General features: G+C 38.5%; 13 protein-coding genes and 2 long non-coding RNA genes across 20 annotated transcripts; 9 read left to right on the plus strand and 6 right to left on the minus strand.

The window, feature by feature from the left end:
- Positions 1-8,896: 8,896 nt before the first annotated feature.
- LOC134672208 (protein suex-1-like) lies at positions 8,897-12,194 on the plus strand. The gene is made up of 2 exons (XM_063530108.1): positions 8,897-9,036; positions 11,868-12,194. The coding sequence occupies exons 1-2, from the start codon at positions 9,028-9,030 to the stop codon at positions 12,192-12,194; spliced, it is 336 nt and encodes a 111-aa protein (XP_063386178.1). The 5' UTR covers positions 8,897-9,027.
- Positions 12,195-13,075: 881 nt separating this feature from the next.
- Positions 13,076-15,611, minus strand: LOC134672302 (rhoGEF domain-containing protein gxcJ-like). Of its 2 annotated transcripts, none has more exons than XM_063530195.1 (2): positions 15,262-15,611; positions 13,076-14,747 (listed from the first exon to the last, which is right to left on the minus strand). In XM_063530195.1, the coding sequence occupies exons 1-2, from the start codon at positions 15,268-15,270 to the stop codon at positions 13,194-13,196; spliced, it is 1,563 nt and encodes a 520-aa protein (XP_063386265.1). In that variant the 5' UTR covers positions 15,271-15,611; the 3' UTR covers positions 13,076-13,193. The 2 variants fall into 2 exon arrangements, with proteins under 2 accessions (XP_063386265.1, XP_063386264.1); XM_063530194.1 differs by lacking the exon at positions 15,262-15,611 and adding an exon at positions 14,928-15,235.
- A 6,146-nt stretch (positions 15,612-21,757) lies between these two features.
- On the plus strand, positions 21,758-25,988 carry LOC134672303 (uncharacterized). Of its 2 annotated transcripts, none has more exons than XM_063530196.1 (3): positions 21,758-21,909; positions 24,954-25,371; positions 25,754-25,988. In XM_063530196.1, exons 1-3 carry the CDS (start codon positions 21,874-21,876, stop codon positions 25,975-25,977), a joined length of 678 nt encoding a protein of 225 aa, XP_063386266.1. In that variant the 5' UTR covers positions 21,758-21,873; the 3' UTR covers positions 25,978-25,988. The 2 variants fall into 2 exon arrangements, with proteins under 2 accessions (XP_063386266.1, XP_063386268.1); XM_063530198.1 differs by having other exon boundaries at positions 21,758-21,903.
- A 2,175-nt stretch (positions 25,989-28,163) lies between these two features.
- LOC134672209 (integumentary mucin C.1-like) lies at positions 28,164-39,033 on the plus strand. The gene is made up of 5 exons (XM_063530109.1): positions 28,164-28,300; positions 28,588-28,815; positions 29,294-29,705; positions 30,151-30,348; positions 38,283-39,033. Exons 1-5 carry the CDS (start codon positions 28,271-28,273, stop codon positions 38,951-38,953), a joined length of 1,539 nt encoding a protein of 512 aa, XP_063386179.1. The 5' UTR covers positions 28,164-28,270; the 3' UTR covers positions 38,954-39,033.
- Positions 31,497-32,550, plus strand: LOC134672304 (uncharacterized). Its single transcript, XM_063530199.1, has 2 exons — positions 31,497-31,674; positions 32,154-32,550. The coding sequence occupies exons 1-2, from the start codon at positions 31,651-31,653 to the stop codon at positions 32,529-32,531; spliced, it is 402 nt and encodes a 133-aa protein (XP_063386269.1). The 5' UTR covers positions 31,497-31,650; the 3' UTR covers positions 32,532-32,550.
- Positions 39,034-40,108: 1,075 nt separating the features above from the next.
- On the plus strand, positions 40,109-42,579 carry LOC134672305 (putative nuclease HARBI1). The gene is made up of 5 exons (XM_063530200.1): positions 40,109-40,395; positions 40,756-40,891; positions 41,019-41,160; positions 41,254-41,538; positions 42,386-42,579. Exons 1-5 carry the CDS (start codon positions 40,286-40,288, stop codon positions 42,493-42,495), a joined length of 783 nt encoding a protein of 260 aa, XP_063386270.1. The 5' UTR covers positions 40,109-40,285; the 3' UTR covers positions 42,496-42,579.
- An 11-nt stretch (positions 42,580-42,590) lies between these two features.
- On the minus strand, positions 42,591-45,514 carry LOC134672210 (uncharacterized). The gene is made up of 5 exons (XM_063530110.1): positions 45,195-45,514; positions 44,965-45,097; positions 44,537-44,719; positions 43,859-43,958; positions 42,591-43,078 (listed from the first exon to the last, which is right to left on the minus strand). Exons 1-5 carry the CDS (start codon positions 45,242-45,244, stop codon positions 42,591-42,593), a joined length of 954 nt encoding a protein of 317 aa, XP_063386180.1. The 5' UTR covers positions 45,245-45,514.
- Positions 45,515-54,643: 9,129 nt separating this feature from the next.
- Positions 54,644-58,939, plus strand: LOC134672306 (uncharacterized). Its single transcript, XR_010099319.1, has 2 exons — positions 54,644-54,774; positions 58,323-58,939. It is a non-coding gene; the product is annotated as an uncharacterized LOC134672306 (long non-coding RNA).
- Positions 58,940-59,414: 475 nt separating this feature from the next.
- Positions 59,415-67,610, minus strand: LOC134671868 (uncharacterized). The gene is made up of 2 exons (XM_063529725.1): positions 67,371-67,610; positions 59,415-59,875 (listed from the first exon to the last, which is right to left on the minus strand). The coding sequence occupies exons 1-2, from the start codon at positions 67,424-67,426 to the stop codon at positions 59,587-59,589; spliced, it is 345 nt and encodes a 114-aa protein (XP_063385795.1). The 5' UTR covers positions 67,427-67,610; the 3' UTR covers positions 59,415-59,586.
- On the plus strand, positions 62,589-71,237 carry LOC134671845 (uncharacterized). Of its 2 annotated transcripts, none has more exons than XM_063529698.1 (2): positions 62,589-62,593; positions 70,312-71,237. In XM_063529698.1, exon 2 carries the CDS (start codon positions 70,372-70,374, stop codon positions 71,224-71,226), a length of 855 nt encoding a protein of 284 aa, XP_063385768.1. In that variant the 5' UTR covers positions 62,589-62,593; positions 70,312-70,371; the 3' UTR covers positions 71,227-71,237. The 2 variants fall into 2 exon arrangements, with proteins under 2 accessions (XP_063385768.1, XP_063385767.1); XM_063529697.1 differs by lacking the exon at positions 62,589-62,593 and adding an exon at positions 69,497-69,515.
- Positions 71,238-71,277: 40 nt separating this feature from the next.
- Positions 71,278-72,841, minus strand: LOC134672307 (probable H/ACA ribonucleoprotein complex subunit 1). Of its 3 annotated transcripts, none has more exons than XM_063530203.1 (3): positions 72,729-72,841; positions 71,689-71,776; positions 71,278-71,649 (listed from the first exon to the last, which is right to left on the minus strand). In XM_063530203.1, the coding sequence occupies exons 1-3, from the start codon at positions 72,735-72,737 to the stop codon at positions 71,375-71,377; spliced, it is 372 nt and encodes a 123-aa protein (XP_063386273.1). In that variant the 5' UTR covers positions 72,738-72,841; the 3' UTR covers positions 71,278-71,374. The 3 variants fall into 3 exon arrangements, with proteins under 3 accessions (XP_063386273.1, XP_063386272.1, XP_063386271.1); XM_063530202.1 differs by having other exon boundaries at positions 71,279-71,634; positions 71,674-71,776; XM_063530201.1 differs by having other exon boundaries at positions 71,285-71,776.
- A 10,133-nt stretch (positions 72,842-82,974) lies between these two features.
- LOC134672308 (uncharacterized protein DDB_G0286591-like) lies at positions 82,975-86,265 on the plus strand. Its single transcript, XM_063530204.1, has 3 exons — positions 82,975-83,048; positions 83,691-85,212; positions 85,533-86,265. Exons 1-3 carry the CDS (start codon positions 83,009-83,011, stop codon positions 86,197-86,199), a joined length of 2,229 nt encoding a protein of 742 aa, XP_063386274.1. The 5' UTR covers positions 82,975-83,008; the 3' UTR covers positions 86,200-86,265.
- An 18,486-nt stretch (positions 86,266-104,751) lies between these two features.
- Positions 104,752-105,358, plus strand: LOC134671667 (uncharacterized). The gene is made up of 2 exons (XR_010099247.1): positions 104,752-105,124; positions 105,174-105,358. It is a non-coding gene; the product is annotated as an uncharacterized LOC134671667 (long non-coding RNA).
- A 135-nt stretch (positions 105,359-105,493) lies between these two features.
- Positions 105,494-111,037, minus strand: LOC134671815 (uncharacterized). The gene is made up of 2 exons (XM_063529640.1): positions 110,642-111,037; positions 105,494-110,572 (listed from the first exon to the last, which is right to left on the minus strand). Exons 1-2 carry the CDS (start codon positions 110,925-110,927, stop codon positions 105,612-105,614), a joined length of 5,247 nt encoding a protein of 1,748 aa, XP_063385710.1. The 5' UTR covers positions 110,928-111,037; the 3' UTR covers positions 105,494-105,611.
- Positions 111,038-112,021: 984 nt separating this feature from the next.
- LOC134672309 (keratin-associated protein 19-2-like) lies at positions 112,022-113,437 on the minus strand. The gene is made up of 2 exons (XM_063530205.1): positions 113,164-113,437; positions 112,022-112,289 (listed from the first exon to the last, which is right to left on the minus strand). The coding sequence occupies exons 1-2, from the start codon at positions 113,170-113,172 to the stop codon at positions 112,041-112,043; spliced, it is 258 nt and encodes an 85-aa protein (XP_063386275.1). The 5' UTR covers positions 113,173-113,437; the 3' UTR covers positions 112,022-112,040.
- Positions 113,438-116,642: the final 3,205 nt, after the last annotated feature.

Genomic DNA, 116,642 nt, shown 5'->3' on the forward strand with positions numbered 1-116,642 from the left:
ACCATTTCTAGTTCTATACCTTGCATCTTTATGGGTTTCATCTCTTTTATTCTTCTATTAGTGTATAACACTAGCTTTGTTTTCGACGGATTGAGATCCAGTCCTCTCTCTATACACGTATCATTATATCTCTTACGACCTTAAAACCCGTCCCTCTCACTAGTAACACTCCGTCGTCAGAGTAAGCCTGCATGTACATACCCCCCTGTTGAACTCTTTCACCATTGAGTCTAGTAGTAGGCACCACACCAGGGGGGACAGACACCACCCTTGTGGGAACGAACCCTCTTTTTGGACTAATTGTTTAATCTCTAATCTCAGCTGGAAGGCTACTTTCGACTTCGAGCTTTGACAATAATGTACTCAAATATATCTTGTGATGATAAATCAAGTAACTGTTTACGTCAAAATGCCGTAAACTGTTTTTAGTCACATTTATTAGATTACCTTTTCATGCTTGGCATATAAATCATATAATACAATGAGTCCAATCGACACTCCAATGAAGTGACAACTTTTTGGGTTTTTTATTGTTTGCTTATTTCTATATACTTATTATTAGATGACAAGCACCAGTTTATAACCACGTTTTATTGGTTATTTAAATATCTTTCATTTGATATTTATTTTATTTATTTATTTATTTCCACACTTACAACTATCTTTACAGGTGCTAAACCTAAGACAATAGTGCAACTATTAACATATATAATTATATATCTATCTAACATATGTATATCTCTAATTGATGTTATGTCGCATATAACATAATATGAACAATGTGGACTTAGTGAATTCAGTCAGAGAACACCAAAACAAATCAATGTTCTCGGCGACTAGGTTAAGGGTCCGCACCGCGCGCGTCAGCGGCGCCTTCCCGAGCAGGTTGGTGCGCCCGCGCCGCTCGGCCAGCAGCCGCGGCCGGAGCCGCCGCCACACGTACCTGTCGGGCACGTACAGGCTCACACAGCTCAACACAACACTGTTGTAGGCTTTCCCCCGCAGCAATCGGAACAAGTATGTCGCCAGCCACAGCTCTCTGCGCACCTGCAACTCGTTGTATCCCACCATGCCCAGGACAAACAACGTGGGATACATAAGAGGGTAAAAAGGATATACTCCATATTGTCGTAAATACAGAAAACGAATAAATTTATTTTGTATACGTTCGATCATTAACTGGTATTTCGCCTCATGCGGAGCCCAGATTACTGCATTACATTCGAGATTGCTGCGGACGAGAGCATTATATAAAGCCGCAACTGCTCCAATGTTCGTAAAGCTGTGAGACCGACGCAGTACAAAACCAAGCATCCTGTAAGCTTTTTTACAAATATTTTTAATATGATCCCGAAATCTCAAATCAGATGTAAATTTTAAACCTAAATCTTTAACCTCTGTCACTTTTTTTAAATTTTCGGCTTGGATATAGTAGTCGTGATAGATAGGGGTGTGCGCACGAGAAAAAGTAATAGTCACGCACTTGGATGAGTTAAAATATAACTTGTTACTTTCACTCCATAAAACGACCCTGTCTATATCGCTCTGGAATTTGACGCAATCTGCAGCACTATTTATGGGTAAAAATAACTTTAAATCATCCGCAAACAGTAAGCATCCTGCATGTCTGATAATCTGGGGCAAGTCATTTACCATTATAATAAATTCTAAAGGACCAAGGTTGCTTCCTTGACTTACTCCAGACCTCACAACATAAGGATCCGACCTGTGTCCGGCGTACTCCACATACTGCCGCCTGTCAGTCATGTAACTCGCAAAGAATTTCAATAAGTGAGGAGTCAAGCCTACGCCAGCCAACTTTCTTAGCAGGATGTCATTATCGACGACGTCGAACGCTTTTTTAAAATCAAAATAGGCGGCGTCAACCTGGCCCCCACTGTCCACCACTGGCATAATCTGGGACACGTAGCTGAGCAAGTTAGTAGTTGTACTACAACCCGGCCGAAACCCGTGTTGCGCGTCCGAAAGCTGGCTCTGTATCTGTTTATAAATCATATTTTGTAGCGCTGACTCAAAAGCTTTTGCGGGCGTGGACAACACTGCAACCGGCCTATATCCATCAACCCCCGTGCCACCTCCCCCTTTAGGAACCGGGACTACACGAGTTGTTTTCCATAACTCTGGGAACACTTCATCGCGCAAACAAGTGTTATAAATATGTAGAAGCGGTTGACTTAACACAAACCGGCAGTCTCTAAATAAAAAAGCCGGGATGCCATCAGGTCCGGCCGAGCGCTTTGGTTTAAGGTTCTTCAGAGCTCTCATCACATCAGCCAAATGCAGCATTTCAAAGTGTATTCGCAAGGAGCTTGACACGCATTCTGCCTCCGCGACGGCTGCGTTCACGTCCAGCTCCGCTGGAACGGTGCTATACACAGATTGAAAGAACTCTGCAAATTCTTTAGCACACTCGTTCTCGTGGAGAGCCATTCCGTCCTTAAAAATCTTCTGAGTGCTACCATGCGTGGTCTTAGACTTCACATAGTTCCAAAAAGCCCTTGGGTCCTCCTTCAGATGAGCTTGGACCCGTTCCTGATATTGTACGTAAGCCATTTTAATCAAATATTTTACCCGTGCCCTACACTTTGCAAACGCGTTATAAGTTTCAGAGGATTTTTCAACTTTATATTTTTTATGAAGGGCCGCTTTAGACTTTATTTCACGAATAACATCAGCGCTATACCAATCAGGATAAGTGTATCTAAAAGAACAAGGCCTTTGCGTTTTTTTAGGCACATATTCGGTTATAACGCTGTTGATAATTTCGTAAAAATAACACATACATTCTTCTACAGTATTAAAATTATATAGCGGAGTCCAGTCAATGGACGATAGTGACGCGTATAACTGCGGATAGTCTGCCTTAGCAAAGTTCCACCTGTGTTGCGCCTGACCGTCGGCATCAGCGTCGGAGCGGCTCGCGCCCCCGCGCCCCCGCGCCCCGCCCCGCGGCACCGACACCGACACCTCAAGCGGCGGATGGTATGCGTCAACCGGCACCAGCACCTCCGACGCTGCGCGTACGGTAACATTCTCCCCCAATGATGTTAAAACAAGGTCTAAATGTCTATTGTTACAATTTTCTATTTTGTTTCTCTGACTGAATCCACAATAAGTCTGAAAAAATTCAAAATAATCGCTAACATAGGTAGTACAAGAATGTAAGTTGAAATCTCCTACCACCACTACTCGGCTATGCGAAACACATAATTGTTCTATAATCCTAAATAAAAACAAATAATCGCATTCTTTACTATTGGGCGGTATGTAAACAACGCAACACAAAAACAACAACTTATCCCGCTTGTACACATTCGCACAGACGAGTTCGAACACCTTATCGCTCACGGTGACGTCACCCGGCAACTGCACGCTCCTTAGCCCGATGCGCGGTGGGGCCACGAGAAACACGCCGCCTTGTTTTCGTCCATCTGTGCGGTCACATCTGACAATGTTATAGCCCCGCGGTATTATTTCAGCATCGGTAATAGACTGATTGCATCCTGATTCTGTAATTGCAAACAAATCTGCACTTGAGGACGCCAATCCTAAATAAAAAATTTCCAACTTTGTTCTCATCATCAATATCATTCGTTTAAAAATGTTAGGTGGTTTTTGATATACAGCATTCTCAGTCGCGCCCGCACCTCCAAGTAACCGAGCGCGCGCGTTTCGCTGCGCCGCGCCCGCGGTATAATCATCGTAGTTTACTTATTTATTATAGGATTCACATAATTCAAGAAGTAACGTGTAGCTTAATCATCTATCTAAATTATTTATATAACATATTTTTTATCTAAGTGGCCGTTGTCATTGTGTTTTTTGGGTTACAAAAAAAAGACCAATGTTATGTTTTCAGATTTTTGTAAAAAAAAAAATAATTAATTGAATTACACTTTTAGTTACATGGCATGTTTTATTCTACATTTCATCAGCTTTCACAGGACACCTTATTTTTGAAAATCTGATAATAACTTGCCGAGTAATTATCTAAAATTTGAAACCCGGGACCGCCATCTTTGTGACGTCACAGTTAACCCCCCCACAGTCTTAGAAAGTGACAAGTCCTTATTTCGTACTCAGTACACTCTACCGAACACAACCATACCACTTGTCAGTAGTATACTGTCCAGTCACATCGATTAGTGTTGGAGGCCCCCTGGCCGCTGTACTAAGTATAGTCATTGACTGGGATGTAGAAATTCAAATAAAAGGATTGCCAACAGGATATGGGGTACAGCATTTTTAGCCACAGGGCTCTTTTGTATTTTGTTGTTAATGTTTTTGTTAGGTTTTGATAAAAGGAACTAGCAGGATAAGCTAATAATAAGAGAACCACGGAAGTTTGGTTATACTTTTAGGTGGATTAGTGGTTAAATCTACACTGTATTCCTTATATCAGCCTTCGATCTTATTTTGTTTCAGATTTATTCACAATAACGTATTTATTCACAATAAAGTTAAAAAGCCAAGGTAATGTTAAACTTCTATTTTAGCTAAACTAAGCATGCGAGTGAAACTAAATAAATTCAGAATTGAGGAGGATATTAGAATGGGGTTTATAATGCATATTTTTAAAGACCTTCATGTCCTTAAGCTTAGATGAATAAAAAAAAAATATTTTCTTTTGTCACTTCTCGCGGAGACACAACTACCAAAAAATTATGTGAAAAGCCACAATTGTCAACTACGTAGTTATACATTTAAAACATTTTCAAATTTATTATCACCTTTAAAAATGAACGTAGGTATATTTACTATAGTGTAGTGGTAAATGAGTAGGAGCCCGTCTAAGGTAGTAGTCACACCACGAGAGGAAGGGAAGGATGAAGAATAGAAAATCGAGAGAACTCGGTGCACCCGCACCTATACTTACAGCGTGGCTACTTTATACGAGATACAAAAGCATACATGGGTATGCTCTCGGGCAGCAACGTTTGATGAACTTAGTGGAACAGCAAAAAAAAGGTGATAACGTTTTAAACTGTTTTGTAAGACATTTCTTTTTTCTTAAAGATAATATCCAACTAAATAACTTGAGTACACAACTGCCCCAATATTAATGAAATTTGATGGGTTCCGGATTGCGGTACGTATAGTATATCAATATCAAGATCTGCAAGCACGTTTTTTGTGTCTGCGAGCCTGACCGTGAGTGACCGCCATGGTGTTTGGGAAGTCACGTGACGTTTAACGGTACGCTGTTATTTATCACATTATGTTTATTGGCTACAAATATAATGACCACCAAAAAATACTTTGGTACCCTAAATAAAAAAATCATGCTTACCAAAAAAAATTACTGAACACCAAAAAAATAAGGCCTAAAATTACAAATGTACCACCATTTTAATTACGACTGCACTTCAAATTGTATTCGAATACCAAATATATTGAATGATCACCAAAAATCATTAATGATCACCAAATCTTGAAGACCAAATAAATGCGATATTTTCACCTAAATAAACCACTATGATACCAAAAAATTTATACATATTACCAAATAAAGTAAAATGATGCCAAAATTACTAGCTCCTCCCGCTCAACCCCCGTACCCCGCACCGCATAACTTAGGTAGGCATACTGAAATGCTACTAGAAAAGTATGTTAGGTTAGGTTTGTACTGCTATCAGTTAAGTGGGCTAGGTTAACACTGCGACCCTTACAGAAACGAATTGCTACTAGAAAAGTGGGTTAGGTTAGGTTTGAACTGCGACCCTTACAGAAAAGAAATGCTACTAGAAAAGTGGGTTAGGTTAGGTTTGAACTGCGACCCTTACAGAAACGAAATGCTACTAGAAAAGTGGGTTAGGTTAGGTTTGAACTGTGACCCTTACAGAAACGAAATGCTACTAGAAAAGTGGGTTAGGTTAGGTTTGAACTCCGACCCACACAGAAACGAAATTCTACTAGAAAAGTGGGTTAGGTTAGGTTTGAACTGCGACCCTTCCAGATAAGAAATGCTACTAGAAAAGTGGGTTAGGTTAGGTTTGAACTGCGAACCTTACAGAAACGAAATGTTACTAGAAAAGTGGGTTAGGTTAGGTTTGAACTGCGAACCTTACAGAAACGAAATGTTACTAGAAAAGTGGGTTAGGTTAGGTTTGAACTGCAACCCATACAGAAACGAAATGCTACTAGAAAATTTTGCTTTGTTTTAATAGGATAGCAAGATATAAAAATTTGGTTATAATTTTACATTAAAATGGAGTTCTAATTTTGGGGGTCATTTACTATTTTTGGGTATACAATGATTATTTTGGTGTCATTTTATTTAATAGGATAGCACGATGTAAAAATTTGGTTATCAATTGACATTAAATTGGGGTTTGAAATTTGATAATTATTTACAATTTTTGGGTTAATAATGATTAATTTGGTGTCATTTCCTTTAATAGGATAGTAAAATGTATTAAAATTGGTAATCATTTCACATTAAAATGGTGTTATCATTTTGGTGATCATTCATTATTTTAGGGTGGTAAAGTAGATTTTTTTGGTATTAAATTTTATTAAATCTGGTGATCAGTTAAATAGCAGCCATGTTTATTTCGACCTGTTGCCGGTTAAGACACAGCTAAATTATAATCAGTATTTTGACTTTACTAAGCACTTTGCACCGACTAAGCGTAGAGGTTTTCCTTCTGTTACATGACATGACACTCTTTCGATAAAACAACAATTTTTTACTTCTTGATATCGTTTAACAGTGACACTAAAATAGTACTCCCATTTTAGTGTCACATTATAGTGACAGATGACAAATTTATTTATTTAAACTTTATTGCACAAAATATATAAAACAATGTAAAAATGGCGGACTTAATGCCAAATGGCATTCTCTACCAGTCAACCATAGGGCCAAACAGAGATATCTACAAATTTATACTTACTTACTCCGTTGGCTCAGCGACCCAAAATGAGACTTGGCCTCCGACACAAGACAGCGCCACTTTTCTCGGTCCTGTGCATCCTCTCGCCAATTGTGGACTCGAAGTTCGCGCAGGTCCGCCTCCACCGTGTCGCACCAGCAATATCTGGGGCGTCCGATAGGACGTCTTCCTGCTGGACGGTCAAGGTATGCTCTTCTCACGTTCCGATCTTCATCCATTCTCTCAAGCTGGCCCAACCAACGGAGTCTGTGAGCTTTACTCTCCCATGATGTTAGGTTCAGTCACTAGGTCTTCGATCTCACGGTTCCCAAGGACTGATCAGCCTCCGTCCGGTCTTTGTTTTGGGTCCAGTATCTTACGGAGTATCTTCCTCTCGGTCACTAGCAGCATGTTTTCTTCCTTGAGTGTCAGTGTCCACGCTTCGCATCCGTGGGCGAATCGCGGGCTTGTAGATTCGAATTTTGGCGCGTCTACTTAGAAGCTTGGACACTAACACCTTATGAAGGGTTGCACTGCATCGCAAGGTATTCTGGATCCTGATCTTGATATCCTCGTCACGATTGTTGGTGTCTGTAACGGTGCAGCCTAAGCATTTAAATTTTGACACTCCTTTGAACTTTATATCTCCTACATTTAGATTTTGGGGTGGAGCGCGGGTATTTTTATAGCGTCGCATGTGGAGATGCTCGGTCTTTCCGTGTGATATACTCAGGCCGACCTTTTTAGCCTCTGTTGCCAGAACACTGACGCTTCGCCGCACTTCGTCTACAGAGGCTCCAAGCATAGCCAGATCATCCGCGTAGCCGATTACCTTATGACTCCCATTTAGCTCTATTCCCCCTTCCAGTGACTAAACTTTTTGTAGGATGTACTCCATAACCAAATTAAAGAGCATGGGTGACAGTGCATCGCCCTGTTTCAGCCCCGTAATCACCGCAAATTCTTCCGTTAGTTCTCCGTCGACTTGGACCAACATTTTGCTTTCCTTCGTAGTGACTTCAATCATGCTTACCAGTTTTTGGAGAATTCTGAAGTATCTTAAGATATTAAAAAGTCTGTTCTGGTCAATACTGTCATACGCTTTGGAAGAATCCACGAACACCGAGTGAATACTCTGGGCATACTCCCACCTTTTCTCCATCAACTGCTTTAGAAGAAAAATTTGGTCAACAGTGCTACGATTTCGTCGAAAGCCGCATTGGTAGTCTCCTACGATTTTTTCCGCGTACTGTTCCAATCTCCTGAGTAGCACGTATGACATAATTTTGTATGCAGTCGGCAGCAAGGCAATTCCGCGGTAGTTCGTGCACTTCCTCTTAGACCCTTTTTTATGGATGGGACATAAGACTCCTATATCCATTGCCCTGGTTGCTGTTCACCATCCCAGATTTCACGCAGGAGTACATGCAATTGGCTTTGTACCGCGCTTCCACCATATTTCCATACTTCTGATGGAAGGCCATCCACCCCTGGAGCCTTATTGTTTTTTAAAGACATCACTGCCGTACGAATCTCTTCAAATGTAAGAGGTTCTACTTCTTCCTCGTTACAAATTTATAGTCTAGCTAAATCTTCAATGGGTAAAATTAATAGTCTCGGCTTTCATAATTTAAATGTGAGAATTCTGTCATATTAATACCATATCGCGCGTTTATGGATCAAGTTTAAGAGAAAGTCAACGTGATGACATATCAGGAGATTAATATTGAGAGAAGATAAGAATGGTGATTACCTACTCCACTGGTTCTTAAAATTATGTTGATGATGATCCTGAAAATATTGTAGGTACATACAGTTGCAAAAGTCCATATCCACTTTATCATCTCGTGGAGCTCGCTGTACATTAAAATGTATTTTAAAAAGCAGAATTTACTAATTGAGTACATTTATTAAAAGTAGTTTGCCAACACTGGCACATTTAGGAAAAGTACGAGGGTATTATTTATGGCAATCCTTGTATGTAGTTGAGAATGTTGACATACTGGTTGTTATTTTGATTGCGAAGATGGCGAATCTACGGTGCGTATGAGACGCTCTGAGTCACTTCATCTCTGGATATATAAGACCTGCTCCACTGACCACGCCACACTTGTCATCTGTTGAGGACACCATGAACTCGGTAAGTGCCAAGGATTTCAGAACTAATTATTAATATTGTTACAATAATTAGAAAAGTGAATTTTGTGGACTAATCGTGATTTTGTAAGGATTTTACGAAGGGATTATTTATTTCGCAATTAGAAAAGTATCGTAGTGCCGATGACGATTTCATTCTAGCGCATTTTTAGTGTTCGGTGCAAAACTTTGTTCACGGAACACTTATTGGATCACTTCGGCCTTGCAAATCAGTTAAAAGCGTTTTTCTCAGAGATCGTTTGACGTAGAATGTAGATACCTAAAATTTGGACAGTTATAGTAATTACCACCACTAATATTGTAAACTAGACGGGCCCGCAGCTCCGCTGCGTAAATGAAATAAAGAGTTCGTCTTATGTTTAGTTATACCGACATTATTTAATTATGTATTCAACCCTGCCATAGTTTAAAACTGTGATAGGGATTTCTTATTTGTAGCCGTTATTTGGATAACTCAATTCGCAAATTTGTCAAAAAATTATGTGATTTGATAAGAGGCAAGATTGTATTTTTTCATCTACACGTATTTATTTAAAACTTGTTTCAAGATAAAATTATTATTTGTTCTTATAAGCCTAGTTGCAAAAACGTTCATTAGATTAATTTTCGCCTTAAGACGAATATGGACGACAACCGCCCTTAAATCGCCTTTTCAATTTTTCATACAAATAGGTAGTCTAGTCCTCTCGGTCTTGCGATAGCTCTCGCCAGTCGCCATGGCCGAGGTTGAGCAGGTCTTGAGCAACTACGTCGTTTCAGCGGTACCTAGGACGTTCACTCGGGCGTCTCCCATTTTGTTGTCCCATCAAGTACCTGCGCTCTCTTCACGGCACGATCCTCTCCCATTCTCTCTAAGTGTTCGAGCCACCACTGAATTTAGCCGCTTTTGTCTCTCAATATTTCGCCACTATATCGGACCACATCCTTATTTCTATGGCAACAAAATTATATTACGATATTTGGCTGACTGCTGACTGTATATTTGCTTATTTTTATCAGGTCGCTCAATAATATCTGAACATGCACTTTAATCTACCTACATAACTTACTATCAACTTTGTAGTTTTGGCCCATCTCAGCATTCTTAGCCCGTTCCCCGGACGAATGGCAATGTTTGCCGAAGCCGTGAAAGTCAATCTGAATAATATAACTCAAAAATAAATTTAAAACAACAAAATACAAATTGATAACAATAATATAGTAATTACTTTGATTCATAAGAATGATAAGTCATATATGACATAAATCACTCGTATGGGCTCTATAGACTAAGGTTGAGGTTGACAGCACTTTTTATTTTACTTCGTGTAAAAAAACTCAGAAATACCTGTATACCAACATGACAAACATAATTTAGGTTACTTTAACTTACGGATAATTTGGTCTAGGCTGTAGCACCGCCAAACGAAAACAACCGAGAGTTGCCGAAAATGGGCGAATATCGTAAAATCAAGATTGTTATGAAAATTTCTTTTTATCATCATCATCATCTCAGCCATAAGACGTCCACTGCTGAACATAGGCCTCCCCCTTGGACCTCCATTCGTACCGGTTGGAAGCCACCCGCATCCAGCGTCTTCCGGCGGCTTTAACAAGGTCGTCCGTCCATCTTGTGGTGGACGTCCTACGCTGCGTTTGCTAGTCCGTGGTCTCCACTCGAGCACTTTTCGACCCCATCGACCATCTTCTCTGCGCGCAATGTGGCCTGCCCATTGCCACTTCAGCTTGCTAATCCGGTGAGCTATATCGGTGACTTTAGTTCGTCTACGGATCTCCTCATTTCTGATTCGATCACGCAGAGAAACTCCGAGCATAGCCCTCTCCATAGCTCGTTGAGCGACTTTGAATTTTGAGATGAGGCCGATAGTGAAAGACCACGTTTCGGAGCCGTAAGTCATCGCTGGTAACACACATTGATTAAAGACTTTCGTCTTGAGGCACTGAGGTATGTCGGACGAAAAGACATTACGTAGTTTCCCGAACGCTGCCCAACCGAGTTGGATTCGGCGGTTGACCTCCTTCTCGAAGTTGGACCTACCTAATTGGACTACTTGTCCTATGTACGAGTCAACAACTTCGAGTACCGAGTTCCCAACAGAGACTGGGATGGGCACAATTTACTTATTGTAAATTAAATACGCATAGAAAGCGATAGTTTTTATATTCTAGTTTTATTCCCATATGTAGATAATAGATTTAAACAGCTTTTTCTTATCATATGTGCGTTTTCTTCGAGATACGTGTCAAAAACTTTTTTAGAAATTTGTAAGGCGCCATCTCTCATCTTCGCTCGTTTTTTATCCCGTTCTGGTTTTTCAATTTTATATATATATGATGATGATGATAAGTCAAAACTGCTTGTTTCTTATTTTAGGGGAAAATTTAGGGTGTTGAGAGGGGTATGGTGATTTTTTTAAAATAATTATTGAATTATTTTCGTCAAGGAAACTAATCTAAAGAAATCCTAACACGGGTAAGGTGTTAACAGAGTGTTTGATATATCATATGACAAAGCCATTTTGGCCACTATATGGCTATACATATATTAAAAGGTAAAATTAAAAGGTAAAGCTAGGTAATATTGAAATAATAAAAGTGGAAATGTCTAGTCAGGCTTTAAATTTGTAGTCAGAATTTTAAAATGTTGAATTTAAACCATAGCAAACATGTTGACGATTTCTGGACTAATACCTATCTTGGGTAAAATGAAAATCCCTTCAAATTTCGTATCTACATTACAAATTGTAAATATTACGAGTATATATTATTTTATTAACATTTCGGATATGACTTAACAATGTGTTTCCTTTACAGATACTCTGCTTTGCTCTCGCGATCTGCGCCAGCATGGCGCTTACATCGGCTTACCCCGTCGCCGAACCAGCCGAGGACATCTCCTATATAAGCCTGCAAGAAACAGCTCCCATCCAAGCAGCGGCCGATGAGGAAACCCTACAGCCAGAACAATCACGCTATAAGCGCCACGGCTGGGGTGGCGGTTGGGGGCATAGGGGTTATGGGCACGGCGGCTGGGGCCGCGGATGGGGGTACGGCGGCGGTTGGGGGCGTAGAGGCGGATGGGGCTACGGGGGATATGGGGGCGGGTACGGCGGAGGGTGGGGAGGTGGTTGGTACGGCTAATAAAGCTGGACTAAAACCTCTTAACTGAAATAGGTACTCAATAAGGTTTAGTCACGTAGATATAAAGTTATGTGTGTAAAATGTGAATGTAGTGATACTTAACCGATATTTCGCGTGTGCAGCCCAACAATCGGTATTGGAAATGCTCACATCACTATAAGACTGACAGATGAGCATCGCCGCAATGGCGGCGTCGTCGTAGTGGAGTTTCCCAAGTTATGTCTGTTTTATTGTATTGTATTAAATCCTATATTGTATTAAAATATTTGATGGTGTTTGAGTTTAACAGTAGTGAAAAAAAAAAGATACCAACAAACGCGAACATCTGTAATTGTAGTAACTGTACCTTTTTCAAGGAAATAAATGAATTATGATTTATGAAAGTCGTGTTTAAGAAAACTGTGATGTGAAAATTAATAAAAAATATGTAAGAAGGCTATGTTAATTTATATTTTACCCTTTATTCTCTTGATAACAAGATCATCGTGTATTGTTATTATACCTGTTACCATTTGATTTACAACTATACGATCTTATGTACATTATTTAGGTACACCTCTCAGGCAGAATAATACATGGACCCTAAGATATGAGTATAAAAAAACTTTATATACTGTTTACTTTCAAAATAAAATGGAACATACATTCTTGGACAAATTTAGAGGACAGCAAAAAAAAAATATTGATTACTAATTTTGAAATTATTTGAGATGCTGTAATTAATTAATTAAACTTTTTTGCGTTCCTCTAAATTTGTCCCTGTGTATATTATCATCAAACGTCACGTCGTTTTCACCTTGTAGCTAAAACGCAGACGGGTATTTAACAAAAAAATTATCAAATATAAAACGTCTTTAAAAATACAATATATTTTAGGCCCAGTATAAAATACACTTCATACTAATGTGCGATCATACAGTATTTAAAAAACTTCAATACAATCTGAAGTTTTGTGTTTAAGCACACTGCACCAAACACTGCACATAGAGCGCCTGTAACTTATTTTTCTAAAAAGTCATCGTAATCTTCTTGTGGGCTGTCATAACACACGATCCGACCATCTTTCTCGACGCAATATTCCCCATCGTCGATATATGGACCAGGAGTTGTAGTTGTAGTAGTAGTAGTAGTAGTAGTACTAGTACTACTAGTAGACGTAGATGAAGTAGTAGAAACAGTACTATTAACAGTAGAATTAGTAAGAGAAACAGTACTGCTTAAAGAAACAGAATAACGGTTAGATTTTCTAATAGTTAAATTAAGAAGTTCAGTAGGTTCTTCTTTCAGCGTAGAAAAGGATGTAGAAGATTCATTACTTGCCACTATAGGATAAGAAAGATTTAAAGTCGTAATAGTACCAGCTGAGGCAAGTAGTTTTTCAACACGGTTAATCAATTCTATAATTTTTAAACTGGCAAATTCTGGTTGTTCTTTTATAATGGTGTTACTAGTAGAAGTAGATATATTAGATATAGTAATGGAATCATTTTTATTAGTAATTGTAGTCGCTGAAGAAGTAGAAATAGCGGTAGTGCTAGTATTTGCATTGGTTATAATAGAAGCAATACTTTTTTCAACATCTTCTAATAATTTCCGTGTTTCAAATTTGGATGAATCTGACTGATCTTCGACGTTGCCAGTAGAAGTACGATTAGTCGTCTTAGTAATTTCGGTTGCGTGAGTAGGTTTAATGGTGGTATTTGTATTGGATTTGGAAGTAACAGAAATTGTGGTTAGATTGTCAGTCACGTTTTTAATTTCAGATCCACTGTCTACTGCTTTATTTTTTTTATTATTGCGTCTGTTATCAGTCCTGCGATTGACATAGCCACATTCAATCCTGTCTCCGCGGAGTATGCAATCCTTGTCTGCCGCTTCAGGCTTAATAGTTTCCAATTCCTGATTGTTATAGCCACATAGAACTCGATCGCCCCTCATTTGACAATTATTTACATTAAAAGCATAGCCATTTGATTGCAGCATTTCGCCATCTCGACGACTTTTCGGCATATTAAAACTTTTTTGGCTTTCATTATGTTTCACTTCTGTATTGTTTACATCCAATTTTATCTTCTCTTTTTCCACATGCTTTAGAGTTTTTCTATCATTAGGCTTTTCTGGTTTATATGTATGATAAGTTGTGTTTATTTTGACAGTAGTTAATGGTACCAGAGATGTAAATGTCGACGGAAACCTTGTGGTTAGTTTATTTTTTGTGATCCCAGAAGAATTATTAAAATCAGAATTATTGGAAATTGTTTTAACGTTGTGTTCGAGACGTTTTATATCTTTGTTTTTGTGCCTTGACCTTGAAATGGCTGATTTAATTAATGAATTACCAGTTAATTTGGCATACAGCGATGTACTATTTTTAATGTTTGTTTGGTAAACTGGTACCCGTGCTGTGAATTCTCGTTTGTAGTTAGCATTAGTATTATTTTCGTCGTCCATAAAAGTTTCAAGCAATAACTGTTCAAAAAGTATACCTCCAAGTTTAGGTGCACATTGTCCTCCACTTATTATTAAAAGTATTTGAATTAACAGCAGTAACCTCTGCAATGGAAATATATATATTTATTTTACTAAATTAATTCAAGTATTGTTTACAAGCAGTATGACTACCTGATTTATCTTATGATATTTCAGTACTTAGATACTATTATACTTAGCCTCGATAGTTGCTTTTTCATTTATTAAAATATGTATCATATAAATTCCAATTAATTTACATACGTAAACTTCTTGGAGGAACGATGAGCACATTTTCAAATGAAACTCTGTAAACAATCAATCAGAGGCTAGCATCTACTGTAGACATTGTTCAATAGCCATTCCATAGTATACTCGTACCTACGTGACAAGAAATAGCGATAACATGTTTATGTGTTTTGTTTTATTGTTTTATTCAACCTTTACCCTTTGATTTTAAATATAATTATAATGTTGCATTCTTTAACAAAACTCACATTTAGGCGCGGTAAATGCAAACTATAATAGATTTTTAAGCTAAACCATTGTACCTATAGACGTATCTATCTAAATAAATTATACATACCTATTTACTTACAATAAGCATTTTATTCTATTCAAATATTTCTCTCGTTGTTTCCATAAATTTAACGTCCTTTGTGTCGAAAATTAAGGTTAGAAATCGTAACAAACGATCCTATCTCCAATTTCCACACAATTTTCCAATTTTATTGTAGGCCTCTGGCTTCTTGTTTTGCAACTTTTTTTTGACGTTACATCGGTAATCACTTCTGCTGTAGAAGCAGTGTTAGTTGATATTGTACTTATTGTAGTAGTAATAGTAGTAGGGGCAGTTTCTACGTCTGGAGTAGAAGTATCATTAGCAGTTACTGGTACTCCAGTAATTACCTTCACTGTATCATAGTAAGATAGTAATAGCAAACTTATCTGTAATAGAAATAACGTTTCCTAATTATTCTTGGTGTGCAACTGAACATATATAAAGACAATTCGATTTCCTATTTCCGATTTATGTCGGACGATATTGGAATAGGCGAAGCAAATGGAAAATAATTGAATTATAATTTGTTTTTATAATAATGTTGATTTTGTTTAAAATGATACGGAAATACGGATTTACGGAGTCAACTTACCGATAAAAGTATTAACATTTTTAATGAAACATAAGATTATGATTTCTAAAATTATTTGTAGTGTATATAAATTGTGTATGGTACGCAAATTATGTGTTTTTATTTAATTCTGTGCCTCCAGTGTAAAAGGGTTAAACTCAAAAAATGAAATTTTTCAGTATGGCCGAAAAACGTTTCAAACCGTGTTTTCTCTGCATTTTTTCAAAAAAAATTAGGTTTTTGTTTTTGGTTTAGATAGTTTAAGTCATGAATTATAACTTGTCATTTAAATTAACCTGACTTATGTGAAAGTAACGGAAATATTGGCTTTCAAAAACAACTTATATCCCTTTTCACAAAAATAATAAATGTGTGAAAGGGTTAAACTGCACTTTCTCTAGTGTTGCTAAAATCTTTTTGAACTTTCGTATTGTGTAAAGAAACCATTTTGGGAACTAAATATTGCATTTTTTTTAGATTGATGGTAAAAAAAAACAAACCAAACAGAATAATATCAATGTAATTAAAGAGTGAGTCAATGTATTTAATTACTCAGTTGAAATTGTTAATGGTTACTGAACCATTTAATTCACAATTTCAACAGAGTAATGTTGTACTGTAGTAGTGTTGTACTGACACCAGGGCAGTTGTACTTGTTTGTCTTACTTCCCCATCTTTGTTTTTTTTTTTATTGTTGCAAAATTATTTCATAATCAGCCTTTTAGATGTCTTTTCTTCTACAGGACTTTCTTTTTGATATTTGACTTCCACCGTTTTGCACAACATTGACCAACTAAAAACATATATGGAAAGGAATCTAAGTGAACGTTAACCATAATCATTAACTCAATTTAGCGAAACTAGATGGTGAAAAACGGTCAAAGTAAATTATTTATACCCCTTTACACATCATGACGTCTTAAAAAATGTTTGTGAATAAAAAAAAAACTTAAGTTTTACCGTCATTCACGAACTAGACTCGGTAGTTGAAATAGATCTAAGTGAATTTTGATTTCTTTACACCAAATGTTTCTTGAAATGTATTTTATTCACTAAGATTAAACTTTACTTTAACCATCGTTCGTAACACGATTCATAAGATCACATTTTTTAAACGAGATTATATAAAAATAAATCGTTTTGAACATAATGTTTATGATTTTTGGCAAAGTTTAATCCTTTTGCACAATCGATATCTCAGCAATTAGAAGTCATAGGGCAGTGGGTGTCAGCACAAAAGATGTAGTTTCATGAAATAAACCTTTTACTGGCAAAATTTGTAATTTGGATAAACTCGAGTTTAACCCTTTTACACTGGAGGCACAGAATTATATTCAACACATAAAAAGTGTTATTAAATATTGCAGAAAGAAGAGCATTGTTTAAGTGCCTATTTCTCAAGGTTACTGTACTTATGGGTAAACAATTAATATTTATAAGTACGAATCATTGTAAATCCCCCCCCCCCCTACGTTCCAGATCTCTATTTCATATCAGCTTTGCTCGTAAGAATTACTCTCGGCACACTTTTTTCAGACGAGTCCCTAGTTATGTTAATAGGCACTTACATGACATTGATCCTTTTCACTCTTCCTTGTCTAGTCTCAAAATTGAACTTAAGCGTAAATTGTTTTAGTTTTAAGTATTAAAAATCGTTTTAAATGACAAAATGTATAAATGTAACTTTCAGATTGTCCTACCTACCAACTAGTAAAATAAATTGATGACAACTTATCCGATAATACTAAAATAGATATTGATCTTGAACTTATTTACCAATTTTCTACTTACCTACCCTACTATAATCTAAAACAATATTGATTTTGTTTGGAAGACTGGTAAATACAGTTTAAGTAGATATGGCTCATAATTACAATTTTATTTTTTCTTTCTGCGGTTATTATGTATGTTAACATTATATACCTACTCATTAATGAACCTCCAGGTCTGTTTCTTAAGTATGTTACGTACACTACATTGTAAATCCATTTGTATTATGTGACTGTTTGTGTTCTAAATAAATCAAAAAAAAAAAAAAAAAATTTAGGTAGAGCCATAAAACACATTTCGAACTTATCCTTATATTAATATTGTACGACAGTATATTCGCCCGTCTTTCTCTACGCATTTTTTCTCGCTCTTTTTTCCAAAATGCGTAGGGGTTGTAACCTCTGTAGGACAAAAAATTCTCCCGGGTTTCTCTACGCACTTGTTTTCGCTCTTTCTATTAACATGCTTAGGAGTTGTAGCCTCAGTGTCGGTCATAAGATATGAAAGCTTTAGTTTAGAAGTAGTCCCGCTACGTAATTGTAATATTTCAGATACACTTAAAGATGGTTCTGGACTTAAATTTGGCGGTTCTGCGGTAGAAGCAGCAGTCCTCGTAGAAGTAGGAATAGTATAGGGAGTATTAGGAGCACTATCCGTTGCAGAATTAATGTTAGTATTTCTGGGAAGTGCAGCTACTAGTTTAGAAATTTCAACTCTCAATTTTACTATTTCGTTTTGTAATGAATTTGAACCATTTCCCATTCTTAGTGCCTCGCTTTCATCATAATTTGTATCATTGATATCAAGATGACCACCAGATCGTGCTATATTATTGTAATAATTAGCCAAATTTATCTTAGCAATCTTGTCCTTCTCCGGGTCCGGATTATAAGGATCTGGGTAAGGACCAGTCACATAACCACATTCGATTCTGTCACCATGTTTCCTGCAAATATCATCTAAATCAATTATTTCTTTTTTCCTCGGTTCTTCTGGGTTTTTATCATAGCCACACAGAACCCGATCATCTACGTATTGGCAACGATTAAGGTCATAAACGTAGCCCTCCGGTTGAAGCTCTGACTGACTTGGTGGATTTTTATCTTTGGCACGACGATATCTTATTTTTTTTCCAGGCGGGTTGGTTTTGTACAATAATTCAAGATTTCTACGTTGCGTTAAATCTAAATGCTCCGTAGTGTTAACATTGCTTGTTGAGTTTGAAGCATTTACAGCATATTGAATTAATTCCATATTTTTAATAGTTAGTTCAGGGCTGGATTGAGATGTAGAATTATTATTAGATAGAGCAGGAGTTCCACTCTTGGCGTGCTGCAATATAGCATTAAGTTTGTTGGTGGGTTGTGTGTTTGGTCCAGCGATCTCATGAGTTTGAAGTGAGCTTGCGTCAGAAGTATTTTTAGTAGTTGAAGCTTCTTCAAGTGTCATGCAGAGTACTTCATGTGTTATTAATAGTATGTAAGTAAAGACTAATGATGGCTGCAATCCAAAAAAAAACGCATTTAACTGACTTGCAAGACCGAAGTGATCCCATAAGTGTTCCGTGAACAAAGTTTTGTATGGAACACTAAAAATACATATAAATATTTTTTTTTGGCTAAATTGACCTAAACTCATATTACATTTTTTACTTCTTTTGACCTCAGAAATGCGTGGTTAAAATTATTCGGTTTCCTCATGTTACACCGTGTATATACTGATCTAAGGTATCGTTAGGCAATCCAGAACCGTCATGTAACAACAGGAAATAGGTTTAACACTTCGTCGAATTTACATGATAGTATAAGATAAGAGAGATAGATTCTGCAAATATAACGCACCAGCAATCGCCTTGTCATTATTGTCCTTGATATTGATAAGACTGATTTAAATTTCTAGTTGTAGGATTGACTGTCCTTGTTAAATTGATAGGTATACAGGTAGGTAACTATCAACTGAATGCATGATCTTATCATTAACTACTCACCTGTTAGCTCCATTCCTCATTAGATTATCATCAAACATACATGTTTCCATAATGCGAAACAAATCAACGTTGAAGCAGTAATTAGAAAATTGTGTATTATTGTGACTCGCAGAAATATGACAGACATACAGCCTACAGGTAGGTACACTAGGTACAGGTATTGTATACAGGTTATACGGTATCATTTATTTATCAAAAGAATACACCAAAGAGTCGAAAGGTCTGATTGGTATATACATAGTTGGTCAAAACAAATTTGTCAGAAAATAAGAACAAAAAAACTATACTCATCCTTTTCTTTTAGGTGCTAGGACTAGTGTTAGACAAAGATAGTTCGATTCTCTTTGTCTAATATGTTTGTAATGAGACAGTTCTTTGACATATGGGTTCTCAGCTGAGGTTCGCAGATAAACTTTTCGTTTTAATATAGTTTTAATATTTGAGACATTACATGACACTGACAATGCATGCCAAGAAAATGTGTCCTGTTTTAAGTGCAACAAAACAGAACGTTGAAAAATGTAGCTTTTTAAACAAATAAGTATCAATTGAGAAAGTGGGTTTACAAAATGCCTTCCAGCAGGATTCCTGTCGACAAAATAACAATCTTTAAAAGCGATGCCCACTTAAAGGAACTAATGTATTAAATTACCTAAATAGAAGTATCTAACCAAAATTGCAAAAATAAGTTCATAAAGCATACCTAATCAGCGATATCATGTATAAAACAGACCAATGCATAATTTACGAAGGAAGGTAATATGCCTTACCTTAGAAAAATAAATTCTAGATTTCAGAAAAACATGTCATAATGACCAGAAAGCGGTAACGAAATAATCCAGAGAAACATAGTTACACTATATCTATTTATTCTGCAATTTTTCCAACACCTTCAAAATGAAGTTTGTTCAAAAAAAAGAAAAGGTGATTACAAGTACTTATAGACCTACAGCAAAAAGCCTAACAAGTAAAAATGAGAATAATATATATACTAATTTCAATGTTAACACTGCACAAAAACCTGCGGAAGGTTCAGAAAAGGGGCAAGGATACTTTTTAGATACCCCACAAGAAGAAAGATCTCATACTCCCATAGTCTATGATAACAGGATTACCCAAGTAGCAACACTTGGGGTAAAATTTTTCTCACCCTTTGAAAGATTATTAGAAAAATTTAAAATATATTTATTTAGACGCAGTAAAAACGCTCGTATGAATACTGATAGACATTGGTACAAGAACACCAGGGAATTTAAAGAATCGTACAGGAACGCGACAGCGAGTAAAACATTTTTTGTAAAGGGTCGACGCACGAAGTTTTCCTCCCCAGACCCAGTTCCAAAGGTGGTGTTATTCAGCTTACGATATCCCTCTCCCTATCCGTATATTTATCACAGGGTACTTTATAAATATGTTAAACCAAAGAAGGAAGGTGGCGCCGATGGAGATAAGAACAAGGCGGAAGAGAAAAAAGAAACAGAGAAGTAATACGTCCAGCGATATGGCAAGTTTTGTTCTTTAGTTATTTCTATAAGTCATATTATGGTTGGTATGTGGGCTGTACAAGAAAAAATAGACGTCCTAAAAGTAAACCACTTTCTTCTAAACAGGAAACATGTTTTAAATATAGGCATTTGTCAGATGTTTTAATAAAGTCCTTTCATAATATTTTTTTTATTTACCAAAAATGATCTCATTTTCATACATTATCAAACAGGCAAGACATTACGGGCAATAACATCGGCCGGCTAAGTAAGAGTGAGTTGTTCCACTTGAGAAAGTTTATATTAAGTAGGTATAACATTTTTCATACCACTGGGTCTATCAAGTCAAGACACGCACTCAAGAAAATCTAATGCCTGCAGTTTTTTTATGAGCAATTCAGTCAAACTGGAGATTGATATAGATTGCAATAACAGGTAATGGTAGACATTTCTTCAACCAAAAACGGCACTTTGGACGCTCAGATTATATATATCCATAATAAATTCAGATCAAATTCGTAACCTGTCATTACAACCCGAATACGCGTCCTTGGCATTTGCTGATCAATCAGATATTAAGCTGTAATATAGAAAACTTTAACTCATTTCATTTCTTTGATGTTTTCTGTTGATCTTACTAGTTAGTCTCCGGTAACTTGATAACTTTAATTGGAATTGTCATAAAAGTGCAATCAAAACAATGATAAGCCGGGATATGCTTAAGTAATATAGCAAATATCCATTACTTTCCCTATTAAAAGAAAGAAAGAAAATACATTTATTTACGTCACACTAAATTATTTTGTTCATTTTCAATGCAATATAAATTTTGAGATATGAATGGCAGTCGTATCAGTGTATTCATGGTGAGTGTATGTATCATTTAGCATTTGTTTGGTTATCAATAATATTGATTTTTTTAAAGTAATCATTTATTAAAGGACCCCGCAGCAAACATACCTAAGGAAAAAATGTTTTCAGTCAAATCTCACGAAATTTTAGTATGACGTAGATTCATGGCTCTCGACTATTTTTTTTTGTGAGGGCTCTACTCTCTAAGAACTATACTTTCAGAAATAATCAAAAAAGTTGTTTCATCTATATCTATCTAATATCTATCTATCTATCTTCTATCTATCTATCTATCTATACATATAATAAAGCTGTAGAGGGTCGAAAGTCTGTACATGGAAGATATTTGAAAAAAAGTTGGCTGGGGATACTTAGAATCGATAACAGAACACGTTCCAACAGTTTTTATAATTTTTGTCTGTTTGTCTGTTTATCTGTTTATCTGTTTGTCTGTTTATTTGAACGCGCATCACGTGAAAACGGCTGAACGGATTTTGATGCAAACTTTACTAATCTGTCTAGAAAATCTCCGGCCAGGTTATAGGCTATAAAAATTCAACCCTTAATCGGGGGGGTAGCCACAACACTCGCTTGATTTAAGTTTGCCCCTGAATCTTATGGCGCTACTTAGGAAGGAGGGGCAAACTTTTTTCAAATATGTGCTACCACTATTGAGTACCCTGGTAAACTAACAGATGGCGCTGAATTTAATTCGTAGTGACATGAATAGCCACCGAGGAAGGTTTTTGCCAAATTAACTCTAAGTTTAGATGAGGGGGTACGGACATCAACAAATTTAATTGAATAATTATGTCGATTTAATAATATACAACAAAATTAAACGACAGTAAATTAATTATCCCTCATTGCACAGTGCCATCTTTTTCACGACTACCCGAAAAAAAGAGAGAGAGAGTGTATTGTGTTTTCAGCGTTCGTGTTTGTATGTAGGTATAAATTTATTTATCTGAGTTTCTTTATTACACCTTAACTTCTGAATGCCTTAACCTTAGCCCGACGTACGTGACACGCTGTACGCTTACCAAAGCCGTAGCCATAGTCAAACCTTCGGACCAGTGCCGGATTAACCAATAAGCAAAACAAGCACGTGCTTAGGGCATAGGCGTACCCAGCATTTTTTAAAGGGTGGGGCGGAAGTAGGGTTAAGTAGGGGGAAAAATTTTCGCGCTCGCTTCGCTCGCGTTTTTAATAACTTTCTAAGGTGTGATAAAGGTGACATTCGGGTGGCGACTGCAGCAGCATTACTCTGTTGCAACGTTACTGCTGCGGTACTGTCAATTTTCGTCATAAAATGATGTGACTGATTTCCATACTAAAAGTAAAAATGTACAACTGTCTACATATTGCGTTTTTATATCGAAAAATTTTCGCGCTCGCTTCGCTCGCGTTTTTAATCACTTTCTAAGATATGATACAGGTGACATTCGGGTGGCGACTGCAGCAGCATTACTCTGTTACAACGTTACTGCTGCAGCACTGTAAATTTTTCGTGATAAAATGATGTGACTGATTTCCATACTAAAAGTAAAAATGTACAACTGTCTATCAAACTGCGTTTTTATATCGATAAATTTTCCCGCTCGCTTCGCTCGCGTTTTCAATTACATTCTCACCTAAGATATGATAAAGGTGACATTCGGGTGGCGAATGCAGCAGCATTGGGTACTCAGTTGCAACATTACTGCTGCGGCACTGTCAATTTCCGTGATAAAATGATGTCACTGATTTCCATTCTCAAGTGTAATGTTGCAATGAACTTCACTCAATTTACCAAAAAAAAATGTAATCTTAATGACCCTAGGGAGAGGAGGCACCATGGTCTAGAAATGCTTAGGACACCAAAATATCTTAATCCGGCACTGCTTCGGACTTAACCCGACGTACGTGTCGCGCTGTACGCGTTCCAAAGCCGGGCGCCTTCGGCGCCCTCATACTCAAAGCGTCGGGAGTAGCCCGATGTACGTGGCGCGCTGTACGCGTTCTAAAGCCGGGCGCCTACGGCACCCTCATACTAAAAGTATCGGGCGTAGACCGACGTACGTGACACGCTGTACGCATTCCAAAGCCGGGCGCCTCCGGCGCCCTCATACTCAAAGCGTCGGGCGTAACGTACGCATTTCAAAGCTGGGCGTCTTTGGCGCCCTCATACTAAAAGAGTCGGGCGTAGACCGACGTACGTGACACGCTGTACGCTTGCCAAAGTTGGGCGCCGAAGGCACCCTCATACTCAAAGCGTCGGGCTACGCCCGACGCACGTGGCACCCTGTACGCGTTCCAAAGCCGGGCGCCTTCGGCGCCCTCATACTAAAAGTGTCGGGCGTAACCCGACGTACGTGACACGCTGTACGCTTGCCAAAGTTGGGAGCCGAAGGCACCCCTCATACTCAAAGCGTCGGGTTAAGCCCGACGCACGTGGCGCGCTGAATGCGTTCCAAAGCCGAGCTCCTTCGGCGCCCTCATACTAAAAGAGTCGGGAATTGCCCGACGTATGTGGCGCACTGCTCGCGGTCCAAAGCTAGGCGACTTCGACTTTCCCATACTAAAAGAGTCGGGCGTAGTCGGACTACTACAAATCACGCTCTAAAAAGTATGAAACAATAAGATATTTTAAGAAATGATCATGCAAGAAATTTGTTATAATTTTTTGAATAAAAAAATACAGCGTAATGTAATTTACTATTTTTTATATATTTAGCAGCTTACTGACACAAACCGAATTCCACGCGGGCGGAGCCGCGGGCACAGCTAGTACAAAATATATGCAGCATAGGTACCTCGTTTTCATAAATCATAACATCAGTAACTGTCAGTGTGTGTGTCACATCACAAGGTATCGATTTTAGGAAAGACATCACAGAAATAGGACTAAAAAACCTAATTAGGTATTTTTGGAAGTATATTTCTGAGAGAGTTGCGCCTTTATAATAAAATAATCAGGAGACTTTAATCTACATCTTACTAAAATTTCGTGAGATTTAACTGTAATCACTTTTTCCCTATGTTTGCTGCGGGGTTCTTTGATCATAAAAGTTTTTGTTTTTAGATGAGCGTAGCACTAACATACAGCGCCCCTCAAAGAAAATGCATCTCTCGAAGACCGGGTTCATACACCGATGACTCTGGTAGAATAGTTCTAAAAAATAATAAAAACACAAATAACCGGAATATCAATAATGAAGGGTATAACAAAAATCGTGGAAATAACAATGGGAACAATTACCTGACTCTAAATAGGCTATCACAATTACAAAGTTCAACCATCCGTCCAAGAAAAAGGTGTTGCCCTTATGATTTTGACAGCGAAAAGTGTATATTCGTGAATGACAGGAAGGTGTGTGGGTACGATTTGAACAGTGGAGGTCCGGAGGCGAACCCTGCAGAACTTACTTTAGATGTGGGCAACGGTTGTATGTTTCGCCGTGGACGACTCGAGTGTGGGTACATGGAAGCACCCTTTGATGGTAAATTGTTTTTGTTTATTGGCACTTGCTTGTAGTTTTTGATTTTGCGTCTCTTTTTAGTGACAAAAACGATTTGCCAGACTATGGAAGATTGGTTGACTATGGAGAGTTGGAGGGATAGGTTGGATTTAGAATAGAGTATGATTACTTTTATTCGTAAACACACAGACAATCAATTAACATATAAGAACGAAGCGAAAAACATAGACTATGAGAAAAACATAGAAAAAATAAAGTGCTACGAAATGGCCTCATTTTAGCATGTTGCTGGCTACTACCAGCGCTGATCTTCTGATTTGACTACTTTTTCTTCTGTTGTTCACATCCTTGGGCTTAGTTCCTAGTAAAATTGTTTGTTTAATAACTTTTGTATTTTTTCTAGGTATCCGTAGACCGCCCGTATACGACAGGACAGAAGCTCCTGACCAAGAAAGTGATAATGAGACAGATAATCCTGACCAAACAACAGACGATCAAGATGATGATGTTAAGGAGAAACTTGTATATTCGCGTCCTTCGAAACCAAAAACAAAAACAACTTTACCAAGCTGCGTACAGATACGAAAAAAGATAGTGTGTAGTGTGATAAGTACGAATAAATTGTAGATGTGTTTTAATGTACTGCCTTTCTTAGCTAAATACCAAACTTAAAAAAATTGGCTTGTTATAAAACCATGTAAGATTCTATTCGATTAACTTACTTTGCTCTCTTGAAATTGTTAGGCGTTAAAAGTTAAAAACCGGGCAAGTGCGAGTCGGACTCGCGCACGAAGGGTTCCGTACCATAATGCATAAAAAAAAACAAAAAAAGCAAAAAATAACGGTCACCCATCCAAGTACTGACCACTCCCGACGTTGCTTAACTTTGGTCAAAAATCACGTTTGTTGTATGGGAGCTCCATTTAAATCTTTATTTTATTCTGTTTTTAGTATTTGTTGTTATAGCGGCAACAGAAATACATCATCTGTGAAAATTTCAACTGTCTAGCTGTCACGGTTCGTGAGATACAGCCTGGTGACAGACGGACGGACGGACGGACGGACAGCGAAGTCTTAGTAATAGGGTCCCGTTTTACCCTTTGGGTACGGAACCCTAAAAACTAAGCACGAATTTGTTATAAGTGTCATGTCAGACATATCAATAGCCTTACGACGAGTTTGACATGAAAATGAAAACCTCAATTTCTAAGCGAAAAATTAGGTAATATGTACATACTCATATACATACTCACGAGTATGTATATCGAATTCCTCGTACCATTTTTTATCGTTAATACATAGTCCAGGCAAATAAATGATAGAAAACTTATAGGTATTTTGTATAATCCAGCTCAAAGAACCAAACCTAATTAGCAAGGAAGCAGTTTATCTATGTCTCCCAAAATTTTTCGTAAAAGCTCTGCGCAACTGTGCGATTTGGTACTAGTAGTAGTTTTTACTGTCTTTGGTTTTATCATTTTATTGTGATTGTTCTCATCCTCGTTAATTAAGAGTTTCTCCTCTCGTTCCCTACTATCACTCGAAAGCTTTTCCATGTTGTCCGTGTCGTAATCAGTTTCTATTTTCACATTGCTGACATTTTCTTGTTTGTGTGTCTCCTTGTACTGTGTGTCGTAGACTGGCGGTCGGCGGATACCTGGGAATATACAACATGCTGTTTATAATAAAGAATCATAAATCCTCCGATTTCCAAGAAGCAGCCCTCGGATATTTTTTTACTAAACCCATTTTTAACAAATGTTAATAAAGATTTTTTTGTTTTAATATTGCTGTATAATATTGTATGGTATTTTTTTTTTTAATTAAACCATGAACATAATCAATAACAAACTTAGAATAAAATGTAACTTAAAATTAAAACTAAAAAAAACTGTTTTAATTTTAGTGATTGTAATTTTTTTTGTATCTTTTACGTGTAATAAAATTTAATTTTTATTTAAGTATTTACACTTTTAAGACACTTTATATTTAGCAAAAAAATAGATAGGTAGGTATAGGTACTACTAGTATATGTATACAACAGCTTACCAGCATACATTAATCTTCGATACCCGCACTCGATTCTACCACCACGGGGCTGACACATGTCTGGCACAACATTAATATTGTGACCCACAGAACTATACGCACAAATCATTAAAAATGTGGTTATAAACGCACCGTCAAGTCTCATTGGAACTATTGAATTTTGCCTGGATTATTTCTTTTTAAAACATTACATTGTGACGCACTATCAGACATCACTTCTGTGCTTACTCGTACTGATTGCTCGTCATGTTATCGTATACAGTTGATGTTAAATAAGTCAAAATATAGTCTTGTGAATAAATTTGCTGTCCCTTTTGCACTTGTGAAATATTCATGTAATAATATGTTGTGATGTCTTTTGTTCGCTTCAAATATCTTTAACGATTGGTTAAATCATATCTTTATTCTGTACAACCATATAATTAGGACTAATGATCATTATGACAAAAAATATTAGGGAATGCATAAATAGGAGAAAAAAGATTACATGTAGAATATGTGGGCCATAGTTGTAGTACTAGACTAGAGTTGGATTTTACGGCATCTAATAATCGTATCCGTGATTTAACTAACTAAAAATGATTTAAAAATATACACAGGTACTTAATGGTTTCTAGTATAGTAAGTCTTAGAATCAAGTAGATTCATTTGTTTTCTGTTCTGTTATCTAAACGATTAAAATTGTTTAATAGTTTTAGATTTTACAATTAGATTTATCTCAGTTAGGAATAACACTGGTAAAATTAGTGTGTAAGCTAATCATTTAATCAATCATGTTTTTTATAATTTAATATTTTTAATTTATATTATTATTGGTTTATGCTGATTGCTGAATTAATTAAAGTATCCATCAAGCGTAACCAGAAGGGACATGAAAAGCTACGATGTCAGTATACTTATGGTAAGTTAAACGTATTGTTTGAAATGTGCACTTTTGAATAAAATTACAAATAAATATGTACCTTTAATATCATAAGCGTCAAATATTCGATGTCAATTTTATTATTCTTATTGAAATAAGAAAATGATATATTTAATTGTAAATATTTTCAAGGAAGAAAACCCCGTGCTTAATCATTTTTTTTAACCACGAAAAAAAATTATACCAATTTTTTTGTCACCCGTCATTAAGATAAATATAATTATCTAATATCCAGATTAACCAGTCATATTTTTCGAACTTCCTAGATGACTGTAACTCTAGCATACAGCGCCCCTATTGAATACGAGTATGTCTCCATCGAAGTCACTCCAAGTAAACCGATCGAAAGACAAAATGGCGACGCCAATTCGGGAATCTGCTGTCAATCTGGCTCTCAGAGTTGTTGCCCTTACGACTACGACGACTCGTGTGAGACTGCAAGCAACAGAACCTTATGTGGTTACAATAAAAACCAGAAAAAATCTGATGAAATGGTATGCTTTTTGGTTAAGTTTGAAGTTTAATCTTGAAACTTATTAATCACGCCAGAAAAATAACGGGACAAGAGTAAAATCATACAATTCTATCTATATATTTCCCAATGTTCGTTTTGTCTGACTTTTTCTGTTATTACTTACTGATATTGTATTTTTACTAAAATCTACTTTATTCAAGTGAAAGACACATTAAAAACAAAGCTTATACCATACATAGTTAGTTGTTTACATTTTACAGGGCGTGTATCAAGAAAAGATAACGAGAAAAATTAAGATTTAATGCTTTATTATGAGGTTATTCATACCTCTTCTTGAATTGCCTTCTTTTCACTTCGTTGACTTTAATAACACATTTAGTTTTCTTTTTTTTTTCACTGCACTATATATAGAACTAGCGCCCTGTAAAAGGTTAAATACAAATAATTAACTATAAGTAATTACAGATGTTCTAATGCTAAAAAGCTACCTCTTTCAGGCAAGCGTAACCATATACGGTCTTCCTTGTCGAATAAACGATGATCGTCTCGAGTGTGGATATAACGGGCTTTATATACCCGATCAGAGACCAATATTTGTAAATAAAATTCTTCCAATCAACCCGGACTGCTGCAGTTGTTGTAACCAAGAAACTACTAAAGAAGTAACTAGCGAAGCAACAACAACGAATCCTGATTGCTGCAATTGTTGTAACCAGGAAACTACTAAAGAAGTAGCTAGCGAAGCAACTACAATACCAACAACAACAAAAACAACGGAAGCAACTACTGTAGCTACCAAAGCCAGAGTTGAAACTACAACATTCACCACTACCACCACTAGCACCACTACCACTACTACCACTACTACCACCACTACACCAAAACCTGCCACTACAACCACCAAATATGGTATTTTATTTTTATTATTTGATTAGGGAAAGAAGGATCAAAGTCCAATGGCGTTCTAAAAGTTTTAATCATAATGGCAGTAAATGTACTGACTACATAATTTACTTTGACAGTACTTATTCCTCTAGTATAAATTCGCTTTGGTAATAGTAAGTGTTGTCTATCGAGATTCTTAGTTATATTTTGTTAAATTTTAATGTAACTTCAATTAATCAATCAATCAATCAAGCATTTTATTCCTGGTAAACTTAAAGCTAAGATTACATACAAAAGTATAACTAAAAACTACAGATATTAATAAAATTGGTAAGCGTTAAAGTTTACCACGAAAATGGGCTCGCCTACTATAATACTGACCCGAAAGTCAGCGCTGATCTTCCGGCGAGACCATTTTGTGGGCCACGAACCCACCGTGCAACATTGGTATAAAATACTGTATTTTCAGAAACAACTACAAGGTACAAGAAGTTGGCTTCTTTATCGACCAAGTTGGTCATTACATCGTCCAATCAGCCAGCGACTACAGTGACAACGACCAATCAGCCACCGACATCATGCGTGACAGTGGAGGAGAGATGTGTTATCTCTTATGACAGTCCTTGCATACCGGTATTGCCTTGTCAGCAAGATTCGGGCGATGATAGCGAATAAGAAGCAAGCATTTGACGTTTATAAACTAGGCGTAACTAATGTAACTATTAAATTAAAATGTTTGAAGAACTCCTAATTTTTTTTTTGCACTCCTTTTTTAGAACTCCTAATTTATATGCAAAAAAAGACCTAAATGCCTTACATCATTTTGGAAAAGAGCGGATACTCTTCAAACTGCTGGACCGATTTCTATCAAACATAGCTAAGAACCACCGCAAGGAAACTCACTTTCATGTAAGAAAGACCACATCGAAATCGGTCCATCCGTTGGAGAGCTACGATGCCACAGACAGATAGACAGACAGACTCCTCTATTTGCGTCGGGGGGTTAAAAACTATACTAATGTAGTGTAGCCCCTCTCTGATTGGACCGTACGATCAATTCTAACAAACTATCACCGGTGGTAATTTGTCTTACAAAATGGGGGCAATTTGCCCTATCCTCCTTTAATCCAGCCAGACGAGAAAAAAATCCAAAAATTGTCCGTGAAATTTGAATTCTGTAGTGCATAGTGTAGTGTGCGTAGGAAATAAAGTTGATTTTGCTATTTAAAAATATAACGAAACAAAAGAAATGCAACCCTTTTCCGATTGAACATGATTTAAATTTTATCGAACTGCGTTCAGAATCTGTATTCATGTTTTAGCATACAATTAGTATCATTCTCTTGCCCTTGTCCCATTCACTTGGGGTCGGCGCAGCATGTCTTTCTCTTCCACACCTCTCTGTCACCCGTCATCTCATCATTCACAATAAAATTAAACAATTAGTATAAATTTGCTATTAATTAGTATAACAATAATAAATTTTGAATGTACAGTCGAGTGCATAAAGATGTATAGATTTCTTCAACTTAACCCATTGCGATAAGGTGAAAAAACTTATAAATATTTATGCACTCGACTGTACATAAACGTTTATTTAAAACTGCAAGCGCAATAGGTACCTAACAAAATAATACTTGATGTGCAAATATCCGGAATGTATGAAAGCTACATAAATTGCTGTATTTTGTAATGCTTCTCTTATTGTTAATTGAAAAATAATTATAGTATATAATTTTTTTCATTGTTATTTATGGTTACACATATTTTAAAATTTTAACATGTGGTAGCAATAATTGTCTCATTCGAAGAAATTCCCTTGTATATCCATATAATGGAACATACAATTGTATGTCGATTACAAAATTGCATGCCTCACTAATACATACTGTAATGCCGTTGGATTTATAGCTTTGAGAATTTAATTGAAATACAACTTAAATGGAAATGAAATAAAAACCACATCACCATGACATCCATCAGTATTTTTATGGTAAGTATCTATAACAAACCTTGTACTTTTTGATTTTCCATTTCCCAACCCATTCCAAACCCAGCTTCTTAGCCCCCCCCCCCACATCTGGCGTCTTTCGAGTGTCGGCGTCTACAATTCTATGGCCGACGTCGACGCAACGTCGACGCAGCGTCGACGCAACTGCGCAGCGACGTCATTTTCCATAGCGCTGGACCGACGCCGACAGACGCCGACGCTCGAAAGACGCCAGATGTGGGGGGGCCCTTATATATGGCTCCTCTACACGATGGGCCAGCGCCGGCCACTCCAGGGGACGCAGCCATGCGGTAGAATGAGATAGCAATATCACTTGCTCCCTCTAACGCATTAATGCGTCCCTTGGTATGGCCCGCCTTGGCCCATCCCATCGTGTAGAGGAGCCCTTACACTGTAATGCTACATCTGAGTTCACATTCCTACTATTTTGGGAGATGTGGATTACTTTGTTTTATTTTCAGATGAGCGTGGCTTTAACCTACAGTGCTCCCTTTCAAAATAGCACGGTTTCCCTGAATTCTACAACTAGTTCCACTTTGAATGACTCAACAACTGCGGACAAACCTATCCTTCGGAATCTGGAAGACAATACTCCAGGAAAGTGCTGCACTGATCCGTCAAAAAAGTGTTGCCCGTACGATTATGATGTGAATAAATGTGAAAGCATAGACAGCAGGAAGCTGTGTGGATATAACAAGAATCAGAAGAAACCTGATAGGGTTCCAGTTCACGTTACCAAGATGGGTCTGGATTGTAGAATTGTAGAGGAACGCGTTGAGTGTGGATATGAGAAAGGAACTGACATTCCGAATACGGAATCTAATACTAAACCTCAATAAATTTCGTATCTGTAGAAATAGTCACACCTGGACGCTTTTCTGTTTCGCCCTATGGTTGACTGGTAGAGGATGTCTATAGCGGCATTAAGTCCGCCTGTTGTACTTTTTGTATGTGCAATAAAGTTTAAAAATAAATAAATATATAGTCACTATATTCAGTGCTGTAACTAAAAATTGCAGAAAATATTATAATATTTATAACCATTAAAAACTGCTTTATCTAGATTTAGCAATGTACCTATCCTTAGGCTTTCAAACTCTTAAAACACTTAGTTTTGTTGGACTGTACTGGCAAATATATAAGTGTATCATTATAGAACTGTCACTTATTTATACATTTATACAAATAACTATGTAACACATTGATTATTTTATTTAAGAGCCATAAAGATGCCCATGTTTTGTAGACATGCACAATTAAACAAGTTATAATAGTAATAGTCCGGGAGCCGGCTGCATGAAACAAACCTCATCAAAAAATAGAATATACCTACCCTGTAGAGGTACCTGACATTTAGTAGATTCCAACGCACTTGGTCGGCCTAGGCTTAACCTGGCAGATTTTGTACAAATGGCAAAAACGTTGGACAAAAATTCATCAAAAAAAACCTCATCGAAAAATAGAATGAAACTTGTATGGTAGGATACCTGACCTTGAGGACAGTAAAAAAAAAGTGGTCGGCCTCACCTTAGCCTGGCAGTTTTTGCAGTCCGACCAGATTTATTGGGTCACGTGAGAGCTACAATTTACCTCATCGAAAAATAGAATGAAACAAACGGATTATAATAGCTAAAATAAGCCTGTTGACGTATGTCTTGGTCGGCCTCACCTTAACCTGGCAGTTTTTGCAGTCCGACCAGATTTATAAAAAAATCATCAAAAAATTTTTATCGATAAATCGTATGAAACTTGTATGGTACGATAGCTGTCTTTGAGGACAGTAAAAAAAAAAATGGTCGGCCAAATCCTGTGTTTGCAGGTTCCTGTGTCCGACCAATTTTGTGGTACCACGTGAGAGCTACAATTTACCTCATTGAAAAATAGAATGAAACAAACGGATTATAATAGCTTAAATAAGCCTGTTGACGTATGTGTTGGTCGGCCTCACCTTAACCTGGCAGATTTTGCAGTCCGGCCAAATTTATAAAAAAATCATCAAAAAATTTTTATCGAAAAATCGTGTGAAACTTGTATGGTACGATAGCTGCCTTTGAGGACAGTAATAAAAAAATGGTCGGCCAAATCCTGTGTTTGCAGGTTCCTGTGTCCGACCAATTTTGTGGTACCAAGTGAGAGCTACAATTTACCTCATCGAAAAATAGAATGAAACAAACGGATTATAATAGCTTAAATAAGCCTGTTGACGTATGTCTTGGTCGGCCTCACCTTAACCTGGCAGTTTTTGCAGTCCGACCATATTTATAAAAAAATCATCAAAAAATTTTTATCGATAAATCGTATGAAACTTGTATGGTACGATAGCAGCTGCCTTCGAGGACAGTAAAAAAAAATGGTCGGCCAAATCCTGTGTTGGCAGGTTCCTGTCTCCGACCAATTTTGTGGTACCACGTGAGAGTTACAATTTACCACATCGAAAAATAGAATGAAACAAACGGATTATAATAGCTTAAATAAGCCTGTTGACGTATGTCTTGGTCGGCCTCACCTTAACCTGGCAGTTTTTGCAGTCCGACCAGATTTATAAAAAAATCATCAAAAATTTTTTATCGATAAATCGTATGAAACTTGTATGGTACGATAGCTGCCTTCGAGGACAGTAAAAAAAAATGGTCGGCCAAATCCTGTGTTGGCAGGTTCCTGTCTCCGACCAATTTTGTGGTACCACGTGAGAGTTACAATTTACCACATCGAAAAATAGAATGAAACAAACGGATTATAATAGCTAAAATAACCCTGTTGACGTATGGCTTGTTACGGGCGGCTTTCATAAATTCAATGTGGCAGTGTGCGGCAGAATCCACTTGCATCAAATTTGATGCAACACATTGTGACTGGACATTAAGAGATGAAATGTATAAGATCAAATGGTTTGAAGGACACATAACGCCTTTGCGAGTCGAAGAAATAACAATAAGATAATCACTTAATATATGTGAGGTTATCTTGTGTATTTTTATTTATTTATATTTATTGAGAAGTTCAACAGCGTTTACATTAAATAATATACAAAAAACATGAGAACTTATAGCATAGCCAATAACAGAACTTCCTGTAATTTATACATAATAAAAAATCATCTGTGGGTAGACTTGTAACTTGTGCTGTACAAGAATCGTAAATATAACTTAATTTGTAAGTCTTTAAGGTACAAGGAAAAAGAGAAAAAATTAATAATAACTGTAAACTGGAAAAAAAAACCTAAAATAGTAGGTATAGCTCTAATTTTGCGTAAACAATAAATAAAAAATAGTAAAATAAAAATACATACAGTACCTACATAAACGAGCGAATCTATTAGTTTGTATGCATTTATTGGAATTTATGTGTTCGTGTGTGTGTGTGTGTGTGTATGTGTGTAAGTGGGTGTGATAGTGCGTGACTACCAGGAAAGTTGCTTTGCAATTTGTGATTTGAAAACACGTCTGGAGGAGAAGAAAGGGTCAATGTTTTGGAACGATGTATTATAGGTACGTGCGATTCTACTCAGAATTTAATAGAATAGAATTTTGGCCATAATTGGTACGATGACAGGGAATATGGAATAGTGTGGTGTGACGAGTTCGGCGCGTGGGAGCGCGGAGCCCTAACTGTGACAGCAATCCAACGCAGTCTAGATGCCCGTTGAAAACATCGTGGAGGAACATTTTACCATTTATTTAAATTTTGGAAGGATCACGTGCAGTTTTTCCTCTTATATTACAAGTGTTCGATTGAAAACTAAGCTTTGGTGTATACCTGGATCACCTGCACGTACAAGAAGGCGTTTCATATACGCCCGCCCATCAGATAGGTACACAAAGTCATGATGCGTATGGAATACAGCATGTGTGGTCCTATTCTAGCTGTCACGTGGTATCACAAATTTGGTCGGACTGCAAAAACTGCCAGGCTACGGTGAGGCCGACCAAGCCATACGTCAACAGGTTTATTTTAGGTATTATAATCCGTTTGTTTCATTCTATTTTTCGATGAGGTAAATTGTAGCTCTCACGTGGTACCACAAAATTGGTCGGACACAGGAACCTGCCAACACAGGATTTGGCCAACCACTTTTTTATTACTGTCCTCAAAGGCAGCTATCGTACCATACAAGTTTCACACGATTTTTCGATAAAAAATTTTTGATGATTTTTTTATAAATTTGGCCGGACTGCAAAAACTGCCAGGTTAAGGTGAGGCCGACCAAGACATACGTCAACAGGCTTATTTAAGCTATTATAATCCGTTTGTTTCATTCTATTTTTCGATGAGGTAAATTGTAGCTCTCACGTGGTACCACAAAATTGGTCGGACACAGGAACCTGCAAACACAGGATTTGGCCGACCATTTTTTTTACTGTCCTCAAAGGCAGCTATCGTACCATACAAGTTTCATACGATTTTTCGATAAAAAAATTTTGATGATTTTTTCATAGACCTACGTCAACAGGCTTATTTTAGCTATTATCATCCGTTTGTTTCATTCTATTTTTTGTTGAGGTAAATTGTAGCTCTCACGTGGTACCACAAAATTGGTCGGACACAGGAACCTGCCAACACAGGATTTGGCCAACCACTTTTTTATTACTGTCCTCAAAGGCAGCTATCGTACCATACAAGTTTCACACGATTTTTCGATAAAAATTTTTTGATGATTTTTTTATAAATTTGGCCGGACTGCAAAAACTGCCAGGTTAAGGTGAGGCCGACCAAGACATACGTCAACAGGCTTATTTAAGCTATTATAATCCGTTTGTTTCATTCTATTTTTCGATGAGGTAAATTGTAGCTCTCACGTGGTACCACAAAATTGGTCGGACACAGGAACCTGCAAACACAGGATTTGGCCGACCATTTTTTTTTACTGTCCTCAAAGGCAGCTATCGTACCATACAAGTTTCATACGATTTTTCGATAAAAAAATTTTGATGATTTTTTCATAAATTTGGTCGGACTGCAAAAACTGCCAGGTTAAGGTGAGGCCGACCAAGACATACGTCAACAGGCTTATTTTAGCTATTATAATCCGTTTGTTTCATTCTATTTTTCGATGAGGTAAATTGTAGCTCTTACGTGGTACCACAAAATTGGTCGGACACAGGAACCTGCCAACACAGGATTTGGCCGACCACTTTTTTTTTTACTGTTCTCAAAGGCAGCTATCGTACCATACAAGTTTCATACGATTTTTCGATAAAAAATTTTTGATGATTTTTTTATAAAACTGGTCGGACTGCAAAAACTGCCAGGTTAAGGTGAGGCCGACCAAGACATACGTCGACAGGCTTATTTTAGCTATTATAATCCGTTTGTTTCATTCTATTTTTCGATGAGGTAAATTGTAGCTCTCACGTGACCCAATAAATCTGGTCGGACTGCAAAAACTGCCAGGCTAAGGTGAGGCCGACCACTTTTTTTTACTGTCCTCAAGGTCAGGTATCCTACCATACAAGTTTCATTCTATTTTTCGATGAGGTTTTTTTTGATGAATTTTTGTCCAACGTTTTTGCCATTTGTACAAAATCTGCCAGGTTAAGCCTAGGCCGACCAAGTGCGTTGGAATCTACTAAATGTCAGGTACCTCTACAGGGTAGGTATATTCTATTTTTTGATGAGGTTTGTTTCATGCAGCCGGCTCCCGGACTATAAGCTTCTACATAAAATAAGAGTTTTATAATCACTTTTTCCAGAAGATTAAGTTGCCTTCTTATCAATAGTGAGTTGGCGAGACATGAAAGGCCGCCGTATCACTATTTTTATGGTATGGTGTATTTTTATGAATTACTTTACAATGCAACATTCTTTCAATTACAAACGAGTTATCCTCAGTCAGTCTCCACTCAACATTGCCAGTGTTTTTCTCCAGGCGTCTCAGTCTCAGCTGCTCGTTCAGCTCGTTGAACCATGCTGATTTGCCGGTATATCGAGACATATTATGGCTATCCCATTAGTTAGACATCAGCCTCTCGATTTTTGGTCTTTTTCTAATTTAATTTTGTAACTTGTTATAAATATTTTAATACCAAAAACTACTCGGTGACATTATTCTACAATTTATTTTTAGATGAGCATGACTCTTGCGTATAGTGCTCCAACCAGGACATTTATGGCTACCGTGAACGTCTCTGCGAGTTCTACGACCTACTCTCCTACAACTACTTCAGACTTGCCGCAAGGACTCACACCAGGCAAACATAATCTTCGCAGTGAAACAGACAACACGCCTGGACGATGCTGTTCCTCTGACTTATCAAAGAGGTGCTGTCCTTATGACTATAATAACAACAAATGTGAGATCTCTGACAACAGGACATTGTGTGGTTACAATAAAAATCAGGAAAAACCTACAGTTATTGAGACGACGACAGTTAAGTATGGTCTTATTTGTTGGCCTATAAATGATCGCTTAGAGTGTGGATATGATAAAGGATCTGTTACTGACCAGTCTACACAAGAACTCACGACAAAACCAAAAATTTCTACGACAGTAACTACAGAAAGGATTACATCTAAAGCTACGATAAAAACTAGCACCGAAACTACAGCAAAGACTACCATTACCACGACTAAACGTACCACTGCAACTCCAGAAAAAACCACTAGCACCACGCCTAAACCCAAAACTGAGACTACACGACAATCCACTGCTACAAGACAAACTACTGTTGAAAAACCCACTACTCAAACTGCTATAAATATCCCAGGCAACTGTTGTTCCTCTAACTTTTCAAAAAGTTGCTGCCCCTACGACTATGATGATAGCAAATGTGACATTTCCGACAACAGGACGGTGTGTGGTTACAATAAAAACCAGAAGAAGCCGAACGATAATGAAGCGACTAAGCAATTTACTAAGCAAGGGCTAAATTGTGAAAACAGAGACGAGCGAGTGGAGTGTGAATATAATAAACGGTCTGACGTTACCGATAGTTTTACTTCTTCAACTAAATCACACTCATATGAGCTTCTAGACCATAAGAAACGAAAAACAAAACGAAAAACGAAACGAATTCAAGAAACTACTTCAAAAGTTACAAAAGCAAGTACCACGACAGCTGCGAAAGAAATTAAAACAACAACAACACAACGGGCCAGCTACGAAACAACAACGATAGCTACGAAAGTAATTAAAACAACAACAACACAACGCGTAAAGCCGAAGAGAACAACAGAACGTCGCACTACCATTGAATGTGTGGTGATTCACTCGAAGAAGGCTTGTCGCGTTATTCGTCTCGATGAAGAATTAAATTATGACTAAAGCTATTGTGCCAATGAAGGAAATGTTTGTGAATTCGTACATACTTCACACACTCTAGTAACACCTAACTACCTACCTATTTTATGTGGTATAACGATAAATGTGACGTCCCACGGTAAAGGTTCCTTATAGCGGTTGGCGCTTACGCTATTATTAACGCCGCTCCAATATTATTCAGGCGCTATGCGACGTAAGCGCCAGCCGCCATAAGGTACCTTGCACGTGGCACGTCACACATATGTATGTAGATGCTCCATATAGAAGTTCTAAGTTAATCAGGTGAAATGTTATTCAATAAACAAGAGTATGTCGGGTCACGCTCAGTGTAGTTGCCAATCCGTCACAACATATCTTGAACGGGTGCTATTAGTATTTTCATGTACAGTCACCTGCAATAATATGTTACACAACGAAGGCAGCAAAAGTATCTGACACGATCTTATTTGTAGAGCCATAAGATCGTGTCACATATTTTTGCGGCCTTCGAAAAGTAACATAATATTGCACGTGACTGTACATAACAATGAAAAGGGAGTACGGTTACGTAGGCGACCGAAAGAACTGTACCATTACCATGAGTTTACAGTGACGATGCTCGCTAGCGACTGCGTAAATGATTTCTATGGAGAATAGTACAGCGCCGTCGGCGGTCACTCATAGAACTAAAAATCGGCAGTATGAGTTCAACGCTAGCGATTACTTTTCGATAGGTATTTTACCTAGCTCGCTAGCGAGTAACGTTTGTAGCTGTTGCCTATAGAAATTGGTACCATGAGTCACATTTTTGACATACGCTACCGAGCAATACGTTATCGACTGTAGTAATCTATTTCACTGGCATATTGGAGCGTGAAAACTTATTAGAATTCGTGTTATAGTATATTTTCTTATCATTATTTATGTAAATAATGTCAGCAAGGCATTATTTGGCATGGGATATGTTAGCGAAAGCTGCATATGAAGACGAACGACGTGAACAAGGAAAATATCAAGCCGATATGAGAAACATATTAAGAAACCCACTTCAACACATAAGTGAGAATAATTTTATTAAAGAATATAGGCTTAGCAAGGAAGCTTTTGAGGATTTGTGTGATTTGTTAATAAATCATGCGGATTTGAAATCCACTCAAAGAGTGTCAGGGGAATCAAAGTTAAGTATAAATTCTATAAAAGTGTTAAGTACTTATACATTTTATTTGACATTTATGAGTGTTATTTTGTAATTAACCAACAAACTAACTCTTGCAGGTTTTATGTGCATTACTATTTTATGCACAAGGTAGTTACCAACGTGTGACTGGCAAGGCACACCATTTTTCGCAGGAAGCAATGAGTGTTTATATTGAAGAAGTAACAACCGCTTTGAACCACCCCAATATTCTAAAAATGTTTATCAATTTTCCAACCACACGCCAAGAAAGAGATGACATTAGACACAGGTAAAAATAGACGAATCACAACTTAAACTAGGTACTGACGTAATTTACGGCAGTGCCCCCGCCAAGTCGAGCAAAACAAAGAGGCACGGCCGTACCATCCTTTTCTCGAAGCGATTCAGGCCATTTTCGACGTCCTGTAATATTGTGCTGGCTGAAGCTAGAACCCTGAATTTTCATTAATATATAGGGCTTAACATGCTTAAGATATATTCTCAAAAACATTCAATATGTTCATATTGTAGTTTAAGAATTATTGTGCAACAAAGTTCCTTATTTTCGACACTGACTCACTCACTCACGTAATATTCTTTCCTCTTATGACCACAATACAATACCTACAAACCAATCTTCACATTTTAGTTTTTTCAATAAATATGGAATCCCAGGGGTGATAGGAAGCATTGACTGCAGCCACTTCAAGATATTTACACCCAAAAAGGAAGAAGAACACTTATATTTCTGTAGAAAGCATTATCACTCAATGAATGTACAAATGGTAAGTAGGTCTGTTTTTATCTGTATAGGTACCTAACCTACTCCTTAATAAATTTAGATTGACATGTTTATCTAAAAGCTATTTACTTACTACTCGTAATATTATATACAATATATTAATTTTTCAGATATGTGATCAGGATTGTAAAATTTTATCCATTAATGCTAAGTTTGGAGGTGCAGCCCATGATTCTTTCATATGGGAAAATAGTAATGTTAACAATTATATACAGTCTTTACACAGGCGTAATGAAATTGTCTGGCTTTTAGGTAAGACAATATATTTTGAATATAATTTAAATTATGATTAATTTAAAACAGCATTTATTTTTGTCCTTAATAAAAAATATTCCTATTTTACAGGTGATTCTGGTTACCCTCAACGGCCATGGCTGATGACACCATATTTAAACCCAACTCCCAACTCTATTGAAGAAACCTTCAATGCAGCCCACACTTCTGCAAGAGTTGTCATTGAAAACACTTTTGGGCGATTGAAGAACCGTTGGCGCTGTGTACACCGAGATAGAAATTTACATTATAGGCCAGAAAAATGCTCACAAATTATTATAGCATGTTCTGTGCTACACAACATTGCCTTAAAGTACAATGTTCCGGATCCCGAAGAGATATGTGAACAAGATCAAGGTATCTATTATATAAGAAAACAGCACTAATAAAAAGGGCCTTCGGGATGGGATATAGGCTATACATAACTATGTATAGCCAGTATAGCCTATATCCCATCTCGAAGGTCCTTTTTATTAGTATACTAGCTTTTTCCCGCGACTTCATCTGCCTGGAATCAGTAATTTAGGTAGGTATTATTTTATCCAATGTGCGTTTTGTTGATTCCCCATATAAACTTCCACCCCCTTAAAGGATGATTTCTGGGATAAAAACTATTCTATATCCTTCCCCACAACTCAAACCTATCACCATACCAAATTTCATTTAAATCTGTTCAGCGGTTATTGATTGCCCATACAAATTTCCACCCCCTTTAGGGATTCTGAGATAAAAAGTATCCTATGTCCTTCCCCGGGAGTCAAACTACCCCTATACTAAATTTCAACTAAACCGGTTCAGCGGTTTAAGCGTGAAAAGGTAACAGACAGACACACTTTCGCATTTTTAATATTATATTATTATTACTAGCTTTTGCCCGCGACTTCGTCTGCGTGGAATCAGTAATCTTGTTAGCTATTATTTTGTCCAAAAGGACCGTTTGTCCTTCCCCGGGATTCAAACAATCTCTATACCAAATTTCATCTAAATCGGTTCAGCGGTTTAAGCGTGAAGAGGTAACAGACAGACAGACAGACTTCCTTTTATAATATTCGTATGGATAGTATGGATATACCTACTGGTGAAAGAATGTATGAAATCGGATAGGAACCTAGTTTAGGATAACATACAAAACTTCAAGATTACATTTTTATAATATTAGTATATAAAATAAATAATTACCTATAGAAGAGCTCTCTCTTTTCAGAATTTCATCGAGAGGAAGTGGTGTTGGAAGATGGAGGTGCTAGCGAATTATTAATGGGGAGAGCACTACGGGATCAGTTAGCTAGAAGACTTGCATCAAGACGGTCATAGTATAATTGTTTAAGAGTGTAATGTTTGCAAATAGGTACCAAGTATCATTTGTTAAATAGGTAAAACAAAAATATACATACACATTTATAACATTTTTATTTTTTTTCCCAATGACTTACAATTCTATTTCCCAATACTAACAATTGACTAAAACAATCTAACCATCTTTCTTGCATCCTTATCTCTAATTCTCTTAACCTATTCCTCTCCCGCTCTGCCTCCATTTGGAAATTTCGCCATTCACAGTCAGACCTGACGAAGGCTTGCCTTGCCAAATCGGACTGTGTCTGGGTACGAGTACGAGAGGAGAATGTTGGCGTCGGACGTGTTCGCCGCCGCCGTGGCGTAAGTGGTAAGGGCGTAGGACTCTGCGGCGCGTGCTGCCTGCCTCCAGCAGCCATCCGCGCGGCCCGAGTCGCAGGCTCCTGCGCCTGTGTCATGCCGGCCTCACTCCTGTCTAGCATCCGCGCGGCCCGAGTCGCAGACTCCTGCGCCTGTGTCATGCCGGCCTCACTCCTGTCTAGCATCCGCGCGGCCCGAGCCGCAGGCTCCTGCGTCTGTGTCATGCCGGCCTCACTCCTGTCTAGAGGATACAAAGTAATGATAAATCAGTATTTATTGCACATACATACATTCATACCTATTATAAATTGCAGGTTAAAAGAACACCTCTGCAAGATTAGAGTTTAAGTGTGTTGTGGGCAATGGGCTATAATATTACTGAGCAGTACTTACACCTATAAAATGTGTCAATAAATGCAAAATTTATTATCTGCTTCTAAATGAGGTTTAGTAAATAAAACTCTAACTGGGCTGTTAACTATTTCAGGCTCCTCTCTGCCCGCCAAGTCTTGGTTATTCCTGTCCACAGGTAAGGGTGGAAAAACTGGAGGTTGAGCCGATGTCCCTGGCCGATTCCAATCTTCAACATCTGCAATAAAAAATAAAAACAATAAAATAAATACTTGGTAACAAAATTACAACCAAAGAGAGATTGGTCTGTACAGTCAGCTGCAGAGAAAAGGTACCACCCCTGCATAGAAATTTGTATGAAAAGGTGCAAACTGCTAAGCTAATAGTATTGCTGACTGTACATTGATACTGGGCAATAATATTCATACAAAAATATAAATCCAATAATTGTTACACATAAAATCATTGTCATCATAAATGAAGAAAATATATTTGTGCCGCTACCCTTTCCAGGATACCGAGTCGGGACAACCAGCTTTCTAGGCAGAATCAATACCAGCTAGGCTATGGTGACTCTTAACTATGTATGTTGTTAAAATTTTTCTCAGGACATACATTAAATTAATTCCATTGATCTTATTTTTATAGCAACAATGATACGGAAACTCACTGGAACAAGTTTGTTGAGCAAACTCATCATGTAGTATAAAAATAGATGGGCTGTCATCATTATCAAGTGTCGGTAGTACAGCCAGTTCAGTTACTTCTTCCTGTAAAATATTTTAATTTAGGTATGACCATAGAGTAAGATTAAGGGTCGGTTCCACCAAACTGTTCGTATTGTTAAAGAGTTCGCTAAATTTTTATGTATGGAAAGTTTCATAGAAGCGCCTGGGCGCGCCGGCTGACTTTGATCAGTCTGTCAAATGTGGTTGGTGCAACTGGCCCTAAATAAAGAATAACAAACTCCCATAGGACAGCATTCTCTGTGTAGGGGATTAAGTATGGGAGTTCTTACTTTTTATTTTATCCTTAGGGTAACATTCCATTTCTGACCGCAGCTGCACTACTGGTACTTAATGCGTCGCTGTTACTGTCAATTTCCATAGTAAAATGAACAGTAGTGCAGCTGGGTTTGGAAATGGACTGTCACCTTAAGTGTAAGGCCTGAGTGGACGCTCAAGTGGGGAGTGCAGCGGGGCGGGGTGTGCGGATTGCATGTTAAGTAAACAAATGGAAGCGTATAGGAGCAGCCTTAGTACACGCTGCTCAAATTACTTGTGAGCCCGACGCCATGCTGCACACCCCGCCGAAATTGTTATTAAGCATGAAGTACCCATTACCCTACCTCCAGGCCAACCTCCGGAATTTCTACAATGCCTGTAGCTGCCCGTGTCCCTGTTATAGACAGCACCCTCTGCTCTAGGTCGCTTAATTTTATTTTACAAGCAGGACCACCACCAGTTCCTGCTCCAGCTCTGAATATTCGAGCAGCCTTTTTCTTTGTATTGTTCTTCAGGTCACTCCACACCTTCACACCCAACACGCACACACACACACACACACACAAAATCAGTGAAGAGCGAACCAAATGTACATGCAAAGAAAAAAATGTGATGAATGAATAGGTAAATGAAAACATAAATATAAAGCTAATGGGTTATACACACAAAACTTCCGTGAGAGACACACATATTATATATATTAAAACTGACATTACTCCAAACCCGATATTAGTGACCCGTTTTTAATATATTTAATATGTTATACACATACCTTTCTCCACTTATCCGTATTTTTGGTGACGCCTGTCGCATCCGCGTTTAAAAGTTGTGTCAGCTCGGCCCACCGTCGGGTATTGAGCTCCTTCCCATGTGGCCCATCGCTGGGTTTGCTAAGGTCACCATGCCTGTTAACACATGAGATGAGAGGGACCTTAAATCATATTATTATAAACTAGGGAGACTGTATAACTCAAATTAAAGTTAAAGTACATAGATACTTACTTTTCCATGTAGTCAACAAGAAGTTGAAATTGCGACGTACTAGTACGCATTTTTTAGTGTTCCGTACAAAACTTTGTTTACGGAACACTTATGGGATCACTTCGGTCTTGCAAATCAGTTAATTTTGAAGTGAAAACTTCTTTAGCGGCGCTAGGCACTTTTTTTTATACACAGTAACACAATTTACGTCATGCCAGTCGACTCAAACTTAAGTAGAGAACTGTCACATTGAAAAAAGGGCGGGAAACTTCGACCTGTGCGCGCGTCTTTTTTTACATTTAACAAATTTTAAATATTTTTTGTGTTAATAGTGGTCAACTCAGTGTAAATAGTTTGTAAATATCTTTAGTAGTTAGTTTATTATATTTTGTGTATATAAATTCATCATCTAGGTAAGTTTTTAGTGTATATTCACCGCCATGGGCGGTGACGGCGAACCTCACGACCCAGGGGGAGGTGGGCCTCCGGTTTCACATACAATTACTATAGATAACAATAGCTCTGAGAGAGAAATGAAAGAATACCACAGTATGGATACAGATAGCTCAGTATTATCTACCACTGAAGTTAGGAAAAAAAGGACAGCATCCAGGAAGATATGTCGTCACTGTAATAAAAAAAAGCGACATAACAAAGATAAAAATAGGGATAGGGAATCTATTAAGGACAATTGCGATTGTCAGGTTTCCACAAACAATAATGATCGTACGCATTCTCATGCTCCGCTTACAGCCTCTGCTCCTACTCCGGCCCCGGCCCCGGCCCTGGCCTCAGCCACTGCCCCGGCCCCAGCCGTGAATCCTGCTGATATTATCTCCTCTCAGCCCACAGTCACAGTTAGGAAACAATATATTCATTCAGATTGTTCACCTTATATTGTACATGTACAGAAGCAACAAGAATCTCAAAATGATGGCACTTCAATTCATTCAGTTGCTTTTGGCAACTTTTTAAAACGTAACAACTTTAAGAACATTGTTAATGGCAGCGTTAAACGTATTGGTCGCAATAGAGTTTCACTGTCATTTTCAAAGTATGAGGATGCCAACCATTTTCTTCTAGACAGCCGACTGAAGGAGAATAGATATACAGCATTCATCCCATCATTTAATGTTATCAGAATGGGTGTAGTTAAAGGTGTTCCATCTGAAATGTCCTTAGATGAGGTTAAAGAGAGTATAAGTGTACCAGTAGGTTGTGGAGAAGTTCTAAAATTGAGAAGAATCAATTATAAAGTTGTTGTGGATGGCGTTCCAGTGTGGAAGCCATCACAAACTGTCGTTGTAACTTTTGATGGACAGGTTCTACCAAAACGCATTTTTATGTGTTATAACGCTTTGCCGGTCGACCTATATGTTTATCCAACAATCCAGTGCTTTAATTGCTGCCGGTTTGGTCATACACAGGTGCAATGCAGGTCAAAACCCCGCTGCTACAAGTGTGGACAGGGTCACACGGGCTCCTCTTGCACTGTTGAAGAAGATAGTGCATCTTGTTGCCTGTGCTCTGGTCTTCACTTTGCTACCAATAAGGCTCGTTGTCCTGAGTATGAGAGACAAAAAAATATTAAGTTATCTATGGCCCAAAGTGCTATTTCCTATTCTGAGGCATCAAAATTGCACCCTCCTGTGACCAAACCCTATGCAGATGTGGTTATGGCCACTCCGTCATCTCCCCAGACCCAGACAACTAAAAACAATAATTTAGGTATTAATACACAGCATTCACATTCATATAAAAAAACAGTATTTCTTAAGCCTCGCAGTCCGCCAAAACCTCAGAAAGGTTTCGACACTGTCACACATTTTAATCTATCAAAAGATTATAACATGCCGTCTCCTTCTGGAAATGGTAGTGCCATTGCACAACAGTTTAACAAAAAAACTACCAATGAACTCATCTTAGAACTCATACAATTGTTAAGTTTTAATTTACATAATAATCACTCAGAACCGTCCAACGTTGCTCACATTACCAGTCCATACTCTCATGTTTCCTTCAATAATGGCCAACAATTCCAAAATTCTTCAATGGAATTGTCGCAGCATCAATAATAAAAAAAGCGATTTAATCCATTTAATTAAGAAGTATGACCCTTTTGTTATTACCTTATCTGAAACATGGCTCAGGTCTGAGTCATGTTTCAAAGTTCCAGGCTATGCATGCCTCCGCGAAGATAGGTCGGACGGGCATGGTGGTGTAGCCATTCTTGTAAAAAAATCATATCATTTCTCTCATGTTCCATTAGCACCTCATAATAATGAATTTTCCATCATCTCAGCACTTGTAGATAACATTTGTATAGTTTCAGTGTATATACCTCATCCCTCACTTTCCATACTTAGTGAAGTAAGAAAAATCATATCATCTCTTCCTACTCCATGTTTAATATTAGGAGATTTTAATTGCCATCACCCTGCTTGGGGGTGTTTAAATTCAAGTAGTTTAGGAGAGGAAATAATAGACATAGTTGATTATTATAATTTATGTATATTAAATTCTGGTGTTCCCACGCGTCGGTCTGCTCCCAATGAAAATCCTAGTGCATTAGATTTATCAATTTGTAGTTCTTCCATTTCACATTCCTTATTGTGGGAGGTACTTCCACTTTCCTATGGCAGTGATCATTTTCCAATTCTTATTTCTTTTCCTATTAAAAATAAACCAGTACTTAAAAGATCTCCACTGTTAGCATATAAACTTCAAAATGCAGATTGGGATAAGTTTCGCAAACATATGGATGAGAGGTTGAGTGAATTACCTGATGTATCTCGGGAACATTTGTTTAAAACTTCTGATGCTTTTGCTAAGTTTATAATTAATATAGCTGATGAAGTATTTCCGCGTAAGAAGTCCTCTAAATTCAATATTCCCAGCCCTCCATGGTGGGATTCTGAATGTTCAGAAGCTGTTAAAAAGAGAAAACAGAGTGAGTTAAAGTATAATAATAATATGAGCGAAGAGAACTTTAATTCCTTATTAGTTACATTAAAAGAAACAAAACAGTTTTTGAAAAAGAAGAAAGTCGACAGTTGGAGAGCCTTTTGTGCATCTTTGAGCCCCAGTACTCACCCGTCAGAAGTTTGGAGAAAGGTTAGAATGTTTAGAGGAGCTTTTGTAGAAAATAACACCCTTAATCTTGATCCTAAAGTAGCTGAGAAGTTTTTAGATAAATTAGCTCCTCCATTCGTCCCATCCCCCGTGTGTATTGAACTGGCTTCCCCAACCAATATTGATAATGATAACATGCAGCGTTTTAATGATCCATTCTCGTTATTGGAGCTAAAGAATGTCTTATCGTATGTCATTGATTCCGCACCAGGTTGCGACGGTATTCCATATTCATTTTTGAAACATTCTAGTGACAAGGTTATAGGTTACTTTCTCAATATTATTAACGGGATTTTTATGACAGGTGACATTCCACCAAACTGGAAAATACAGTTGGTGTTACCCTTTCTCAAACCGAATAAACCCCGTAATGATCCAAATTCTTATCGTCCAATTGCGTTATCATCTGTTTTAATTAAGATTTTGGAACATTTAGTTAAAAATAGGTTGGAGTGGTTTATTGAAAGTAAGAAACTATTACCGGATATTCAATATGGTTTTCGCAAAAGCCGAAGCACTTTAGACTGTGTTAGTTTGTTAGTTTCGGATATCCTTTTAGCCTTCTCGAAACGGGAATATGTAGTAGCTTGTTTTATAGATATCAATTCTGCCTATGATAATGTAAATATATCAATTCTTGTAAATAAATTGTTTCTCTTGGGAGTTCCTGTACGCTTGTGTAATATTATTGCTGCTATGTTTTATGAACGATCGATTAGGTTAGATTTAGATGATAAAGTATTACATAGGACTGTTTGGAAAGGACTACCACAGGGTTCTGTTCTAAGCCCTTTACTTTTTAATGTATATACATACGACCTTAGTTCTAATTTGCCAGATTATATATCCATTTTACAATATGCCGATGACATAGTGCTTTACTCTAGAAATAGATCCGTTCAAAAGGCCTGCGAAATTATAAATTCTAGTTTGAAGGAGCTAAATATATATTTAAATAATAATGGGTTAGACCTTTCAGTTCCGAAAACCTCTGCAATTTTATTCTCTCCAAGGAAAAAAACTGTTAATGAAAAATTATCCTATGATGGATCTACAATCTCCTTTTGTGACGCAGTTAAGTACTTAGGAATGGTTTTAGACTACAATTTGTCAGCCAAGGGTCATTGTAATTATGTTAAAGGTAGATGCGAACGCTCATTAAACATATTGAGATGCTTGGCTGGTGTATGGTGGGGCAGCCATCCTTTCTATTTGAAGCTTATTTATAATGCAGTTATAAGAAGCGTAGTTGATTACGGTTCTTTTCTTTTAACACCGGGTACAGAAGATGCCTTTAAAGTATTCAATGTCATACAGAATAAGTCACTGAGGACAATCCTTGGTGCTATGCGAACCAGTCCGGCTAATGCCATGCAAGTGGAGTGTGTTGATCCACCTGCGCATTTGAGACGTCAATTTTTATCCGACAGATTCATTTTTAGGACTATGCAATTTTCGGTACATCCTCTTATCACAAAATTATCGACTCTTTATGATCATATGCAGTCGTCTCCATATTGGCGTAATAGATCTCCTCCTTGTATAATTAATAGCTACCTTAAATTTTTGTCTCTATCTTCTCCTACTGTCAGACATATTAACCTTCCTATATATGAGAAAGATTTTGACTCTTTGATTATTTCTCCGCAAGTTTTTCTAGACTCCAATATTTCTAAGGATATAATAAGTGCTCAACCTGTATTTAACAACTTAGTGGGCGAAAATTGGTCTGGTTGGCATCACATATACACAGATGCATCAAAACCTTCTACAAATACTTGTGTAGGGGTTGGTGTATTTCATCACCAGTATAATGTTGTACAAAAAATTAAACTCCCTCCAGAATCTTCGGTATTTACTGGAGAACTATTCGGTATTTATAAAGCTGTTGAGTATGTTTGCATGTTCAATTTAAATAAATGTGTAATTTTTTCCGATTCTAAAAGTTGCCTCCAAATTCTATTAAAATCTCCTTTCAAAATGACAAACAGTTACCCTTTGTTATATGAAATCCGAAACATCTTGTTAAAATGCGAAAAGAAAGGGTTTACTATAAATTTTGTATGGGTGCCAAGTCATTGTGGTATTTCTGGAAATGAGAAAGCTGATCGTCTGGCCGTAGATGCTGTTGCTTCTGGTGATATATTTCCATATAAAAATTATTGCCATGATCTTCTGTTGCTCCCCAAAAGATATCTCAGGTTAGCCTGGGAGTTCTTTTGGTTTTGGAGCAGCTTAGAATCTGGAAGTTATTATCTTACGATCCAAAACGACATCCCTATAAAGCCGTGGTTTTACAATAAAAACTTCAATAGACGCGAAATATCATGTTTAACACGCATGAGACTAGGCCATACAAGTACTCCTTCTGATCTTGCTAGATTTAAATTTATTGATGATCCTAAATGTGACTGTGGTGCTGAGGTGGCTGATATTAACCATATATTCTTTTCTTGTCCCTTGTACGATCGCACTGTTTTCATGGAAACTTTACAATCTAAACATATTCCCTTTCCAACAGACATCCCTTCCTTGCTTATTAATCATGATTTATATAACATCTTAGCATGGTTCATCTCTCATAATAATATAAAAGTATAGTATTAAGTATATTTACCATTATCACATTGTATTCTTATACCTGACCTGACCACTTTTTCCAAATTCCGTTCCTTTATTCCTTTCCGCGTTTAATTTCCTACCCTTTTACTTGACGTTGGCTACGGGCAACACCGCCCCCAAGTCCATACAAAGAAAAAAAAAAAAAAAAAAAAAAAACTGTCACATTGACAAAGTAACCAACACAAATACAAGACCCCCACTAACACTTTACATAATAATACTGTGCCATGACGCTTTAAATTCAGAGGCGTAACTAGGGGGGGGTTGGAGGGGGCACGTGCCCCGGGCGCCGTCCAAGGGGGGGGGGGGCGCCAAAATGGGCAAAATACCTCCCATAGAAAATGGACCAGCCAAAATGTAGGACACAGCCAAATTTTTTTTTCGCGACTTGCTCAGTAGGTGTAATCCCAAAATCTCCCTGGCAAGGAAAATGCAGTTATTTTTTAGCCAACCTGTATACAGGATGATCCAAACCTTGACGTCCAAAAATTTTTTTTAGTATCGTCGTCGTGGGTTATCAGAATATATATACCCCATGATTAGCCGATTTTTCGTAGTTTACGAGTTTAACTTTTAACTTTTGTTAAGAAATTCCGGGGTGAAGCTTTGCTTTGCTTTTATGTCTTCTAATACATGTTCGTGGTATTTGCACATATAACATGAAATAGCGATGGGGAAGTGACACCATAAAATAATAGTAGAAATAACAAAAGAGGACTTTTTTAATGAATTACTAATTTGGAAGCTTTCCACCTCAGTTCCTTTGACCGGCGACTCTGAAAAATTAGGACTATTAAGTATCAATTTTTTGACCTTTTAAAAAAACTTAGGGTCTAGCAGTTCCTAAAATAACAAAAAGTCCTTGAAATCGCTTGTATTTTATCATTATTTATTTTTTATTTATTTAGGTAAGGGCAACATCTAAGCTTGAACTCAGCTCAACTCAGCCAAGTGAGGATGCTGTTGTTTTAGCAACTGCGCCGTTGGTCAAGGATTATGTTACAAAAAGAAACAAAGTTCAATAGTTTTTTTTTTAAATTAAATCTTCACCCCAGAATTTCTTAACAAACGTTAAAAGTAATAAAAATCATAATTCGAAAACTACGAAACGTCGGCTAACGTACATATTCTGATAGCCCACAGCGTGAGAAATTTAAAAAAATTATGGACGTCAAGGTTTGGACCACCCTGTATAAGACATGCCGTGATAACATCGCTCGTTCTGTGATACTAGAATGTCGTGAAAAACCTGTGTCAGGTTTCGATGTGGGATCGGGACAATCTAGTCCAATTCAATCCCACCAAGACTCAATTTTGCGCGTTTAGGGCTAAGAAAACCTCATTTTTCAAGGCACAAGCCTTCCCATGTCAGGGAGTATTGGGAGCCTCGGTGTTGAGATCTCCATCAGTGACGTCCAATAATTTCGTAGCCACCTTGCTGGGTAGGCTGCGCTCGTATCCAAATAAAACTCGGTGTGCTCAATAAAGGGAGGCGATACTTTACTCTGTGGTAGACAGATCCCATTTATTGAGTACTGCTGTCACCTTTGGGCAGGAGCATCTGGATGCCACCTTGGACCCTTCAAATCAGTCCAAAGGCGCGCTGTACCTGTGAATAGTCTACGATCCCAAACTCACAAGCGATATTGAACCTTTACGGCCTGGCCACGACATTGGTCTAAGGCGATCGGCGGCGGCGACCGGCGGTAAGTCGCAAAAACAATAACCCGGCGACGCATAATGCATGCCACGAGCCGAGCGGCAACGCGCGCGGCGTGCACCGGGCGACCGGCGGCGGCGGCGAGCGGGGCGGGGTGCGACTCGAACATTTGTATCGGGCAGCGCGGGCGATGCCACGACTTTAGAGCGGCGCGACCGGCCTATGAAGCGCGACGGATCGAGCGGGGCGACACGGAACAAAACATTTTGTTTTTTTTTCGAGCGACATGGAGACGGAAGGTTTTATTATTGAAATTTTAAATGTACTTTCGCGTATTTAAGTATGTTGTGACGTCTCCACACTTATTCTTGTGTAAGTAGTCGTTTTTTGGGTGCTTTATATATACAATATATTAAATACTAAACTAGATGTAAATAAATTTGTCGTCCTGTATTTAGCCCATGCACCCATTGACAAACAATGAAATATATTCTAGGCACTTTTGAAAAAAAAAACATGATTTTAAATACGTCTACATCCCAGCCGCTCCTAGTCGCTGCCGCCGCTACTGAAAGTACGTGGCATGCCTGGCGGTCGCTCGCGTTTGTCGCGCCGCCAGCCGCCCCGCCAGTCGCCTTAGACCAATGTCGTGGCCAGGCCGTTAAGTCTAAGGAGATCTCCAAAAATAAGTGTATAAGTTTTAAAATGGTCGGCAACGCGCATGTGACCGCTGACCATCAGGTGGGTCGTAAGCTTGTTAGCCACCGATGTACTAAAAACACTTTTTTGTCTCAATTAAAAGTAAACTGTAAGTAATAAGTAAAAAAGTAACTCTTTCGTTAGTTCATTTCGTTTGGGGGGGAGGGGGGGCGCAAATTTGGTGCCTGCCCCGGGCGCCATATCCTCTAGCTACGCCTCTGTTTAAATTAGCACGGTTATGTTTATATTTTTTAAACGAATGCTTGGATACTTAGCTTTTTGCCCAATATCGTCCTACTCTGTCGTTTCAGTATAGTCAAAAAGAGATAGCTTTCTTTGCTGTGAAGTTAGGCACGTCACTCCAAGGTAATTCGCTATCGTAACGTTAACTACACGATGAATCGAGCTTACGTTAGCGAGTATAGTAAACGAGTAATTAACTCATGGTACCAGTTGTTTCGAAATCTACACGAACCGCGTTTAGGCGCTAGCGATTGTAGTAACGTAATGTAAGTTCTCGATAGCAACTCATGGTAATGGTACTGGTCACTCTACAATGTACGATGCGGCTAAACGTGGGCCGCCTTACGTGCCGCCTCTCGCCGCGCCGCCGCCGCGCCGCGCCGCCGCCGCGCCGCGCCGCGCCGCGCCGCGCCGTGCCGCCCGACATTCGCGTGCAAATCGCGCCGCGCCGCGTTCGCAACGAGATCGCTTACGTAGGACACTTCTATGTGCATCAAAGGATTGATTTAGCCGCGCCGCGCCGCGCCGCGTTCGCGCGTTCGTCGCCTACGTAAGACGCTGCGTTATTGAAGAACGTATCGCAGTGACAATCCGGCTAATCGTCGAACCGCCGCATTTCAAAACGCCCCTGTTTTTGAAAACGGCTAGCCGTAATGTAATACGGCGGATTATACAATCTGGCTACGACATATATATGTACCTTCATAGCGCTTCGTACGTCTGTTTACTATAAAGGGAAGACTTTTTGAGATAACTCAAAAACGGCTTAACTTCGCTATAGTTTTTCATTGAATATTTTTATTGAGCATTACTTTCAAGAATTTTTCTTTTTTTTAATTGATTCATAAGTTTAGGGGCCCCCATAATTTTTTTTTAATTTAGAGCAATTATTTTCGAAAATATTCACTTTATCAAAAATGGTTTATTGGTTTATACCCCTATTGTTAGAGTTAGACTACGTAGACTAAGACCTACGTTGGTACTCTACCAAAAAATTATAAGTAGGTACTTTTTACGTTTTGTTTTTTAATGGATGTACCTTTTCCTACCAACCAAAGTTTAAATGAATAGTCTCATGTACCAATTATAATAGAAAATGTTTGTTGATATTCCTACCTATAAATAAAAAGCCTATATCAATCAAATTCAATTATATTTTCTTCTTACTTTACGACTCTATAGTTAATTTAATTGATTAACTTAGATTAACCCATCGATATAGCCATGCACGTCACTTTACTCTTGGTAAGTCAGTATAACTTTTGATCATGATCAATATAATCTGGTTTTTTAGGGGCAAAACGCACCAGTAGTGGTTAATTAAATATCGAGTCAAGTGTTAATCTATATATATATAGGTAAACCAGAACTTTGGGAGTATTGTCAAGAGGGCGCTCGTTTTGAATTTTATATAGCAACAATTTGTATAGTGGGGACAATGGAAATTGGCTGATGATTTTTGTTTTATTCCGACAACTTTAATAAGTGCGAATCGGGCTTATTTTTCCTCACGATAACTAGCAAAGTGGCTATAGTTGCTTTTCGCGGATCACTAATATTATTGTCATCGAGCCATTTGACAATTGTTCCCTTCTTCCATTGAGTGTTAGGTGCTTTATTGACCTGAAAAGAAAGATATCTTGCGTTGTCCATGACAACACAGGAATTTTTGTCGAGATTGGGAATAAGTTTTTCTGTGACCCACTTTTTAAAATTATCTTTATTCAAGAACTCGTGGTAGTCACTTTTTTTTTCTTTGTCATTATATGACAACAGTGCGTTTGGAGCAAAAGCATTCCGTGATACCGATGCATGCGATACACCTAATACACAAATGAAATTATTACAAGACATCAACCAAATCGTGACGACCTGACTATAGTGACATTTGTCCATAAGTTTGAAACTTACCCGTCAATTCAGATGCTAATTTCGTTATGTTTTCTAATGGAAGAAATTCCTCTCCCGCACGTTTTTTTTTTCCATATAATAACTTTATACACTATTTACAACTTTTTCTCTGTAAAATCCAAAACTTTCGGCATGATTATTGCAGTCTAATAATAATTCACACGAAACTAGACAAAGCAATGTTTACATTGTCAATATTGACAACTATCATAGAGGGTAGACGTTGTCTATTATTAAAATTGTTGCCATTGCTAGAAATTAGTACCAACAAATTTCCGTAACATGGCGCACCCTCAATAGATCCTGGTTCACCATAAATGCAAGTGTCCTGACTGACTGACTGACTGACTGATTCATCAACGCAGAGCCGAAACTACAAAAGCCAGAAAGTTGAAATTTGCACACCATATTGCATTTATAAAGTGTACAAGAGATAAGAAGCGATTTTGAGAAATTCAACCCTTAAGGGGGTTAAAAAGGGGATGAAAGTTAGTATGGGGTTAAAGTTTTCTTTTAAGCTAGGAATTTGAAACGTCGTAAAAAGATATATTATTAAAATACAAGGAAAATTAATTTCAGCGTTTTTGAAAATTCATCCCCTGAGGTGGTGAAAAAGGGGTTGAAAGTTTGTATGGATATCAAAATTTTTTCCGAGTGGTGGACTTGAATCTTTGTATTTAGGGATATTATTAAAAGACAGGATAAGTAATTTCAGCGTTTTGTAAAATTCATCCCCTAACAGGGTTAAAAAGGGGTTGAAAATTTTAATCCATTACAATTGCTTTGAAACTTCGTCGAAAGGCATAATAGCCGATAAGAAAAAAAAGTGATTGCAACGTTTTTGGAAATTAAACCCCTAAGGGGGTTAAAAAGGGGATGAAAGTTCGTCTTCGGGTGCAAATTTTATTTTAAGCTAGGAACTTGAAACTTTGTAAAAACGTATCAAATTCAAAAACAAGAAAACTAATTTCAGCGTTTTAGAAAATTCATCCCCCAAGGTGGTGAAAAAGGGGTTGAAAGTTTGTATGGATATCAAAAAATTTTTCGAGCGCGGGACTTGAATCTTTGTATTTGGGGATATTATTAAAAGGCAATAAAAGTAATTTCAGCGTTTTGTAAAATTCATCCCCTAACAGGGTTAAAAGGGGGATGAAAGTTTGTATGGGGTTAAAGTTTTCTTTTGAGTTAGGAATTTGAAACTTCGTTAAAAGATATATTATTAAAATACAAGAAAACTAATTTCAGCGTTTTTGAAATTTCATTCCCTAAGGTGGTGAAAAAGGGGTTGAAAGTTTGTATGGATATCATGCATTTTTTTCGAGTGTGGGACTTGAATCTTTGTATTTAGGGATATTATTAGAAGACAGGAAAAGTAATTTCAGCGTTTTGTAAATTTCATCCCCTAACATGGTTAAAAAGGGGTTGAAAGTTTGAATCCATTACAAATGGTTTTCAAACTTCTTAGAAAGGCATAATAGCCGATTACAAAAAAAAGTAATTGCAACGTTTTTGGAATTTCAACCCCTGAGGGGGCTAAAAAGGGGATGAAAGTTCGTCTGCGGGTGCAAATTTTATTTTAAGCAAGTAACTTGAAACTTTGTGAAAACGTTTTAAATTAAAATGCAAGAAAATTAATATCAGCGTTTTTGAAAATTCATCCCCTATGGTGGTGAAAACGGGGTTGAAAGTTTGTATGGATATCATACATTTTTTCGAGCGCGGGATTTGAATCTTTGTATTTGGGGATATTATTATTATTAGATGACAATAAAAGTGATTTCAGCGATTTGTGAAATTCATCCCCTAGCAGGGTTAAAATGGGGTTCAAAGTTTGAATCCATTACAAATGCTTTTAAACTTCTTAGAAAGACATATTAGCCGATTACAATCAAAGTAATTGCAACGTTTTTGGAAATTCAAGCCCTAAGGGGGTAAAAAGGGGAAGAAAGTTCGTCTTGGGGTGTAAATTTAATTTTAAGCTAGGAACTTGAACTTTTGCAAAAAAAAGGTATAAAAATAAAAAAAAACATGAAAACTAATTCAAGCATTTTTGAAAATCATCCCCCAAGGTGGTGAGAAAGGGGTTGAAAGTTTGTATGGAGATCAGATATTTTGTGAGTGCCGAATTTGAATCTTTGTATAAGCGTAGGTACCTATTATGAGAATACAAAAAAAGTAATTTCAGCAACCAACATCAAAATCCACTTGACTTAAAACTTCATACAACTTGCTAAAAAGGAAAGTACTTAATTTCAACATTGCTTGGATATGAAAATTATAAGTACTAAAGATGTAAAATGTTGAAGATAAGATTCCACGCGGACGAAGTCGCGGGCAACAGCTAGTCTTCCATATTACTCGTAATTTAGTGTTACTTTATTATTTATTACCTTTTTAAGCCGCATTGATTTATTCTTATTAAAACTTTAAATATCTGACATAGGACATTTACTCTAGACATTCTAATAATAATTAAATTAGCATCGAATAATAATTCAGTTTATTCATTGTAAAACCCATTATAATATTTTTAAAATTACGTGGCGGTAGTGTCTTACGTCATAATTTTATCGCGATCGACTTACACTCGTAGGTAGTAGTTTCACTTGTCGCACTTTTTAAACGTTAAACCAAATTGGACCCGTCAAACCGGGGTATGATGATCAACCATACCTAATGACTTCTCACCAATAGCCCGAGTAGACCTAGAGTGACAGTGTCTTATACTACTTAAGTATTCATTGATGAGATTAAAATATTATTGATGATAAGATTAGGTGATTTATGAGATATTATTGTCATATACAGATTAATACTTCGCGCTCATCGCAACGTTATACTTTACATAACTTACCAATTTTCGATAAATGTTATATTTTTAGATCTGTGCCGCATTGGTAAACTGTCTGCCCTGTAAAAAACGTATATCAGACGAATTCCAATCTGGAAGGCGCAATGAGAATGAGGGATATCGTTACTATTTCCACACTACTACAACTACAAGTCCGAGGCCTACAAGAAGTCCAATTACTATTAAGACAATAACACCTAGAGGAAAGATTTGCGCCCCCTATGAATTCAACGAGACGATTTGCGAATATGTTGGGGATAGAGAGCTATGTGGTTTTAATAAGAATCCAGAGGTGGTGCAAAGTAAATCAAACTCAAAAGCGCGGTACTTATCTAATGGCTGTTGGCTTAGAAAAGGCCGTGTCGAGTGCGGGTATAAGGAACCATTTGACACTATACGCCGACCGCCTATAGTATACCCAAATTTTTTTCGCCGGGATGACGATCAAAGCACCGTTCATGCGATTTTAAATGGAAAAAAATTGGTTATAGTGACAAGTACTACAACAACAACTACCACTACAGAGGCACCGACTACGGTCTATAAGGAATGTGTAGAGATTCATTCACGAATTGTTTGCCGTACTACTCGCGAGAGAGTTGTGGTGTAATATATTTGTATTAAAGTTAAGTATTTTATACAAATCATTTTAATTGTTCTGCTTAAAAATATATTCAAATATAATTTTGACTTTTTTTTGACTTAAATTGTATTAGTTTGTACGGCTTTACATTTTACTCGAAAGAGCCGGGAACGTTGTAAAGCGATGCTTTTTAGGTACCTACATAAAAAAATACTTATTTTAAGTAGGCGTGTACATGTTATATATGTATATATCGGGATTCTAACTTTGAAATAATAGTTTAAAGTTTTACTTGGCCTACTGCGAATCAGAAATGAAATGAAATTAGCATAATTTCCACCGTAGATCAGGAGCTCACGCTAAGGTCGAATAAATCATAGTTTTCATTGACTCATTAACTGTTGTTAGATGAGCCAGGTGACCTTTAGTTACACTATTTTTAATATAAACGGCTGAAGTACAATAGGGACTTATCTTGATTGTTTTATTCATTGGTCAATGGGTCAAAAATCAAAGACACAAGACTTTTACATTTTTAATATCTATTCAATAAATACTACCTAACTTATTAAAGCCTCTATTGTTATGACTAAGTTAATACTTGAACCCTTTATTTATAGTTTTTTGACGGCCATTGCCTGTAATGGTCTCATAGTTTACCAGCATAATTTGTACTATGGGGAGCATTACTGAGAACGGCACATCACCAGTGCTACCAGTTTTCTCCTAATCCTACAAATTCACTGCTAAATTGGAACATATTGTCGGCTGTAAATAGCATGAATATCCGCTTTAGTATTGTAGAAGTCCAGTCATCCTTCGGAAAGATGTAATCCAGGTAGTTAACAAGGGCATCCGACATGGAGCCCCGGCTTTCAACTGGTGTCTCTGACTTCGCTACATTGTGGAACCAGTCTTTAATCGCGCCGCCGCTGCACGTGACGATTAACATGGTAATGACCAATAATTCCTTCACCATTAACGTTGGCATCGTTTGATTTCTGGAAACAAAAGAGAAAGCTATGACTATACGGTTAAAATAATACAGAAGTGTACGTAGCCAGCATATTCTATAATATCTATCTAGGTACCATTCCCCAATAACTGTCTACATATATATAACTATATATTATATTAAACACAAATTATGAAAATCATTTATTTACAAACAAGATATATACAGTGGTATTACTAAAAGAAATTGATAACTTGCTTAAATCTAAAATAGGCCCTTGAGGCATCCGACACCAAGGATGCTGGCGGCATTTTCTCATATCGCAATGCTGATACGTTGTGCGAGGTAGCCGCCAGCTCTTCGGTCACTAGTTATGTCAACCAGCAACTAGACGCTATTAAAAACAATATGTGTGGTAGATAGCTACTATTGAACACAAACTAGTACTTATAGAAATTTATGAACCTTTGTAAAACCTATTATTAGAGGCCAGAGGGTGAAAGTGGGCTTAACGTGATAATAAAATTATATAATAATCATAAATGGAAAACCTCCAGAGGTTTTCGAGGAATTGGATGCAATCAATTTGCATCTGCGCTGTGTTTTATCATGTGAAATGTGAAAGCTGTAGGCTTAATATAATAAAAACCATGCAGTTAATTGTCAGACATTCCAGTACCTGTAGGTACCTGTATCGCAAAATGGCGAAACTGGTTGTCAGTGGCTTTAGTTTTAAGGGGGTTAAAGATATTGGCGGTACGAATCGTGAACAACCCGCGAGATAATGTCAAGTTTTGGGTGTTATTTTTATTTCGCACAACAAGTTCTGGTTTCCTAGCTCATACTTATTTATTAGAGGCCTAAGTTAGATATAATATTAAAATTATTAAATGACTTCATACTAACAGTGTCGTCGGCGTTAATGGAAATTAGTAGCATTCCATGATATACCTATTACCTACTAAAGAACTGTAACCCTTCTATCTTGAAAACCATATAAAACTTCGGAAAGCATAGAATAAAATAGGTACCTATATACAGGGCTACTACTCGTACGGCAAGTTTAACGATTCTACGCGGACAAAGTCGATGGCAGAGGCTAGTATTAATTTTAATAAGCCGCTCTTGGCCGTGGCTATTGACCGTAGTTAAAACTACATATTAAAAATCGTTATAGGCTTGAAATTAAATATGGTTACGCGTTAATGTTTTGAAGAAACTCAACTGTTATATAAGACTGCATCCGAATTTCAAATATGTGCTGTATGCACAGCGCATAAGTGGTTTGAAACTAAAGAAACTCCGAAATTTGGGTGCGCGGCGCGTCATGCTTACGTTATTTATTCTAGCAGTGTGCTATCCTCATTACAGGATATCCTGTGCTAAGTAGAAAGTGCGTGTGAAATGTCGTAAAAAAACTAGAACGTCCAAAAAACTAAAGAGCTCCACAGACGTTGCAACAAATCACTCGATTTTCGATGATTGCCGGCGTAGTGGGTGCAACCAATTAATTAGATCGATCAAAGGCCGTAATGTAACGTAAATCGCATGTAATGTATCGGTGACATCTGTGGAGCCCACTAGTTTGAAATGTTAAAAACAAGTTGAATTCAAATCAGTTAAGAACCGGTCCATCGTTTGTTGTATAACTAATTCATAACAACAGTAATAAACTTGTTACGTAAAAAATTCATAATATTAGTTGTTTTCTTGCTGTGAAGTTAATCTAGGAAGTAAGTATAATAACAGTTGCTTGAACTTGATGTTTTAGATGTCTAGGTCATTAGTGTCTCTAGCTGTGGAATGTTCTAGAAGTAATGAATACATTTGAATAGTAATTAGTAGTAGTAGTATGAAGAATTCCGGGCGTAACCGGTAAAATTTACAATCTGCCATTACTATGTTTTATGTTTACATATATTAGCTCAGAAAAATCTTAATAAATCAGTATCAATATTTTTTTGGAAGTATAATTTAAGTTCAGTAATTAGGTTGGTAAGTTTCAAACTTGTATTCAGGGATATAATCAAAACTTATTGTTATGAACCAATTTTAAAAGGCATGATTAGGTAAAGAAGAAAAAGAGTTACATAGTTAGTTACACGATTCGTTAAACAGCCTAATGTAAGTCTAAGAGATAAAATTATAAGTAGCATTTTATTTATAATACGTGTCTTTAACAACTTAATTATAAATAGAGATAATAGTCTAGATTGAAAGCAATAAGTGTAGCTCTATTTTCTGTCATTAAGGCAATGCATAAGCCACGCCACGAATGACAATGGTGGCTTGGTGACCGAGAAATTATGGCGCGTGTGAACTAATTCTAACGAAAGCCATTTCTTGGTACGAACTATGTATACCGGGTGTGGCCTGTAATATGAGCAAAAAATTAAACTGTAGGCTGTACTCCTCATACTGACCAACAATTATTCAGCGACTTTTAAATATAACTCGTGGTTTGATTTTTAAAACACTTTAAAGTTTATTTTAAGACGCAATTTATTGTGAATTTTGTTATGTTTAAGGCGTGACAAGCAACGTCAATCATAATGATATGGCGTAGCGATGACGTCCATTGAAGATAATATTTATTTTGTATGAAAAATAGGGAGTCTAAATACTTCATAATTTTTAAAAGTTGTTGAACTAAAGTGTCACCGTTTGAGGAGTACAATCTATGTTTTAATTATTTGCTCGTGTTACAGGCCACACCTGGTATGTAACTATTTAATTTTAACTAAGAATTAATCCAGGCTTTACAGTCTACACAAATTTGCAAGCTTTACAGGATAACATTTCAATACGTAAACTATGTTTTTATTTCCTATTTAGTTTGATTAGCCTACAAGTATCATGTGATAATGACATTTCCTTTTTTTTGCTGTCCGCAACTTTGTTGCACTATACATAACAACACTCGGAAACTCATTCGATTGTTAACCGTATTCCCCCACTTTAAAGTCCAATTTCTCATTAATTGCCCAATGTCACTCGATTGCGGTTACGATGTAGTTTTCTCTCGACATCAAAGATATTTATTGTTTTAGAAGTGTAACAATTTTTTTTTTATGAATGGGCTTACTCATGGCCACAGACTAGCCGAGGCGTAGACGTGGCCTACGATGGAGCGAGCTCGCCCAGAAGGTGCCTGTTCACTCTTGATTTGAAGGTTGCCGGGTTATAAGAACACGGAAATATAGACGCCGGCAAGGAATTCCATTCCTTGGCAGTGCGCATAAGGAAAGTAGAAGCAAAGCGCTTCGTGCGAATTCATAATATTACTTGAATTCTTGCAGAGAAGTGGATCTAGGATGATAGCATAATAACAGTTGCTTGGAATTTATGATTTAGATGTCTAGGTCATTAGTGTCTCTAGCTGCAGAATGTCCTAGAAATAAAGAATACATTTATACTACTGCGAACTGTGTTCTTAGTGATCTCACTATATGTATAGGTATATCGACACGATATATCCAAGAAAACATCTGTATCTATGCATGTTTTTTTTCTTTTATTATGAATGGGCTTACTCATGGCTAACTTATGTCTGTTCTATGACTGTTTCTTTTATGATTGTTTCTTTGTTATATTCGAAATATAAAAAAAATAAAAATAAAGTACCTATGTATAACCCCAAAAATAGATAGAGTCTGTGCGGAAAGAGAAGAGTCGTGGGATTTGAGGGCGCGCCAGTGCTATTTTATGGTTTTTGCTATACTGACAACACTGGTCACGTGATTATAGTACGATACTAAAGGTCATGATACTTGAATCCCTTTTGTTCCGGTTTTTTACCACGGCTTACTAAACGGAGCCTGGTGGTGGTGTCGGCTCGTCAACTCAATCCTCTGATTTAGCGCAGGCACTACTTTTCTTTTTAAAAAACACTTTGATTTTATGTCTCAGATACTAAAAAGTGACTGCGATTGACAAAACTGCTAAAACTAGTTAAGAATCTGCCGAATACAACTGTAATTTTAGTACCAAACAAGATAGAATCTCATTTATGTACTGCCTAATCTGTGTGCAGTCCAACAGTTATTAAAACCGGGTAGATCGGGTAGAAATTGGGCAATAGAGCTGTAATTTTATCTGGGATATATTTCACCCATTGTAAACTTGACTTGTAATGTATGTGTACATTATTAATAATAAATATGAATATGAATAAAAATACTGCATAAGTAGGTAGGCCTTATTGGGATATGTCCGGTTCTCTCATCTCACGATATTTTACTTCGCCGAAAAGTCACTGCTAAATATGAAATATAATTTCGTAACTAACAGAATACAGATCAATTTCGTAAGCAGTAAAGAAATATTTTATTAGAAAATGTTTTATTCAGAACCTAGTAAACGAACTTACAAATAAAGAAATATTTTATTAGAAAAAGTTTTTTCTTTGTAATCGAAGTCTGAATTAAAATATTCAATGTCATTTATGTTTGAGCTAGCGTCAAAACAACCAGAGACCCTCATAGGAACTATCTTCATCTAAACTGGATGTGCTTGAATCCGGCACGTAGATTACGAATTCTTGCATATCACCTACTTTTAGCGGTCTTTTATTCGAGATACCGTAGGTACTTTTACACAATCCTGAAAAAGAAATTACATATAAATATGCATAAAATGGCAAGTATCAAGACTATTTGTCAGTTATTTTAAAGATCATGAATGACCTGCATATTTATGAAAATTAATATATTTTTAATGAATATACTTACCGATTATATACCGGAGACAAGTTACTTAGGGGGGTAATTATTTAATATTAAATACAACATCAATACCCGCGAATAGCGGAAACACGTTCCGCGACTTTTTGTAAGTAGATAGTCGGCTTTTAGCCCTTTTCTTCCCGCTGAAAAAACCGAAGAATGTTAAATATAATTTTCCCTGTGGTTTTATGTACGGTTTTATCGTGTTTTGAAAATATTTTATACATAAAACTTGCGGTTTTTGTTAATAAAAATATACATTGACAGAAGTTTGTTTACTTTTTACAAGACAGGTGTCAAAGGTTTGATTGCCATATAAAATTTAAAATGTTAGTTCCCGTTTCTGCCACGACTCTTCTCTTTCCGCACAGACTCTAATAATTTTATAATAGAGCATTGTGTCAGCTACTTAATTAAAAATATGAAGATAAACTAAAATATCATGCTTTTCTTAAAAATTCAAATCATTTCACTTAAAAATTACTAGTCTCAAGGCGATATGTTTTCAAATCGATTTGTGTTCTTTTATGACTACGAGTAAACTGGGCTATAACCGCGAAAATCGACGTTCGCAATTTGCGGGCATTTTTCTCTGTCACTCTAATTACGCCTTCATTGGAGTAAAAGAGAAAGATCCCCGCATTTTGCGAATTTCGGTTTTCGCGGTAGCCGCTCTGCATGCAATCGATATTATGTGGTTGTTCAAATATTGTACTATGTAAACACTATTAAAGTGATCGCCTCATATTTATCCAGGCAATGCGGATGCGTGTCTGTGTCGGTAAGAATACTAAACAAAAGGAAAACTCGAATAATGTATTCACTCTGACTCATTATACTCGTACTTATACTTCGTTTTTTTTAGCATTAGAAATTAGGTAAACAATCTTGATGTGTCTTTTAATTGAAAAACACGTTTTTAAAATAAGTCACGGCAAATATGTAACAATTATGAATCTAATGTATTAACTGTTTATTCGACTAATTAATGGAAATAGATACAGAAATTTACAAACTTATAACTAGGTAAATATAAAAATTAAGGGTATTATATGCTATTAGGCCATAGGTACCCGGCTAAATGTACCTAGCACGCTGCTGGCGTTTCCCCTCTGCACGGCTAGCGAAATACGCTGGATTAAAAATGCGCCGGACCTGGGGTCGCCGCTTTTCTCCCGTAGGCGTTGACCTAACTTTCTAATAAACTTTTTAGCATCAGAACACCAAGGCCCGCTGGTTTCTAAGGCTACTGGTACGAAATCAAAGGTTGGCTGCAGATTTGAGTATTTGACCCGTTTCAGTTTGGCGGCGTTTTCAGCAGCAGCTCCAGCTTTTTGTACCGTGCAGCTGAGGTGGGAAGGGGCAAATGTGCTTACGCACGTCGCGTCCCAAATTAGGCTGCGTCCTCGCTCCCAAGGGATCAGCGTCAGACCGTCTGGTCTTTTTCCGTCGGTCCTGTTTAAACCTTGGGGCTCCAAGACACAAGGCACATTCGCAGACACCAGTGCACGACGAATAATTTCGTTAATGCACTGGTGTCTGGAGAATCTACCGGCGCAACGAACGCAGCTTAGTCCGTGGTGACCGTTTGGTTGGACTGCAGCCCCGCACACACACTGGTGGGGTTCGCAAACGGTACTGCCCAGTCGCAGTGCCACACCTATGCGAAGGGAGTCAGAATCAAGGAGTGTGCCCAAGTGTGGTGATGGTAGCGCGTGCAGCCATGCTCCGGATTCAGGCAATGCCACTGCTTTCAAACGCGCCACATCGACATCCACGGCCGCTTCGAGCAGGTCATCGTATGTTTTCTTACTAAGGATGTCGTCCCAGGATCTTTGGAGCTTCAGATTTTCAGGCCTCGCGTCATACGATCATTTATATTCTTCTGCTTTCATAAGTAATAGTTTTTGATTTTTAAAAAGCGTTTTTCAATTAAAAGACATGTCAAGATTGTTTACCTTCTTGCAAGTTCTTTCTAATGCTAAAAAAAACGAACTATAAGTAAGGCTATATAATCGACTATTCAAATTAGTTGTCTTTCAGTTTTTGTACGAATGTAAATAGGTTGTAACATCTCATGAACCTTTTATACGGTACGTAATTACAAGCATACAAATTACATAATATAACGTTAGCTCGGAGGTTACTTAGCTGGAAGAAATCTGTCAAATTTTGATTACCGTAAAATGGGGTGTGTAGGCGCAAAACTGACATTCAAACCTCGATAACATTTTATTTTTACATATGCAAACTGAATGGTGTATATAATACCTAAGTGTTCCTGACGTTTGTATTTTAGTTCTTATTTTATTTTGGGTTTGGGTAGTTCCATTTCATACCTTTGACGATAAACAGGAAATCTCACGTCACCCCGTAGTCCCTCGTAAGTCGTAATTGGGGTGAGATGGGTTTTCATACAAAGGTGATTTTGGAAGATTATTGGATCGATTTTTTTTATTGTGAGTAGCTCCATTTTTAATTGGAATACATTATTTTTGTAGCAGTAGCCTTAAAACTCCATCTCACCCCCCTTTCATCCCTTCTCTCCCCATTCATAACTCAACTCTCCCCGAGGACCCCACTTATCATATTTTACGCTACCAAATCTGTGACTACCTCAATTTGTGTTTGTTTCCTATCTTTTCTTATTTTTCACTTCGTGGTTGACAATACAGCATTTACGTTTTTAATCAAATTTTCTACAAGCCATAGCTATATTGGTATTTAGCTCAAAAAGCGTTAAAATTATAAAACAACCCATATTTTCACTTACGATAATCAGCAACACTCTTATTTTCTATAAAGAAAGTTGCTAACCTGAATAGCTGGCACTCCGTAACTTGTTTCACTCCAATCCCCCAGGTGTAAAACATTCGACACTTCACAGTTCCATGGACACTTTTTCTAAATTTTCACGAAAGACGCAAGGAGCGCACGTGGTGAAAGGAGACAACTCTGCCGAGCGTCGCCGGTTGTGTGATGCATTCGCGACCACCATAATACGTGACCACCACAACACCAATTTGGGTGGTTTAGGCTGCTTGCACACTCGAAATTGCTACTGATGTGTTATTACGTTTAGGTATGCGTTGTGGTACAAAACAGTTAAATAACAAAGGAGATAGCGGGATGAATTGAATTGGACACCTTCTATCCGGATTGGTGAGAAAGGCGCAGGTGTCAGGAAAAATAGGTTAAAGAGAAGTGACGATGAAAAATTAAACCAACCTTTAAAGCGGCTTAAATAAAAAAATATATTAAGAAGCAATTGTACATTTAAAATTTGTTTTCTTTTTAAGTTTTTTTTTTGCGTTAAATGTTTTGTATTTTTTTAAATATCTGTACCTATTTATAAAGGTGTATGTAACGAATACAATAATTTATTCTTACCTTATAAAATTAGGAAAGTACAGTGCTGGTTCCCACAATTATCTATTTGATTAGATTAGAATTAAGGCATTAATCTTAGGAAAATAGTCACAATTACATATTCACATGCGCCGTTTATCCTTATGCACTATGCAGTCAACCTTATCAAAGATGGCACCCGAGAATTCACGACAACAGGTTTTTCATCTTTACCGGTCAAAGATTTTGCTAACGAAAGGAAAATCGTTATACCGATCATGTTTCCGTAATCAAACCGTCTCTTCGTAATCATAGCTTTCCAATATAATGTTCATATTACTTAAATAAAGATTTAGTTAAAACGAATATACCTACTAATATTTCAATAACACCCGAAACAGCCAACGATGAGAGATATTTCAAAAATTTCTTGATTCATGAAAAATAATTAATTTCGTAAATGGTCACCATACAAAATGACAGAATTGAGGAAATACGAAACTTTCTGAAAGAGGCGTACTTACGAGTATCTATTTCTTCCTGTTAATGGCGCCTGACGGTAAAGCAAACGTGTTACATTGGAAAGTATAATATGCATAATGAGGAAAACACGTCAATGAAATGATTCTCAATTTTCTTATCAAAATTTTCCATACTGCGAACATATATATGATAAGCTTATGCTACTACCTATAGTATGTATAATATTTTTGAGTTCCTATTTTCTGAAAGACTATAGAAAACACCTATAATGGACGTGGTACCAATAATGAAATAATCAATAACGTAAACCTGAAATACTGTAAAATAACATCATATCAGTTTTGGCAACCGTAAAGAAGAGAAATAGAATAGAGAATTTAAAATATGTCTTACGAAAGTTTAATACCGATTTTCGTAAAGAAGAGCTTGTCATTTTGTTGATTTTTCAGTCGGTAAAAGAATTGGCGCCATATACCTACTGTTCATGATTGGAGAAAACAAACATAGTTGTATCCTGTTAATGAACCAATTAACACCATCTTTCATTAAACACGTAGAAAACATAAAAGACGAATAGGACATTCAACTTTTAATGCGAACTAGAATTTTTCCAGGACTCAGTGAAATATTAAAAACACTCTAAATTTTCACTTTTAAATGTTGTTTTAAAAACTTTCGAGAACAATGGGTGTGTTAAGTCCTTAATCGTCACTAAACTGGTCACGGCACGACATCGTAAGTAATTAAAAACTTGGTCAAGCAATAATAACGCTTATTTTCTCAAGATAAACTGTAAATCTCCATTTTCTAGCGACCCTTGTGTTTTATCAGAGACCATATTCTCTCCTTGGTATTCATTATTGACATAGTTTCGCAGTAGATAGCTTAAGCAAACACGTATTGCGGGAAAATTATTAAATATAAAAGGAACCTTACTTACTGCTAACACAGTTCAATTTTCAATGAAAATAATTGCATGATACCTCCTACGGTCATCCCTTGAATAGCATGGCGTGTTTGAGATTTTTCCTTCGATTGTTCTTTTGCCTCAATTCGAGTTTATTTAAAGGGATCTTTGTATTTTTTTTCTCATTATTTCTCAATATCTTGTGCAATATGGCTGGCTGTAAGGTAATACCCTAATATTTATTATTATATAATCAATTTTGATTGTACATAGGAAAATCCTGAGTTTTGCAGTCATGCCATGACAACCTACGAGTTGCAAGATTCATTTACATTTTGTAGGTTTTTATTGATTTTCCATAATATCGGTGTCCCAAAAATACGCTAGCAAAAAAATTTTAGGAATATTTTTTTTACTTACACGTCATTTAAAATTTTTCACTAAACTTTAAATTATAAAGTAAAATAAAAAGTATTATTTTCAAAACATTCTCCTTTACCTTTGATCCACAAACGCACACAGCCGCCGCAACAACGCCGCAGTAAAATAAAAATGTTTGCGTGCGTAGAAAATTTTGACCCACTTTATAGGCATTGCATTTAAAAAGTTAATAATAATAGGTAAAAGTGTTATTAATATTGTGTACGTTCACATTAATAGTGTGATATAAAGTTATGGTGTTCGCTTTTATAGACACATTTGTCAGTGGTTTTTACCCAATGCACAAAGAAAGGATGCTAATGTTAAAGGATACTAAATAAATGTACTGTGTATCATTAAAATAATATACACATTATTTTAATGAGACACACTTGTTAATTTATTCTTTAACCTGCTTTCTAATGCATCGATTTTTAAAATATTTTGAAAGCCTAGCTTTCTATATAGACGGTTAGGAATCAATAAATTTGTAAGAGCGCGCGAGATTTGTACTGAAATAATAAAATCCGCGCCATTTTTCCAAACTTGATTAGTGAAAGTAAGAACAGAAATTATGCAAATGTGTTATTTCTTTTACAGATCCTGATTTTATTCGTCATTTTTCAAATTGTTAACTCCAAGCCATTTAAAGAAATTCATATGAAAAAGGATATCGAGTTTTCCATCAAACCCCCAGTGCTGCCGATCAAGCCTTTCAAATTTATAAAACATAAATGGTTTCATCTAGGACACGGTATAGTAAAAAGGAGTCCTTTCGAGGTGATACCAAAACCAGAAGAAAATATCGTGAATCAAGACTCACTATTAAAGGTATCGTTAGAAAAAGAATTTGGGATTGGAACTCCTTTGCCGCCGCCTCCACCGCCACTCCCTGAAGGTATACCACCAGCACCACTGATTATACCGGAAGCACCGGGAATTTCAAGTCCTCCGCCAAGCGTACCTCCAGTCACAGGGTCAACCATACTTGTAAGTGAGGATTATTTTTCAAGATTGCCAGCAGAGGGAGCGGAAATAATAGTAATAACTCCTGTACCTCCCCCTCCACCACCGCCTGTTGTGAGCATACCTCCTCCGCCGCCTCCAATCCCTGAGCCAATATCTGGACCTCCTCCGCCAGTGCCACCAGAAGTCCCCAAAGGCCTGACTCAAGGCAATTTACTTACAGACATAGGCAGGGTAGAAGAAATAAATGCATACCTTAAAGCGGTGGAAGGTCTTGGTATAACTCCACCTCCAGGCCTCATAATGCCCCCTCCTGCAGGGCCTCCGCCACCTCCTCCTCTAGAGGCCGTATTGCCAGTGCTTAATAGCAATAGTATAGAGGTTGAGGTCCCAAAACCTCCACCTCCGCCTGTTGAAAAAACGAGCCCCCTTGTGAAAGGATCTCGACTTGCGCTCTATTTCGGAAATATTTTCTTACAAGTGATGTCGGAAGTTATATCAAGCGCTAGATCAGCTCTCAGCCAATATTCTCCGCCGGCACCCATTTAAAATTATGATATTAATTAATATAAGTAATAAAAACACTTGTAGTTTTAACTTTATAATTAAATTTTTATAAAATCTTATAATAATATAATATGTTACTATCACAATGTTTTTATTTGAAGCCCTTAGTTTTTAGACGTTACCGTCTAATTTAAAAGCCACCACCGAAGCCCCCACGACCGAACCCTCCTTGGCCACCGAATCCTTGTCCCCCAAAGCCTCCTTGACCAAATCCTCCCTGCTGTCCTCCGAAACCGCGTTGTCCAAAGCCTCCTTGTCCGAAACCTCCCTGTCCTCCGCCGAATCCACCTTGTCCAAATCCTCCTTGGTTGTAGCCTCCCTGTCCGCCAAATCCACCTTGACGGTTTCCGAATCCTCCACCGAATCCTCCTCCGGGGCCCCCGAAGCCTCCTTGGCCGCGAAAGCCTCCTCCCTGGCCTCCGAAGCCACCTTGACCACCGAAACCACCTCCGCCAAAACCTTGTCTTCCGCCCCGGCCACCGAACTGGGCAGTGACCGTCGTCATCACGACTACTGCTAGCACGAACGTAATCTGTAACAGTTACGGAAGAATTAATAATACATAGGTACACAAAAAAAACATGAGAGCTATAAAATTTATAAAAATAACATTTAGAATTAGCATGGGTGAATAAAGGAACGGACTTAGTACTCTTAGTAGTAAACATATCGTGTCAGCCATTTCATTACAAAATGGCCGCGCAGCGCTGATTTTTAGTCCATCCTCTATCCGTCCTCCCTTCACTGTATGCGGATTAAAAACAAATTAAACAGAAATAGGTCAGGTGTCAACAAAAGATTGCATGTAACATTTTAGTAAGTTTACAAAATAAAAACAAAAATCTCGAGTTTTAACAGAGTGCCTATTATTTTTACAGTAAATAAATGATTATTAAATGGTATAATAAGACAATAAGTATATTACTTTGATATAAAATGCTATTAAGAAAAAGAAATACTTAATTTTACTTGGTAACAATGTACATATCTGCATTTTTAATTTTTTTTAAATGTTTTACTTAGAATAGGAAAGTCACTATACTGGCACTCTAACGAGTACATAGGACCAGCCGGCCTAGCCAAGGTTACAATCGCTATCGCTTCGACAACGAAAAGCATCATGTCTCTCTATCACTCTTCCATATTAGCGCGACAGTGACAATTGCGTTTCGATCGCTACGGAGCGTAAGCGATTGGCATCTTGGCTACGCGGCCAGTACGGCTACCATCAGTTTGGCATTGACATAATTTACTTTCTTGTATGTATATCTCTTTCGCACTAATATCTCAGTACGAGCGAGATGCATAGAAAGTAAATTACGTTCGCGATAGCGTTCATGTCAATGCTAAATTGATGGTAGCCGTACCGGAATAGACACGTTTTTGATAACATTATGTTGTTGACGTGTAAAATATAATGTTACTTGTAAGTAGCACTGATTTTATATAGTATTATGTTTATGTTAGAATAACACGCGACGTACCTTGAACATCTTGCGAATAGTCACACTTGCTTCAATATCACACACTGATCACAACACATAAGAATCCTTGTTTAAATATGATGTTTCTATCCTACTGGCCATTTCAAACAACTCCATGTCAGCAAATATATTTATGCGTTTCTATAAAACACATTAACACTAATTTTATACCGTGAATACCATCTTAGTGTCTAGTATGAAGGAATGCGTAAATTTGCCGATTTTATGGTTCCAGTTTTATGAATGAATATTAGCATAATGACTTATTATCTAAGTAATAAAATATCTTGGATATTCAAACTTTGCCATCAAATATAGGCGCTTTTATTGGGTGTGAGTTTGCAATAATAACATAGCATTTCATCAAACAGAGGGGTGTTGCTTACCTGTGGCTCTAACTCTGCTTTTTGTAGGTTGGTTTAGATAGGCCGAAGCCGATTTTGTCAAATGTTCAATGTCATTACGTTAGTTACCTTTTGTTTGAAAATATTACGATGCCGATTAGTCTGACTGATGATATTGAATGACTTGACTTTTACTTAACAGCGTCAGTTAAGCGACACCTGTGGTGAATGCTCTTATATGCATCGCGTGACGATCGTAATATTTCTTCGTTCAGCTATGACAGCGCTATATGCAGTTTTTCTTGTATCCAAAAGGCAATCGAATGTATAATATACCGGGTGTTTCCTGTAACAGGAGCAATATATTAAACAGTAGGTTGTACTCCTCAAACTGACCAACATTTGTTGAGCAACTTTTAAAAACAACTTATGTGTTGAGTTTTATTACACTTTAACACTTTAATGTTTATTCTAAGACGCAATGTATTGTGAAATTTTGTTATGTTTAAAGCGTGACAAGCAACGTCAAACACACTGATGTCCGCGTACATTGAAGGCAATATTTATTTTGTATGAAAAAAGAAGTCTAAAGGATTCATATTTTTTACAAGTTGTTGAACAAATGTTTTACAGTTTGAGGAGTATATAATATGTTTTAATTATTTGCTCGTGTTACAGGCATCACCCGGTATATCCTGATCTTACTATCATCATCATCATCATCATCATCTCAGCCATAAGACGTCCACTGCTGAACATAGGCCTCCCCCTTTTTTGGGGGGTGAATGCCATAATCGCCACGCTTGGCAGGCGGGTTGGCGATCGCAGTCGAGTACACCGAATTTGAGGGACGCTGCTGCCCGTCCACCGGTGGTCTTGGACGTGGTTTAAGGACATACCCGGGTCCAACTATCATACTTACTTACTATCATAGTCTGGTTAAAAGTGCTAGTAAAGGGGATTCCCGCTGTCGTCACGTTACGTCAGGGATGCAAACTTTGAGCATCTATTAGTTGTCTGACCTGACGTTTTTAAACTTGACCTTTATGGTCACCGGATTTAACGCACCCTTGTGAAATGTACATATGCGTAAATGTTGATAACGTCACCGTAGTGTAAATTATGATATTTATGATAAGTAAATAATAAATGGGTGAATCAACTTTTTCTTGTCACTAGTTGCCATGGTTACGGTCTCCTGGGTCACTCCTAAAATACTAGTTTTTTCGTATTTAAATGAACTAAACTCGAATTTGTTGGTAGTTATAAGGCCTTTCCATTATGGGACACCTACTAAGCACGTTTGTAGAACATGGTATAGCAGTTCTTCTAACAAACTATGCTACTATTGTCTCCTGGCTGACGGGACAGAATAACAACAAGAAATAGTTGATTGACCCAAATAATAATAATTTGTTTACTTACTTGACTAGTCTGAGCATAAACAGCAAGGGCAAGGACTTTTCAATAAATTATAACCAAGGTAATGCGTTGTTTCCATTGCTTCCATAGGGAGTATTGCTGCAATGTTCTGCCGCCAGAGTGCAGCACTAGCACCCATCGTAAACCATAGAGTAACTTATTTATACTCTGCCTGAAACTGTTTTTAGACGTTCTCACAGACAATGAAATATGACATTGATACATCAAGGAGGTATGTTTACAAAAGGCCTACCGGAAAACACGAAAATCGAAACTTAGCTATCTGCCTCTTTATCGCTCAAAATGCGCTGAAATATGCAAGAGCGATAAAGAGGTTAGATAATAAAATTTCGACTCTCAGTCAGTTTCGCGTATATTCCCTACTAATAGGGGACTAATAGGGACTAATAGACTTATACCAAAATAGGTATGTCTGCAACGATTTTGATAGCACACGAGTGCAAGTGTTATAAGTACCTACCTACGTCATAATTTCATAGAAGTAAGGGCCCGATTCGGATTTTGAAATAGACATCTATTAGATATCTTTTAGTCATCACCAAGATACGATAACGATATGTTTAAGATCTAACCTGTCAAATTTGACATTTGCGCGAGGAGATACTCTTGAACGTTTTACACAGGATATGACTTAGAGATCCAATTCACATCTAATAGATATCTTACTCTATCTAACGTAAAAGTGACATTGGTTGCCCGAATTGCGCTGCAAAAGAGAACTAGTTGATATCTAAACTATAACGTATCTAGTACGTGTCGTCTCTTGTGAATATCTTGAAGTTCGAATACGGCAGTATGACGTTTAAAATAACACTCGCACTGCGTGTGCTATCAAAATCGTTGCAGATTTATCTTGATCTAACTGCAGGAGAAGTATAAAATATGTTTATCTACACACATATCATAAACTGTCTATGATGCCTTCAAAATTCGTAAATAATGGCCCACATTACGGTAAACTGTTTCGTTACAGCAAATTTCTTATCTGTGAAAATGTGGTAATAGCTTCATTACTATATCAAAATCGATTTGGTAATGCATTTCAAATTTCGAACATCTCTGAAAAAAAAGCAATTTGATTTGACCCCTATTCTAATATCAGTTGAGATGACGTTTTATTCGAAATCAAATGACAATTGCATACAATATTGACAAATCTCGCATGTAAGTTGGTATCGGACGATATGGTAATCGACCCCGACTCTAGTTTGTCTCTGAATTAAAAAAAAACTACGGATGCGTGACGTTCTTGAAAAAAGTTTTCATTTGCCGCCATTTGACGTACAGTTTATCTTTTAATTAGTTTATTTAAGTAAAAAATAATTTGTTTTGTTGATTTTAAAGGAACTATAACAAAAGTTTCGTGTAAAATGTGCGATAAAGATATTTCGGAAACGCCATCTCATATCTGCGAGTTCCGCCAGAGAGCAAAGTCGGCTGTAATATGAAGTTAGTGAATATATCATAGAAAGTTTATAATATGTGTGTAGATAAAGCAGTGTATGTAACTGTACATAATTAGGCATTAAAACACTCGTGTGATACTATTATGAAACTCATTTCATTCGTTTCATAAACCCACACTCGTATTTTAATGCCTTTCATTATGTAGCAGTCACATAAACTACTATAAAACAATGGAAATCTTTCCATTGGAAGTTTTATTGTTAATTGACCAATTTAACCGTCATGATCTGAGTTCAAACCGGTGTAAGCCAGGTTGGTTTCTATCTTTATAAAAATGAGATATTTTAGTACGAAAGGATCAAATATTTAAAATAATTTTATTATTAAGAATTTTATTTTTACGTCGCGGTGCATCCACATCTTTGCTACAGATTGCGTGCCTAGTTAACGCAACTCACGCAAGGCTCACTTAAAGTGCACAATCTAAAGATCTGGATGCACCTTAACGAATTAATACAAAACTGCCCTTGTCAGGGCACGTCATGTTTCTCTGTTTAATCGCAGACTGTCAGTCGATCGCAAACTGTTCTTTTCAGAACAATTCTGTGTTTCTGCCAAAACACATGATGTCAGTCGAGTGTTCCCACAGGATAATTGTTCTCTCTTGTAAGGCTAAAATACATATTTTAGGGTTCCGTACCTCAAAAGGAGAAAACAGAACCCTTTTAGGGTCTCCAAACTTAGCCCTACCTTATAGGATCACTCGTGCGTCTGTCTGTCCGACCACTCTCCCTCCTCTCTTTGTCTCCAAAACTACTGGGACTAAAATTATGAAAAAATACACAAAATAGTTTTTTACCTATAGAAGACAGGAAAACCTATTAGAAATGCGGACCCCATGCTCCCATGAGCCGTGGCAAAATGCCGGGATAACGCGAGGAAGATGATGATGGCATTTCAGTATAAAAACTACAATTTTGCTTTCTTAGCATATTTCTATTAACAATGTAACTTTGGGGTTTGTTTCAATAAAATTAACAAGATTAACATGATATATTTATTTACGTCATAACAATTTACTATTTTGCAAGTCCGTTTTACTATGAGCATGTCAAATTGTTGTTTCATTCGATCGATTAGTCTGCGAAGCCACCTTATCGTCCGAATCCACCTTGACCGCCGTATCCCCCTTGGTTGCCACCAAAACCTCCTTGGCTACCACCGTAACCGCGACTGCCTCCTCGGCTACCGAAACCACCCTGACTGCCCCCGAATCCGCCTTGACCGCCCCCGTAACCACCCTGACTGCCCCCGTAACCACTCCGACCGCCGCCGTACCCGCCCTGACTGCCCCCGTAACCGCCCTGACTTCCGTAGCCTCCACCTCCGAATTGGGCGGATACTGCCGACATTAAGACGGCCAAGGTGACAGCCAATAACAACGTGATCTGCAAACAAACATCGAATATTTTACAAATATTTTAATAATTATACTTTTTTGAATACAGTTGCGAAAAAATAAGAAAAACAACAAGTAAGGAATTAGAAAGTTCGATCTTTTGCAGTGAACATTTTTGGCATTATGGAGAGGTGTTTTTTTAGCTTTTTCTCGACTAGAATGGATTTTGTTATTATTATTGAACCCACTTCAATGAAAGTTATTTTTATTCAAATGCTCGTTCTATAAGACATAAACAATTGTAAATATAAAACATTGTAGGTACTATTATTACTTACCTAAGTATCGTTATTTACGATTATTTGTGTATCGTATATTTATAAAAACAATATCGAATGTTGCCTTTGGAAACTTAAAAGATGCTTGCAGTAAGAATAAACGCCTCTTCTTTGACAGGCGTTTCGGCAGCTATTCCGTTCCATTCAGACAACTTATTAAGAACGGTTTTTAAATATTCAATATTAAAAAATAAACGCGTTTTAATGATGAAGAGGTAAGTAATAAAATATGAAATATGTATATTTTAGGTATTCTTACATTTATGTTGATTACGACGTTTAAAGGAAACTAATATTAACACTCATCAATAAGTAGTCATGAATTGCAACAAGTATACATTTAAAAATATTGGAAATGTGAAAAGCACTAATTCGCGAAAACCAACTTTCTGCGCGCTAAACAGCTACGAGAAGTAGCACTTTTTAAGCAACTGTATTAAAAAAAATATTACGTTGTAGTTATGTGTTTGTGTTTTGTTACGAGTATTAAGAGCCCTTCAACATGCACACTAGCGCCACAGCTAAATAATCGTGATTATTTAAATTTAACGAAAGATATTTAAAAAAGGGGGCCGCTACGTACTGTATTGTTTATTTAAGTACCTTTTGAATACATCAGACTAGTTTTTATGTTGCTGGATTCGTCAATCTATGCGTCCAAAGTTAAAACGGCCGTTTTTGTTTTGAGTTCCTAGATCGACGAAACCAGCAACACAAAAACTAGTTTGATGTATTCAAAAGGTACTTAAATACACAATACAGTACGTAGCGGCCCCCTTTTTTCAATATCTTTCGTTAAATTTAAACAACCACGATTATTAAGCTGTGGCGCTAGTGTTCACGTTGAAGGGCTCTTAACAATGAAACCAAGCTAGTTAGTACCCTTATCAATGTAATTTGAAAATAAAAAACGTCAAAAAAAGGCTTAGTACTTACTTTGAACATTTTGTACTTCGGTTCACTAGCACTCAGTACTCATAGATAGACTACTGACAATACTAGAGGATCCTGGCTTAAATATGATGTTTCTATTTGATTGGAGATTCCTACGAAGCGTGTTGCGACAAAGTTATCTTTGCAGTTCCCAAAATAATCAATTCCTAATTTCTAGGTCAGTTGTCATTTCAGTGACTGTATTTAGAACTTTGTTGGGTATTATCTCACTCTAGTTTCTGTGAATATTAGCACATTGACCAAAACACACCGTAGATGCTCAAACTTTAAAGTGACATTCCATTTCCAACTGCAGCTGCAATACTGTTCATTTTACTATGGAAACGCGTCGCTGTCATTGTCAATTTCCATAGTAAAATGAACAGTATTGCAGCTGCAGTTGGAAATGGAATGTCACTCTTACACTTAAATGATGTGAGATAGGTCTCTTATACTTACATTATAGGTATGTGTCTATAGATAGTTGACCGACACGCGTATTCGGGAAACGAGATAATCACAAGATCTAGAAACGATAAAGAGATCAACTAGATTTACATTAGATATCGACTAGATGTGACTTAGATATCTAAGTCATAACTTGTCGAAATCGTTCAAGAGGACCTCCAGAATCGCGGAAACGTCAAATTTGACATATCTACCTTGTCGAAATCGTTCAAGAGGACCTCCAGAATCGCGGAAACGTCAAATTTGACATATCTATCTTACAAATATCTTTAAATTATCCATATCGTAACTTGCTGAGGTCAGTGGCGGATTTGCAGTCTTTGCCGCCCTAGGCCCCAAGCCTTGTAGCCGCCCCTTTCTCAGCATCAGCACCCATCATATTGACTACATTTAGATCAGGCAACGGAAATATATATTATAGAGGGAAATGCTTGGGACACATTTTTTACTTAGTAACTTAGTTTAAGTAGTAGTTTTTGGACTCGTTAGGAGGTGAACATATCAAAAGTTGGGGGGTTTGGTTTGAAGGTCACATTTTTCGGTTTTTCGCTTATTATATCTTAGAAACTATAGGTACGTCCTTGTAACATGATCATAGGAACATAGGTCTTATGAAAAAAATAAGCAAATACTTATTCATTTTGTCAGTGACAGTTTTACCAATAACATTGACTTTCATGTACCTACAAAAACATTAAAAACTATTTTCTTGAATCACTGCTAAACTACTATTTATCCTAATTTTATACAAAAAATCTGAGATTCTTACAATGAGCTCTTTGATTTGATATGTAACACGATGTAGTTTGAAAAACTTTATTTTTAAATTTTCTCATTTACCCCCCAAAATATGGAGGCCATTATTAAAATTCATTTTCATCACACTCGCTCAGTAAATGTGGAATTGCACGTAGGCGTAGCGGGAGTTATAGAAAATTCGTTTTCCCTAGGGAGTTATGAAGTTTCTAGTGCCATAATTAACAGTTTTTTGTCTTTAAACTTATTTTTTGTATCGCAAGTGTGAGGAAAAACATTGTGTGTATCTCGGGGCGTAATAATATTGCAAACTCGAGCCTATAAATCGCTCCGGCAAGCCGTCGCGATTTAACTTGCTCTCGTTTGCAATATTCAACTTACGCCCCATGTTGCACAATGTACTATTATTTACGTTACACGTCCATCTTTGGGTCACAAACTTACATATGTGTGCCAAATCTAGACACGCGGCAGCGTGTCAAGCCAAGTTCAAGCATTTCAACTTAATTGGTCCGACAGTTTCGGAGACGTCTCTCTTCCTCTGGCTCCAAGGGCTACGGCCGGGGACTTTTGATATGTTCACCTCCTAGATAGTTCAAATAAAAATAGGTACAAAGTCAAAAATTGTGTTACAAGCATTTCCCTCTATAGGTACTTTTTTTGAGAATTTGTTGCCTGGTCTAATTTTGAGTTATTTTTTGTTATCATCAGCGAATTTTTTGTCACAATTTGCCGCCCCTAATATCTTGCCGCCCTAGGCCCGGGCCTACTGTGCCTTATGGGAAATCCGCTACTGGCTGAGGTCTAGTAAAGATCTAATACATTTTCAAAATCGAGCCGCGAGCGCAGCGAAGGGCTCCGTTTTAGCTTGGAAAGACATGTGTTCATATGTTTGAAGGTTTTCCTCTACAGGTCAGGACGAGTTTTCAATCAATCAAAATTTTGTGAGCGGGTTCGATAGTTAAATTATGTAGATTTTTTTGTCAAGTACTTTTTGGAAATTTTACAATTGTTCCAATTATCCGGGTTCGCGAGCTCTATTACAGCTAGAGATGGGTCGCGGGTATTTACCCAATTTACCCACCCAGGTAAATACCCGGTAAATACCCATCTACCCGGTATTTACCCGTATCTACCCAAATGGACGGGTAAATTCATTTCTTGTTGCACATGTCGATTTGTGTTAAATTGGAGATATAAACCGAGTTAATGGTTGTAATTATTGTGTGTCATTTCAAATTAAATGGTTTAGTGAAACCTGCAGTTGTAACTAAGGAATTTTAAGTATAATTTTGATAAATATTAAAAAAAAGGCCGTCATTAGAGTATTTTTTTAGATTTGAGTAAATTATCGTACTTATATGTTGATAATTCATATTCGAACTTCGGTCGGCGGGGGGTGTGGTTGAGGGGAGGGGGGTAAAGGTGAACTTTTTCATATTTCTTGGAATCTGTCATTAATATCGAAAAGTGTTGTATGTACAAACTAAAGTAGACAGAATTTCCTACAAACAAGGTTATATACATTTTTGTCCTAAAACTAACTGTATTTGACTTATGAGCTTCCCAAGTTGTGACACTGCACAATTTTTGTTTATTATTTTTCATAAGTAGTCTTTATTTTCATCTTTCTAATGTATATCAAAAGCGTTTTAAAACATTTCCGGAAGCCAGGGAATGATTTTACACGATTTTCATAATTGGACTGATATGTTAAAATCGAACTTCACCTCATATCAATCTTTTCGTAATTAGTTTGAACATACATTTTATGTAACATTATAACATTATGGGTAGTTACCCATCTCTTTACAGCTTACAGAGCCACTATTTAATACATTTCTTCACTTGTTTAATTTGGATTTCTTATCGTTTTGAAGTAATATTATTAAAAAAGCAAGAGTTTTTGTTCTTTCATTGAATTTATCTTTTTGATATACGAGGTACTTTTTGAGATCAAATTAACGAAAAAAAGCAAGCCTTTTCTTCGACATTTTCACAGTAACGTCTGCAAAGAACGTCAACACTGGATAAAGTGCTTCTTTCAAAACGTTGATAAAATTTAAAATACGTCAAAAATTAGGTATTGTAAGGTTATAAGTGTTATAATTATAACATCTAAGTTATCATTGATTATCTTTCATAAAAAAAATCTGCTACTTTTGATAACCTGCCTACCTACAATGTTTGAGATCCATAGACCTAAATCACCCAAAAAATCTCAGAGATTTGACACTATCCTGCTAATTTATGTCAATGTCTATATAATGTTGTGTATTGATACGTCCCTGTATGCTTATCATAACTTCGGCTTATTAGAAATGATGAACAAGAAGTATTTGTTTTCCTATTGCCAACATAATATAATTTTGGCTTTCGAGGAATATTAGCAGGCGGCGTTCGGCCATAGAAATTTATAAGTACTTTGTTTATATGTCTATTTAAAGGATAACTCACGCTAGACCGGGCCGGGGCCGGGCCGGAACTTCCGGCGCTTCGTTTTCTATGGATAGCACCACGGGATCACCGATCAGCCGTCATAGAAAATGACATGTCGGAGACCTCGGCCCGGTCTAGCGTGAGTCATCCTTAAGTAGTGCTTATGGTACAAGCTTTGCTTAGGGCCCCCCCACATCTAGCGTCTTTCGAGCGTCGGCGTCTGTCGGCGTCGGTCCAGCGCTATGGAAAATGACGTCGCTGCGCAGTTGCGTCGACGCTGCGTCGACGTTGCGTCGACGTCGGCCATAGAATTGTAGACGCCGACGCTCGAAAGACGCCAGATGTGGGGGGGCCCTTAGTTTAGGGCTAAGTCCCTCACCGTTCCGATCCATTTTTTCCTTTTGAGGTACGGAACCCTAAAAATATAGAAATCGGACCCAATATCGGGTCGGACAACGTGAAAATGGAAACGCTTTAAAGGGGCCCACTGATTAACAGTCCGCCGGACGGAACCGGCCTGTCAGTTAGAACAAAAAGTTGACAGTTCCGAACAATTGACAGGCAGATACCATCCGTCGGACTGTTAATCAGTGGGCCCCTTATGACTACGCCACACTCAAGCATGGAGCGAATATCGACCCCTTAACAGTCGGAAGTATGTAACATCGATATTAACTTTAAATTATTTATGTGTAGGTATACACATAAATATTTTACGATTATTTTGCAATTTCTTGAATAATTTTCAGTAAAATGAAAGCCGTTGTGTTTATCGCTGTTGCCAGTATAATAGGTAATTTACTGTATTTTATTCTTTTAAATAATATTTTGAGCTACGATGCCACAGATGGACATACTGATGAACAAAGTGTTAAAAAAAAAGTTGTAGAGGGAAATGCTAGAAACAATTTTTGACTCCGTAACTTTGTTTGGACTAGTTAGGAGAAACGATACCAAACACGGCCTAGCAGCTTTACTAATCAAGATCAAATTTAGAGCCCAAAATAAACTTTCAAGAGCGGATATCTCAAAAAAAACTTGACTGAATAAAACTTTTAACAAATGGAATCAACTTTAATTTTATGTAAGTGGCCATGTCGCTAATCAAAAAACCGAAAAGAGTGACCTTCAAACCAAAAATATATCAACTCTACGTCTAGCCATACAATTTCAGCTTCTTTAAGAACCATTTTATTTATTTATTTAAACTTTCTTCTCTTCTTCCTCCTCCTGGCCATTATTATTCCCATCTCTAGTTGGGGTAGCCAGAGTTGAGGTACTTATTTATTTAAACTGTATTGCACAAAATATATATAATATAATGTACAAATGGCCCACTTAATGCCAAATGGCATTCTCTACCAGTCAACCTTAGGGCCAAACAGAGACAGTTACAATTTGACATTTTCACAGTTTCCGTCCCGCTTTGTTGCAGTAAATACAGTGAAAGCAGTGGAGCCGAAACAATTGAATCTAGCCCTCGAAACAGTCCTTCAATTTGACAAGAAAGACCGAGCAGCCGACCTAGCCGTCCTAGACAAGGTGCAAGGTTTCCTAGATAATATTAAAAATGCCATGCAAACCAGTGGTAGGAGAAGCAGCGGAAACGATATAACATTCACAGATTTCATTCTTAAAGCCGCTAAAATTCTAAAAAGTCTCAAAGACGATGTACTCGAAGAAGTATACGTTGTTATCAATGATGAATCGAGAAGATATTTTAACAAAAATAATGAGTTAAAAGAGCTATTCGATGATAATGATATGAGGAGGTACGTTTCTGAGAAATTAGATGATAACAAGGAGATGACAGCTAATGACTTGCGTAGGCATATAGATGCAGTAATTGCCCTCATAGAAAATAAACGAGAAGCTGGAGGAAATACTGACTTACTTGAAATTGGGAATACTTTGTATGAAGGTGCTAGTGCTAAATTGAGGAAAGCCCTTAGTGACCTTAAGAAATTGAGAAGAGGTAATGAATATAATACAGGGAACTTGTTAAGAAGAGGACTCGCGTCGCTTGCATTTTTGCATTATGAATCGCTCGGTAATGATGTAAAAACTCAATTTAAAAAATTGCTTAATAATTATTTGCAAACATATATTGCAAACAATGGACCCAATGGCTTACGCAACTACGTAACTACTACTAGGCGTACGTCAAATCAATGGGAAACACGCAAACATAGATATTACGATAAATTTACAGCACACACAAAAAAGACATATTTACCAAAAAAAATTAACTATTCTAAAAACGAACCTTTTAAAAAACCAGAGATTTTCGTATCTAATGACGATTTTAAGACGTTGATTGGTATAAATGAACCACAAACATATCAACCACAATCAAATCAAAATTCGTATTCCTCATTTCCCTCTTCGTCGGGGGCTAAATACAAACCACAATCAAATCAACATTCGTATTCCTCATTTCCCTCTTCGTCGGGGGCTAAATACAAACCACAATCAAATCAACATTCGTATTCCTCATTTCTCTCTCCGTCGGGGGCTAAATACAAACCAAAATTAAATCAACATTCGTATTCCTCGTATTCTTCATTTCTCTCTTCGTCAGAGGCTAAATACAAACCACAATCAAATCAACAGTCGTATTCCTCGGTGCTTTTGCCGTCGCAGGTTAAAAATAAACCATATCTAAGTCAAATCAAACCACATGACAGATGGCGTTATTCAAATAAAGGTAAACACAAGAAGAATCTCCGAACCAGTAAACAAGAGTCAACTGAATCTGCTGAATCGGAAGAAAAGGTTTTAATGGGTGGGCAAAATACTCAGGACCCTGAAATAACTTCTAATGAGTTTTCTAGAGATAGAGAAGAAGACGAGACTAGTACAGAGGAGATACTAATACAGCACAGCAATGTTATCGATATTGGGTTGTCTCGGAAGACACCAAGACGATTAAGCATAACTTTTGTTTCGCCAGAAAAGTAAGTAATATGTGTAGGTACCATTTAACTTTGACCGCCAAAGACTTCAACTCACGCACGCGGCTACAGACCAATATCAACCTTCCTTTTAATGTTATGAGGGGTACTTTTTACTAATCAATGGATAAACAGTGTGAAGGCAAGCCACACTTAGGTACCCTTGTTTACCTTACATGCCTCTTCAAAAATACATAATATTATATTCATGTAAAATGCTACTTTTATACTTTCCACTATACATAGTATGTTTACACCTATGACTATTTGGAATGAATAATGAAATTGGGTCAATTTCGCCGAATAACATATAACTGTAATAGTTTCAGAATCAGCAATGAAAGACAAATTTTAAGAAAAAGTAACGCAAACGATTCGTTTGCAGTGGATATTAGTCCAGGATATATCGATGTCGTAGGTACAATAATTAAGCATATAGAAGAAGAAATAGAAGCAGTAAAAGACCAGGTCGAATACGTAAAAAATGTAACTCACTCAAAACGCATAGAAAATACAGACAGTAACAGAATGGAAAATGTTACTGATGCTGAAGCATTGGAATCCAACAATACGTTCTCATTTGGAGCTCAATATGATGCAGATGCGTCTAATTCTTCAGACACAGATACTAACCGTAATAAAACAAATGAAAATGTTTCTGAGATTACATCTACAAATGTCTCTGACACAACAATCGCAAACGAGGAAAAGGAAATAGCACATGAAGAGCATACATCAGAAAATTCGAAAAATAATAATGTTGACATCGACAAATCAAAGAAAGGAGAATCGGTTGAAGTCAATGATAACCATTATGTCAACGAAGATAATCATAGACAAGACGTGACTTCTATGTCACCAAATGAAAAAGACAAGGCTGAAGATAGCCCTGCAAATAATACAGTAGTAGAAGTAGGAAACAACTCTACTGCCACAAAAATTGTGGAGGCAGGTATTGCTGCGGGGAATAGGCGAGATATAAGCGAATAACAGCAAATTTACTAATGTAGCCATAGGTATGTATGGTTTTATGAAACTAAAATAAATAACGTATGATATAATAATACATTACGATCTCCCCATACATTTCGATTGCCTCTAAGTATCTTTAATCGATTGTTTTTCTTTAAGCTGTATCTTTTACTGAGGTGTGCCAATACAGAGTATTCTACATATAGTGGGCCAAGCAAATCTTCTCAGTAGCAATGTAAAGCAAACTAAAGTAGGGCAACACTCAAAGAGTAGTATTTGGTAGTATTGCGCTAAGAAAAGCAGCAATGTACAATGTACATCGAACCAAAGCTTTTTTTTTCCGCTGAGCGCGCCCTACGTACGTCAATTCAAATTGTCACTCGCGGTTTATTGAAAATGTTTGTAATTGTTATTAATAGGTATGGACGGACAATTTAAAAGCGGTGTAAAATCGATGCTATTAAAAATGATTAACAAATTTGAAAATCTCAAAATAAAATTAGAAGCGGACTGTGCCGTTAAACAAGAATGTATGAATAAAATCATTGCTTCCGCAGGTAGGTGTCCTACTGGATTTAAATATTTTATTAGATTTCTCAGTTGGCCCTGTAGGCATTGTAGGCACCTTAGCTTTGCTTAAAGTCATGCACAATCTTATTTAATACCTATATTGGTATTTAATGGTGACACAGCAGAAATATCTCTTCAAATCCCGAACCCGGCCGAACCGGGGTTTCGGGGTTCAAACCCCGGCTCATACCAATGAGTTTTTTGGAACTTATGTACGAAATATCATTTGATATTTACCAGTCGCTTTTCGGTGAAGGAAAACATCGTGAGGAAACCGGACTAATCCCAATAAGGCCTAGTTTATACCCTCTGGGTTGGAAGGTCAGATGGCAGTCGCTTTCGTAAAACTGGTGCCTACGTCAAATCATGGGATTAGTTGTCAAGCGGACCCCAGGCTCCCATGAGCCGTGGCAGAATGCCGGGATAACGCGAGGAAGAAGAGGAGACTGCAGAAATATCTCTTGAAATAGAAACGATTCAGAATATAAACAAACAAGATGATGGCTGTCATTCACGATCCACATTCTACAGATAAAACACAGATGACACGCGATTTTCGAATTATTCGAACACAGTGTTGCTAACCCGCGATTTTCAAATTTGCCGCCGTTTGCTACTGACAAGATTTGCTTGACCCAGAATATCTATCTACGATACAAGTCCGAAAAATGGGAAATTCGCAACGAAATACGACAATAATTAAAATACACCGAAGGGAATGTTTTAATCGTCACGAGTTGCGAATTACCTATTCGCACGTGTATCCTGTACAACGTTTTACAGTAGGTATATAAAGGGTGACCTTCGCCATTGGACTAACCCTGAAATCCCACGTAAGGTTACTTCTCAGAAATGCTCTAACGGTAATATTTTTTAAATAGAACAAAAGATAAAAAAATAAATTATCAAACAAAAGTTATTTCCAATAATCGACAACAAAAAGAAACACACTGTATTAATCATTGGCAGTGCTTTTGACAATTTGTTTGAAAATGTGCGGCAATGAGGACATTTGTCAAAAGTCAGAAGCTTATTAATGCCATAAATAAAAAAGATAATCAAAACAGTCGAAGAAGGTTTCATACTATTTATTACCTCAGGAGCTACTAACACATATAGGTTGCTCCAAAGTAAAAAAATCGTAATTTGTTAATTTCTTCGTAACCGCTACACCGATTGTTATGATACTTTGTACACTGGTTCTAAATACCCTAATGCACATGTACATTTCGGTTCTGTCCAGCGGCTAGGGACACCCTGTATAGCCGGCCTAGAGAAGGTGCAAAATTTCCTAGATAATATTAAAAATGCCATTTTTAATTAGATCTGGGAAATCTTGTCTCTCTTGTCTGCCACTGCAGGAGAAGCGGCGGAAACGATATAACATTCACAGATTTCATTGTAAAAGCCGCTTTTTAGCGGCTTTTCTTCGAGACTTTTTAGAAAACATTCTTAAGAGCCCTTCAACGTGCACACTAGCGCCACAGCTAAATAATCGTGATTATTTAAATTTGACGAATGATATTGAAAAAAGGGGGCCGCTACGTACTGTATTGTGGATTTAAGTACCTTTTGAATACATCAAACTAGTTTTTATGTTGCTGGTTTCGTCGATCTAGGAACTCAAAACAAAAACGGCCGTTTTAACTTTGGACGCATAAAAACGGCCGTTTTTGTTTTGAGTTCCTAGATCGACGAAACCAGCAACATAAAAACTAGTTTGATGTATTCAAAGGGTACTTAAATACACAATACAGTACGTAGCGGCCCCCTTTTTTCAATATCTTTCGTTAAATTTAAATAATCACGATTATTTAGCTGTGGCGCTAGTGTGCACGTTGAAGGGCTCTTAAATGATGTACTCGAAGTATACGTTGTTCTCACTGATGAATCAAGAAAATGTATTAACACATAATGATCTGTATTAATTTATCTTCTTGATACATCATTGAGAACAACGTTAAGCTAGCTATTCGATGATAATGATATGCCAAATGCTAATTAGCCAAATGTAATTATGATATTACACCTACTTATTATGTTGTCTATTGACATTAAATATTGTTTTTAGCTTTAAGTAACAAATGTAATTTCTCACAAAAACATTTAGCTTTAAGTAACAAATGTAATTTCTCACAAAAACATTGTTTACCTAGGTACTCGTATTGAAAAATTATACAATTTAAGATATTATCATTGATTGTCTTTGATATAAAATCTACTACTGATTGTTAACCTACAACTATATACAATGTTTGAGATCCATTGAGCTAAATTACCCAAAAAAATTCAGAGATTTGACACTATCCTGTTAATTTATGTCAATGTCTATTATAATGTTGTGTATTGATACGTCCCTGTATGCTTATCATAACTTCGGCTTATTAGAAACGATGAACAAGAAGTATTTGTTTTCCTATTGACAACATATTAGATTTGGCTTTCGAGGAATATTAACAAGTGGCGTACGGCCTCAAAAATGTATAAGTACTTTGTTTATATGTCTATTTAAGTAGTGCTCATGGTACAAGCTTTGCTTAATTTAGGGCTAGCCGGCTAGTTCGGTCTCAAAATGGTCCCCAAAATATATAGAGTTAAACAACAACTTCGCCCACATGTAAAAATAAGAACTATTGTTAAAGAGCTTAGTAAAATTTAAGATCCCTCATGTCAGTGTTTTTCACATGACCGTCTTACGCTACGTCTTACGTAGGCGAACAACGCGCGAACGCGGCGCGGCGCCTGACATTCGCGTGCAAATCGCGCCGCACCGCGTTCGCAACGAGATCGCTTACGTAGGACACTTCTATGGGCATCAAAGGATTGATTTCGCCGCGCCGCGCCGCGCCGCGTTCGCGCGTTGTTCGCCTACGTAAGACGTAGCGTTAAACCGTCTAAGCTGCAACAAACTGCACAAACCTTGACAGATCAAAGCGTTATTATAAATATGTGTTGGAATGATAACAAAAAGGGTATATTAGATATTAGATTAGACCTCTATGTGTCTATGTATCTATATTGAATGTTGTCTAGTTTATAAAGAATAAAGACGTTAGTCGTAGCCCGTCATCCGTGTTTGATTCGTGTTATTTATTAATTTCATCTGGTTATGGGCAATTTAATTTAATTTGCAAAATTTGTGATTGTGTGTAGCAAAAATGTCAACGAGTGTAATATCAACTATACCAAAGCTGAAAGGTAGGGAAAATTATGATGATTGGGCGTTTGCCGTTGAAAATTTTCTTATATTGGAAGGCATGTCAGAATGTCTGACAAAAGAAGGTGATGCCAATGACGCGAAAGCGAAAGCGAAAATAATTTTGACCATTGATCCAAGCTTATACGTTCATATAAAAGCAGAGAAAAGTGCTAGCAAATTATGGTCAAAACTCAAAAAATGTTCGATGACACCGGCTTCTCCCGGAAAATTGGTCTTCTCCGTCAGCTCATCTCAATTCGTTTAGAGGACTGCGATTCCATGTCACAGTATGTTACTAAGATCGTAGTATCTAGTCAAAGATTGAATAGCACAGGCTTCACGATCAGTGACGAGTGGGTTGGTTCCCTATTACTAGCGGGCTTGCCAGAAAAGTTTGCTCCTATGATCATGGCAATCGAGCATTCCGGCATCGATATAACCGCAGATAGTATAAAAACGAAGCTAATTGATATTGAAGGTGGACAGGAAGTCAATCGTTCGCAGAGTGCATTTGCATCAAAAGGCTGGCATAACAAAAAGCCCAAATCAACTACAACGCATACATCAGAACCGTCAACATCAAAGTCGCATGTAACTTGTTACAGATGTAAACAGACAGGTCATTACAAAAACCAATGCGAAAATAACATGATGTTCAGCTTTGGCTTTGTATTTTTAGGAATATTTTTTTGTAAATACTGTGGCAACATCAAAGTCACGGTTCGAATTAAAATCTTGCTCTGTCATGAGCTGTCAGAGCCAGTATGTCATAGAACTACTACCAGTGCACACCGCCTCTCGCTATTCTCGTTAATATTCTCGCAATTTTGTTAAAAGCACTACTGCCAATCTCTAGACTATTTAAAATCAGTGCTGTGTAGCCGAAGGACGCCGTGCCCATCTGTGCAGTGGAAAAACCTAGGTCTAAGTTGGCCGACTGAAGGTAACGGTTCTGAGCTTACCTCTAGCTTGCGACAAGGGCAGCCCGGACCACCACCAGCAGTCCACAACAGAGACCAACGGTTCAACCCACAACCACCGGATTGCAAAGGTAACTTCGTCTCACACTATTTCGCACTTAAATTTAATTTCATAAGTTAATTTGGCATACAACAACTTTCTTGCTCAACCGGCCCTAAAGTATTCCCCTATCGTCCCATTTTTTACAGTCCACTCTTTCGCCAGTGAACATTTTGGTCTTCGAACCGGATAATTTGAAAAGTGACCTTTGGTTTTTCGTTTGTCGTTGTCTGTTGCTTATTCAAATTCGTTTCGTCATATCATCTGCTTAATTCTAAATTTAGGGTAGACTTATAAAAAAAGTCGAGGGTAAGCAAGAAAGTTGGTGGTCGTGTAGTGGTGCTTTAATAAAATCATTCGGTCACTTATTTAATTGCGCTGGCAACATTTTTCATAATTGTCAAGTGTCAACTGTCAGCTGTCTGTCATTGAAGTTGTGGAAGGTGAATTGCAGTTTGTTTTGAACATTTTTTTGTGTATTTACTGCAATTTTGTGTAGTTTTGTGTTTATTAATATGGGAGGCAGTGATAAGTCTGGCGAGAAAGATGATGCTGGCGTAGACACGGTGATGATTGCTCGTGATTATCAGGTAATGAGAATAGAGTATTTGCAAATGTTGTCGGATGCTGAATTAGCTTTGTGTGACGAGAGTGAATTGTGTGCAATTGCGAAAAACTTTCATGAAGCTCAAATAAAACTTTTAAGTGCTGCTCCGCGAAGCGAGCACCGCGAAATTTGTTCCCATACCGCGATGTTCGACTCGAAGGTTAGGGCAGTGAGATCGCGTTTGCAGAATAGGAAGCAGGCCTTTGCTGGGGCTTCCGGGGTATCGGGGACGCCGCAGCCGGTCTTGCCGAAGTTGCCGAAGTTACAAATTAAAGCTTTCGATGGGAAAATTGAAAACTGGGTAACATTCATACAGTTGTTCAATTCTTTAGTACATAAGCGAACAGATATTGCCCCTGTTGAAAAATTACACTATTTACTGTCGAGCGTGCAAAATGAAGCATATGACCTTATAAAAAATTATCCTGTCACCGATGACAATTATAAGGTAGCATATGAGGCGCTGTACAAGCAATATAATAAAATAAAATTAATTGCTACAAGTTATTATGATAAGCTTACTCAGTGTGAACCTGTAAAAGTGTCTCGGCCTAGTGACCTACAGCGGGTTCATAGGGTCTTTACTGAAAACTTGGCAATATTGAAAGGTTTCAGCTTGCCGGATAAAAACTTTTTACTTATTCAGTTACTGTGGTCGAAGCTGGATAGGAGCACGAAGGAGCAGTTTGAGCTAGAACACAACTCCGATGATATCCCGGAGTTTAGTAAATTGCAGAATTTTGTTGAGAAAAGATACCGAGCACTAGATGCTGCAGGGTCAACGGGCTTCGTTGCTAGTACCCCTCAGCCTAGCAGTAGTAAGCCTTCTAGTAAGCCAAAAATGGCCTTGGTGGTCACTGCTCCAACGTGTGTAGTCTGTAAGCTGGCTCATAGTCTTGTATCTTGTCCAACTTTTTTAAAATATGACCCCGCTGATCGGTTCAAATGTGTGAAAGAAAATAAGTTGTGTATTCTATGTCTGTCGGGGTCTCATTCTGTCAAGTCCTGCAAGTCAAAACAGCGGTGTGAGCAGTGTCGTTTCTCCCACCATACGCTGTTACATTTTAATAATGCAAATGTGCCTGCCTCCCCAGCTGTGGATGTAAATAGCTCGAAGCATCCGTCTGACACATCGAATCCGCTGGCAATGGTGGCAAGTAATGTGGCGGCCTCTTCTTTGTTTGCAACTGCCAAGGTTTTGGTGAAGAATGCCCAAGGCGACTTGGTAGCGGTAAGGGCTTTGCTTGACTGTGCCAGTGCTTGCAACTTTATAAGCGAGGAATGTGCAAAGAAGCTTGGTCTCCGGGCAGAATATGGGAAGCATGCCGTGACTGGCATTGGTGATGTGGTTTCTAGGCCCGGTGGCACATTGTCATGTACTGTCTCGTCCAGGCTCGGGAAGTCTGATACTGCTATTACAGTAGAGGCTTATTTGTTACCAAAAATTTGTCCGGAAATGCCAACGGATCATGTTGATGTCTCATCATGGCGACATATCAGGGGCTTAGAGTTAGCTGACCCTCATTGGCATATTCCAGGACCTGTTGACTTGCTCCTGAACGTCAACATTCTCGCTTCTTCGTTACGCCCTGGTTTAACCCATGGGGCCCCTGGCCAGGCGACTGCCCTCAACACCATCTTCGGGTGGATTTTGATGGGTGACGCAGGCGACTGTGCAACGGACATCTGTCGTTCTCGGTTCCGTGGTAACAGTTGTCAACTGGTCGTGGGCAGGTTATCAATTGACGACTCTATTAAGAGGTTCTGGGAGTTGGAAGATGTCCGCTCTCCGAACACCGTCATTTTGTCGAAGGAGGATCAGCTGTGCGAGGAATATTTTCTCGCTAACTTTCGTCGCACAGAGGAAGGTAGATTTGTCGTTCCTCTACCTTTCGCTGACACTTCCAATAAACCCACCTTCTCGGGCTCTCGAGCCATTGCTCTTAGGAGATTTTCGTCGCTGGAGCGAAAGTTACTCAGTAACTCCGACTTCTACAAAAACTATGTAGCCTTTATGAAGGATTACGAAAGCTGTCGCCACCTTGAGGAGTGTGACCCTCCAAGGGTGGATGAGGGGAAGTTCTTCTACATCCCCCACCATGGAGTATTGAGGCCCTCGTCAACCAGTACTCCTCTCCGGGTCGTCTTTGACGCCAGTGCCAAGGACAGCCGAGGCATCTCGCTAAATGATGCGCTACTGCCAGGGCAGAAGCTGCAAAATAACATTTTCCACTTGCTCCTTCGTTTTCGGTGGCATAATGTTGTTTTCACGGCCGACGTCAAGCAAATGTATAGACAAATTTTAGTGTCCCCGGAAGATGCTGAATATCAGCGTATCCTATGGCGTCCGTCTGTCAATGAGCCTGTCCGGGACTATCGGCTGCTGACCGTTACTTACGGCGTTTCGTCCGCTCCTTACCAAGCTCTCCGAACTATTGCTCAGTTGGCAAGGCAATCGGGTGAAGAATACCCTTCCGGTTCGGCAGTTCTAGACCGCGACATCTATGTCGACGACGTGGTGTCTGGAGCTCATTCTATCGAAGAAGCACGGAAGCTTCGTTCGGAGTTGTCGACGATATTAGCTTCTGGCGGTTTCCATTTGCGGAAATGGACGTCGAACCACCAGGAGTTCTTCGACGGTGTCCCCTCCTCAGACTTGTATTCTGAAGACTTTCGGGAGTTCAACTCCATTGGGGACATCTCACTAAAAATTCTTGGCCTCTCGTGGTTACCTCAGGCAGACGACTTCACCTTTCGAGTGGCTGTCGAAGATCGTCGGTGCACTAAACGTACCATCCTCTCGGAGATTGCTCGGATCTTTGACCCTCTGGGCCTTCTCTCACCTGTGACGTTCTTAGCGAAATATCTCATGCAGTTGCTGTGGGTCTCAGGTGTCTCGTGGGATGACGACGCGCCAGAGAACCTTGTATCCGAATGGCGAGAGTTCAAAGCGCAGCTGCCTTCGTTGAGGTCCGTGTCTGTCCCGCGTCGTATGGTCAACGATTTCGTCTCGCTCGAAGTTCACGGGTTCTGCGACGCCTCAGAGCGAGGGTTTTGCGCGGTGGTTTACGTTCGAACGTCGGGCGAGGACGGAACGCAGTACGTCCAGTTGGTCTGTGGTAAATCGAGAGTGGCACCCCTGCGTAAATTGTCTATACCACGTCTCGAGTTGCTGGCCGCGGTACTACTTGCAGACCTAGTGGAGTCGGTCGCAACGGCTCTGGAGCCTCTCCACAAAATCGACAAGGTGTACGCGTGGTCTGACTCTAGCGTTGCGTTGACTTGGATAAAGTCTTGCCCTTCCAAGTGGAAAACTTTCGTGGCTAACCGCGTGAGCCACATCCAGGAGATTATCGCTCCTGATTGCTGGCGACACGTGAGGACTGGCGACAACCCTGCCGACTGTGGGTCGCGGGGCCTCTTGCCGGACGACCTGGTCCACCATAGTAACTGGTGGAAGGGTCCATCTTGGCTCGTGCTGGACAAGTCTGACTGGCCTAAGTCAACGTTATCAGTCGACGTGGATGTCCTACACGAAGAGCGCAAGGTGACTGTCCTTACTGTCTCTGTGCAGGAGACGTGGACAGACAACCTAATGAATAAGTTCTCGGCACTGAGGACACTCCAACGTGTCCTCGCCTATTGTTTTCGTTTCGTGCACAACGTAAGAAATCGGAAGACGCCCAACAACTTGTTGGACGGTCCTCTAACACCCCTGGAGATTAAACAGGCGCTTATGTTCCTCGTGCGTTCTGTTCAACAACACCACTTTGCTTCGGAGATCGAGAAAGTGAAAAACAATCTTTCGAACTTTCTCCCGAAAGCATTTAAGAAATTGTCTCCATTCCTCGATGACGCGGGTCTCTTGAGGGTGGGCGGACGCCTGTCGCGAGCTTCTCTCGAATTCGATGTTAAACATCCCCTGTTGCTACCTCGCGACGATCGTCTTACCTCCCTCTTGATCGACGAGTACCATAAGCGTTTCATGCACCCAGGCGTCCAGACGCTTCATAATTTGCTGGCGCAGCATTTCTGGATACTGTCCCCAAAGCGAGCTATCCACGCTGTCACGTCAAAATGCATGAAATGCTTCCGTGTTCGACCACTCGGTGCTCCTGCGCCGTTCATGGGCGACTTGCCGTCTTATCGGGTAGCCCAGCTCAAAGCTTTCCTGAGTGCTGCTGTCGATTTCGGGGGACCTTTTGACATAGCTCTGGGTCGCGGGCGAGGTAACAAGACCTACAAGGGTTACATTTGCGTTTTCGTGTGCACCTCGACAAAGGCTGTACACACGGAGCTCGTCACTGAGCTGTCCTCAGACGCGTTTCTTGCCGCGCTTCGCCGCTTCGTCGCGCGTCGTGGTCGGTGTAACCGGTTGGTATCCGACCAGGGGAAGAATTTTGTCGGCGCGAGCAATATTTTGCAACGTATTGTAGGAGATGCTGCGACGCATAGCGAGATTAAATTCGAGTTCAATCCGCCAGGCAGCCCTCACTTCTCGGGTCTCGCTGAGGCCGGTATCAAGGCTGTTAAAACACATTTGGCTCGAGTCATCGGTAGTCAGAGGTTGACGTACGAAGAGTTTCTAACCATCTTGACCCAGGTCGAGGCTCTTCTTAATTCGAGACCCCTTACTCCTCTCAGTACCGATCCTAACGACTTATCGGCCCTTACTCCGGGCCATTTTCTCACAACGGAGCCCTTATCTGTCGTGCCCGAGGAAGACCTATCAGACGTTCGGGTTAGCCCTCTCCAACGCTGGAAGCTGCTTCAGAAGATGCACCAGGACTTCTGGAACAAATGGTCCAAGGAGTATATGCATACCCTCCACCAGCGGATGAAGTGGCACGATAGGCAACCCAACGTCCAAATTGGTGCACTAGTGCTCGTTGTGAATGAGCAGACGAGCCCAATGAAGTGGCCCCTGGGTCGCATCATCGACACACACCCCGGATCCGACGGGATCTGTCGTGTGGTCACTGTGCGCACGGCCATAGGGTTGTACAAACGGCCTGTGGTCAAACTGTGCCCACTGCCTGCATAGTCGCTTTAGAGCGCTACCTTTGTGTTGTCCATTTTTAGTGTTCCGTACAAAACTTTGTTTACGGAACACTTATGGGATCACTTCGGTCTTGCAAATCAGTTAAATACGTTTTTCTCAGAGACCGTTTGACATAGATACCTAAAATTTGGAACAGTTATAGCAATTACCACCACTCATATTGTAAATAAGTCAAAACTGCTTATTTCGTATTAAAGGGGGAAATTTAGGGGGTTGAGAGGGGTAGGCTGAAACTTTTTTCATTTGTAAGAATCGTGTGGGGTACCATTAGAAAGCTTGTAAAAAATTGAGTCGATGGACTGATTTTGACTTCATTTTAGACTGCAATAGTTTGGTCAAAAAATGCATTTAAAGTTGCAAGTTTTCATACAAAAATTTTCACCTCTGTCCTGGCGATTTTCGCGAAAACTATAGCTAACAGGCAGCTGACCAGTCAATACCCAACTTAAAGAAGCATGGAGACGGCGGGAAAATTATCAGCTTAACTTTATCTTTATTAGTTTTTCAACTGCAGCTTGACCTTTGGTTGCTTAGGGCTAGCTAACTGATGCTTACACTGGTCAATTCATATTAGGCATTAGCGAGAAACATCCTTAGTTAAAACTTTGACATTGAAATTTATGACTTATGTCTTTGACACAAAGTTTAATTCTGCTTGCTTATTTTTGTGGGATATTTAATTTTATCTCAATAGCCTACTATAAATATGAGAGAGATCTACAAAATACGACCTTATTATATTACAAATAAGTTTAAATTTCGAACGGGCTTTCCAACCAATGGACTATAGGCATCTCACAAATCTGAAAAATTCAAATTAAGAATTCCGTTCTTGACTGTCGTTGTGTTTTTTTTTCACAATAGGACACATAGAGTTAGTAAGGCGTATAGAGATAATAAAGTCATTTAATCTTCGAGCAACACCGGCTTCCGACACGTCGGAAGGGAGGGGCCCAAGCGATATCTCACCGTACAAATCATTCTGCCATTTTTCGCGGGGGGAAGGTGCACACAGTCGCACTTCTCACACACTTACATACAAAATCCAATCAAAGGCCCTACCGCGAACCACGTTCAACGTGTTGCCTCTCTATGGCACTTGTAAATTCATACGTAAGTGTGACAGGGAGGCAACACGTCGAACGTGGTTTGCGGTAGGCCCTCTGTAATGACGACACAAATACATAGAAAATGACACACGTCAAAGACAAATCTTGCAAACCTCGATCTCTTTTTGTGTACGGACGAGTGACTAGGGTCACAACACGCACACTAACACATTTTCTTTGAAGTATGTCATTGTATTCTGAGAGATGAGAAGTCGGATTTGTCGCTCTACCGATCCGCAATTTGTACTGAGCGAGTAAAATCGATAAATCCAACAATTACTTGAGACTAAAATATAATAATTGTATTTAAATGTAATTAAACGTATGATATGTAAAAAAAAATATTACATGTGAAATGTAACACTTTCTTTTTGTAAATTTGATGTCCCCGACCTCTTTTTATAACAAAAAACCGAGCAAACAGGCATTTTTGTGCAGCAGTGTTCACGCGCGCGTCTGGACTCAGTCTAGTGAAAAATCCAAGTGCAACTAGTTTTATTACTCGCGCTAGATTTTATTGACGCGCTAATCTTGTACCTCGGCAGAGGGGAAATAGTGCGAATGCCGCCTCCCTTCCGTGTTGCTCGAAGCATTTAATATTTATGAACAGCTTTGGCCTCATGTATAGATTTTATTGAGAGTATCTGATTCGTCGAAACAATATACACGATATTCCTTTTCATTAAGTACCATTACATTTCTGTATTAATTCTATAATTATAATATCTATTCATTATATTCAGTAGGTACTTATACTTGGTCAAGCAAATCTTGTCAGTAGAAAAAGGCGCGAAATTCAATTTTCTATGGGACGATAACCCTTCGCGCCTACATTTTTCAAATTTGCCGCCTTTTTCTACTGACAAGATCTGCTTGACGCAGTATATGTATATTTTTGAACGGATCGGTGAGCAACAAGATTCAGGGCTATAACCGCGAAAATAGAAGTTCGCAAATTGCGAGCATTTTTCTCTGTCACTCTAATTACGCCTTCATTGGAGTAAAAGAGAAAGATCCCCGCAAATTGCGAATTTCGGTTTTCGCGGTAGCCCCTCCGTCCTGTTACGAGTAAATAATTTTGGAAGACATTAATAGTATATGACAGTTAAATATCACAGTTTTTAGAAACAAAGGTAAAATTGACGAAATATTTAAAGTAAGCCGATCTTGTTTTTTAGCAGTTCTAAATAATATTAAAGTCTATATATATGGCATAGAACTAGAAATAAAATCAAATTAAAAAAAATAATGAGTTCTAAATTCAAATTGAAGGAGTATACATTTAAGTTATTATAGGCCAAGCACGCACCACGATTTTAATTTTTGCGACACGATTTTAGAATCGCGCTGTAATATATCGCAGAAAATTCACTGCGCGCACTGCGATGAAAAAGTCGACGATTTGTTCATTCTCAACATGGATTTCGTACCAGTCGCTTGTCATGTAACGTGTCTTTAATATGCGATTGCTGTATGACTTTGAGCATTTATAACACAAAGGTGATCCCCGTCTATTTCCATAATTACTTAAATGGTCAACATCTAGCGTCTCATTTTGAGACTCCATTGGAGATGCAGGTGCTGGGATGTTGGGGTTTGGAGAGCGAAATGCCGACTGAGGTCCGGCCGGGGTGCGATTTTATTATCATAGTGCGCGCGGGGCCATACAACTCCGCATGCTGCAATTCACTTTGCGACAATCGCGGAAAAATGTGACAAAACACAATTTTAAAATCTCTGCGATTTTTTTGTCGCATATGCGCGCACTAACATATAAACACATACGTTGCATTTCTGCGACAAAATTATCGCAGGACAAAAAATCGTGGTGCGCGCTTGGCCTTACTCTAATAAGTTATTATAATACATCAAGCATTCGCGAGATGCTCGACTTCGGTATTCAAACACAAAGCAATAGTACAAGAATCTAACTAAATGCAAAGGCCGAAGGAGCGATTCGAAGATCCGAAGCGTAGCCGACAGACGCGCGCCTCTCGTAACTTTTCCAAGTATTTTTAAGTACAAGTGTCTAAGTCGCAAGATCCAAAGGCTGAAGTCGCATTGGGCCGAAAGCCCGAAGCATCCAGGAGGTCAGTTCTAAACACAGGTAATTAATACAAGTGTCTAAATGCGACGGCCGGAGGCCATCAAGCTCCGCGTAGGGCCGAAGGCCCGAAGCCTGCAAGATGTCTGTGGTTAAACACAGAACTGACAGCCTGGACGCTTCGGGCCTTCGGCCCTACGCGGAGCTCGGCCTTCGGCTTTCGCATTTAGACACTTGTACTATTGTTCTGTGTTAAAGCACTGACATCCTGGACGCTTCGGGCCTTCGGGCTACACGGAGGTCGGCCTTTGGCCTTCACATTTAGACACTTGTACTATTGCTCTATGCTAAAGCGATGACATTTTGCTAAAGCTCGGCCTTCGGCCTTCGCACTTAGACACTTTGTACTATTGTTCTGTGTGTGTAGTTGAATACGGTATCCTAAAAACAGGCAAACAACCTCTGTAAAATGTAACGATGCGAGCGGTACGGCTACCATCAGTTTGGCATTGACATAAACGCTACCGTGGGCGTGAACGTAATTTACTTTCTATGCATCTCGCTCGTACTGACATTGACATATTAGTGCGAAAGATATATACCTATAGGAAGTACGTTAATTACGTTCACGATATCGTTTATGTCAATGCCAAACTGATTGTAGCCGTACGGAACACTAAATGCCTCGAGCTATCTCGGGCTTGGCCTAATTATTTCGTTTTAGACTTAATATTATCGTACTTACCTTACTTTATTGTTTCTTTTTCGCTTAGTCAAAATACAATGCATTTTGGTGGGCGGAATGTTCAGCTTTGGCTTTGTATTTTTAGGAATATTTTTTTGTAAATACTGTGGCAACATCAAAGTCACGGTTCGAATTAAAATCTTGCTCTGTCATGAGCTGTCAGAGCCAGTATGTCATAGAACTACTACCAGTGCACACCGCCTCTCGCTATTCTCGTTAATATTCTCGCAATTTTGTTAAAAGCACTACTGCCAATCTCTAGACTATTTAAAATCAGTGCTGTGTAGCCGAAGGACGCCGTGCCCATCTGTGCAGTGGAAAAACCTAGGTCTAAGTTGGCCGACTGAAGGTAACGGTTCTGAGCTTACCTCTAGCTTGCGACAAGGGCAGCCCGGACCACCACCAGCAGTCCACAACAGAGACCAACGGTTCAACCCACAACCACCGGATTGCAAAGGTAACTTCGTCTCACACTATTTCGCACTTAAATTTAATTTCATAAGTTAATTTGGCATACAACAACTTTCTTGCTCAACCGGCCCTAAAGTATTCCCCTATCGTCCCATTTTTTACAGTCCACTCTTTCGCCAGTGAACACATGACGAAGAAGAAACAATCGCATGCGTTTAGTGCAATATTCCTCAATGGTAAATTCAGTAGATCAGATTGGTATGTTGACAGCGGTGCAAGTTTTCACCTTTCACCAAACGAAAATTGGTTGATTGACAGTTCGGATCAGCATGAGGTTAAAGAAATTGTGGTCGCAAATGAAACAAAGATGCCCGTGAAATGTTGTGGAGACATCCAGATTACAACATTGGTTGAAAATACAGAGTATACTATTCCAGTCAAGGGTGTATTGTGCGTACCAGGTCTTGTTACGAACTTGATTTCAGTAAGCGAATTGGTAAGCAAGGGAAACACAGTATGTTTTGCTAAAAATAAAAAATGCTACATTCACAATCAAGCGGATGAAGTAGTGGCAGTTGCCGACCTTGTCGACGGAGTATACAAATTGAATGTGAAGTATTCTCACTGTTTGTTGTCGACAACAGGGGCTGTGTGGCATAGGCGTTTTGGACACCTGAACAGCAGTGACCTCAACAAGATGCGTGATGGAGCTGTCACAGGTATGTCATACACAGATAAGTCCCAGATATGTAAAGAGAATTGCATAGTTTGCTGTGAAGGAAAGCAGATGAGGCTGCCGTTCAACCATGTTGGGAACAGATGTAGCGGCTTGCTTGACATGATTCACGGAGACCTATGCGGCCCAATTGAAGTAAAATCCATTGGAGGTTCGAAGTACTTCATGTTATTAGTTGATGACTTTAGCAGGATGGTCCATGTCTACTTCCTGAAGACTAAGGATGAAGCATTTAAGTCATTTAAAGAGTTTAAAGCCATGGTAGAGAACCAGACTGGCAGAAAGATTCGCATTTTTAGGACAGATAACGGGATGGAATTTTGTGGGAAGGAGTTTGAACAGTATCTGAAAAACGCAGGAATCATCCACCACAAAACGAATCCATACAGTCCAAATCAGAATGGACTTTGCGAGCGCATGAATCGTAGAATTGTCGAAAAAGCCAAGTGTATGCTGTATGACGCGGATCTATCCAAAGCATATTGGGCAGAAGCTGTGAACACAGCTGTTTATCTGCGGAACAGGTCAGTTGTGTCGGGTACAGATGACAAGACCCCTTATGAGCTATGGACTGGCAAGAAACCTGATGTGAGCCATCTGCGAATATTTGGGAGCAAAGTCATGGTACACGTGCCAAAGGAGAAGAGGCTTAAGTTCGACAAAAAGGCTACCCAGTGCATATTGGTGGGCTACCCAGACAATGTAAAAGGATATCGAGTCTACGATCCACAGACCAATCAGATAACAACGAGTAGAGACATTGTTGTGATTGAAGAAGGACTGAGAGGCGAGGTTCAGATTAACATTGATGATAACTCGTTAGACTCTGTTTTCAGAAAAGATGGAGAGTTCGAAGAGAATCCAAAAGCAGTGGGAGCGATGCCAGAAGCCACAAAAAGCACAGAGCCAGAATCTGAAAATTACAAAGAAGCTGAAATTCAGATTGTGTCTACGACAGCGCCAGAAAGGGCTGGTGCAGCAGTTGAAGACGAGAAGGTTGTTAAAGCAGCGCAGCCAACGGTCAGTGAAGCTACGTCATCTACGCGCGTGCGGAGGGCGCCTACCAGATACGGCTGGTGCACTACTGGTGAAAGTGTAAGCGACAATGATCCGAGTAGTGAGGTAAGCTTGAATGATGCACTTTATGGACCTGAGAGTTTGCAGTGGAAGCGAGCTATGGCAGAGGAACTGAAGGCTTTCGACGATAACAATGCTTGGGAGTTAGTGAATGCTCCAAATGATGGTGCTATAGTAAAATGTAAGTGGGTATTCAAAAAGAAACTGAACCCAGATAACAGCATTCGGTATAGAGCCAGACTAGTGGCTAAGGGCTTCACCCAAAGGCCAGGCATTGACTTCGAGGAAACCTTCTCTCCTGTTTTGCGCCATTCGACCTTAAGACTAATGTTTGCGTTAGCTGTCAAATTAGATCTAAGTACATGTCACTTAGATGTGACAACTGCATTTCTTAATGGCTATTTGTCTGAGAAAATATATATGCAAAAACCTGTAGGTTTAGAGTGTGACGATGATAGTAAGGTTTTAAAATTAACCAAAGCTATTTATGGATTAAAACAGTCATCCAGAGCTTGGTATGAAAGGGTTGATAATTCACTACAGTCAATTGGTTACAAAAAGTCTTTGTTGGAACCGTGCATGTTTACCAAAATTAATGAACATTCTAAAACCGTGATATTGTTGTACGTAGACGATTTTTTCATTTTTTCAGATAGTCAAAATGAAATGAACAGTTTGAAACACGAGTTGGCAACAAATTTCAAAATTAAGGATTTAGGATGTATTAAGCAGTGTTTAGGCATGCGAGTTAACCATGATCAGGACAATGGAGTTATTACCGTTGATCAAGAGAGTTATATAGAGCAGATTCTCGATAAATTTAATGTAGCCGAGTGTAAGACAGCAGCGACTCCTATTGAGCCCAAACTAAATGCAAGTAAAGGTGAAGTTTGCGACAAGACGTTGCCTTATCAGCAACTGATAGGTAGTATGATGTATTTAGCTGTTCTTACAAGGCCGGACATTGTATTTTCAATAAATTATTTAAGCCAGTTCAATACATGTTACACAGAAGAACATTGGGCTTATGCAAAACGAGTTCTTAAGTATTTAAAACTAACCAAAGACTTGCGTTTAAGATATTCGAAGGATGGCAATGTACATCTGCAAGCCTATGTAGATGCTGATTAGGCCAGCAATACCTTAGATCGTAAGTCATATACTGGATATTATTTTGAGCTTTCAGGATGTGCTATTTCATGGGAAACTCGAAAGCAAAGTACAGTTGCCTTATCCAGCACCGAAGCTGAATATATGGGTTTAGCTGATTGCTGCAAAGAAGCTCTTTATCTTAAACGTTTGCAATATGAGGTAACTCATGATGATTATACTATAATTGTCTTCAATGATAACCAGTCTGCTCAGAAGCTTGCAGCCAATCCCATATTTCACAAAAGGTCCAAACACATTGATGTGCGGTACCATTTCCTAAGAGAAAATATTGTCAAAAGTAATATTAAGTTACAATATCTGCAAACACAAGATATGCCCGCAGATATTCTAACAAAAGGCTTAGTGGCCAATAAACATTATAAATTTATACAGCTGTTGGGCTTGTCTACATGTTAAGTAGTGAAGTATGTATTAATTAACATTCCCATGTTTGAGAAATAGAAGTTTAATATAAGTTAGTTTGTTTTTGTTAAGTGGGAGTGTTGGAATGATAACAAAAAGGGTATATTAGATATTAGATTAGACCTCTATGTGTCTATGTATCTATATTGAATGTTGTCTAGTTTATAAAGAATAAAGACGTTAGTCGTAGCCCGTCATCCGTGTTTGATTCGTGTTATTTATTAATTTCATCTATATGCGTCATATTTCCATAGAAATTTGACATTTATGATGACATTTCCACACTTTATTAAGTTTATTATTAGCATGCATGTGTTGGCTTGATTAGACTCTAACAAAGCCAAAAACGTTTTTACTATTAGTAAAGGTTATGCGTCTTTGCTGTGGACATTATAGAATAAATAGGGTTTAAACATAGATGTAAGTAAATTGAGGTAGATATGGTACCAGGCGCACGGTCGTGAGCCATTAAATATAGGTTCCGGAACCTATATTTAGTTAGTCGTATGGGTGACGCCAACCTGTCAAGTTGTCAAAATCGTTGGATCAAATTTTAGTTTTGTCAACTATGAACGTGACACGTCTACATAAATAAAAGGTCATTGGGGTTAAAGCATAATTTTTTCGCTGGATCCTTATGGACATGTTAAAACTTTCTACCTAGGTACTTCTTAAAAGCAGCATGATGAGATTGATGAGAGACTTACGAGTAGTAAAATGTATCCAAATCGTTACCTTAATGTCCACGGCAAATATGCCCATTTTATGCCAATTGGTGATTTAATAATGTGTTAAAATTAATTATTAAATTAATATGCTTCTATGTTTGATAGGTAGGTATAAGAAAATAGCCGATTTACAAAATTATGTATTTAAATATGTTAAATTAACATCACTTTTATTTTAATCTTATTTATTTTATACAAAGCTCACAAAACATTTTATTCTACGTGAAAAAATATTATATTTAATTAATATATATTATTTACTTACATGTTGAAAGATTATTTTAAAATCCATTTTACCTGCCGTTTCATTTCAACTGAAAATAAAATTAGAACATCACTGTCCCGGAATCCAGGACAATTACTACTTCGATAGCTAATTTGGGAGAAAACGAAAAAGCTGGGCTTTCAGACATGAGCATTTAATGACAACTAGATCTAAAACAAAAGGTAAAACAAAATAGCATAAAAACATAGACAATGTATAAAAAGTATAAATAATATAAAACCTTATATCAGTCCTCGACATCATCCCCCCCGTGTAGCAAGGCTACACAACTTCTTCGTGCAGTCGAGCTAACTTTCTGGCGGGCCTCCTTAATAGGCCCCCTTTTGTGGCCACGTCAGCCACTCTGACAATCCCATCTCTGCCCGGGAACACTTCCACTATACGGCCTATAGGCCAAACACCTCTAGGCAGGTCGGGGTCAACTACGAGGACAACGTCGTCTATTTTTAAATTGTGATACTGCCTCCCGTTGTTTCTTCTCGGCTTTAGACTGGGCAAGTATTCTTTGAGCCACCTGGTCCAAAAGTGCTCGGACAGTCGTAGAACTTTTTGCCACTCCTTCCTCGATGAAAATACACCATCGTCTAAAACGGCCGGTAGCTGCTGCGGTGAAGAGGTACCTATCAAGAAATGGGATGGAGTCAGGCTTTCATACTCTCTGTTCTCAGTAACGTAGGTTAATGGCCGCGAGTTTACTAGCGCCTCTACCTCTAGGAGAAGAGTATGGAGTAGTTCCTCTCTGGGAGCCCTTTCTTTTAGAGTCACAAGGAGTGCTGTCTTAACTGTCTTTACAAGTCTCTCCCAACAACCACCCATGAATGGTGACGCCGGGGGAATGAAGCACCACTCTATGCGTTTGCTGGCAGCAAAGTCTTGCACGGCGTCGCTGTAAAATTCGCACAGTTGTCTGTTGGCTCCAACAAAGGAAGTCCCATTGTCCGAAAGTATCTTATTCGGGAGTCCTCGACGTGCAGCAAAACGACGTATGCTCATGATTGCGGAATCTGATGATAGGCTAGCAACAATTTCCAGGTGCACTGCTCGTGTCGTCATGCAGGTAAAGAGGGCTATCCATCGTTTCTCTCGTCGACGGCCGATTGACACTTCGACGGGGCCAAAATAATCTAGCCCGGTGTTTGTGAACGGGCGTTTGTGGTGTTCCAGGCGCACATCTGGTATGTCGCCGGTTGGTGGGATGTGGGGCGTTGCTTTACGCTTTATACAGTAGGCACATTTTCGGGCAACCATGCGCACTTCGCTACGGCATCGCAGTATCCAAAATCTTTGTTTAAGTTCGTTAATCACCAGCTCGTTGAAGGCGTGTGCGGCTTCGACATGGTAGTGCCGTATGAGTAGACGAACAGCTGGGTGACGGCCATCAAGAATAATAGGTGATGTAGTGGCGTAGTCAACGTTCTTCATGCGCTTTATACGACTGTCCAGTCTGAGAAGGCCATCTTCATCAATAATCGGGCAGAGAGGATTCAATTTGCTCGACTTGGGCAAGGGCTTAGCTTCTCGAAGCAAGGCAAATTCTTCGCCGAACAAATCGGTCTGCGTCTGTCGAAGAATGGCAATTTCGGCCTTCTGCATCTCTACGGCGGACAGTGGCGGAAGCTTAGAAGAAGGGTTAGTTTTGTTTTTAGAATTTGGATTGTCATGTGCCAAAAGGGAACGAAACTTATTGATGCACTGAAATATACGTGCAGTTGTACGAACCAGGCGTAACCATTCACTAAAACGTGAGGGATCTGGCACAACCGATGAAGGCTTGTCCAGATTGATTAGTCCTACATGCGTCTTAGAGGGTTTTAACTCTTCCAAGACGGATGTAGTTTCAGGTGTCGATGGTTCTTTGGGCCATTCGCTGAACGGCAGTAATAAGAAATCCGGTCCAGAGAACCACCGCGATAAATCGATGTCACGATCTTTTAATCTAGTCGCGTCATCCGCTACATTCAAACCACCTGGTACGAATTTCCAGTTGGTAACTTTGGTGATTTCGGTGATTTCGCCCACACGGTTCGCGACAAATGGTTTGAATGTCCTTGCATCACTACGGATCCAACTGAGTACTGTGGTCGAATCAGACCAAAAGTAGATTTCATCAGGTTTTATTTCGTGACCGATGCATATCGTATTGGCGAATCGGGAGGCTATCAGGCTAGCTTGGAGTTCAAGTCGTGGTATAGACGTAGGTTTCAAAGGACTCAGTCGGGCCTTTCCTCCAATGAGAGACAGCTTTACGGAACCGCTCGTTAATGTAAAGCGCCAATATGCGACGCACGCGTATGCCTCCTCGCTGGCGTCTGCAAATATATGGAGCTGTCTATCACGAATGATATCATCTGGAAACCCACATCTGTACCAACGCGGAATTTTGACGCATGTAATCGTAGCAAGTTGTTGAGACCAAGCTCGCCACTTTTGAACGGCATGTGATTGCAGCTCAGTGTCCCAATCAATACCAGTTCGCCATGTCTGCTGGAATAAAATACGACCTTGAATAACCAGAGGAGTCAAGAGACCGAGGGGGTCGTACACGCACATCAGGTAAGACAATACCTTTCGTTTTGTTAATTTGTCTTGGTCTGGTATGGGAGAACCAGTACGAAAACTAAAGGTATCGCTCTTTGGATGCCATATAAGTCCTAAAGTCCTAACAAAAGCTTCAGGCCCTACATGTATATCTTCAACTATAGGAGCTCGTAAGTCTTCTGGTACGGCTGCAAGTGCAGCGGGTACGTTAGAGACCCAACCACGCATCTCCATGCCTGCCGCTTTGTGAACCGTTACTATGTCAGCTGCAAGTTGCGCAGCTTCTTGGACACTGTCAAGACTTCCTAAATAATCATCCATGTAATGATCACGAACGATGGCCTTTGCGGCGGCCGGGTAAGACCGTTGCAATTCCTGAGCGTTACGATTTTTTATGTATAGAGCAGTACAGGGGCTGCACACAGCACCGAAGATAACGGAAGTCATTCTGTATTCTTTTAATTCACAGTGAGGGTCATTCCTCCAAAGAAAACGTAAAGCGTCACGATCTTCCTGCCTAATCCTAATTTGTGGAAACATTTCTTTCACGTCAGCTGTCATCGCAACATGACCTTCACGAAAACGGAACAATATGTGTAGCAGTGACTGCAGGAGATCAGGCCCCGGGAGCAGGAGTGAATTCAAACTGACTCCCGAAGTCTTTGCGGCTGCGTCATGGACTACGCGCAGTTTTCGTTTTTGAGGGTGGATTACAGGAAAATGGGGTAAATACCAACGTAAACCTTTGTGTGTAACGCTTGTGTTTATTTTATCATGGTATGTTTCCTTTGGACACTCTTCAGTATAACCTTTTGACATCATGTTATCGATAAAGGCACAATAATCTTTTTTGAGGTTAGACTCTCGAGCCATTCGCCTTTCCAAACCGTGGAACCTCGAAAGCGCTTGAGGATAACTGTCAGGTGTGTTTGGAATGTCATTACGCCATAATAGACCTACTTCGAACCTACCTGATGGCAAACGTTTGGCCGTGGATTCTAGAACCCCTAAAGCGTGTTTATCTTCGGTAGAGTACACATTTTCAGACTTAGAAATACCTACGGCATCAAGGCGAAAATAATCTTTCACAAGTTCATCCATGGTGGTGTCACTAGCACTATTGTTGCTTGAAATGTGATTTACAAAATAGACGGGTTTAGACCAAATGTTGGATTTGCCGTGTAACACCCAACCTAAAGCTGTACGTGTGGCAATTGGATCGGTTTGGGCACCTTCCCTAAGCTCACGGCAGATAGTGAGATACCAATGTTCTGCACCAAGCAAGACTTTAGGTGTAGCTTCCGATATTGAAAGAACGTCCGCTAAATCAGCCAAGTGTGAATATTTCGTAATGTCGCTTTGGTTGACAGTTTGTGTGAACAGTGACAGTGAGTTTACGGCCTTAGCGTTGTTAACCGTGAACGTTTCAGAACATTGTTTACCTTTTATAGAAAAGCTAACATGTTGGATGGGTCTGTGTACTGACATTCCACAGGCTCCGTCGACTTTGATTGACTGCATGGGGCCAGTCGCTCCAATGTGGCGTGCCACCTCCCAGTCGATCATAGTTGACATGGAACCATCATCAAGTAACGCATATGTGTCATATTTCCCATGAGGTCCAATTACTTCAACCGGAATGACTCTTAAAAACACTTGAGATTCTGGACTTGACATTTCATCGTTTGAGTGTGATCCAGTGACGTTAGAAATTGTAACAGTTTTATTTATGTTTTTGTGTTCAATAACATCGCAGGAGGAAGACGGAGACTCTCTGGCAGCATTGACTACGTGAGGCGTCGTTGCTGAATGTAGCAATGGGTGATGAAAACGTTCGCACCCGTCGACACCACATCGATCGATCCTGCATGACTTCCACCGATGTGATTTAGATACCAGACACTTAGAACATATCTTTGCTTCACGCAACCAAATCCATTTGTCATCTAAAGATAGTGACTTAAAATCCTCACACTCCGTAAGTTTATGTTTATTGTTACAGTAACGACATAGTTCATTGTTGGTGTTACGCACAGATGTCACATGAATGTTTTCACTTCGTGTAGGTTTGTGTGAAAAATTATTGTTGCCGACTGTACCATGTCGCCTACCTGACTCTGAAATAATGGCACCATTTCGCCTACCTAAACCTGAAGTAAAGGTGCCGGTTTGCCTACCTAACTCTGGCATAAATGTGCCAGACCGCCTACCTAAATCAGGCATAACAGTGCCAGGTCGTCGGGCGTAATCAAGTACTAAACCGTAACGATTGTGTTTTATAGCCTCAATATCAAGAAACTCAGACAATAATTGAATTTTAGGCACAGATCGGTCACTTTTGTACGCAAATTCTTTCCACTGACTGTACAATATCGGTGTCAGTTTGGATAACACACTATGAAACAACTCTACTGAATAAATATGCTCTATCTGATCTAAGTTTCTAATTACTGCTATACAATTGCGCAATCTACAAGCAAAGTTGGTAAGATCTTTTTGATCAAAGCTTAGCTTTGGGAGATTCCGCACGAGAGTAATCTCGTGTAGCACGATCATTTCAGGGAGCGCGAACGTCTGCTCCAGCACGTCGAGCACCTGCTCGGGCCGCTCCGCCGTGTACAGCAGCGACGACACGCTCTCCAGGGCCGCGCCGCGCAGCGCGCCGCTCAAACGCACAAGATTCTCTGTAGGCGTAAACAAATGTTGAGTATCGCGGTAAATGCGCTTAAACATTAACCATTCCGTGGTCTTACCGCTAAAAGGAGTAAGCTGTAGTTTATGTGAGCACCTTTGAGAATAAAAATAAGGCTCTGGCTGATTTGACGGCAACTGACATTGTTTGTTATTTGGGTTGTCAAGCAACGGCATTGATGTCAGTGCCTTATTATTATTGCTCGTAGAGGTTTGCAATAAGTTTGAATTGTCATTTATTGGTATTTGAAATGTCACGGGTTTTTTGTAGACATCGCGATGCATTTCATGATTTTCAGGATTATGATGTACCACTGAATTTTCATGATTGCGATGTGACGCAATCATATCATTTGTGTTATTAGTATTTTGACGTGTGGTATCTCGTTCTTGAGAGAAATATGGGTTGATAGGGTTGTTTACATTATTTTGTTGAATATAACTAGGTTCTAAACCTAACTTTCTCTCGCGAACGTGAACCGTAGTAGAGTCCGCGCCCGTAGGCGGGATATTTAATAGGGCCGCATCGGAGTTGTTGTCAGCGGGACGACGGCCGCTATGGCTGACGTCGCGGACCCACGATGCAGTACGTGAATAAGATTGACTGACCGTATGAGTGTTGGATCGTCCATCCACTTCTTGGGTTGCCAGTCTTGCCTCTATTTCGAGCTCTTCCACTTGCTTAGCTTGTTCGAAGAGCTTACGTTCGAAGTCAAGCCGCTGGCGTGCGACCTCCTGGTCGCGTTGTAGTTGCAGTAGCGCCTGCTCACGTTCAAATAGCTGCTGTTCACGCTCCAGGCTGCGACGCGCCAATTGGGCCTCCTCGTTCAACCTCAGTGCCTTTATTGTGGCTGATGAACGAGAAGACGACACACGCGACCTGTTACTAGGAGAAACAACATTAATCTGTTCAGCACTATTCACACGACACTGGCGAGGCGTCTCGGGGGCCTCGGGGCCTTTGGAGACGTAGGGTGCGGGCGTATCAGTGGTTCCGGTCGTAACGGTGTCCAACTTTGTGGGCTGACCGGACCCACCCGCAGCCGACGCTCCGGGCTCCTCGGGGCTTTTGAAAACGTGGGGTGCGGGCATAACAGTGGCACCGGCCGAAACGGTGTCCAATCTCGAGGACCGGCCGGCCCCACCCGCAGCCAACGCTCCTGAGTCCGAGCGCGTCTTGCCAGCACTTTTTGCTGGTGTGCTCAGCTGTTTCGTTTTAGAACGCGTGATCATGTTCCGAGAAGGACCAAAATGTCCCGGAATCCAGGACAATTACTACTTCGATAGCTAAAATGGGAGCAAACGAAAAAGCTGGGCTTTCAGACATGAGCATTTAATGACAACTAAGATCTAAAACAAAACGTAAAACAAAATAGCATAAAAACATAGACAATGTATAAAAAGTATAAATAATATAAAACCTTATATCAGTCCTCGACAATCACTAATATCGTAGTACTACTAGCGTCCGTATCCACCGAGTCCACCGAATCCCCCGTATCCACCGCCATAACCGCCTCCGTAGCGGTTCCAGCCATATCCTTGGTTACCGAACCCTCGTTGACCGTAGCCGCGTCCTCCCCAGCCCCCGTAACCGCCTCGACCGTAGTCACCGTAACCGCCGTAACCGCCTGGGCCTCCGTAACCACCCCCGAACTGGGCGGACACTACCGATAAGACAGCTAAGGCTGCAGCCAACAACAGAGCGATCTGAAAAAATATTAGCTAAATAGTTAATTTATTTTATAGTAAATATATTAAACCGGGTCATTCACGTTTATGAAGTCGATGATTGCTGCGGGCGCAGCATAGTTCCATTTTTATCGCCTGCCACTATGCCCGTCACTTGCGCACTTACAGTACTTACATACTTGTTAGAACATGACAAGCGATAAAAATGCGAGCGTGCTACCACGGCTAGACATGATTCGCTCCATAACGAGGAGAATAAGGAGAATGAGGAGTAGGAGGAAAAGGAGGAGTGTCTCAAGAAAGTTTTGTTATTAAAATTTATTTTAATGATAAAGGAGACAAGCTTACAGAACTTTTCTTTCTAGATAAATACCTCTACCTTCAAACGAGCAATTCTTGTTTATTTATATATTTCGGGGATCTCGGAAATAGCTCTAACGATTTCGATGAAATTTGCTATATGAGGATTTTCGGGAACGATAAATCGATCTAGCTAGGTGTTATCACTGGGAAAACGCGCATTTTTGAGTTTCTATGTTTTCCGAGCAAAGCTATAGTAATATGATCAATGATATAGTAGAGTCAACAACAGAGCTATGAATACAGGCAAAGTGTCAAAAATATGTATACAGTACCTACTTTATTGCCTGTACATTAAGGTCGTGTATACATATTTTTGGCACTTTGCCTGTATTCATAGCTCTGTTGTTGACTGTACCTATAAAGAACATTTGTTTGAATTTTGGTTTTGAATTTCCTGTATCTAACCACTGTATAACAATCACATATATAGATGATGATGGTGATGATGATGATAACAATTAGGTACTGCGAGGCACATTGTAAGCAAAATGTTGACTAAAATTTAACTATAGATTTAATTACAACTTACTTTAAACATTTTGAATGTGTTCACTTGATACACTAGTCGCTATACTGGAGGATCCCTGCTTAAAAACGATGATTCTGATGGGATTCCCATGAAGAATCGCAACAAATTTATCTTTGCAGCTCCCGAAGTTATGTTTCCTAATGTTTAGTTCAATTGTTGTCATTTCAGTAACTGTAGTTGGAACTTTGTTTGTTATTGACTCTCTAGTTTTAGTAAATGTAGCACATTGACAAAAACACCACGGATGCTCAAAGTTTACTTCAATGTTTAAGAGGGTATAGCTACTGTTGGAAAGTTGGACTGTATGTACACCCTTTAAAGAAAATACACTTATCTATTTAGTCTGTAACATAAACTGACATCTGTCAATGACAAAAAATTATACTGTCCTCTGTGTGACCTCTCTCTGTCTCAAGCCGTCCTCATGTAAGCACGTAGGTGTCTTGTAGTTAAAATATTATTAAAAAGTGAGTTCTCCAAATCCGTCTATAATTTAATATCCCATCAACCACTCCGCCGCGCTCTGCGAGGCACAATTTCCAATAGGTTATCGGCCCAGAGTAGCGTACGCCCTGCGCAAAATAGCGGTCAAGAAAGTGGTTGATTTGGCAGCATGGCGGATCGCGTTCCGAGCAGTTCCGGCCGACACAAAGAGGGCCGCGTGTCGCGATACTCGTGATAGCAACCATTTAAGAAGGTAACCTAAAAGTTTCTCGGTTACACTGTACAAAGGGGCTGTCAACGTCAACGTGCTTGCTTAACCTAACTTTGTATTTTTTTTTCAACGTGAACCATGAACTTTGGAAGCTTGGTTTCGAAGACGGATTGTTTATTCGCTTGCGAGTCTCACGCTGCTACTCTATTTGCTAAGACTGCACTTGCTATAGACCATTAGCTTGCCTGGTTTGCCTTGCATTGAGGGCACAGCTTTGAATTGATTGTTCTTTGGTCATAAGGATATAGAAGGATGCCAATGTGGCAGTGGGCGACCACATGACCTAGATATATAATACATTGACATGTAAGTTGCTGTAATGTAGCCTGGACTGGTGTGAATCTTCGAGAGGGATAATAGTGTGCCCTGCTCTGAACAAGTATCCATCTTCGAGAGGGACACTGGTGAGCCCCTTCTCCGGATAAGCACAAGTTGTCGGAAACATCAGCGCTGTTAAAGTGAAGAATTTACTAAAGTGAAGTGTCAGTGGTGGTGCGCTCATATATGACTTTCTTTTTCTTTTTGGTGGTGCTAGCTTTTGCATTTGTTGACGGTAGCTTAATTTTAACTAACTAATTTAGTAAGTTAGCTCTTTTATCCAAATTTCACATGGTACTTAGTAACGTTTTAATATTTAAAGTTTGGCATAGTTACCTTGTCTCTCGACAAATTTAAATTTAGTTTGTATTGTCAAACGTAAGTAAATTTTGTGAGAAGACTATCTGTGTAATGCTTTAGTCTTTACCTGTGTACTATTAAATGCCTTTTACTGAAACTTGTACTATGTATGTGCATTTTATTTTGGATAGGGTTAGGTGCTTCTTACGTTCCACAGGTGGTGAGTGACCAGGTTGTGGTGCAAAAGGTCTGCCGCCCCACAACTACAGATGTGTACACCCTATAAGGTATGGTGTCCAGTGTTATGTTTCACTCTCGGAAGAGGGGAAGCATACTCACTGATCGTATGTCCCTAAGGGGAAGCCGCTGGTGCTGGACTATTTGCCTGGAGTTTGTACAATTGGATGTGCGCAGTCCAATATTTGTAAGTTATTTTATGGAACAAGAACTTTACCACCCAAATAACTTGTTGGCGAAGATCTCTTAGAAAGTGCTACTAGCATTTTGAGGTATGTCAAAGTTTTTTTTTGTTGAGCTACTTACAATAAAGAGACGGTTTATTTTTAGAGACTAGAGAGCTATTTTATATGTATGGATGTTTTTGATTTGGTCATTTCATATATTTCAGGGATTTTTATTTAGTGATATTAATGTCTATAAGACACAGCTGATCGTTAAAGAAATGCCATATTAAATTTGTTTTTATTTTAAAGCTTGAAACATAATGTGATTTTTAATATAAACTTTTTGGCTTTGTCAGTTTTGATTGTCTTGGCTCCTATGTACCATTTACAAAGATTGGACCTAAATTAATATTTTACCGTTTGGAAAAATAATTTGTCCCAATATCAGTTATAATGTGCTTTTGGATATTTAGACTTAAAGCTGATAACCATTAGAGTTTTTTTTAATTGCTTTTATTTTTTAGATTGCTAATTAATATTTTTGGGCATGTTGGTTTTGAGGCTTAAGTTACTTTTTGCATTTATTTTTTTTGAAGTCTTTCTGCCTATGACCATGTGGCCCATATAAATATTGAGAAAGCTTTGTCTAATTAAAATATTGAGCCTGTCACTTTCATGTTGGTTGCTTTATGCTTTGTCTTTTTGATGACAGTAAGCTAAATAATCATTACGCCAAGTCAAATTTATTTATGTAAGTTTGTTGGCTATCTATGGCATTCTACACGATTTTAGTAATCTAGTCCCTGTCCCTTGCAAAAATGATATATGTTTTTATTTTATTTTATTTAATGATAATTTGACCAAAACTTTGATATATTAATCCATACTTGTGTTGTCCATCCTATGACTTGTTTTATTGAACAGTCAGAAGGTAATTTTAAATTTTAATGAGTTGTGACATTGATATTTTAAATTAATTTATTATTTTTATTTTTATTTATTATGACTTGAAAGGAGTCTGTAATAATTAATTATTAATAATATACATTATCAATGTTAACCCATTATAATTTTAATTAATGAAAGTAAATTATTAATTTTGATGCTGTTTTTTGAGCAAGAGCCTGAGTAGTTGCACAGTGATTGCTATAACTCTAGGTCAGTACCACTGTTGAATATTAGTAAACGATGTAGGTATTGTTATTGTGCTCAAGTGGTTATCATCATCTCATAAGGTTAAGTACCTATGCTCTAGTAATAACCTAAGTCTAACGGCGAATGCTGTGATTTGGTTCTTACCTGATTAAATTTATATGCTGTAGTCGGAGAATGAGTCTAACAGTGCCAGCTGTGACTCTTTGTCATCATCATCATACTCGAAAGCATGTAAAGTTCGAGGGGAAGGATGAAGTGCTCGACTCAAAGCTTGTGTCTCGCAGCTTGTGTTGCGAACGTTACATGCGTAGTGTACAGCACCATGGTACAGGTAAGCAGAGCTCAAGGAAATTATGAAATTCCACAGTATCCAGTATATGTTATCTATCATGCAGACTCTAATCAATGTCATGCTTTTATTTTATCTTTCATGTCATGATTTTTCTGAGTGTATGTATATTTGTGTGAATTTTAAATATCTAACTAAGTACCTGTATAATTTAATTCCTCATTTTAAACAAATGGTATTAGTCATCATGATCTGTGATTCTGTAATATTTTATTATTTTATAAGGAAATTTTATGTT

Source organism: Cydia fagiglandana, chromosome 16, assembly GCF_963556715.1.
Source record: "Cydia fagiglandana chromosome 16, ilCydFagi1.1, whole genome shotgun sequence".
NCBI classification, from domain to species: domain Eukaryota; kingdom Metazoa; phylum Arthropoda; class Insecta; order Lepidoptera; family Tortricidae; genus Cydia; species Cydia fagiglandana.

What these genes read in the sequence shown, in the direction of transcription:
- LOC134672304 (XM_063530199.1), top strand. Translation starts at nt 31,651, where the DNA reads ATGACATCCATCAGTATTTTTATG. An exon ending in CATCCATCAGTATTTTTATG is followed by an intron (nt 31,675 to 32,153) that starts GTAAGTATCTAT and finishes TTTTATTTTCAG; the next exon opens with ATGAGCGTGGCTTTAACCTA.
- LOC134672305 (XM_063530200.1), top strand. Translation starts at nt 40,286, where the DNA reads ATGAGTGTTTATATTGAAGAAGTAACAACCGCTTTGAACCACCCCAAT. An exon ending in ACTCAATGAATGTACAAATG is followed by an intron (nt 40,892 to 41,018) that starts GTAAGTAGGTCT and finishes TTAATTTTTCAG; the next exon opens with ATATGTGATCAGGATTGTAA. An exon ending in TGAAATTGTCTGGCTTTTAG is followed by an intron (nt 41,161 to 41,253) that starts GTAAGACAATAT and finishes CCTATTTTACAG; the next exon opens with GTGATTCTGGTTACCCTCAA.
- LOC134672210 (XM_063530110.1), bottom strand. Translation starts at nt 45,244, where the DNA reads ATGCGTACTAGTACGTCGCAATTTCAACTTCTTGTTGACTACATGGAA. An exon ending in ATACGGATAAGTGGAGAAAG is followed by an intron (nt 44,720 to 44,964) that starts GTATGTGTATAA and finishes TTGGGTGTGAAG; the next exon opens with GTGTGGAGTGACCTGAAGAA. An exon ending in TGCTCAACAAACTTGTTCCA is followed by an intron (nt 43,079 to 43,858) that starts GTGAGTTTCCGT and finishes TGTATCCTCTAG; the next exon opens with ACAGGAGTGAGGCCGGCATG.
- LOC134671815 (XM_063529640.1), bottom strand. Translation starts at nt 110,927, where the DNA reads ATGATTGCGTCACATCGCAATCATGAAAATTCAGTGGTACATCATAAT. An exon ending in ACAGCTTACTCCTTTTAGCG is followed by an intron (nt 110,573 to 110,641) that starts GTAAGACCACGG and finishes TTACGCCTACAG; the next exon opens with AGAATCTTGTGCGTTTGAGC.
- LOC134672209 (XM_063530109.1), top strand. Translation starts at nt 28,271, where the DNA reads ATGAAAAGCTACGATGTCAGTATACTTATG. An exon ending in CACTACAACCACCAAATATG is followed by an intron (nt 29,706 to 30,150) that starts GTATTTTATTTT and finishes CTGTATTTTCAG; the next exon opens with AAACAACTACAAGGTACAAG. An exon ending in GCAAGATTCGGGCGATGATA is followed by an intron (nt 30,349 to 38,282) that starts GCGAATAAGAAG and finishes CTGCAACTCCAG; the next exon opens with AAAAAACCACTAGCACCACG.
- LOC134672302 (XM_063530194.1), bottom strand. Translation starts at nt 14,957, where the DNA reads ATGTGCTCATCGTTCCTCCAAGAAGTTTAC. An exon ending in CGTTCCTCCAAGAAGTTTAC is followed by an intron (nt 14,748 to 14,927) that starts GTATGTAAATTA and finishes TTTCCATTGCAG; the next exon opens with AGGTTACTGCTGTTAATTCA.
- LOC134672303 (XM_063530196.1), top strand. Translation starts at nt 21,874, where the DNA reads ATGAATGGCAGTCGTATCAGTGTATTCATGGTGAGT. An exon ending in TCAGTGTATTCATGGTGAGT is followed by an intron (nt 21,910 to 24,953) that starts GTATGTATCATT and finishes TTTTGTTTTTAG; the next exon opens with ATGAGCGTAGCACTAACATA. An exon ending in CATGGAAGCACCCTTTGATG is followed by an intron (nt 25,372 to 25,753) that starts GTAAATTGTTTT and finishes TATTTTTTCTAG; the next exon opens with GTATCCGTAGACCGCCCGTA.
- LOC134671868 (XM_063529725.1), bottom strand. Translation starts at nt 67,426, where the DNA reads ATGTTTTACACCTGGGGGATTGGAGTGAAACAAGTTACGGAGTGCCAG. An exon ending in ACGGAGTGCCAGCTATTCAG is followed by an intron (nt 59,876 to 67,370) that starts GTTAGCAACTTT and finishes TTTTGTTTCCAG; the next exon opens with AAATCAAACGATGCCAACGT.
- LOC134672308 (XM_063530204.1), top strand. Translation starts at nt 83,009, where the DNA reads ATGAAAGCCGTTGTGTTTATCGCTGTTGCCAGTATAATAG. An exon ending in CGCTGTTGCCAGTATAATAG is followed by an intron (nt 83,049 to 83,690) that starts GTAATTTACTGT and finishes GCTTTGTTGCAG; the next exon opens with TAAATACAGTGAAAGCAGTG. An exon ending in ACTTTTGTTTCGCCAGAAAA is followed by an intron (nt 85,213 to 85,532) that starts GTAAGTAATATG and finishes TAACTGTAATAG; the next exon opens with TTTCAGAATCAGCAATGAAA.